This window comes from Gymnogyps californianus, chromosome 1 (genome assembly GCF_018139145.2).
Source record: "Gymnogyps californianus isolate 813 chromosome 1, ASM1813914v2, whole genome shotgun sequence".
Lineage (NCBI taxonomy): Eukaryota > Metazoa > Chordata > Aves > Accipitriformes > Cathartidae > Gymnogyps > Gymnogyps californianus.
Genome location: NC_059471.1, coordinates 140,034,019 through 140,169,460, shown reverse-complemented (window position 1 = coordinate 140,169,460; position 135,442 = coordinate 140,034,019). Strand labels below are relative to the sequence as shown.

Below are 135,442 nucleotides of genomic sequence, written 5' to 3'. Positions count from 1 at the left end.
TTGAAAGGGGACTCTTTTCAAACAGGTCTGTTTGCTCAGCTGAAATAGTGGCCCTGTGGGATCAGGCTGAAATGACTAATTACCATTTTGAACCAGGTCATAACAACAGGAGTTTGGAAAAGACTGTCATGTTAATCCCTCTAGATGGAGAGGAGGAAGAAAATCGAGTAAGGAGAACATAAAAATGAGTAAAGAAGTGTCTTGGGGCAGGATAACCCATAGCAAAAAGATATGTCCTGATTTTAGTATAGTAATACAACTGGAACTAACTGCAGTGTAGATGGAAACTAGGTAGAAAAGCAGTGTGGCTGGAATACAGGAACTGAAGAATGTGCTATTCAGAAAAGGTAGAAGATAAGGCTGAGAGGGGATCTCACTTGCACTGTTAATGACGAGCCGGACTACAAAGAAGTAAGAAGAGATGGTATTCAAGAGATTCTAATGTGATAACATTGGGAGATCCATTTATTTGTCAGACTGGGATTCACACGTGGCTGGATGTCTTTGTAGTGTTACCAAATACTGTATTAAATTGACAATCTCAGGAGTGCAGGTACTTGTCTTAGAATAGAAAGGCCGTCAAATGGGGTGGGAGGATAAAACAATAAGCTATCTATAGTAGTTTTCATTTAACTAAGGTTGGTTTTGATCTGTGTGGAATATCTCAGGCTCTGACTTTTCTTTTTTTTAAACTAAAGTTTTAGTTACGTGACAGAAAAACGAATAAAGAAAGTGTTGAAAAGTTCATGACGTTGTCTTCATTTGTCCAACTCGTGTGAGTGGATGTTTACAGACTTTACGACAGCTGTACAGTTTAACTAAAATATGCTGGACCTAGTCAGGTGACATTTGAGCTTCCTTAAGGAAGGACTACATGATTAAAGCCTTTTTGTATTTACCTACTCACTTGCTTGAAAACTTTTTATAAGAAGTTACAAAAAGGATAGGTTTCTCAGTTATACTACAAATAAGCCTTTAGATAGAAATTCAAAACAAGAAGACTCTGACAATTCAATAATTGGGTAGGATCAGGCATCACTAAATTCCCTGGAAAACTTTCAGCATCATCAATCATATTTGCAAGAATAACCATGCTACATTCTACCTGTTGTTTCAGAATACAAAAACTGAAATTTATTTTAGATGTTAAAAAAGAAGCACAATCCAGTTGTAGGGAACACGCTTAATGTAAAGTGAAAAAGGTCTGATTAATTGTTGTTGATATTTTATACCAACTTATTTTGCACTGAAACAAGCCATGTTTTCACCAGGCATATCTCAACTGAGTAGGTGATAATAAGGGGTTGTGGTGCAGGAACTTCTTAAACCTGTATGGTTCTATAACAAAAAAGATGTGGACTGGTATCTTCAGCTTTTGAAATGTCACTCTCTTAACTTTTACTGCTGAATATTGAAATAAGTAGACAAGATGTATTAAAAGAGCATTAACTGATTGCAGGTGCTGTTTGAAAATGTTTGTTGGTTTCCATTACTGAGGTAATCTTTTCTTGGTGATATTTGTAGATATGTCTAATAAATACGGCAGTGAAAAAGACAGTGTCTTCTGTATGAGGATATGGACAGCTAATTGGAATAAGTACAAATCACAACTGTTGGAAGTAGAGGGCTAGCAACTATCTCTTTAGGAAAAAAAAATATTTTCCATTTAAAAAAAAAAAACTTTTAAAAAAACTGAGTACTGCATAAGAAGTTCCTAACACTGATCAGTTCCTATTACTGTCCTTACAATTAGCCTAATTAATTAGATGCTAGTACTACAAAATTGTCCACATGTTAAATGGTCTTCTTCGAGCATCACTGAGGTAATTTGGGTAAGATGTACATGCTAGATGTACTTCTTCTTGGGGCTTTTTACACTCATATTTTTAATAATTTCATACAGTGTATGCACAAAAGCTTTTATTATTCTAAAATATTAAATAAAAAGTTATTTTTTTTTTTTTTTTTTTTTTTTTTTTTTTTTTTCACTTATTCCTAGAAGGACTATTGAAGAGTAAATAATTCCATATTAGAGGCATTTTCATATTAAGCTACATTTCTTTGAATATTGTATATTACGTTATAGATGAACTTTTATTTCCTCATCTGAAGAGAGGCTAGCATGAGATTGATCTTTTTGTAGAGCCATTAAAAAAAAAAAAAAGGTTCTAATACTGTTAAATTCATGGATGTTAATGACAGCAAAATTTGCCTAGCTAATACTCCCAAGGCTAATGATTATTCCCTGTCTGGTCTATTCACTCTCTCATCTTCTTTAATCTAATGTTGCTGTATACTTCCTGAGTTACATCCAGGACATACTTCTAACAATATCTACTTGCTTTTAATTTTCAAAGTTTATACTTCTATAACATCGCATATTAAACGTCAACAGTATTATTTCCATACTGAAAAGGCAAGTATTAACTTTCATGAGCAGGTCACTGCCTGTACCTCATAATATAATTTCATTCATATAATTGTATTTGCTCTTAGTTTTGTTGTAAGCAAGACTCATGTAGCAAAAAAGAAGATTGGATCTACAGATGAACATAAACAGGCAGGTGAAGGGGTGAAGAGTGAAAGTGGTCTTGACAGAATTTACATGCACCTTAGAAAAATGCCTTTGAGCAGGATAATGGTGATTACTTTCCGGGAAAGAAAACACAAAATAACTCTGTCTGTTGTAGAAGCCATCAATGTATGTTAAGTGACGTTACTCCCTGCTGTGGGGAATTTCATCATTATGAATTATGGATAGGAATATCATTAGGAATTAAATCTGGAGCAAAGGTGTGACCCAAGGAGATTCTTAGTGTAAAAGATTCTCATGGCAATCAGTGTTTTTGGATATGTTTGTAGTTCTTTAGTGTTTAAATTGGATTGGTATAAATCTTTGTGTTTCATTGGAATGTGAACTAGCTAATTATATATGTAAATGAGATAGATTTTTCAGTGTATCTCACTATTTGTGACGTAGTGCAAAGTGCATAGTGAAGTCTTTTGAAATGATAGTAATTGGTGTGAGCAAATGAGTTTGAAATTCTGTGTATGGTTACCCTTTTTCCATTCCTTTCCCTAAAGATGGACTAAGAAGTGTGACAGAATAAGTATCCAACTAAGTCATTGTCCTCTCTTTGATGGAGGAATATTCGTTTCCAGCAAACTGTCTCAGGGACTTCCAGAGCTATAGGTGGTTGTTATTACAATTAGTAACTGTGATTAGAAAAATCTTACACTTTTTGAATCCACATAAATTTAGCATCCAGGATGTATTGTTGCAGACTCCATACCCTTTTTTGTTTGTTTTTGAACCTGACATCTTCAAGCTTCGTCTGGTTCTTGTTAATCTTTTTATGAAAATATTTTAAAAAGTTGAACATCTGTTCCCTGTATTCTTTACAGTTTTTTTTAGACCTTTGTCACATCACCATTTAATCTTCCCTTTTTCTAGGCTGAAGAATCCTTAGTTGGTTCGGTTATTCCTCATTAAAAAGCTGTCACATAGATTTCTCAGTCCTTGTTACCCATTTCTGTACTTTTAAAAATTTTATTATATAAACTTTTTGAGATGAGGGGGTCAGAACATTGTGTAATAATGACATTTTCTGTTTTATTCCATATTTTCCATAGTGTATATATGTATATTTCCATACATTCCCAACATCTGTTTTGTTTTCTTGGTCATTGTTGAGCACTGAGATGCATTTTTATAGAACTGTACTGTAACTTGGAGATCTTTTTCTTCAGTGGTATCAGCTAGTTCAGGGCCACCAAAATATATGTATAAAATTAGGGCTGTGGGTTGGTTTGGGTTTTTGTTTTTTGGTGGGTTTTTTTGTATGCATCACTTTTGGGTTTTTTATATCAAACTCCACCTACCATTTTGTCTCCCCATCACTCGGTATCACTAAGTTCTCGTGCAGTTCTCACCATCTTTCTACTACACAGGTAGGTTAATATGATCAGTAAAGTATACGATCACAATATTTACCTCCTTTTTCAGTATGTTGATTACCATTTTACCTAGGACAAAGGCTTGTGGGACTTCATTAGTTATTTCCCTTCAAAGTAGACCATTCATTCTTGGCGACCTGTTACTGTCCATTTTGTTATGCTGTTCTGTAATCTCTGTAATCAACATAATGGCTTGAGACATCTACCAATATGTTCCACATAATAAAGGATTCTGGTTTGGAAACATCCCTGCTCCCCTCCACTGTGAACACACAAAAAATCTCTTAAATCTGCTTGCAATGACCTTAGTTCTTCTGACTGCTGCTCTTACAAATTTCATCTCCTACAGGCTTCTCTTTCAGATTACCTGCTACTGAGGTATTCAGAAATGAATACAAATTTTATGCCTTTACTTTAGAGATCCTTAAACTTCTTTTTGGTCTGTGTTGTTAAGTTTTACATTTAACATGCCAGAGTTTGGGGTTTGTTTGGTTGGGTTTTTTTTTCCCCACTGCTTCTGCCACTGACCATTGGAGGTAAGATGGCATCCTTCAAAGAGTTTACTTTCTTGCCTAGTGATGCTTGGGGAAGTTTTGTTCTCTCTAAGGTCTTGATAATGTTTAATTTTGCTTACTTTTATTATTTTTAGTAGTTATTTTCTTAACTAGGAATTTTCATAATCTCTAGCAAATGAATTTAAAAGATCATGTCAAAAATATTTCCATTGGTTTTATTTTACTATATAGGTGAGAGAGACAAAATAAATGAAACAAACAAACCCCCCCCCTCTTACCCTCATGCCAGTGGGCCGTTTATTTTCTTCCAAGAATATATGAATTTTCCAGTTTTATCGGTTAATTAAAAGTTTACAGAAAAATAAGTCTGCTGGTTTGTTTGCTATTTTACAAGAAGAGATGGCTGAGTTACTAAGTTGTGATAATGTAATGCCATCTCTTTCTCCAACTTATAAAACACAGAAAAGCCTAGTAAGAGTCTTGCAGATATTAGTGAGCTTTGGATCAGCAGTGAGTAGGCAAGGTTCAGCTCTTTTTTGTTAAAAAATCAGAAATTACTGCAATTAAACATCACAGTAGCTAATGAAAGACAGCTTTGAAGTAAAATTTAATACTTTTATTAAAGTTAGGGTGTTTGCACGGTACAAGAAAGATGTTTAAAGTGTATCTCCAACTTAATCAAAACATGCTGAGAAACAGCAAATTTTCAGTTAAAAACACCCAACAGAGCATCATAAATCCAAAAGGAGTAAACAGACCTTATACAATAATTTCTTAGTGTTATTCTGGCTCAAGTTTGACCCTTCACTAAATTTTTTCATCTGTGGCTTGAGTAAAATTAACCTCTGAATTGAACTAATCAGAATTAAGCCTATTACATTACTAAATTTTGTATTTGGTTGGGTAAATGACGTTCTGTTTATATCATCACAAGTCATTGAATTCTTTACAAATAGAAGAAATGTCTACTGGAAGAATGCAAATCTTTATGTGTAAAGTTGGTATAATGAATATGGATTTGAAGGAGTTCACTTAGTAAATCGCTGCTGTTATTTTGGCAAGTTGCATAAGCAAGTAGTGGAGACTCAGTAATATTAAAGAGATTTCTGCTCTTGTAAACATAGCCATTTCAAATACTGAAATTTGATTATAGAATGAGAAAAAGTAATAATTATCTTTTTTCTATTCTGTTTCATATTTCTGTGAGGATCTTGATATTTCTCTTTTCAAATGCATTCTTTTTAGAACACTTTCTCAGAACCAGTTTTTAGCTACTTGTGTTAAACTGAAGATAGTGTTTTGTATCAAATTCAATTCAGAGGACATTAACCTCAAAACTTGGCAATGTAGACAGGTATGTTACATAATCACAAATTTAATTTACAAATCAAGGCAAAGTATTCATAGACAAAGGGGCATATAGATTTTAAAACTGGAAAAAAATAGTTTGGGAAAAAAATCAGTTTTTGAATGGATAAACTACATTTTACTAAGATTTCCTGGTTTTCCTGCTGTAAGGGCAAAGTTAAGTTTTAATTGCAGCTATTAGTGAAATGTTATTAGTGTTTTCTTCTTATCTAATGTTACTTTAGTAACGCTAATAAATAAAAGCACTTAATGAAGGAAGCCAGGTCAGTTCTGGTTTTCCTACTGAATTGTACTGTTCTTCATTTGCTTCTCATATACCTCCACATCTATTTCCTGAGGATACTATGTTCGTTCCCAGCCCTGTAATACAACAAAATGGTACTTCAAATTCTTGAAGCAAGGAAATATTCTGTATGAATTAGGGAGAAATCAAATGTTAAGTCTGTTCAAGTAAATTGTATGTGTGATTTCTGTCATACCATGTTGCAATTATTAATGGAGTGAAATGCTTTTCAGATGACAGCACACGGAACCTGGAAAAACTGAATATCTAGCAGACACTCTACTCGGTTAAAGGCTGATGATATACTGGGAGTATGAGGAGTACTTCAGGTGATCATTTAATCAGGATAGGTATTGCTTTTTGGAAGCAGAGTTTTATCCAAATGTGAATTTATTTAAAGGTTGGTTTAGCTTATTGTTTTTTAGTTAACTTTATTAAATAGATTATCACTACTGTTCTGTAAGTTTCTGTTGCTACACATATATATCTGTGCCTATTTTTGCATGAATCTTTGAATATTTTTTTAGGACTTCAGCATACTTTTTGTTGGTTTAAATACTTTTTCAAATATACTGTCCTCTTCTTTTCTAGATTTATTACAAGAGTTATTAAACAGGACTGCATTGCACAGCCAGACAGCTTACTGATTGTATATACTACCTGCATTTTATGCAGTCAGTTTCAGAAAGATGCTCCTTACTGCAGTTTAAAGCCATAGTTCTTCTTGACTAACTACCAGCCAGGAGAACTGATCAAAATATATGCAGGCGACTAGTCATGAAAAGTGAGTGCCATATGAATATATATTTGTCCCAGGTCTAGAGAAATAGGTACTAGTTACTTCACTGATGTATAGAGTGTAAAGTATTTGCATGAGTATTTGCCAGTCAGGAGAGGAGGACATTACTGTTAGAGCATCAATAGCAAGAAAAATGCTAACTCAGAAATGTAGTGCTGCTTAGCAAAATTATAGTGAACTCTCACCCTGAGAAATCTAATTCCTGTGGCTTCTTATTAGCAATCCTAATTCTTCACAGAAGAAACCACAAAAATCTTGTCTGTAGAAGAAACCACAGAAAATAAACAGCAGCCGCTAGACGTCATAGTAGAAATTGCACAATTGCAGTTAACACAGCAAAAAATACTCATGCTAAGCTCCAAAAACTAATAGCTTCCTTCTTTCTATCCTTAGAAAAGATGGATAACGGTAAGTAATTCTTTTGTAATAATATGTGATCTAATCTAATTATGCCATTTTGCAATAATACAAGAGAGTGGAAATAATGAGGATCCAGATACATCATCATCACACCAACTTGAAACAAAAAAGCACTCCAATATGTGCTCTGGCTTTCTTAACAGAATATTTGCTGTTACAGTGGTGGTGTTTGAAATATGTTAAAAAAGAAAGAGTACTGTTTATGACACAGCATATAAAAATGAAAATTATTTGGCTTTGGGCTTTATTAAATTTTCTATGACCTTTTTCCATCAATAAAATTTAAGAGTTAATTCATACCACTTCCTTAATTGAAAATGCTAGGAAGGAGGTGAGGATTGGAAAATACTGCATATACAGGAAAAATTGACAAAAAGAAACAGCCAGCTACATAAAGATATTACCACTTTTTAAAACAAAAGATTTCATTGGTAATATTAAAATATTAGTTGCTGTTTTAATGCTGTCACTGGCAATTAAGTGATGAGATTAAAACATAGATGTCATGAAAATTGTTTAAAATACTTGAAAACAATGACAATGCTCTGGAATCGGGATGAGTGAAGAAATTAGTGAAAAGATAGATAAGAAAACAGTAAAACTGGTGAACAGTTTAATACTGTAGTATATGAGAAAACTCAGTTAAAAGAAACTGTGCAGACACATAATAATTGGAGTTTGATTATTTTACCCATTTGCTACTCAGCAGTCTCCAGCAAACCATCTAGCTGGAAAATGCTGTCTGTCTTATCACATGCAGAAGGATCCACTGTCCTTTCCCAGGTTCATGCTCCTGCTGGGACAACAGTCAGTCTGAAGCAATGAAAAGTTTGAGTTATGAATTCCTGGGAGATTCAGGTCTGCCTGTATCTGTAGTCATCAGAGTCCAGCTCAGACATCTGAGTACTAAGTCTAGACTCAAGATAACTGAAATTGCAGTGGATCAATTTTTTAGCCTACCACTGTATGTATGAGCACGTAATGTGTAAGTGTAGATGCATATACGTACACATAAATGAAAGTGCAATTTTCAAAGCCATCTGTTTAGCTCCTGCTGACTTTAAAAAAAAATAATAATAATAATGGGCTTCCGGAAGGATGGCCTGCAACAGAGTTCATTCCGACAGAGATCATAAGCTTTTTTCTACAAAGAAAATGTTTTTCATTGAAAGCTTAAATGACTGAAGAATGAGAGATACTGCCAAGGCTAGCCAAGTGTTATACAGCTGGTGTAGAGCTGGGAAATAGCTTATTTCTTCGATGAACTGCATTAAGGCACAGTCTAATGGCTCTTAGCTTTTCTTTTTTTGAGACCTTAGTAGGATGTATAACAGTTCTTAACAAAACAGAGCATTAGTCACGTGTGGTTCAAACAAGTGAGTTCTGGCGGTGTATACCTATGTGTGTTTAAAAGGTATATAATATGTGAAAGCCTAACCCCTGAGTGGAACTAAAATTTCATCCAGTATCTCTCCCTGGTTTTTGTTTTTTTCTGCCCCCCTCCCCAATAAGCTCTACATAAGGCCTTCAGTAGGTATATTTTATATAAACAAAAAGGACATGACATTACTAGAACCTCATTTGTTAGGTTGTCTATATCAAATGGTAGAAGAAAACATGAAGAGTTAAAGACACAAACAGAGGAAAAAGGTTGTAAACTCTTTTCTTTCTTACATTCTAAGATCTGGAAAGAACAGGAAACAGATCTAAACAATCAACAAATGGCAGTACAGTAACAATGCAAGAATCTTTTTTAACAGATTTGAAATGAAAAGTAAATGAAAAATCTCTAAAGCTTTCAAAAAGCCACCAAATTAACATGAGGGCTACTATTGTTAGTAGGAAAAACTTTCTGTTACGTAATGTATACTTTAATTTTAAAAGCTGAAGAACCTTTCATTCTCATTTTAAAAGTGTTTGCTTACTGCACATTTTTAGTTAGCAAAATTGTGTGCGGACATGAAAAATATAGATAAAAGACTTGTGTTTCCTGAAAAATATTAACACACGATGTGGAGTTAACAAAACGGCAGGTTTTTTTCATTCCTCCTTGCCACCCAGCACTAGGATGATAAGCCATTGTTAGCATCTCCTATAGAATATAACTATAGTTTTCTGTAAGATGATGGGATAGAATTTTACTGATACAAGGGTTAGTGGCAAGGTTTGTCTTTGTCCTGGTTTCAGCTGGTACAGAGTTAACTCTCTTCTTAGTAGCTGGTACAGTGCTGTGTTTTGGATTTAGTGTGAGAATACTGTTGATAACATGCTGATGTTTTAGTTGTTGCTAAGTAGCGCTTATCTTCAGCCAAGGACTTTCCAGTTTCCCGTGCTCTGCCAGTAAGCAGGTGTGCAAGAAGCTGGGAGGGAGCATAGCCGGGGCCGCTGACCTGAACTAGCCAAAGGGGTATTCCATACCATGGAATGTCATGCCCAGTATATAAACAGGGGGGGCTGGCCAGGAGGGGCAGGTTGTGGCTCTGGCATCGGTCAGCAGGTGGTGAGCAATTACATTGTGCATCACTGGGTTCCCCCCCCCCCCCCCCCTTTTTTTTCCCCGTTATATTCCTTTTCATTACCGTCCCTCCTTAGCGAACCTGGTGTCCCCTGGCTCCCTGCTACTGACCAGCACGGGAGCTTTGACCTGCTCCATCTCTGACCTGGGCCGGACTAGTGTGGAACTGGATTTAGTGTGAACTCTCCCAAAACATGAGAAGCAGCATGTATCAAGCTCAAGACAATGGAAGGCAACAGTGTCTGTAACTTCTCATTCACTCTGAAATAAGTCTGCCCCTGTTATTCTGTAGTTTACAAGGTGCATTGGTTCATTAGTATTCTGCAAAGATGTCATGCTTTGCCACACACCTGTTACAATCTTTTCCTTGCTCATTCCTGATTTAGTTGTTTATACCTGCCAGTTTGACAAGAAATTACACATTCTGCACAGGCTTAGTTAACACAGAAGGACACTTGAGAGACTTACTCCTCTTACAATCTGGATACTTTTTTGAGACATTGAACAGCAATCTTCAAGTTTCTTCCTGCATGATTATATTCAAGACCCAGGTTGTGTAGAGACGGAAGAATCACAGGCTACCAAATGGGCATGTATTTCAAGTTACATTCCATGTTGGAATAAGTTAAGCACAAAAAGTGAATAGTATAGAAAAAGAGAGGATCTCGCAGCAATGTTCTCCTGACTTGCAATTTTCTTTCCTCTCTTCCTGATAAAACTTAAGTTTGAATTGTATACTTTGAGGAAGCAAAGGATTTTGCATCCTCACTGAAGACAAAAGCCCTTGTCATATTAAGTCTGGAATACAGCATCAGTTTTAAATTTAGCCTGTCTATAAATAAGCTACAGAACTGTGAAATAATTCAGTTTATGAGAAAATGCAAAAGGCTTGGGGGAAAAAGAAGGGCCTCAGCCTCCCTCTTCAGTGCCTTAGTAAGTGCTAGAAGACTGTTTAATTGTCATATCTCAGTACAAAAGATCAGCTTATCAGAAAAAGCTAATGAACAATAAAAGCGTACCGAGTTTGGCCAGCACAGCAAATAACTTCTCTCTAGTTATTCTAGTATTATTTGTTAGTAAGATGGACTGCTAAAGATGCCTGTATAACAATCATTGTCCCAAGATTTATTGACCTGCCTTACTATGAATTTAAATGTTCAGTTGCATTGTATGTATTAACTCATATGTTTCAGTTTACTGGAAAACTTCGTAGTTTAGCTACTCTAGGATTAAATATTGGATTATTGATGTTCTATTGAAGGTAAATGTCAAGAGAAAGTATTTGGGTAATGCTACCATCTCCACTTAAAAATCAGTTTGTACAATAGGTCTCTAGCATGAGACTTACTGTATTCTGATATTATGATACAGTTATAGAAGAGACTTCATTGATAAATGAAATAATGGTATTTAAACTTATCCTATGATGATGCAATTTTGCAATAAAATTCCCAGTCTCCCTCCTATGTCACCTAACCACAAACTGTGTGGTTTGTTCAGACCTACAAGTGTGCTGACTGACTAGCTACAAAGCCACATTGAACAGAAGTGTTGAGCTCCTGCTGCATCCTTTCCCCAAATGGGATGATTAGCTTTGTTCTTTCTGCCTTCTCCAAGCTCAACGTGTGAAATTCAAAGGAATTTATATTTGAAAACTTTACCTTCTTTTATTTGGGTTGAAACTGGCAAGAGATTCAGTGTGTTATTGTGAAGAGAAAGCAGGACTGCAAGACAGGCAGTATGGGCATTGTGACTGTGCAAGTCTTATTTCCATAGGAAACAAGCAAGTCACGGTGATCTATGGACATAGCATAAATATCATACCTTCTCTAGCCCAGGTCTCTGAAAACATAAGACTCATTAGGAAGCACTTTTGTATAATAGTAACTACATAGAACACTTTGCTGATAAAGTCAGTAAGCAGCATAATAATACGTTAAACCTAGTGAAAGACAATGCATGCTATAAATATTAATGACACTTATCAAGTAGAAATTGTAGCCACTGAAGAAAAAGAGCTGAGACAAGTACAGACAGATGGGGGAAAGCTTATAGCCAGTTTGACACTGCCCCAAAACCCAAACAGATTAAGAAATTATGTAACTCAGTACCATATGATCCAATACCTTATGCTTGGCTCCGATTGTCCTCTGTCAAAAAATTCTAAAGTAGTAAGAGGGGCATTTTGGAGATGAGAAAGAAAAAAAAGTTTGAATCTCAGAAAAAAATAGTTTGTGCAGTAGTTTAGAACAGTGGAGACCATGATTGCATATCCTTGGTCTGCCACATATTTCATGTCAGACCACAAGAGCATTCTTTAAGCTTTCTCCACTTTAATTTCCAGTCTGCAAAATGAGAATAATTCTGTAGCAAATAATATAAACAAATACTTAGATTAGATCTACTCCGACTTTCTATGCTCACTTGAAATTTGAAGAGACTATTTCATAGCACTACTGTCAAATCATAAGATTAAATAATTGCATCAAATTATAAAGACAGCTAAAACGGAAGAACTGACTAGAACAAGATAAATATGCTAAAGATTTTATGTCACCATGGAAAGATATAAAAATATATAAGATAAATTGATAGGTACAATGGATTTCAAGTTGTATTGGGCAACTGATAGGCCCGAACATCTCAGCTAATACACACATACATTGAGACATTACAGGTCTCATATTATTTGGACTTAATAGTTCTGTAGTTCTCATGGGCATCCTCTCAGGTTTGCAGAGACTTATTTAACTGCCTTCTGTGCTATGTGATAACAGCAACTGCTTCTGAAATGCAGCCAACCTTGAAAGTAAAGCAGTTGCATTCATACAGAATTGCAATCTAAATTAGGTCTGGTTTGGGCTAGCTCAGGTGTCTCCAGTCACTCAAGCTTTCTACAAATAGTGTAGCTGAGAACATAGACAAAGTGAATGGGCCATTTTATTTATTCTCTGAGAACATAAGATAGAAGACAATGAAAATGGAAGGCAATACGCTTAAAATTGTAGAAGGAAATGTTTGAAAGCAGCACATAATGTAAGGAAATAGAATCTTTGAGACAGTTTAATAAAATCTAAAATAATTTCTTTATACAGTTAATGAGAATCTATTGAACTACTTTGGGCATGGTGTGAAAATTATTATGTGAACAGTCATGTTTCAAGGCTTAAGCCAATTATTAAGACCACCACCTGATAAATCACTAAAGCATGTTAAGAACATGCATGGTTTCATTCAAGGCAATGGAACTATTCACGCTTAAAGATGGTATGCACTTAAGTGCTTTACTGGCTCAGGAGCTAATAGTTCAACAGTAGAAAGATAATACAACTATGGGCAGGTTCTTTGGAAGGTGTCTATTATGTTTTTCTTTTATTTTCCCTAAAACAAATAGTATAAGTTACTGTCAAAGGTAGGATATTACGATAGATGGACAACTGGTCTGATGCAATAGGTAGTTCCTGTTTTTCTATTTTCCTCTAACTAGCAATTTTTCAATGCTAGTTTTGTTTTTCCTTTTTCTGTGATGCATAGAAGAAAAAAGAATTATGAGCCCTATCTTCTGCATGATCTGTTTGACCTTTCTAAACATAGAAGAGGTGTATCCACTAGGAAATGTAAATTATTAGAAATGTACATACTAGGAACAGACAATGGAGATTACCTTTCTTAAACATTATATAGCATCCAAGTTTTTTTAAGTGGATGGGAAAATCATTTCATTCTTCAGCAATGATGTCACTAAGCTTGTAGCCCAAATGGTGTTCTCATTCTTGGCAAGTAACATTAAACAAAGAATGGATGATTTTCAAATGCTGCTCAGATTCAGTAAAAAGCATTTATGCAAACAAAAGCTGTTGTGTCTAGAAACTGTTGTTTATCTTTAGAGTGGAGCCATGTTAATAGTTTTAATATGCTAAAACGTGAGGTCCTAGATGCACAGAATAATCAAATTCTGATCATCTGACTAAATAGCACTGTCATACTGTGATGTGAATTAGGACTATGTGCAAGAGAAAGAGAAGATCTGAATGCTGAAGCCTCAGGCCCTGAGTAGGTTGTGCACAAATTAGATACCATAGAATTCTTTTTTATTCTTACTTTCCATGGAAAGTATAGCTGTGTTTCTAAGTTTTAGCTGTGTTTTCTTGAATGTCTAGAGAAAATATATGTATAATACATACAATAGTTGTTATGCTGCATCAATATACAAGTTTACAGATCTGATTAAACTGATGTCTGTCTTTTCTGGAATCTTGAAGGAGACGTACATTGAAAAGACATCGTGAGTTTTGGTTCAAAGTGGTTAATGTCCACATCCAAAATCATTAAAGTCAATAGTGGGATCTTGGTGCTTTTGGTGTCCTCTATTTTCTGATGAGTGCTTATAATTTTATCAAAGGATATGATGGTATTGAGTGCGAATATATAGAGTTATCTTCATATTCATTTTACAGAGAATAAACAAGGACTGAAACTTTTTAGTTGAGAATAGTATCACTGATAGTAGATACGAATATACAAATAGATATGAAGTAGAATGAGCAACGTATTCTTGTGATGATTTGCTTGACTGCCAACGTGAATTTTCAGTTCCAGCTTTTCTGGTTTTACCTAAACATTTATATTTCATTATAAAAGAGGGTATAGTGCCATTTTTGCATGGGGCTCTCCTTTTGTACTTGGGATGGAAGTCATTCCCATGAGGGTGACAGAGCACTGGAACAGGTTGCCCAGAGCAGTTGTTGAGTCTCTATCCTTGGAGATAATTCAAAAGTCGTCTGAACATGGTCCTGGGCAACCAGCTCTAGGTGGCCCTGCTTTGATTAGGGAGTCTCCAGATGGTCTCCAGAGGTCCTTTCCAACTGTAACCATTCTGTGATTTCATTTCTTGCCTCTAAAAAAAGAAGGGAATATATGTGTTGGTGTTCAGATGAAGAATTCTGTTTATAGTAGCATTCAGAGCTATCTTTGTGAAGATACTCAATATGTCACAGTGAAAAACTTTTAAAGTTTCCAATGCAGAAAAGTTAATATGGTTCTCAATTTTCTTCATTGTCCTTCAGTGTTTCTCTACTTATTAGTTGTCAGGGGGAGAGGAGGCAAATGACTTTACTGTACTTAATGTGTCTCTAGTTGGGACCTGATAAGGATTGAGAAAAAGAACAGGGGGACGGCCTTATTCCTCCTAATTCCTCCAGCCAAATAGACAGTATGATACTCTAGCCTTTTAGGGAAAAGTGTATATGACTATTCTGTGTGTCATTTTATCTGGATGGCTCCCCTAATAAGTTGGCACTCCTTAGCCAATTTCAGTTGCATTTAACTGAATGGGAAAGGTCTCGGCGAGAAGTTCCCATAAGTCTGAATATAGGTAACGGAGAAGGATGCATTAAAGGTCTAGTTGAAGAAAAGCCTGCAGCTGTATTCATTGCCAAAAAAACTACATGGGAGAAAAAAAAAATATTAGTTTCTTCAGCCACAGGAAAAACTTCAACTGGAGTTTGTGTCTTTTTAAACATCTGCTTGAAATAATGACAGGAAAAAAACCATCAGGAACCAAGTGTTAGTATTGATATTTTAGTGTGACTTGCCGCTTAATATTTACCTAGTGTCCAGGAAAAATGATGAGAAGAAAACAAGAAAGGAAGTGGAAGATTGGAGGAGAAAAGAAAAGAAATGGCAGCTATATGAAGTAGAATTTTTTTTCATTTAAAATGTTTATCTATGTATCTAAGCATCTTTTCATCTCAATATCACTGTGACAATTCAGTGGAACACAGAAGGAACATCTGTATGTCAGCTACATACCATACTGTTGTAAAGCACAACCTCCAGACCATTTGGATAACTGTGTAATTACCAAGTAAGACATTATAAGCTATTTTATCAAGGCAAGTAAGACATTATAAGCCATTTCTGAAGTAATACACAAGCGAAATAGATTGTTAGTCTCCGTAGGCTGGTTTCTCATTGCTTTCATTTGTTCTTCCATGTCATTAAATTAGTCTCAAAAGGTCTTGGACAGAGGAAAGAGAAAGGAAAAACATAACAACAAAAAGGGAGGAGGAAAAAAAAGAAGTAAAATGAAAGAAAAAAGCAAAGGGAAAAAAAAAGTTTGAATGAATACTGTAATAAAAGTAACAGCTATCCGTTGAGAAAAAAAAACTCCGATGGAGTAAAATTCTTCTATGCAAAACCAGGAAGTTTTAATCCCTTCTGGGAAGAGTTTAGGGTTCACAAAACTTACTCAGTACTGTTTTCAAAACTTATTCAGTAGTGTTTTTGTGGACAGAGTTAATTGTTCTACCTTCATAATGAATCCACCCATATACACGTATGAAGTGTAGGTTTTCCAAAGACTCAGAAATTATACATTCTTGGTAGTTGCAGGGAAGCAGAACCAATATTTTTCTATCATTTAAATAGGAAAAAGCACTCCAAGCTGCATAAATAGTACCAATAGACTGCAATTGAAGCAGTCCTATGGGACAGAGGAGGAAAGGTACCATTGTTTGGGAGACAGGGAAGGTAGTTCTTTGTCCTCTGCTGCTGTGAGACATTGCTCTCTCCCAGTTGAGGTAGAATATTCCCAGTTATTTTGGAATATGAAGAGCAAATCTATGACTCTGTGGATTCCCACTTTCTCAAGAGTATGGAAACCATATCACTTACAATTTGAGGCAGCCATGGAGTTGTGTAAATGCCACACAACTTGCCATTTAAAATCGTGAGGGGAAAAAAAAAATTCCATCTTTCTTCCATCTTTTCAAATGACATGTTTTTTCTTACTTAATGACAGAATCCAAGATACAGTTGCTTATTTTTAGTTGTTGTAGTAGGCCTATTACATACAAAGATGTATATTTGCCAATGTCACATTCCAGTTCACAGACTCACTCCCAGTGATAGGGAATTAATAAACTTTTCTACAGCATGACACATAATCTCTTTATCATCTGTAACGTAATCTTCCTCATATAAAACTGAAGTTACACAATCTGTGGATTGTATCTTCTGTTTCTGAGAATCTCTGAGGCAAGTGCGTATGATCATTTTGCAGTTTGCTATGCCAGTTACTAGTTTATCACTAATATTTTTGGTAAAACTATGTGAAAAATAACAACTAATGATGCTTGCTTCATATATATTTGTGTCTCAAATTTGGAGTCTAAGAAGTTCTAGCTGCTAATTTAGCTTTGCCCAAAGTTGAGAAATTTGTACGTTCTTTCTCTCACCTGCTACCTCTCATGTAATAATTCTCTGGCATCTAATTAAGTAGTGACCTGAGATCAGATAAGGTCATTCTTTATCCAAGTACCTATTATCACAAGCCTTAATGGAAGTTAATAATCTTTCACGTCTATTGAATTTGGCCCAGGCTGTGAAAATAATGTACGAGAGACAGAAGTGTGAATGCACTAGGAAAACAAAAAAGCAACTTAATTTAGTTTTTAAAAAGTATTTTAGACAATCTAACCTTCTTTTTGCCTCAATTTCTTTTTTTTTAGCCTTTAATGTTTGCCCTGGAAGACTTTTTATCTACAAAGATTATACCAGCTCAACTAGAAATCATGCAGGAGAGTTAAATGTAAAAGGAAATCACAGTAATGCAGTTGGAGTAACACAGAGCAAGAATCAGCTGCAGGCAGGAAAATTTAACGTGCTGAGGTAAAAATTCTTTTGAAAATTTGCCAGTGTGCTGAATAGACCAGTCTGATACATTGTCCCCTTACATTAGCTCCCTAAGATGTAACACAACCTAAGTGTACCCAGGGAAGCAGCAGTTCAGTGGGAAGTATTTGCCATTCATTGGTAAGGCAAGTCATGATCATTTACTTATGGGTTTTCTATTGTGTAGAGAATAGTCTTTATTTGATGCTGAGGTGCAGTATTTGTACTTCGAGTTACAGTGTTTGGATAGAGAAAGGAGGGATTTCTAATGGGATTCTTCACTTTTAAGAAGTTTCTTCTTAAGAAGATTCTTCTGTTTTGGAAAATTCTTGAATCTCGCATTATATGGTGCACTGAAGAGGCAGGTAAATTGAATTTCAAACTTGCATTGGAGATGAGCCTCCCTTATCAGGGATAGCTAAGTGTTCATAACAGATCAGTTTAGCTAGAAGCATAACTGTAGGTGCAGAATTGTAGGTTAGGCTTTGTGCTCACAGGGGTGTTAAAAGCAAAGGATTTCCTTTCCACCACCCAGTTCTTAAATCGAAGTATAAAAAGGTTATGGGGTACTGAATGTCTGCTTGCTGTACAGCAGATTGAGCGGGGAACAGACATTGGCCTGGCTATTTGAATGAAGTTGAACGGATGTTGGGTTTTGCTACTATTTTAGACAAAAAATGTATTTATCCTGAAGATGTTTTTTGTTCGAGATGCCCTGCAAACAAACCAAACCTACAACTCATTACAGTCTCAAATGATTACAGTACATTGTAAGCTTTTAAAAAAAAAAAGCCTCCACGTTTTTTTTCTATGCAGTAGTGTTTAATTGTAACTATTATTATTATAACCACCAAAGGCCAAAACGTTCTTCACTCATGTGCACTTCTATTGCCAAAGACCCAGCAATTGCCCCTAAAATATTCTGATTTTCAGCTTGTTGCTATAGCTGCCTCTTTCGTCCATGCTGACGAAGCTTACGGTAAGAATGCTGTAATTGTAACATGCTCCTTGCTGTCTTAAGTAGTTTTCACAGCAGTATTTTCAGAGTGTTTGTGAAGCTTACCATATGGTTTCCACACTTCAGTGCTGACCAGATGCTGGCTATTACCAACAGACATGAACAACACATCTTCAGAAACTCACATTCTTTACTCCTTGCATCTTGCATCAGTTCATTTTTGCAAAAGATCTGTAATAAACTAGTCTTCATTAAAACAGGAGAAACTGAAATCAATTGTTCTATATATGTAAAGCTGCTACCCACACCCAGGACACTAATCTGTGGCTGCTCTACTAGTGCTGTTTGTCCTCGTACACCTCTTGAATTTACTTTATAGTTACTTTGGTGAATGATGACTTATTGATAAAAGAAAAAAAGCTGAAAATACTAAGAGGGTGCTAAGCAGCTTAACTATTATGACAAACGAGACAACTAATTTATGTGAACACTGCCATCTTTCTATTAGCCTGTCCTCCATTTGTGTGTTCACCTCTCACTGTAGTTTTCTGTCCTAAATTTTAATAAGGAATATTTTGGCACATGTGTGCTTTTGTTTGGCCTCTAAAAAAAATTCTGTTTCCCATTTTGTCCTACATCATAGTGGAGTTTTAAATATATTTAGCTGCTAATTCATGTTGAATTCAGAGAGAATTAAATGCCTTAACAAATATCTTTACAAATGTAGCCACCCTTAATATAAATACTAACTAGAAATGTATCAACTACATTGGGAATGCCATGATCCAGACAATATTTTTTCACTCATCTTTGATTTTGCACCATAGGGAGTTTTCATGGATGGGCATAGGAGACTAGTCTTCCTCCGGACAGTAGAAAAAGAAAATATTTCTGTTTAGATGGAGCTTTCTAGGGATTATAAACCAACATGGTATACAGAGGACAGAGGGTAGTGCAGCTGGCCATGGAACACTATCTGTGGGTATCACTTAGAAAAGTAACTTTAGTTAATGTAGTTATTTTTAACTCAAATTCTCTCATAGGGAAGGGAAATATTCACAGTTAAATGCTGTATTTTTCTTTGAAGATTTTCCTAGGTACTTTAAGTAACCTTTCATCTGGCTAGAAAGGGTTCAAATAATAACTATATGAGTTTGCTTCCCAGACAACTTTAGCTTTCCAGGTTTCTAGGTTTTCACAATTAATTGTTTAGTTCTTTTCCTTCTCATGAATTAAAGAAAAAGAATGAATCATCTTGCTTTACATTTTTGGTAAAACCTGTGATTTTGGCTTACAGAATGGTACATTCCAATGAAAGTAAAAGCCAAGCAATCCAGTTTACCATTGATGTAAATCAATACAGCTTCATCAGCTGCTGCTTTTGCACACTAACAAATCTAATATTTTAGCAGCTTAAAGACTAGAAATAGCATAGCTATATCCACTGCTAAGGCTACAGTAGTATAGACTGAAGATAGCAGAGCCATTTCTCCACCCCGAAAGATGTTAGCGTCTTCTGTTTGAGCTGATTCTGCAGGTTTCAGAAGCACAGAATGGCAGATCCTGCTTTGTGAACCTCGCTCACTAAGTAACAAGGTCTCTTTCGTGTGTTCTCAAACATGAATGGAAGTTTAGAAGATAACAGTTGAGCTGCACATGTGTGCAAAGAGGTAAGAGCAGTAAGGCCATTCTACGTCTTTCTCAACTTTGGGATCTGACATGCAAAAGTAAAATGTCCAACATACTCATTTGCTCCCCTTCCAGACCAGGCAGCCTGACCATAAATGAGGAGGATTAAACGTAGCTTTGGTGAGCTACTTGCTGAGCTTGGCTACTATTAGCACATGATAGTGCAAATTTACAGCTAGCGCAGCCCATAAGTCAGTTTGTATTCCTCAGAAGTGCCAAGATAGCAAGAAGGAATTTCTTATTTTCTGAACCATAATTATTTCCCCAGCAATCTAGCAGAACAATAAGGCATTACACCATCCTTTATACCTTGGGCCACTAGAACTATGGCAAGGATGCATCATCTGACTCTCCTTAAGTCACTGCCTTCCTTTCATTGCCTTGTTGCCCCCATATTTGTAAAAACATTACCTGTTTGGGTTTGGAAATACTTATTTTTTAGTGTTTATAATGTGCAGTCATCTGTTCCATGCAGAATTCTGTTATAAATTCTGTTATAAATAAAGGTTAAAATGAGTGGAAACCTAACTAAATATGATCTGCATAAGAGACTCACTGTGGCTTCTATAAAGGAAAGTTCTGTCTTACAGACCTCTGGGTGATCTTTCAGAGGATCAACACATTTGTGGACGACGTTGTTCCAGGCAATATAGTCTGTGTAGATATGTAATGCATTTAATGAAGTCCCTCACTGAAAGCTTTTAAGAAAATTAATCAGCCATAGAACAAAAAGGAAGGTCCTTGCATAGCTAAACAGTTGACTAAAATATCGACTAAGGAGGATAAGTGTAAAAAGTCAGTTTTACAATGGACTGGTCATTTGACCAGTGACCAGTCTGTTCAGCAGTGGTCTGTGCTAGGATCTACTCTATTCAACGTATTCATAAATAACCTGGAAGCAGAGGTGAACATTGAGATTAAAAGTTTGTGGAAGATACTAGGTTATTCAGGGTAGAAAGGAGAAGAGAAGACTGTGAAGAAGAACTTAGAGAACTGAGTGACTGGGCAATAAAATGGCAGTTGAAATTCAGTGTAGATAGATGTGAAGTGATACACAAGGTGAAAACAACTCTAGAGTCATATGTAAAATTGAACCAGCTGTTACCACTCAAGAGCAGGATTCTGAGGTTATGATCTTTAGTTTCATAAAACATTGATTCATTGCTCAACGACAGTCAAAAAACCAAATCAACTGTTAGGCATTTTCAGAACTGAAAACAAAACAGAGAACACCATTATGCCACACCATTATGCCACGATGTACATTTATAGTTCAACCATGTTTTGAATACTGTGCAAGTTCTGATCCCTTGATCTCAGAGAGGAGTATATTAAAACTGGAAAATGTTCAGAGAAGGCAAAAAAGGTGATGAAGGTATGGAGTTTCTATAGAAGAGATGAATTAGCAGGCTAGGCATTTTTAACTTGGAAAAGGGTGATTTAGAGGGCTGATGACAGATCCACAGAATCCTGGCTTTCATGGGGACAGTTGATGCGGATCAGCTGTTCACTGTCTCTTCTCATAACAAAATCTAATGATCATCAAATGAAGCTGGCTAAGCCAACTTCAAAACAAATATAATATGGTAGTTCTTTATGCAAGTTATGGAACTGCTTGCCAAAAGGCATTGTAGATGCTCATATTTATGTGTATTTTAGGGGAGAGTGGACCAGCACTTAGAAAAGAAATCCATTGAAGATTACTAAACAGAAAAACTCCATTAAGTTCAGGAAATTGCGTGACCTGAATATAATTGGAGACGGAGGGACTATTGAAAGGAGAGTCAAGTCTGTTTTTTCTCTGTTGCTCTTCACGGAGCATCCACTTATGGCTACTGTTAGAAAAAAGATACTAGGCTAAATGGACCCCTGGTTTGAATCCATAGATGCATTTCTGACCTTATATGAGCCTTATTTCTTTTGCTCAGTTGCAGATGCTGAGCACTCATGCTGAGAATATAAGAAGTGCAAATAATGTGTTTCTTTTTAAAAAACAATAAAGACCAAAGTCACCCAGTTAGAGATTGTTGGGCATGTGGTGTTCTGTGTTATTAGGCTATTTAGATATCTAAGTAAGAATTTAGAGCTGATATTTTCATAAAACATTAAGGGAGCCTGGCTTCCAAATCTGACTGAATTGCAGTCAGGTTTAGATATTTCATTGTATTTGTTGTCCTTGAAAACCGGGGCATAAAGTAACATACAGGCAATATTAGAGAGTAATGATTCTGGTTAAAATTATGTTGACTTTTGCACTTTAATTAGGGATTCATCTCTTCTGTTATTCTTTAAGATTATTAAGCTGCCATACATACTTTAATACAGGGTGAGTAGAAACTCATGTTTCTGTTTTAAATTTTCATCTCTAAAGCCTAAAAAGAGAAAAAAACGAAGAGTTCAAAACCAAGCTGATGTTAATCATGATTTTCCAGGAAACATGACTGTTCCATAAATGTATTCTGTTGTTCATTCAAGCAGAATAGTACTCTCTGCATTTGCTGATTCACTGAGGCTTCTGTAACACTCCAGAATGTGCAACCCTTTAGAATGTCTTTTTCTGAAGAATCAACTGGGGTTTTTTTCTCAGCTAAGACTCAACAAAAAATTGTGTGGTTCCTTAATGCATATATTTCTTAAAACCTCAAACTAAACAGTTTAAGATCTAGAAGAATATTGCTGTCCAAGATTATATTAATGCTTTCAAATATTTCATCTGAGAATTTATGTATGAATGGACATTCCCAAAGCATATGCATTAGATTAACATTCAGTCCACCACAGCTACAATGCATAACATTTTCTTTAATGAATTCCAGGGATTTAAGAAGAGTATATTTTACGTTATTTTACATTATTATGTTTGACACTGTCCTGCACAACATCCTTGTCTCTAAATTGGAGAGACATGGATTTGATGGGTGGACCACTCAGTGCATAAGGAATTGCCTGGATGGTCACACTCAAAGAGTTGCGGTCAACGGCTCGATGTCCGAGTGGAGACCAGTGACAAGTGGTGTTCCTCAGGGGTCGGTATTGGGACTGGTGCTGTTTAACATCTTTGTTGGCGACATGGACAGTGGGATTGAGTGCACCCTCAGCAAGTTTGCCGATGACACCAAGCTGTGTGGTGTGGTTGATACTCTAGAGGGAAGGGATGCCATACAGAGGGACCTTGACAGGCTAGAGAGGTGGGCCCATGAGAACCTCATGAAGTTCAACAAGGTCAAGTGCAAGGTCCTGCACATGGGTTGGGGCAATCCCAAGCACCAATACAGGCTGGGCAATGAGTGGATTGAGAGCAGCCCTGTGGAGAAGGACTTGGGGGTATTGGTGGATGAAAAACTGAACATGACCCGGCAATGTGTGTTTGCAGCCCAGAAAGCCAACCATATCCTGGGCTGCATCAAAAGAAGCGTGGCCAGCAGGTCAAGGGAGGTGATTCTCCCCCTCTACTCCGCTCTTGTGAGACCCCACCTGGAGTACTGTGTTCAGCTCTGGGGCCCCCAGCATAAGAAAGACATGGACCTGTTGGAGTGGGTCCAGAGGAGGGCCACAAAGATGATCAGAGGGCTGGAGCACCTCTCCTGTGAAGACAGGCTGAGAGAGTTGGGGTTGTTCAGCCTGGAGAAGAGAAGGCTCCGGGGAGACCTGTCGTGGTTTAACCCCAGTCAGAAGCCAAGCACCACACAGCCGCTCCCTCACTCCCCGTCCCCCCCTCCCTGCTCCCAGTGGGATGGGGAGGAGAATCAGGAAAGAAGGCAGGACTCATGGGTTGAGATAAGAACAGTTTAATAACTAAAGTAAAATATAATATTAACTATAATAATAATGAAATATAATAATAATAGTAATGAACAGGAATATAACAAAAAAAAAGGGGGGGGGGGGAAACCCAGCGATGCACAATGCAGTTGCTCACCACCCGCTGACTGACGCCAGAGCTGTGACCCGCCCCTCCTGGCCAACCCCCCTGTTTATATACTGGGCATGATGTTCCATGGTATGGAATACCCCTTTGGCTAGTTCAGGTCAGCTGCCCTGGCCATGCTCCCTCCCAGCTTCTTGCACACCTGCTTGCTGGCAGAGCATGGGAAACTGAAAAGTCCTTGGCTTAAGATAAGCGCTACTTAGCAACAGCTAAAACATCAGTGTGTTATCAACAGTATTCTCACACTAAATCCAGAACCCAGCACTGTACCAGCTACTAAGAAGAGAGTTAACTCTGTCCCAGCTGAAACCAGGACAAGACCTTATAGCGGCCTTCCAATTCCTAAAGGGGGGCCTACAAGAAAGCCAGAGAGGGACTTTTTACAAGGGCATGTAGTGACAGGACAAGGGGTAATGGCTTTAAACTGAAAGGGTAGATTTCGATTAGATGTAAGGAAGAAGTTCTTCACTGTGAGGGTGGTGAGGCACTGGGACAGGTTGCCCAGAGAGGCTGTGGACGCCCCCTCCCTGGAAATGTTCAAGGCCAGGTTGGATGGGGCTTTGAGCAACCTGGTCTAGTGGAAGGTGTCCCTGCTCATGGCAGGGGGGTTGGAACTAGATGATCTTTAAGGTCCCTTCCAACCCAAACCATTCTATGATTCTATGATTATTAACTTCAGCTTAATGCTATTAACAGCAATTAATCCTCTTTTTTGTTCAACTTCATGAGATTTATGCAAGTTTAGGATTTGAAAATAATATTGTTATATTAGCATAAAACTGCTAATGCAGGGATAAATAGTGAAATCACTATTTATTCACTGTCTGTCCAGTGAAAATTCACTGTCTATCCAGATGCTACCATGCTGTCCATCATTAACATGCCTACTCAGTTCACAGTTAAGTGAGTCTTCTAGCACACTAGGACTCTGAATTCCATCTAAAGACTCCTGCTGACTGATTAGAAAATTAATGTATTTTTATATATATACATATATAGTATATCTAGCAATCTAGTACAAGATTTCTAATAAAATTAGGAATTTTCTTACTACATTAAGGCTTTTGCTTATATTATTTGTTGCTTGCAGTGTATATTAACCCTCAATAATCATAACCTTCCGTAAGATTCGCACATCACTTTAGTTCTTAATGTCAGATTACTGTGCAATAAAACAATATCAGGTAGCAGACAACAGCCTGTTTCTTGGTCTGCACATCTAGTAAATAACAAAGTGCAAAAATTCAAAATTTTTTGAGTTGGAGTATTTTTGAAGTTTTGAATGAAGGAGGGAAAACTAAGAATTTTGCTACCAACATCAGTGCATCCAAGACTCAAGTCTAAAAATACAAGCAGCGTAGATCAAATTTTGTTATGTTAATTTTTGTCTCTTCCTCTAGCTCTAATAAATAATGCTATTAGCCAGTTTCCCTGATGGCATTTAGAATTTCTAGTATTTTAGCATATTACTTAAATCATAAGACAGAGTGCATCAGTTCCTGTGTATCGGGCCTTCATTCGGGAAGATGCTTAATGTAGTTTGTCACTTTAAACAGGAGTCATCTTGTTCGATTAAGAGCATTGTTCAGGTACTCAAAAGTTACACTCGTGTTTAAATTCCTTGCTGCATAGGAGATTTGTTTCTGAAAGTAATATATGCCACTTTTGACAAAACCAAACAATTTCTGTCTTGCCAACAGATGATACATGTTTGGATTCAGGCAAATTGCCAAAAAGGCTCCACTATATTATCTTTCTCGCATGTTAAAAAATTGCCCTTAGTACATCAGAGGGCCTAGTATAGGCAAATCTGTTTGAAATTCAGATTCTAAAGCAGTTGCAAATGGCTAGTTTAGGAGCAATGAAAATTTTAGTCTACAGCAGAAGTTGCATTGCCTTGTTTTCTTTAGCCCTGTAGGACACACTTGAGACCTCTGCTTGTGTGGATATCTTTTAATATGAACTGAATGTAGTCTGAAAATTATACTTCTGATCAGCGTAGTAGATTTATTTTTCCTGTTCCTCACTGGGAAGCCAAACTGGCTGTTTGAAAGGAGACACAGCAGGTACAAACAAAAAGATTTGCTTTTAAATTACTTCAGGATGTTACAATCTCTTTGTTCTTCTCTTAGTACTTCTAGAAGATTGAGAGAATTGTAAAAATGCTATAATGTTGTTTTCATTCTCATAGTAATCTCAGTGTTTGTATTTAATTTCCATAATGAATTTAATATACAACTCATAACTAACAGTAACTACCAGTAATGCTTTGAGCACACTATGGACATCATAAAACCAGAAATAGCATTTGTACCATTTGCCTTCAACTAACACTTTTCATGCTGACCCCTCCAAGGTCCGTGATAAAATCATGTTGCACTTGTGCTAGTGCCTCAAGTGGGGACTTGTTAGACCCTTACAGACTTGATACAAACAGTCACAGAGCTGGAAGGGAAGGCCCCAAATTCCAGTGCAGCAGAGCAAGTACTTCAATGAGTTGCTCCTGTCCCTTCGTATACCTGCATTACTAGTTATAAGACATCAGCCTCTGGTTATGCTGGATATGTCTGGCTATCCCTTCAAACAGCTGTACTTCATGTATTTCCAGTGTTTGGTCACACTGCGTGTATATATTTACAATTTGATGGGAGCTGAGTAGCCTGTGTCAGTGTTTGCCTGCTCCAGTTCACGGGGAAAAAAAATACTACTGCACTCTGTAGTGATACTGCCACCTCAGTGTTTTGTGTCATGAGGATCTGCTTTAAGACTTTAAGTCTGCGGGCTTGTTGCAGGCACTGAAGATGGCTGTGGCTGTGCCTGCTTCTGTCCCAGTCTGGTGTGGAGGTGTATGGCTACGTAACATAATACAAGGCAGATATGGCGATTCCTATCATCTTCCTTTTCTTCCCTCCACAAGCCAAAGTTGCCACTCCTGCCATTGTTCAGGGTGGATACCATTTTGTTCCTCACTAAATGTTGAAGATAAGACATTCTGAGCTTGAAAGGGTACTTTGGACACTTCCTTCGAGATCTTGAAATATCCTGTAAGACAAATTGGTGAAAACTTCACTGTGGCCTTACTTGCCTGTTTCGCACAATTAAGAAGATGGCAGTTTGCTTTTCTCCGTTTCATCTACATTGTTAAGCCTTCTGAGCTCATCTGTTTGGAGACTTTATACAAATTCATTAAAGAAACCAGGGATTAAATGAACAGAAAAACTACAGAATCTTTTTAAACCAACAGGAAGATGACTCTATGTTAGAATTCAGGTGCAGCTGCCAGTTGCACTAAGTGAAAAATTTACATTGATTTTCTTTTAAGTGAAAAACTCAATTTTTGTTGAAATTCAATTTTAAGTTCCATCTCCCCTTCTGAGCCAAGGCTTCCAAAGGGGATACACCTTCCTCTACATCCAGTGGTTGTCTGGCTCCCACAATACATCACAGTATGTCAGCAAGGGCAAAGACTACTGTAACAGGAAAGGGAGTCAGACTCTCTAGTATTGCATATCAGAATAATTATAATGAGCTACGGATCCAGCAATAAGAAGTGATCTTGAAAAAGAAAATGGGATCTCACTATTTAAAACCTTTCTTTTCAGAACCAGTGTATTTCAACTGCAGTATTCAAATGCAGATCTTAATATTCACAAGACCATGAAATTAAGAGTAAAAAGTATTTACACATTAATAAATGACATCCTAGAAAAATAAATATATGGTTAATTAGTATATGTGTACATACCAACTGCCTGCTAGTTTTGATTTTATTTGAAGGTCAGAGTATGTCTAAAGTCATCTCCACAACATAAAATGTTTCACATAACTTGGATTGGATCCTATTTCCTATGAAGTAAGGAGAATTTTGCCATAGACTTCAATGGACCTAACTCTTGCCCAGATGCTTATATAGTCATCTGAGACAAAGCAAAGAAAATGAAAGAAAAACCCCACTGTTATTCTGTTTTACTCACAATTAGCACCAGTGTTAATGACTAACATGAGACACAGGACAATGGATAATAAGGCTCACAAAATTCTGTAAGTTGGAGCATGCCAGAATTTATATGTTCAATTACATTGTTACATTGCATTGTAGGAAAAAAGCCTTATAAATACTAATTCAACATTTTTAATTGAGCACAAGTGCTAGTATCTTACTCAATTAAATAATTACAGATAGTAAGCCGTATCAGGCAATTTCACCTAGTTGAAATGTGTTAAGAATTGTTAGTTGACTTCAGTGGTCTTTGGACCAAGCTTGCACGTGAACGTACAAAACTGTCTTGATTATTTATCATTAGATGTTTTTGTTTTTTTAAAGACTAGGTTTCAAATTAAGTATGGCCTATTTTAACCCTGTGGGCAGTAAGTATTTCTGTTGATTTGTTTAGTGCAACTGTAATGTAGTTAGCTTGATCCTTCTACCCTTAAAATTAATGGCAAAATTCCTGCTGATTCCAGCAGCAAAACCAAGTCTACATCATAACTAACCACAATTCCCTCTACTCCTCCTTCCTTCTCCAAATATCTTGTTTATTACAGAAAATTAATTTTAAAATGTTCTTTAACTAATGATCTGCTGAAAGACATTTAACTCTTTCAATTTAAATTTACTTTTTAAACGTCAGAAGTTAAGAAACAGGTTGCTTGATCTGAGAAACAAAATACTTTGATTAATGGATTTCTTTTTCAATCTGTACTTTTGCCAAACCTATGAATAGAAGGGAGATGCTTACATGGTATATAGTATATTGCAAACACTAATAGCATTTAGAAAGACCTGTATTAATGCAATTTTCCTGCTTAAATGTATCCTCTGTGTTTTGTGTGGTACTAGTTAAAGCTTATTATCATACAAACTAAATGAAAGGGCCTAGTGAAATAGGCTGTTGTCAGATCCCACATGATGAATTGTAACTTCAGGCATCTCTGTTTAAATCTCTCTGCTAACCTGTTCCCAATTAGTGACATCTGGGACCAGATTTTCTTTCATTTGAAGCAGAGGCTTTAAGAAGTTTTGACTCTGGAAAAAAAAAAAAGACATAAAAAAAGGAGACGGGAAATGTAATAACAGAAAGAAGTTTAAATCCAAGTCCTATATATGATTTTACAAGCAGTGTCAGAATATTTTTAAGTATTACAGCTAAGTGTAGTGCTTTATACTGTGATGTGTTAAAGGTCTGATTTTACAGTGATTGGTATTTTTCCAAGTCTAAGTTTCAAAACTTTGGCTAGGATTTCTTAAAGGCTTTTCTTTTTCTTCTTTTTAATAAAGACATTAACTAGAATATCTTCGAAGAAACACGAGTAAAGTTCCTATCCTACCTATAGAAATACAGAAATACGTAGGATACTACACCTCCTTTTTTTCCAAGAGTTGGAAATCCTCTTCTGTTGTAAATTGGCACAGTTTTGTTGAAATGAAGGGAGCCATGAGGATTTACACAATTGAGACTCGACAGATATATATATTTATACTTGCTTTGCATTTTTGATTATGATATGACTTCTGTTTTAATTCATGCCATGGATGACTTTTTTTTTAGACTATGTATCTGTTCAGTCTTTCCCTGAAATTATGGATGGAGTGCAGGAGTCCTGAGGCAAAAACATCTAACTTGCTGAAATGTACAAATGGTCTTTTAAACAAGAATTCTTCATTCTGAGAGACACTGAACATTAACCTTCCATGCATTTCAGCTGGAAATGGGGATTTGTTGATCCAAAAACCAGGCCAGCATAAAAATGCATGCATAGATACATACATACACAAACAAGCAAAGAAATACATGCTCAAACTTAGCTTTTTTGTGGTGTTTCACAAATAATTATGGGTGCTTTTTGAAAGAGAAGATGGTAATTTAAGTAAATTTAAGTAATTTTTTTGTCTGTGTCCCAGAAAATACATATCCTGTTCTTGTGATAACTAAGAGTGCTTAAACAATTCATTGTATAAATGTAATTATATGTGCTATAGTGACAGCTCCAATCCCACATTGCAAAGGAAATGTCAGTCCACTGTCCTATGTACAATGGAAAACAGCTATTCCTTTTACTTTTGAGTCCTCTGAAGTAGAGAGGAGCACCATGAAAATGCCTCCAAATAAAATGCAACCTGGGTGGTAAATGGGAATGCCAAACCCAGAAGTAGTACAAACTGAGTAAAATGTGAGCCAGACAAACTCACATTGGCTGAGCATTTTCTCATATTCTAAAAAAAAAAAAGTATAAATTTTCAACACTGCCACATGGGACAGACAGAAATTGTGTGTGCATTCTGGTTCTCCAGTGGTATATGGCCTTTGCAGTCATAATGTATAACTTAAAATTGCTGCAGGCTGCTGTATATGTTGCTCAACTGTGTCTGTTAATAAGAAAGAGATTGTAAACAAACCCCTTTTGCATTCCTTTAAACAGACAAAGGAACTTCAAAGTGACTTTATTAATCAGTGTGTCACAAAAGCAGAGAGTAACTGTAGAATACAATGGTTCTGTGACAGCCAAAGCAATCATCAAAATGACTGTAAAGAAAAAAAAAATAGAAAAAAACCCAAAGAATACCAGGTGTGAAATAATTAAAACAACAGCCTGAGATGGAGGAAAAGTACAAATGACTTGTCGTTCTTTGGCTGTATTCTTAAATGAAAGCTTTATAGATGGTGGTTCATAGATATGACAGAAGCTTTCTCTAGGACCTATATTAGTTAAAAACATTTTTTTTAGGAAGAGGTATTTTGAGGTTCTCCTGTCATCATATGTCTGGACGTAAGGGCCATATAGAACATAAGACTGTATGAAAACATTAGAAAATACTGTGAATACTCAAAATAAGCTTGAAAGAGCCCATGCTGAAAGCAGTATAAAGGCTGATAAAATCTTTCTGATAAGTACTTTTTTGACCTTGTTATCCTGCTAGCATAAATAATGAGGACTGTATACAATCACATACACAATTAAGTCTGATGTTCATCCTGGCTGTGCTCTTAAGAGCAGACTTCTCCTTCCCACAAGATCTCTAGTTAATCTTCCATCTCAAAAGCCCTCAATCTGATGAGAAGCTGCTAGCAACTTTGACGGCTTAAAGCTCAAGTATTTTAACTGGCGTCTAAGGCAAATATTGAGTATATTGTATAAGGAGGAGCCATGGAATGTAGGAAGAGAGAACAGATGAAAGGAATTCTTTAGGCTGTCATCAAAAAGGGATTCCCCTTGGTTTTTATTGAAAGTACATATACTGTTATTACTATTATTAGTTACTGTTTATATCAAGGCAATAGCTAAGGGCCTGTCTTACAAATGGGATGCCACAGTGCGAGATACTCTAGCAGTATACAGCTAATGTCTGTGTAACCAAATAAAGGAGTGATTCTACCATGCACAACCATGCCTGAAACAGCTTACATTTAGCTAACACAATGAACAATAGTCATGGTGATGTGACAGTATATTTGCCTGTAGTCTACTGAAAGTCCTTACTACTGTGTCTTCACTCCTGATTAAAGTGAATATGGGATACACTTTCCTGAGATACAAACACACTCTTGTGTCTGTTCTCCAAGAAAGTAATTTCTGAAGAAAAGTTCAATGACAAGCTAGCTAGCTCTTTAAAAAGGAGAACAGTCATTGCTTCCTTCACAGAAGAAATAAACTCAGAATATCAGAGAAACAGACTGTTCCACCTTTTCGAAATCTAAGGTCAGTTTTAGACACATAAAAGCAATACTGACATTATTATTCATGTCCTCTTCCTGAATATTGAGTTGAATAGAAATCTAGCAGTGAAAACTTTAGGAGCTCCAGCATGGATTTTGTTACTAGAAACAGAACAGCAAAACAGGAGAGAATTTACAGACATTTCTAGTAAGGCTGGCTTGTCTAAAAAAGGAAATAGATCACTGTAACAACAAATGAAGTCAAAAGGATCTCAAATTGTGTGAGCTGTCAGAAAATAGAGAAGGAGGCATGAATAGCGTGTATGTGAAAAAGATTCTTTTGACCCATGATGGAGTCTGGCAAATGCTAGCTTTTAAGTAGCACTTGAGAAATAGTAGTGAAAGACTACAGTTCCCAACATATACTTTGGAAAATGAAAAGCATGAGTGAGCTTTTCTGTTTAGGACACTTTATATAACCCAGTTCAGTAAAGAATTTAAGGGCATGTATAAATTAAGGTGTGTGAGTAATCCCACTGAAGTTAATAAGACTATTAAAAAATGATGAAGTGTTTTGCTATATTGAAATCAGACTACATACCATCTCATGGGAACAAGTCTTACAGCACTCCAATAGAAATATTACTATTTACTTCAGTGGCAGTTACTTGCAAAGTTAAAGCTATTCTTAGCTTTGCTGGTTCAGAGCAAACAGTCAAATTTCTTTCACGTAGGAACAGAACAACAGTACTTTAACATCTATTGCAAAACTTCCCAGAGTTCAAAAGAAAAATGCATCTAAGCAGCTAGAAAGACTTACCAAGGGGACACAGAAATTTATTCAATGACCATTCACATGTATCTGCATTCAGTATGGTTAGCAAAGCACTTTAAATAGGGAAGATCCTCAGTATGTCATTATAGAGAACTCTCCATGGCTGGATTTTTAGGAGTTTCGTTGCGCTATGACAATGTTGCTGAATTTTTTGTTACATGTTGAATGAAGAGTTTCTCGTTATCTGGTGACAGTTCAGGACCCGGCTTTCAATCCTTCTGTAGTGGTCAGAGAACAGACAGAATTAAGCTACACACAATGCATCATATAAAATATAATGCGACCAAACCAGTCACGATTGTGATGTATAGCTAAGTAGTAGAATATGCAGTATAAGGGCAGGTTATGATTGATACTAATGCCCTGGCTTCAGTAAATAGAGCAAACAAAACAGTGTTGGCTTTTGGTATTGCTGCTGCTAGATGGAACAGATCTGAGGAGCAAGGCACATTATAACTAAATGAGCGTAGAAACTTCAGTAGATTACTGAATTAGATTGCTAAGTGTTTGATGGAAGGTGTGGAAGTGTTAATCTGTGTGTCTCCGTACTTTGTGCATATATGTCCTTTAAGTGCTTTTTTTTCTGTTCACAAAGTCATCTTTATATTTTGATGGGAACAAGCAAGCTGAAACATACCAAGCGTAGTAATGAATGGTCTGGTGTAAACATATATTTAAATCATCCTTAATTCTGATAGCTTCAGGAGATAAAAAATAATATACTAATATTTCACCAAATTTTGTATATTTTAGTGTATTTATAGTGAAATGTTGGACCTGAGGGCAAAACATTTCATCAGTGTTCATTTAAGAAACATGAGTTTCTTTCTGAAACTGAGAATTAATTTTTTGATTTCTATAAAAGCAAAACTGTCAGTGAAGCTATTGGAAGATGTAAGTCTGCATAGATGCTTTCACTTATAAAGTGAGAAGGTTTGTTTTACTCCAGGGTAAAAGTTTGGGGATAATTTATGATGCTAGTTTTGTCTTAAGGATTTGGCAAACTCTCAAGAATAACAGCCTTAGTAATTGTACAAGGTCAGTTCAACTTGTAGGCAGTCTGGATCGTGATCTTAACAGAGGCAGGTCAGTTTCTGAGGCAATCTGGATTTTCCTTGTAGGGAAGAGTTAACAGCAGTATTGGCCCCTCTGAAGTCAGTGGGAATTTTGCCAATGATTTCCGTAGAGCCAAGATTTCACTCGTCTTTAGCAGAGCTATTAAATACAGTATATTGCATAAACTGAGGGAAAAAGTGAAAGCTACAAATAAAGAAACTTCTTTTTCTGGATTCATGTTAATGATTCTGCAAATGCTTTTCATACTAGCTATCTGCTTTATGAGAGTTAAGACACAATTTATATTACTCCCGAATACACAGAGAATACACCTATTTAATGGGAAATCTAAAATCTTGAAAGAATCCTGTTTTCTGACTTGCAATGAAGCTATTACTTACATGCACAAGTTAGATCCTCATAACGACTGGCCTGTATGTTTGTGGAACATTTCAGAAGTAAAGTACAAATTATGGAATAACTATCAAAGCAAATGTATATATCTGCTATTCAGCTGGAAATTTGGCTGTCTGTACATTTCTAAGTTTAGAGAAAAGAATATGAGAGCTATTCTGAACACTAACGTTATTCTAATATAGATGACTATATAGGATGCTGCTTTTAAACAGGGGAAATAGAAGTTAAGCTAAAATTGGCCTAAATTACTTCATACCACATTCATGGGAAGTTAATGGCTCAAGGTTGCTAGTTTGTAACAGCTAACTCTTATGCAGCGTGTGTAATTTTATGGAGCTCAAAACATTTTACAAATCAGGTTATTCTTACAGATAAAATGAGGCACAGAGAGGTAAATATCTTGCCAACAGACATCTCATAAGCCAGAGAGAGAGCTGGAAACAGAACCTCTGTTAAAGTCTGCTCAAACTTGCTGTTTAGCAGGCCACATTTCTCCCAGATAATTAATTGCTAAATAGTTAGGACTTAGGGGGTTGGGGGTCATTTTTGAGAGTAGACTGAGCATGTTTTTTCTGCTGCCCTTTGGTGTAAGTTGCTACTGTCTGTCTGTATGTCACATCCCCTTTTTTATACATTGCACTGGGGACTGCTTTTCCCTCTTGTAGGAGTATCTCATTGACCCAGTCCCAAACTCTATGACTCGATCTAAGAACAGTTGTGAGATCACAGTCGAAAGAAATAAGAGTGGCACGAAAGGGTTTTCTGGAATAAAATGGGTAATACAGGGCTGGCTGGTTCGAGTCTTTTTAGATGGAACCTAAATTCTGTTGCTAGCTCTGCTTCCAGAGGTCAGCCAGGAGCTAAGAAAGGAGTGTCAGAGTAGGTCCGACAGACAGAAAACTCAATTTTTATGCGAAACTTAAATTATACTACAGCTCTTCTCCAAAGACTCTGAGCCAGTCTCCTCATCTACATGGCTTGTGGCTAATGATGTAGTGTACACAAATGAAAATGTCTGTCCTGAGACCTGGGAGCCACAGGGTGCAGCATGCAGCATGGAACAGCTTAACTCATTAGGTTCATTTAATAGGGCTAATCTGTTTATTTTTCCTTTTGCAGCTGTCCAAAGATATTTTGATCCATCCACCCTTCCAATGAAGAGCCAGTGTCCACCAATTTCGCGTATAACAGATGTCAGCCAGTTTCTGCAGAATCGTGCCAGAAAATATGCTAAGTTTATAATATTTTGCTTCCAAACAGTTTGCTACACTACAATAACTTTTAAATTAATTTGTATTAAGGTGCCCTCCCATAGCCACCACTCAGAATTGTGTAAGCATTGTGTAAATGCAAGCCCCACTCCCTGTGTATAATATTATTAACATGTGTTTGTAGAATCAGGCCACCAAGGATGATCTTGGGTTCCTGGGACAAAGATATTACAGCCCAAGGCTGTAAAGTCTAAAAGATGTGGTACATGAGTAAATAAAGTTTGGGAACCTCTGTTAAAGAAACTGGGACTAAGGAAAAGAAACAGAGGCTGTCTATGAGGCTGAGGGAAAAGGAGGAAACCCAGTATACATGAATATGTTGTAGAGCTTTATCAGTGTTCATACTCTTTCCGCTGACTGTCTGCTTACATTATACCGAGTTTAAATCACAGCTTCTACTGGTAAGATAAAAGTTTTCTGGCAGGCTGGGTCTGTTTGCAGATGGATAGGATGGCTTCTTTCTTTATTAGACTTGTGCAAAAACATTTTTAAGTAATACAGCAAGTTCATAAAACAATAATGAAATAGCACTGAATGAAGCAGATTTTAAGTGATCATGAGGAAACAGAAAACTGTGTACTCCTGATTTTAAGCTATTAGATACAACAGACTCTGGAATTTTATTTATGCAAACCTGAAATGTCTTATATTCACTTGTATATTTTCTGTTTCCCAAAGATCATTTGGTCACATACTTGGATATTATTTCTGTTTGACAGGGATGGAGCTCAGATTCATCAGGGATGTCAGGAAGGGAAATGGCCTTTTGCCAGAATAGCCATTTACTTTATTGATGGCTTTTCCCCACCCTTTATAATGAGATTTTATTTTTGTTTGAACAGTGAAAATAACCATTGGTACAGATGCTGATTGACAAATTTAAGAGTCACCCTCTGAGAGACTGCTGCTAAAATAATGACTGATCCCTGCTGTTGTTAGATTTGTGGAGGCCCCAAGCAGAGTCTAAGGCAGATGCCATTGTCCCCTCCAACCCATGTGTGCATGATGCACACTGCTCTCCAGCTTATCCAAACGGAGCCCAGCCTTCCTAGGCCTCAGGTCCTGGAAAACGCCTTGCCTATTCACACATAAGACTAGCTCTGCCTGCAGTGACATGAGAGCGCCTAGAAGGAGAAAGGAAATTTATGGGAAGGGGGAGATCTGAGAGACTGGGAGGATGCATCTCTAGAAGGAGAGGCAGGAAATGCCCCATGAATGTCAGATTGAGTTATTCCTGAATTCTACAAGTAATGCCACAAGGGAAATGACATGGATCATCAAAGCATTCCTTTATGCCCCAATAAACTCCTCCTTGTCTTAGAAGCAGACCCTATACATATTAATAGAAAACCAGTGTGTGTTTTGAGTGTCCAAGATGGCTATACATTTTTTTCTTAATCAGACAGGAAAGAAAAGAAAATGTAGGCAACACTTACAAAATGGATACAAACTCCAAAATGAGTAAAAACTCAAAATGCTTAGAAGCAGTGTTGTTGAAAAGGGCTCAGGGTTATGAGTCCCAGTCTGGAATATTTAACCGATCCATGCAAAGAGGAAAAAAATGTTCAGAGATTAATCTAGCAGTGAAAGGGTTTGTCTGTACAAGGAAAGCTCTATAAAGTAAGCCAAGCCTCTTCTAACAGTCTTTAGGTATTTGAAACATAGAGCCCAGTTAGATACCCTGGTTTGGATACAAGCATCTCTAGTGCTACCCATATGGTATAAGCAGCTTGGGCTATTGGCATCCACATAATTATATATATGCATATATGTAATATTACTTATATATGTACTTATATATATATATGTAATATTATTTGTATAAAGAGCAGTCCAAATTGAGGATGGTTATAAATTTCATCTGACATTGTAATTATTCTGGAAGGAGTCCTGAGCCAGCTTCTCTGCCTGACTTTAGCTACAAGATGCCATCATAAGCCAGATGGCATAGAGGTGCTGGCTAGGTCAGCCTGCTTGACTAGACTTGGAGGCACAGTTTCGTACACGCTAGGGAACAGAGGAGGCTCTCAGTCCTCCCACCTTCCTTTGCTTATCTATGGCCTGGCATGACTCAGGCTGGTATCCATTTGGTGTGGGTAGTCAGTAGTTTGGGATTTGAGAATGAAGATGAGCCTGCGGCATGGAGGACAAACTGACTTATCTAAGGAGAGGTTTTATTCCAAGCTAATCCCTAACAAGGATATGGTAGGCGCGTATGAAGTGTCCACAAGCTACACTACCCTAAGGTCTGCTTTGATGGTCACTGATGATGCACAAAGCACTGAGTACCTAGTGACAGTAACTTCAACATGAATACAAGCCCAGAGATCTATTAAAAACTAAACTAGATTGATTTAGACTCAAAATAAGCAACAAATTGTTATCTGTAATGCCATTAACAGTTTCAAAAATAACCAAGGATTATGGTGAATCCATCTCTGAAAATTCTGACAAGTTTTTTTTGTAAAAGGTGTGTTCTAGTTCAGTCGGAAAACCTGCCAATACTGTTCGGAAGGACAGGCGACATAGTCAGAATGGTGCCCATAAACCTTAAAAATCCATTTCCAATATTAAGATGCTAAACCTGTCGTGGTTTAACCCCAGTCAGCAACTCAGCACCACGCAGCCGTTTCCCCCTCCCCCTCCCAGTGGGGTGAGGAGGAGGAAAGGAAAGGAAAAAAAAGTAAAACTCGTGGGTTGAGATAAGAACAGTTTAATAACTAAAGTAAAATATAATACTAACAATAGTAATAATGAAATATAATAGTAATGAAAAGGAATATAACAAAAAAAAGGAAGGGGGGGGGGGAAGGCAAAAACCAGTGATGCACAATGCAATTGCTCACCACCCGCTGACCAATGCCCAGTTAGTTCCCGAGCCGTGATCCGCGCCTCCCGGCCAACTCCCCCCTGTTTATATACTGGGCATGACGTTCCATGGTATGGAATACCCCTTTGGCTAGTTCAGGTCAGCTGCCCCGGCTATGCTCCCTCCCAGCTTCTTGCACACCTGCTTGCTGGCAGAGCATGGGAAACTGAAAAGTCCTTGGCTTAAGATAAGCGCTACTTAGCAACAACTAAAACATCGGAGTGTTATCAACATCATTCTCACACTAAATCCAAAACACAGCACTGTACCAGCTACTAAGAAGAGAGTTAACTCTGTCCCAGCCGAAACCAGGACAAAACCCAAAAAATTTCCAAAACTTCTAATATGAAAATGATTATGTGACACAGTTTTTGCCACATGTCTTTTGGACAGAGATCTTCCTTATTATTCTAATTCAGAAAAGATTCAGGTAGTGTTTTCTCCAGGAAAGAAGCCAAATGCCAGTTGTACTTTGCACATACTAGTGTTTGGAGTTAAGCTGAGTGGGTCATTTGTACTCCAATAGCCATGGATTTGCCTGCTGTAGAGTCTGGGGTCTTATTTTTACGGTGGGAGATGGTAAGATCCACATGGGCTTTTCTTAATCCTTGTGCATCTGTAGCAGTCAGTGTTGTATTCTTCCTATCAAGAAGAAAAAGAGGCCTTTTTATGCATCTTTAGTATGGCACATTTCCATAAAGAGAGCCAATATTTAGCTTCATTTTTTGCTGTAGGGCCCAAGGAGTTTCCCTTTAGCAACTACAGTTAGATTTCATTTCTAGGTGAATCTATTTTCTTCCTTGCAACATTCTTCCTGAAAACAGGGAAGATATAGCAATTTCCCTTCCCTCTCTTGCTCAACTTCTGGGACAGATGGGTGGAGGGAAAAAAATCAGGATCTGGGAGCTGCAGTAAAACAGAGGAGCTGGGAGGCAAACAGCTGGGACTATGGGGCAGCTTTGTTCGTTAGGCAGCGGCTGATGTCCTTACATAGGCTTATTCAGGCCATCTCAAGAATTCCTGTTCCCGTGAAACTAAGTAGCCGAATGACAACTGTGAACCTGCTGCCATAGATGGTAATGATTTGTTAGAGTAATTCTAAATTCTTTGTCAGTCCACTTGCGTGTATCTACTCTCAACAAGACCCTTGGAAATGACTTGCGCAATGATTTGTTACGCTGTCATTACTTATTAATCTGAGCTTCTGCAAATGATTTTTATTCTTCTGAAGTAAAAATAAAATCCTCATTAAAGAATTTGTTTGTTTTAAAAGCTACACAAAGGATTACAGAGCCTTTGCGAACAAATGTAAGAAAAAATGTGGTTATGCAAAATGTTCCCTCTCATAAGCCCTTACTTGCCATTGACTTCCAGGACCTTTGAATTGAGCCTGAAGTGCATGGCTTAGCTCACTACAAAGCTTGGGGTCAGTAATTAGAATCACATGTACTCGAGGCCACTGAATCTGATTGTAGGTGAAAGTGCCAATTTATACTGGAAATGTGTATTAATACTATGCAAAAAACCCCACTCCAAACCAAGGAAAAACCTATTATCAGATCTGCAGATGACCGTAACCATGATGGTTTCTAGAAATACTTCTTAAACTGTTACTTGAATTTGCCTTATTTCTGGTAAACAGCTTGTGGTGGCAAACTAAACAGGAACAAGGAATTCTTACTCTGGAGTAAGAATGTCCACACATGGTGTTAATCAGGGTAACTCCCTGTGTGGACAGGCTATTATGTGTGACTTTACACTGTTTTAGTCAAACTAGTGAACTTCTTTCTACCCACCTTTAATCAATGAGGAGAGGTTTTAAAGTAAAGTGAAATAAGCCAATATTGAACTGAATCCAGAGTTTCTATAGAGAGGATTCCACCGATTCAGTTAAGCTGGTACAAACTTTAGACAAGGGGTGATCTTTGTTAGTTGCCTCCTGCAGCTGTCTGATACATGAAAAACAGTAGCTTGGAGGTTGTGATGAAACACTGCAAAGGTCCCACTATAACTGATGTAAGATCCTTGCAAACTGAATTAGGGCATTTAAAGAAGAGACAGAAATAGACATGCGTGTGCAGAAAAAGGAAGCAAAAAATACCCCCAAATAACGGTTAGCTGTCCATCCTTCTTCCCCTTTTCCAGCTGCCCCTTCCCAATAAAACAGAGGGAAAAAAAAACCCCAAAACCCAAACAAAAAGGAAACAGCAGTCGAAAAAAGATGACCTGGGCATTAAGAGTGTGGATATGGGTAAGTTTTTTGATGTCTCTTCCTGCAGTAGAGTTAGGAGGCACCATGAGAAAGTTGGTAGAGCCAGGTTCAAAAGGAACAAAAGGAAATGGCCCTTCACACAGTCACTGGTAGATCCATGGAACCTGTTGCCAAAGGATATTTTGGATGATAAAGTCTTACAAGAACTTATAGGGAGACAGGATAAATACCTGGAATAGAAATTCACTGGGGGCTACTAAGTGCACAGAAACCACATTCTACTGAGGAAATACTCCAGACTCAAAGCAGCTGGAGGCTGGGAGAGTAGTTGGGAGAATTATCATGTGTGTTTTCCTTGTTCATACTCTTCCTTTGGTGACCGCTTACGATCACTGCTGAAGACAGGCTATTGGGATAGTTGGCCCCTTGGCCGTATGGCCATTTTTATGTTCTTGTGTAAGAAAAGAAAAGAGCAAGTAACCTGGTGCAGAACAAAACATGCACACTTTCAACTCTTACTGCCTTAAATACTTCTTCCAGTTGGACGTTTTGAGGGGAGATACTCAAAAGTTGCGTTATTGAGTAGTTATAAGAGGAATAGTCCAATCAGAGTCCATGTGGCACAACTACCAAGTAAACACAAACTGACTTCCAACTGTTTGTCTGAGTAAAACTGAGGGCAAAGTATAGAGGGGTGATGAACTCTCCATTTGTTTCCATGCGCATTTGCCTGCAAATATCATCCCCCACATTATCTTAAAGATCTTGGCAACAGCATAGCCAACTGGGTGCTTTCAACTCCAGCTCTTCCTTTGACCACTATCAGTGTTTGTGTTCCTGTTTAAATAAGATAAGGAGGTTCAAAAAAAAAAAGAAAAAGAAGAAAGAAGGGAGGGGAGAGATAGAGCAGAGCTGACTGCCTCATTTGGGTTGAAATTCTCATCCTGACTTTTTACGAGGAGGGGGAGGAAAGAAGGGAATTTTTTTTTCCAGTTCATTTCATTGAAAGATTCTAGAATCTCTCTCCTTTTAAAAATCCTTTTTATTGACAAAAGTTGTATTGGAGTAAAATCCACGGAAAGACCAAGAACGGGGGTTGAAAATCTCCCCTCCAGACGTTAAACCTTTCCTTTTCTGCTAGGTGGTTTCTTTTGTCTTTCTTTGCTTTGCCTTTGTTTGTGGCTTTCTCCTACTTGGCACCGAGAGAAGTCGCTGCATTTCTCCTTCACAGAATCAGTCACGCCGGCCCTAGGTTCACGCTGAGTATCTGTAAAGTTTTCCGAGCTAAAGGGAGTCATTTTTACAGCGTGTGTGGGGGCGGCGGGGAGAGAGGTAGGGGTATCAGAAGCAACAGGGTCTCTGCCTCCGAGCTGCGGTGGCGGCTCTGTTCTGCTAAGCACTTGCAGGCTGTACAATTAACCGGGTAGGCAGTGAATTAAATCTTTGTAAAGCCCACTGAGTGGGGGGTTCCTGCAAGCTCTTTTCCAACCGGTCTCAGGCGGCTGGGATAACATCAGAAACAGCAGCAACAGCAGCAGCAGCAGCAAGCAAAAAGCGGGGAGCCCACTGGACGGTGCAGGAGAGCCAAGCCCCCGCTCGGTGCGAGTGCTCCCGCCGGCGGGGAGCTGCGGGCGGCCGATGGACAACCTCCGCGGGGCCCGGCCGCTGCGGCTGCTCTTGCTCCTGGCGCTGGTGCCTTCGCTCCGGGGCCAAGGTAAGTGCGGGGAGCGACGCCGAGCCGAGCCGACCAGCGGGCGTCCGCCGGGCTGCGCTGCGCTGCGCCGCGCTCTCCCGCCGCCGCCGCCCCGGCGCCCGCGGGCCCGGCTCTGCCCCCGGGGCGGGCGGCGCGGGGTCCCCGGCGGGCTGCGGGGCGCCGGCGCAGCCCCGCCTGGCCGGGAGGCTGCAGGGCGCCTCGCCGGCCCCCCCCCCGGGCTGGCTGCCCCGGCGGTACCCGCTCCCTCTCCCGGGGCCGGAGGGCGCGGGCGGCCGCGCTCCGGGCGGCGAGCGGTGTCCCGCGGCTGCGGGAGCGGGCCCACGGGGGATGGGGCAGCGGGGCGGTTGGGCTTCCTCTGGTATCCCCCCCCTTCCCCGTACCCCTGGACGTCCCGGACAGGCTTTAAAGCGCCGCTGCCACGTTCAAGTGAGCAGAAAGGCGTGGCGTGCACCGGCTCCGCCGCAGCCACCCGCTGCCACCGCCGGCTCCCGCTCCCCCCCCGGGGCCGCCGCTACCCGAGCGGGTTAGCTCTGCTCCGGAGGGTCGATACGAGGCGCCGCCGGGACGGACTCTGCCGCTGGGAGTTGGTGAGTCGGTCCGTCGCGGGGCCGGGCTGCGCTGTCCGCCCGGCGGCCTCCCTGCCGGGGCCGGGCGCCCCCCGGGCTCCTGGTGGCGGGGCCGGCCGGGCCCCGGGGGGCGACCCCGGGACTTTTGCAGCCCGGTGTCCCGGGAATTGCGACGTGTCGGGGCGGTTGGCGCTGCCGCCCGCCGTCGCACGGTGCCCCTCTGCAACGAAAGGCGCCCGGTCGTGGGCGTCGGGTTAAATTGCACGCCGCGAAGGTGGCGTGTCCCGAAACCGGCGTCAGGAGAGGCGTCAGGTCTGATCTGCTGGGGACCAAATTACACCCCCAAAAAATGGGAAGCGGGATCAACAGTTACTTGAAATCTCAGTGGAGCAGGAGGAATAGTGAAGCAAAGGACGCAGGCTTTTTGAAGACAAAATGTGAAACATTTATGAGTGATACTGTGTGATGTGGTTGCTTTTAAAAGCAGGGATCTGGATCCGGGCCATGACTCCCTTTCCATACTGTGCACTTTTTTCCTGTTCTCTTAATACTGTATAAAAAGAGGATATTCACTTGATTTAATTCAGTGTAGCAATCCGATGCAATTATAACTGGGAAGATATGACAAAGAAACTACTTTTCATATGGTAATAATGAATTTATCATAGCTAACAGGTAAGTGACTTTTTCTATTAGAGTAACCCCAAGGGCGCCATTCAGAGTTGAGGCTTGATTATGCTATACTCCAGGCAAATATTTAGAAACATATGGTCTCTGGCCTAGGCCTAACCATGGCAGGCAAAAGCCAGTGAAGTAAATTATTTGTTACTATTATGTTACAGTATTTTGGCTCTTAGATTTTCATATAGCAGAGCACTTGTCACAGATACCTTTCAAAGTGTTTGCTTTTGATAGATGTTAGCCCCTCCTTTTAAAGAAGGAGGGGCAGAATAAAGAAGGTTAGAAAAGCAACATTTAATGCCAGAATCCCGAGATAGCTCCTACTTTCTCTCAGACAACAGAGTACATGAGCAAAACTGTGGCTTTGATGTATCACAGTGAACGGACATAGTAATTTGAAGCATTCAACATTATTGTAAAACACGGAAGAATTCCCTTTTGTTATCTCTGTACATTTAACCTTAATTACTGGACTACATTTTAGAAAAATGATAGGTAATTAGATATATAAGTTCAGGTTTTCAGAGTTTAAGACAAAGTATAGCCAAATCTGGCAGTAAAAGGTATATCAGGTTTTTATTCTCAAATAAAAGTCCATACTCTAATTTCACTGAGAATTTCTACTTCCTTAGAACTTTGAAAACAGTACACTGGATAAAATTAGATTTGAATATCTAAAAGCAGATGAGGATCCTTGCTTAGGATGCTACCTTTTGAAGAGTAGACTTCGCTCAGGTGAAATAATTACTAGTAATTATAATAAATAAATTAATCATTACTAGTAATTGCTGTAAGAAAGATTTTTTTTTTCTGCATTATTTCACATGGCCATCTGTGTTTTGCAGGCAAGTGAAGTAATTAGCTTGTGAGGTCATGTTGTTTAAGTGCAGGCTTTTTGGGACAGAGCCTGTGTTCCTCTGTGTGACTAGAATAAGGGGGCTTGGGGCAAAGAGGAGCTCCTAAGTGCTTTAGTGGTACAATTGCCAAGTTACTAGGACAACATATTTCTGAAATACAGCTTCCTCCTAAGCTTGTTACCATCAGTTTTCTTAATTGCTTTTCCTTACTAATGAATCATCAGTATCTATTAATTAAAGTCCTCATTCTGAAAAAACAGAAGGGACTGCCTTCAGTGGAACTGCCCAGTACATGTGACTATAGATACGCACATCATTCTTTGCAAGAGTAAGGGTATTAAAAACCTTCTAAATTTTATAATGCAACTTCATTTTATTGTAAACATTGCATTTTTTAAAAACTTTTTTTTTCCTTATGATATAAACTACCATCTACTGAAGAAGGTGAGTTATTCACATCATTATGTCCAGCCAGTGTATGAATAGTTCATCCTCTAGCTGCGTCTTTGGCATGTCTTGGTACTACAGGCACAGACAGTTTAACTCACTAAACATCTGGAAACATGTCTATTCAGGGTGAGCTTATAGTTTGTAATAAAAAAAATGTTCCACTGACTTTGTGGAATGAGTTTTATTTTAAGATTATGATTTTTACATGTGCTTTTATAGCAGTAAATTTATAAGTAGTATATGGGTGGAGGTAGGACTAATAAAAGGCTAAATCTATGCTTTCTTGCCTGCTATCATAGATAAAATCTCCCCCAAAATCACATATTACCAAAAAATACAGTTCTAAAATGAGTGCTATCTCTAAATTAGTTTTCAGTTGAGTTTCGTTTTAATAGTCCATTTTCAGACATGACATTTTATTGCAATCAGGGCAAGAGCAAGATGTTAAACTTTTGTTTTTCATCTGTGTAATTGAAAGCAGACATGTTAGTGAAATCCAAGATGAAAATCCATAAACTAGCTTATCAAGTTACTGTGGTATATTTATACTATTCTGTCAGATTTCAGGCATTATCTGATAGCAGGTCAATGCATTTTCAGAAGTTATTTATTTTTTGTTGCACTTTAGCCCATTCTGCAAGTTTCATATCAACTTCACATGTGTTTTTAATAAATAGTTGTGTAAAGACCAACTTGTTCTACAATACTTTACTAACATTTTCTGAAATGAAGGATAGGTCTTAGCCACCTGGGACTTGACAGAATTGGAGTTACCTGGGACCATGAAAGAATTTAAGTTTGATTTTTTGAGTTATGGGTAGATCTAAAGAATTAGGTGGCAAAATCAATTCAATAAACAGAGAATATGGGTTTACTAGATGTAGTAAAATATCGGTAGAGCATTAAAGGGGATGAGACAGAGAAGGTCAAGAAGGAGAGAGCTGAAATCCAAATAAAAAAACATCAGGGCATGGGCAAGAATTTTAATGGTAGCATAGAGTGGTTTATTATGAAAGAGATAAATGAACAAAAGCTTTTGTGAAAAAGGTAGCAAAAAGTGATGGTTGACAGTGACAGGGAGTAAGGAAAATGAGTAAAGTTAAGAAAGAACAAAATAAGCAGGTCATTTTAGCCAGAATAGGCAAAAGTTATTGTAAAGCACTCGGGAAATGTCAGGCACATGTATTTACGTGTAGATTCGATGGAAGGAAGTAGGCCAAGTGTTGAGATTTTAATAGTTAAGTCATCACATGTAATTAAACTGGGAGAGTGGATAACATTGCTCCAAGATAAGATGTAGAAGTGGAGGCAGAAGATTGAGAAGACTGCAGGGTGAGAAAGAATAGAAAAATTGTCCACAAAGAAGTCCATGAAGGAGTTGTGAGGAACGAAAAGGGAAACAGAGGAAGAGAGCACAAGAAGCAATAAGACAGAATATAAAGGAGAGAAAGGGTCCCTACAGATCAGTGAAGAGTGCTAGGAGAATGTAAAGAATTACCGGCCGTAATATTTTGTGAGTAAAAATTAGTTTAGAAATGCTCAGAATATTGTCCAGTAAGTGGAGAAGGAATAGTCAAAGTAGTACCTACAAAGATGATGTACTGGTTAATTTACAGTGGCAGGGACAGTGCGTACAGTAAGGGAAAAATTGTGACAGTAACCTGCCTGTTTATCAGACTTGGTGAGGATTCTTGTCCTGCTGAAATCATCTCTGGCAAGACACTGGGACAGTCCAGTAAAAATTGTGTTGAAAGTCTTCTCTGATCAACAGGATGCAACAGTTCTAAAGAAGGATCTCCAGTGCTAATGCTTTCCTGAATACACTGGCACATCTTTGGCTAATGCAGTTAATGAAGCTTCTTGTCTTCACTTTTTTAAACAAGTAACACTTTTTTTCCACAGCACTCCTGAGTACTTTGTCTCTGCTTTGTACTTGGTATAACCTACTTTAGACTTAAAAGTTTTGAGAAATTGCCCTTTGGATTTCAAGTATGTGCCGTTGGATCGTAAGAAGAAACTGAATTTCTAGATTCTCAGGAATTCTCATTCAAATTCTTTTCAGTTAATCAAATTAATTTAAAATTTTCATTCAGAAAAAGCTGAATGACATCTCTGATGAATTTTTGGGTACTTACTACACAAGTATAGGAAGTGCATTATTTTCTGGATTATGGTAGCACCCACCAACAACCCATGCTGCACAAGGATGTAAGATGTTCCCCGCTAAAGGGTTGACTTTTGAGTCTAGTCAAAATCTGGATTGAGACCTTAAGCTTAGTAATAAAGAAAGCAACACCTAAAGAAATCTTTTGTATCAATGCCAAAGTAAGAGTGTGGGTATAGAAATACTTTGTCTGGTGTATTCCAGCTTTTTAGGGTGTTTTCCAGGATTTGCTAGGCACTGGAAGGATATACTGTACAAATGCTACCAGCAGTACATCCATTCGAAATAGTACAATCTTCCAGCTTTGAAGCTCTTATCACTGACTAAATTTCAAGTACTGAGTACTTCTAATATCAATACTTTGGCAGAAGATCTGGAAGAGCTAGATATCAATTTGCAGCTCAGTATACATAATTTCAAAAATTAGGAAAATCTCATGTAAGAGAGAGTTTTAGTAATGTTTTCTCCAAAAGGAAACCTTCCCTAAATCATTGCTATATAATTATATGCAAAAAAATGGATCTTTATTTTCTCCCTGCTCTGTAAAGTCTGCGGTTCCTTCCATACTTAAACCTTGTTCCATTGTGCTATAAATTTTATCCCATCTACTTAGTGTTTCCAGACTATTCTTTAAATATGGCAGTAGTAGAACATCAGAATCTTTCATCATTGTCCTTTTTTTTTTTTTTATATTCAGCAATAAACATGCCTACAGAGTAGGTATGTTTCACTTAAGCGGCATATAAAAGCATAGTTATTCTTGCTAATTTTCTGGTCAGATGAAAATAGAGAAATCCCAGTGTGAAAATGTTTTTCCTGTAGCCATTTTACATGAGAAGATATATGAATGCTTGAGCATATATGTTTGATGCTCTGAGACATGCTGCTCTGTCATATTCTCATATCCTTCCTATTTCAGTTGCTTTAATTGGAATATATACATATACTTGGACTCGATCCAAAGCTCTTTAAGATCTATCTAAAGACTGTAATTTAACGCAGTACATTTTGGATCATGGCCTTTATACAAATGAACAGGACTAACAATAGATTAATTGTAACACCTTATATAAAACTTTCTAATCATACATTTTTTTAAGATTTGAAATGAGAAATCAAGAGAAGATAAAACTTTGTTCTTAAATGAGAAAGAAAAAGTGCCACTTCAGGCTATCAACACCCTGTGAACTAATTTCATTACTTACATGATTTTTTCATACAGGCAGGAGTGAAGGACAAAATTTAGCATGTGCTTGTCAGAAAGAGAACTTGCTGTTCTTCTTCCAGTCTTTTTTGTAGGTCCACCCATGTCATCTTGGTGAGACTGGGTTCTTTAGGCCACCTGTGTCCAGCAGAGCTATGAATGCACCCTCTTTTTTCATGTTCCTGTGAGTATGTAAAGTCTAGGACAGCCATTACTTATACTAAGCTGTTTACATGATGCTGACTCAGTGGACACCAGTATTAAGTTTCTCTCAATATCTTCATGTCTTTTAGAAATCTTCAGAACAGCCTTCAGTCTTCTAGTCTTAGTATCTTTCGAACTCCAGCCTCCTCACAGAAGTCCAAAAAATAACCTATCCAGAAAGATGAAAAAATTCAAGTTAATTTGTTCACAGAAAAGACATCCACATGAAGTAGCAGTCTTCAGATACATAGAAGGTTGTTGAAGTGTGTAAGAGCCTATGTACAAGAGGTAGTAACAAAAGAATGGATTTAAATAGGCTTTTGGAGTGGATGGTGAAATAATATATTATTAAAAATTCTCTGTCATTAGGGACATTGAAGCACAAAGGCACATTGCCTAGAGAGTTTGTGGAATCAGCCTCACTTGATATCGTTTTGAATAACTAAATAGAAATCTGCCTAGAACTGACCAAATTTTATCAGTTCTGCCTGAGAGTAGCGGGTAGGACAAGATAACCTCTTGAGGGCTCCTACATCCCTATCTTTTGTGGTATTTTGGTATGTATGTAGGATGCCTTATAGTCTTCCTGCAATAGATGGAGTCATCTTTTCTAATTTTTTAGTAGCCAGTTGCCTACTTTTTTGAAATAATTTTTTATTAGACCTGAGGCAAAATAAAAAAAACACAGTAAAGCACTTACTTTCCCCACCAGAGAAAATAAGGCATGTTGCAACATAGCATTGCCTCCCTTAGGCTTGTCCTTATCGCTAAACATAGCAGCTACCTCATCATCAGCTATTGGCATGAATGATTTTAAGAGTTTCTTCTATAAATTGCAAACAGACACCTCATAAAATGAGGTTTGGCCAAATCTGAAAAATCTCCCTAATTGTGTGATAGCCACTGCTGGTGTTACCAGAGCCACATTCCCCATAAATGAGTGTTCTCCAGACCTAAGAAAATTTCCAGTAAAATGTTGGCTGTTTTAAAACCAACCACAAAACACACTAACATACCAGGCATTTCCTGTAGGATGCTGCTGCTTTAGTTAGTGTGCTAACTGGGTTTCTTCAGTGATTTCAGCTGTCCTGAAGTCACACTCAGCTGAGAATTCATCTGAAGGTAAAGGTTCAAACCCTGTAAGCCTTTTTAGAGAGAATGTTGTATTTCTTAGCAGCACACGAATTCTGAGTGATTGTCTGTCAGTCCATAAAGGTCCAATATGACCTCCACACTTGGAAGAGAGAAGCAGTATTGTCATAGGCCCTCTTTGAGGGCAAACAGTAGCCTAGAGCTGTACTGGAGAGGGACAGCTGGTGAGGAACACAGCCTTGCAGGCTGCAACAGATGCATTGGAGGCTGCCTCCTGGCTTGTGCTGTTGTGGATATTACAAGAGAGGGCATCCTGGCTCCAAGTTTCATGCATTTGTTATGAAGTTCAAGCTGGTATATTCTTTAAGGGAACCTGTAAGAAAAACCTAGTGGAAGGACTAAGAATAGCTTACTGTCCAAAGGTGACTAATGCCACAGCTCAGCTGTGTCTATTCATCTTACCCCATCAGTGTATTGACATATTTGATGTATGGTCTTGAGGTAAACAAGAATGTCTCTGCAGAAAAAGAAAAGCTCCTATTCACTTCTTTCTCTGCATGTAAAATGGAGGAGGGGCATCTTCATTCCAACTCCAGTCTGAAGAGATCCAGCAAATACATCATCTCAGATGGAGAATGGTAATGCTTTCCTGCATTGCTCCATTACTCCCAATTCAAAGCATTTGTTTCAGGGAATCATGAGTCCAGATTTTCTGTTGTATGTCTTTCTCTTTCATAGTTTCAGGTCTCCTTCACCCTTTCCTCTACTCTGTGTGCCTAATCCCTAGGTTTACACACAAGATCAAGATGCAACAAAGCTGTACTTATCATGTTAGCCTGTTACCAGTTGGACCTTTGAAGTCAGCTGGCTTCCCTCTTGTCTAAACACGTCTCTGGGTCTATTTGATGCCTTAAGTGGCCAGCCAGAGTGTATTTGCGTTGCCAGAAACAGCATTTCCACAGTTTGTTGTAATGACAGCCAAAAAATCAAGACTACAAATCCCAGCTGCCAGCACTTGACTGCCGTCCCTGCTACAAAGGCAACTGACTTGTCCACCTACTGTTAGCCAGGTGTCATTGTTTCAAGAACAATTGGTTTGACGTAGCAGATCAAGCCAAGCACACTTTGTCTGCCCTGAACCTATAGCACAGTGGAGCCTTGGCCAAAGGGATATGCAGTTGCTCTGGTTTTGTGTCAGGAGAGTACAGATGTAAAGGGAGGTTGGAAGACAAAGAATGTGACTCTGAATAATACGGATGGCCAATCTGTCATTTTGAGGATCAAATTCTGTATGTAGACTGTGGGTTTTTTCAGCTGACAGTTAGATGGATGAGCATCACTAGTAAGAGAGTTTTCTTGACAGGGCAAGAAAGGTTTTGTCAGAAAGGTACGCTGGGGAAGTTGAAAGTATTTTTCTTACTGGAAACCTAAACCAATGCATGTCTTTTGTAATCATGAGTTCCAAAAATTCTGGATGACATACTGTTACTGAAACGTGTTGGACTAGTGCTGAGCTTTCACAGAGTCCATCTGCTGCCTGTATCTGCATATGCTGAGAAGTGATAATCATGTGCTGTTTTCTCACATTCCATAGTGCTGAGCCTCTTACAGAGTAAATTGAGTGAAGGGCAAGACCTGCACCACATTTTACAAACTTAATCAATTAATGTGCTTAAAAGATTGAAAATATCTTAATAAGGAGTTGTGACTTTGACCCCTTGACCTGGACAAACTTCCACATCCGTACCCAACTATAGCTGGTTATGTGGGCTGGGGAGTCGATGAATTTGACAGTCACATCACTTACTGCATTGAAGAACTGGAAAGCTTTACTAGCTCTAGCTTGATAAGCCCACCTAGGCTCAGGTGTAGCTTTGGTTTGATATTATCATCAGCTTTATAACTGTTCCATAGATCAGCACTGAGTAATGAACAGCTATCTAATCCCAGATTGTACATAGGCTTTTCCATCATGAGCAGCTGTACAGAATAGCTGCTGTTGTAGATTGTTACTTAAAAAATCTGTCCCTTTTTGATCTAGCTGGAGTGCTACTGGCATGAAAATTATCCAGTCCTTTTTATTTCTGCTTATTTTTTGCATAATTCCCAGAAACAATTCAGGGTTTCTCATTCCAGGAATCATGCTTTTGGGTAACATTCTTAAGCTTATCTTTCTTTCATTTGATCATGAAAATATTCACTGTAGCAGCTGAATAAGCAATTATTACATCATAGAAGTCTAAGGTTATACAGATTTTAACCACATTTCTTGCTTTGAACTCCCACACAGTATGGCAATCCTGTTAAGATTAGCAAACTACTGTTTTTTTTAAAACAACCATATGCTCATACACATTTTGTCTATGTAAGCATAGTTCATAGCTAGCACATGAATGCATCATGTGCACAATATGTTTGAATTTGTGTGACTTCTAATCACTTATCTGATAGGTCTTCTTCATGACAGCTTTCGTAAAATTAGAGATCTGACTTCCAGCTGTGTTTCTACTGTCCTCTTCCCGAGACTCCTGAAATCTCTCTCAGAATACTACATATACCACCTTAGCATCAGGACAAGCATCCTTGCTGTTACCATACTAACACAACTCAAGTTCTTTTGGGTGCCCTGCTGCACATACTTTTTTACAAGGACAAAGTAGTGATAAAACTGTGTTTTATTTTATCCAGAATAGGCTTGGATTTTTCTCCATTAGTCAATTAGCACGCAAAATTACTATATCTGAGTGAAAAGGAAGTAAACATGCTACCATCTTAACAGATCTCTGGTTTATCTTCATATTTTTCTGTCTCGTGATACCAAAAAGCTGAACAATTGCTTCACAGATTTACAAAATGGACCAGACAGTGTATTCCTGCATGTTACAACTTTCCTGTAGGGTTTCTCCCCCCACATAAAAGGGCACATTTCAGCCGAACACAGACAATATCATCAGCCTTTCCCAGAAGTGTTTTGTCTCTCAGATGCCTGAGATTTCTCTGGCTGATTTGCATGAAACATTATGCACTTGGCAAAACAGTTGAAGGGGCACCGGGTTCAGAAGAGGAGTACTGTAATTCCTATTTGATCATCTTTGGCCCTCCAGCTCTGAGGGGTGCCACGAGCCCATCAGCTGCAGTAAAAGACAAATGATCACATTCAGAGAAAAAAGAACCATCACTTTCTGCACAGTGAGATTCTTTGAGATGTCGTAATCAGAGTAGTTTCTACCATCTGCTTTCCACTACCCCTTCCTTTCAGATGCCCTGCATTACAAACTTCTAGTGACGAGAAACTGAAGAGAGGCCATGGCCCCCCCATGCTGTTGGTCCCCTGAAGAGGGTGTAAGGAGGCACAAATGGCATTAATATGAACTGCTGCCCCAAAGATTTCCGACTGGGAGCCACATGAGTATGCACATATATAGTTGAATCCACAATACTGAAAAAATATGAGACAGTCTGTCCTGTTTCTAAATACTCATTAACAACTCTTAGTGCCAAAATAGTCAGAATCGATTCCAGTGCAATCAGGAGTTGACACCCAAAGTGTGAGACACGCACTTTCTGAGATTTTGAGAGAGTAGAGATTTGTCCACGAATGACCATTTTTAAAAGCAAATTGCAAAGCCAAGCTAGAGAAAATGTTTTTCACTGTTTTATTGTTATGTTTTAGAAGAATGGCCTTGAGGGTGGAGTCCTTTTTTTACTGCTTGTTTTTCACTTCCCTCTATTCTCAAGAGATTTTTGGCAGGATCTTTGGAGGATATGAATTGTGATGTCACCAAAACAATGAGCCTGGACCACAGTTCTCCCTCAACAAACTATCCGAAATCCTTCTTTGTCTGGATGCACTCCTACAGACGAGCTTGCTTAGCTTGGCCTGCTTTGAATTCTTGAGTTATTTGGTTGGAGTAGAGGTGTGTTGCCAGAGCTGGGAGGGAAGAACTGGTGTCCAGAGCCAGGGATTGTCCTTCTGGGGAGGAACTTGGCTAAAGACCCATTTGTACAAAGCCCTGCAAAAACCTGCAGCCAGCTCTGCACTTCAGTTAAATGTGTGTCATTTTTCAACACAGTTAAGATTGATTGCAGACAACAGCACTAAAAATATGATTATTTGTAACACGTTGTATGAAATTTGATGCATATAATGTTTGTTAGCAATACGCTGGCAGACAGAGACCAGACAGAGTCCCTATTCCCAAAGAAGAGATCAGACACAAATTCATGTCTTTCACCACAGGCAGATATTTATTTACAAGACTGATTTTCTCTGTAGCATTATAAACTACAATTAGCTTTCAGACACTGGCATGAATTCTGGACACACTGAGGAATTCAAGAGAAATATTGCCTTGACTTCATAATGACAGGATTTTGACCATTATTTTGGGTATGTAAGTAAGACTAGAAGGGTGACCTGGGTCATAAAGTACAGAACTCTGTTATAAACTAACATTTAATATAATTCTGTTTATAAGTATAATGATTTTCTTATTAAAAAATGTTTGGTTTACTTGATCCCATAATTCTGATTATTGTTTACTGCTGTAATATTTGTTGACAGGAACCACATCCTTTCACAAGCTTTACTTATCTAGGCTTAAAATGGTCTATTTCTTGTAGTTTCTCCTCATATAATAGGGCTTTGATTCCCCTGACCATCCTCCTAGCCTTTCTTTACACATTTGCCATTTTGATGTAATCTTTCCTAAAGAGGGATAGCCAGAATTATGCCCAGTACTCCAGAGCTTTGCACTGTAGAATTGAGAACTGCCTTGAAGAGTACCTACTTTAAGATGACAGATGCAACCTAAAATTTAACTCTTTCCTTTTTGCTTGGAGTTGTTGGATTATAATCACTAGTCGGGAATATAGGTCGTTCCCTGCAAACAACTGAGTTACTGGAGGGGGTTATCTTCTCTACTTGCTTTCAGCTGCTTTTAACTTTCCCACATATGGTCTGCCAGTTGAGGTACTCGTGTAAACTCTGTCTGATGTGTGTCAAAGTAAGTGTGATCATGAACAGGTTAAAGAATATTTCGGCTTATTTTGATAACTGCAACAGGTTAGGAGGTGGATACATGGACAGATGGAAGGAGGCTGTAGCCCCCATACATCAGGAGCACCTGAGGAACGATGGCTTTGTAACTGGTATAGGGAGAACCAGAGGAGACAGATGCTTGTCCTTACCAGACTCTGCAGGAAGTCATTTGTGAAGATGGATAGTCTTGAACATAATGCTGCTGCTTACTGAATTTTGCACCGTTTAAATGTGCTTGGAGCAAAACTAAGAATAAGACAATCATGTGAGGCATTTTATGATCTGGTGGAGAGGGATGGTCTGGGAATGACCTGGTGTGCACTCCCTGTTCTTATATTACCAGCTTGCTGTGTAATTTGGGCAAGTAATTTCATCCTTCTGTACTTCAGCTTCTCCATCAAAAAGATGTAAATGAGATTTGCCTTCCTCTGTGCAGCACAGCAACCTACAGATGAAAGGGTCTTATTTATTTTTCATTAAGTAATCAGTCATAGAATCATTTAGGTTGGAAGGGACCTCTTGAGATCATCCAGTGTTTGAACACTCTCACAGTAAAGAAGTGTTTTCTCCTGTTCAGATGGGACTTCATATGGTATAATTTGTGCCAATTGCCTCTTGTCCTGTCAGTGTACACTATTGAGAGGAGTGTGGCTCCCTCTTCTTCATCCCCTCCCATCAGGTATTTATACGATCAGATCCCCCCTGAGTCTTCTCTTCTCCAGGCTAAACAGTCCCAGCTCTCTGTCTCTCCTCATATGAAACATACTCCAGTGCATAAATCATCTTGGTGGTCCTGCACTGGACTCACTCCAGTAAGTCCATATCTTCCTTGAACTGGGGAGCCCAGGACTGGACACAGCACTCCAGGTGTGGCTTCATCGGTCCTGAGCAGAGGGGAAGGATCACTTCCCTCAACCTGCTGCCAGTGCTCTGTCTAATGCAGCCCAATATGGTGTTGGCCGCCTTTGCTGCGAAGGTGCATTGCTGGCTCCTGATCAACTTGGTGTCCACCAGGACACTCAGGTCCTCTGCAGAGCTGTTTTCCAGCTGGTAAGCCCCCAGTGTGTACTGGTGCGTAGGGCTTATTCCTCCCCAGATGCAGGACTTTGCATTTCCCTTTGCTGAACTTCAGGAGGTTCCTCACTGCCCATTTCTCCAGCCTGTTGAGATCCCTCTGGATGGCAGCACAACCATCTGATGCATCAGCCACTCCTCCCAATTTGGTATCATCTGTGAACTTGTTGAGGATGCACTCTGACCCAGTGTCTAGGTCATTAATGAAGATGCTGAACAGTGTTTGAACCAGTACTGACCCCTGAGGTACACCAGTAGTGACTTGCCTCCAACTGGACTTTGTGCCACTGATCACACCCCTCTGGGCCTGGTGATTCAACCAGTTTTCAGTTCCCCTCACAGTTCACTTACCTAACCTGTACACTGTCAGCTTGTCTATGAGAGTGTTATCAGAGACAGTGTCAAAAGCCTTACTGATATCCAGGTAAACAACATCCACTGCTCTCCCCTCCTCCACCAAGCTAGCCAGCTCATTGTAGAAGGCTATGAGGTTGGTTAAGCATGATATCCCCTTCATAAATCCCATCTGACTTCTCCTGGTCACCTTCTTGTCCTTCATGTGTTTGGACATTGTTTCCAGGAGGATTTTCTCCATCACCTTTCCAGACAGTGAGAAGAGGTTGACCAGCCTGTAGTTTCCCAGATCTTCTCTCTTGTCCTTCTTGAAGACAGGGGGGCATTTGTTCTCTTCCATTCTTCAGGAACTTTGCTCATTTGCCATGACCTCTCAGATAAACATGAGTAGCCTGGCAATGACATCAGCCAGCTCCCTCAGCACTCCTGAGTGCAGCCTGTCAGGGCCATCAGTCAAAAAACTTAGGAAACAAAGAGAAAACATTAGAAAACTGTCCCTCTTGATAATCAGATTTTTTTTTACACAGATTGCGTATTTGTTATACAAGGAGCTGTTCAGTGTCCGGACTACAAGATAATTAATAGGAAAATGTGACTCATGTTATATTCCAAGTTCTGATACACCTGCTGTGCAGTGAACTTTTGCACTTGGAATATGAAGAAAACCTGTAGGGTTTGTCAGTTCATTAACAATATTTAGTTTTATTAAATTAGAGACTTCTGCAAAAGTCATACTCTGCACAAATAATTATCTTCAGTATGCTTTTCCCCTTAGTTTCAGGGTTGGTGCCAGTTAGTATCTGTGTTAATTTTTCTTTCACATGTTAAGTGATCAAAATACCATGTACCTTTCTGTCTCTCTGTACAATACTTTTGCAATTACAGACATACTTTTGAGTAAAACAGATTAATTGGATAATAACCTCAGGAAAAAATAGTTCTGCAGATTAATTTTTAATGAGGTATGTCTTTCATATCAGACAGTGATTTATCCTGTATTCTTCAGGATTTTAAAAGGTTGCTTATTGCTACTGCTGCTTTTGATAATAAAGGAGTGCAATCCAACAGATCCTTTTATTGTGCAGGACTCTATCTATCTGAACTGTTTTCTGCTAGAGTATCAGTCCCTGGGCTGTGTCTTTATGTGGAAGGCTAAGGGTAACTGCAGTTTGCTTCACTGAGGAAGGAATACCTCCAGCACCTGGGCTGATTACAAGGTGCTAACGGATGCTTCACTTGGCCATGGCTGCCTTTTGGATGGGTGCGCTATTCTGTGTGTAGATTAGGGAGGGCAAAACGAACTGACTCTCTTTTGTTGGTTTTTTTTTTTTTTGAACTGGCAGATGCAATACCATTTACTAAGATTGTATTAAATATATTGTTGTGTTTTTCTTTCTTTCCACATTTCTGCAGATCTTTCGATGGAAGAATGCTGTGACAAGGGTATTGAATGGGCAAATAAAAACAGAATATGTACTTCTCTACCGTTAATATCCGAGTCCAGAGAATGCAGGTATATAGTTATGTATTATATATTAAACTATAGTTTATATTTTCATGTAAAACCATGGGAGTGGCAGGTATGAAAGCTGATTATAAGATGAAGCACCCAGCTCCTAAATCCAAGTTTTTCAAATTCATGTCTAGCCTTGGGAGAACCTGAGTACCTATTTTTCTTCCATTAAACCCTTCTAATTTTTGCTGTTGGTCTAGTGCAGAGTCACCCGGCTCTAACCTGTTTGATGTGTGCTGTCTCTTAGTCAGAAGTTTTTCCACTGTACCCTACTCACAGGGCTTGAACTCTGCCTACAATCAATATATCTCAGCATAGCTCCGCTAATGTCAGCAAAGCTTCCTCAGTTTATACTGATTGTGAATCTGGCCCAGTGATGGTCCAAATTCTTGGCCAAAAGTTTTTCAAGAAACACAGCAGATCCTGTACATGAATAATCTATAGATTGCATAGATACATATGTATGTATCTATGCAAAGACAGCCTTTTAAAACTGTTTCTCCTGTGTGGTGCCACACAGATAATTGTCTTGCAGTTCTTAGTTGTATTGCTGGATGGGGGAGCTTAAAGCTTAAGTCAAGGAGATTCCTAGTTATGTAGAGTGTCCGACTTCTGTCAAACTTATTTGACCATAGAAAATAGTAACCTTTAGTTAATAAATAGATTTCTTAATTCTATTGACATTTAATAGGATACTAATTTCTATTATGTAATCTAGCAAATGAAATAATGAAGTTAAATGTTAAAATTATTTGAACAGTAATATTTTGGTTAAACTGAACCTATTGTATGATTGGGGCATTCATACTTTTTCTGTTCATGGTAGTTTGCATTATTTTTGCTGTTAAATACTTGTTACATTTAATTTGTGGGGCTAAATTTGTGGTTGGTAGTTTGGGGGCCAGTTTCACAGAGGACTTTATATTTAAAACACATTACATTGCTCCCCTCTGTTTTCAAATGGATTGCAAAGTGATTTAACCTTGGTAATTGTAGAAGTGTTGGATTGATCTTTATTACGGAAAGAATATGTCTTGCAGGCAAGTTTGTCCATGTTTTCTGACTTGCATTTATATTGGCATTGAAAGCAGTCTCTTACGCAGAAGAATTGACAGATAGGACTTAAATCCCAATTCAGGAAATACTTGAAGAGTCAGAAGAGTTACAGACAAAACAGAGGCAGGAAAAACAGGAAACCATGTTTATTGAACTTGATGATTTAATGATAATTTGATTAATGTGAGTTGTGATTCTGCTGTAAATGTAATTTATTCTTTTGAAGATTGCCATTTTAGAGAGTCTTTAGGACTTCATAGGAACTGAAAAAAGCTTACTAATACTTCATCTAGCTTTTGTGCATAACTGATACGTAATTAAGAAAATTGTAGTGATGTAATAGTAAAGTAGAAATGGGTAAACTCATATATTCTGTGAGAGGCATGAGCACTTATTGACAAAAAAAGAAGTGGGTAAATTCATGAGTCTATTCATGACTGTACAATAAATAAACATAGCTGCCCCTGAAGCTTGGCTCTGCTCTAAAAATGACTAAGTAAAATTGACACCTTTGGCTACTTTCTTTAATGGCAATATTATTTTACTCCAGTTATGATTGCAAACTGGCATATCTGTGAGAGGTGCAGCAAAATCACTTTATGATGCCATTTCAGACACTAAAGTAGGGCCAATTCTACTCCTAATTGCTGGTGTAGCTGGAGCCAGGATGAACAGTGAGGGAGCATGATTCCCTTTGCAAGCACATGAGGGTAATGCCTCTGATTTTGTACGTCTATTCCTGCCGCACAGAGATGCGAGCAAAACCAGGTTCATTGCACTTGCTGAGGTCTAGGCAGGTGAGAATATGGCACAGGATGCCTTTTTGGTTATAGATTTTCAAAAGAACTTGCTTCCTGTTCAGACACCTACATGCAGTGGGAGCTGCTGGGGGACAGGTATCTATCATTTATGTGGTTGTTTAAACCCCAGCTGGGATCTTTTGACTGACTAGTGCAGTACAGTGTTGGACCGTGTAGATCATCTGACTTTGAGTGCTCTAAAAAAACATGGTCTCTTGGGTGTACAAACTCATATTACTTCATGCCAGATGGAACTGTTTGCCCTGCCTGTTTCAGCTTGGGTTTGCAAGGTTAGCAGTTGAATGCCAGGGAAAAATACATTGTGAAGTGAGCAGATTTGATGAAATCACTGAAGTAAAAATGATTTTGTGCCGTTACTTTGCAAAGACTGTGCAACACAGAACAGATTGGATGTGAGTACTTTCCCCAACACGCTTTACAAGAATTTACATGCTGTTTTTCAATCCTCTGCTTAGAATAGTAATAACATAACAGCATCTCAGATGCAGTCCTTCCCTCAAAGCAAGCCCACTGCTAGAGTTTCTTTTGCTTTTCTTTTGTTCGTGAGGAACAAGCTGCCTTATTGAATTAGAATTGCACCCCTTTGACCTTTTCCCAACTATTTAAAGCACGTTCATAGTAATCAAGAAGGGTTTCCACGCAAGCACTGACATTCTCATATCTGCCGTGCATCCTAGAAACAAGCTGACAGTTCTGGGTTTCAACATCTTTTTAGGATCCTTCCCCCAGTGTCTCTTGTGGTTCTTGAGGGACTTGCCATCTGTGTGAATGTCACTTGCAGAATATGGTACAGTTCAAACTGCAGATGTGCTCACTTTCTTCTCCTACACCACAGGAAAGCCAGCCCCCTGTCTGAAGTTCACATGAATTCGTAAGATCTATCTGGTTACTGTTACTCGGTTGCATTTAAGTTGAAACACGGCTCTGGGCTCAATGTCCAGTCATGTCTGCAATCTCTTATTGTGGTTGCTTGTCCCACAAATGAGTATACCTCATTGTATGATCACTCTGGACAATGACAGTATTTTTCTCTGTGTCTTCATGACTCAGTAAATATGAGTGTAGATTTTTAATGAATAATATCTTTGGCTGTCATAACAGCAGCTTTTTGCCCATTCATCCATTTTCTTGTGATGTGGTTAAACTCACAGCAGCTGGAAACAGCTGCCATTTACTTTTGGAACTCAATCTGCCCAATAAATATTCTTCCTTTCAAAATGAAGAGTTTCCCCTGGCCAGAGCTCTTAGCGAGTGAACTTAATTCCTGGGCCAGAAACAGCGTATCTCCATATGAGAATTGCATACCTTTAGCACTGTGTAAAGTCTTTTTGGAGTTACATTGGGAATAACATTATTTATTGTTAGTGTTGCAAGAATTCATAAAAAGAAGAAGCTACAGAACACTCTGCTAAGTGCTGTGCAAAAAACAGAATAAAAAGGTGATCTGTGTTCCCAAGCAGAGACACGTGGCAGCACTTGGATACAGACTCAGATGGGAACACAAGGAAGTAATAAGACAAGAGTACTTGGAGTGATAGGCACCAGATGCTTAAATGCCGATAGATGTTTATTGATTTATGCCATTGTAAGTCTGGAAGAGCCTGAGATTTTGGACATCAAAGTTGTGACAGTTTTGTGTCTGAAAAAGCTATTTAAAGTTATTTTTGGAGAAGTTGTCTTTATTAATTATTATCTCTTCTCTGTAGCCTGCTAAGTGTGCCTCACAGTCACTAAGATTTTTGGCTTCACAGTGAGAGGGATAGAAGAACCGTCTGCTATGTTGTCAGGATAACTTGCTTACTTCACTTTGTGACTAATATCAAACTCAGTCCTTCTCTGCCACAACGTTATTAGTATTGTTTCTCTACATAATATATGATATCAATATAATTTTACCTTTTACCTTCAAGAAAACTTCTATTATGTAATCTACAAAGTTGTTTATGGATTGCAGCTGATTAATTTTGAGGTTTGTTGAATCAATTATTTTTATTTGAGTCCTTTGCTAATTTGTAACACATGGTCAAATATATGTATTTTCATTGTTAAGGCACTCTTTATTATTTTCATTTGTCATATTGTGTCACTCATAATACCAGCTCTTGCTCTTAATTTTCCTAAGTTCATTTCTGTTGCATGTTAAACCGCAACCTGAAAGGACTAAGGGTGGAAGACCCAGCTTGTTTTTGCAAAAGAATTCTGGAGCGGAATCATTCCCTTTTTAGTTTTAATATTTTTTGTCCAAGACCTTCCACTGTGCACATGAATAGCACTGACATAGTTTGAAGACGGGCTAATAAGTAGAAGGAGAGAGGCAGAGGGTAATGAAATTAGGCCGACAACAGAGACATTGTTTTCAGAGCAAAGTTACATTTTAATGCTTTTATGGAAAGAAATGAAAGGAAAAATAGGTGATTACAAAATCTGTGCTGGTTTAGGAGTGCATCCTCTGGGAAGGAGAATAATAAATGTGAAAGAATTGTGGAGGTAAATGGGCGTGTAGATTTTCAGCTGGAAATTTATTCCATGAAAACCAGCAACATTGGTTAAATTTTAACAGAAAGGACAAGTGAGAATATAAAACATGATTTCTTGACTTGATTTATAATCAAATTACCTAGTAATTAAATAACTTTAATTTTAGATCAGCATCTGCAACAAAGAATAAGGATTTTTTAAATGTCTGAGTGATTTCTGTTCACTAGTGAGCCATGAATAAAACTCATCTTTCAGAGATGCATGATTTTACCTGAAACATCCTGAGTGAATGTCAGTTATGAGGCCTCATGCTCCTAGAGATGCCATATTTAGTGTTTTAAGATTTCAGCCATATTGTAAATACCTATTTATTTCAATAAAGTTCTGTTGCACTGTTTTAACTGAACATCAGAATATGGCAGATAAGGAAGAAGTAGCCTTTGGCTTTTTTAATTATTAGTGGTAATTAAAAAGAAACACCACAGGAAAGTACTCCTTTACTTTCTCTTTTTTTAGAGACCAATATTGCAAGCTGTCCATAGACATGAAGTTAATAGGAATGCTACATGGGAAGAGTTGAAAGGTTTTACATGAAAAGACAAATCTAGATGTCCTATTAGCCGGTAGAGATGGCTCCTTTACTCTGCTGTGAAGTAGAAATTGGGTATGTATTATATTAAGGGTCTAAGCCAGGGAGACACACGTAACTTAGCAAAGACAGGGAGAGATACTCTTCATCTCAAAAATATTGGAAGCTGAAGAGCTTGTGGTGCTATGCTCTAGCAACCAGCAGCACGTGGGCTGGTGTGCAAAGGGAAAAGGATGGTCAGCTGGGCAGGCTAAGTTGCAGCCCGAAGACGAGTACTGTGCAGTTTTTTCTAGCATTTTTCTCTGCCATCTTTCAAGGATTTCTACCTCTGTTACAGCCACACAAGTGTTTACAGTCTAAAGCAGTATTTGCTACCGGTGCAACTTCACTGTAGGATTTGGGCAATGAAGTGTGATTTTATTGTTGTTGTTCTGAGAATGAACAAATGGCATTTTAATCTAGTATTCAATTCATGTTTAATTCCTTATTACAGTTGGGGTGGGCCACATGACTTATGAATACAGCTGTGGGAAACTTTTTAAGAAACTTTTTTGTTTTGGTTGAAATTGCCAATTTGTCAGAGGTTTCAAAGAGATTACTTGTATTTGAAAAAAAAAAAAAAGCCACACTGGAAATCAAACAGATCTACTGAAAGACAGCTGTTGTTTGTTTGTTTGTTTGTCTGTCTGTGGCGAACATATCTAGCTCCTCAACAGGACTTGGAGGGCTAAAGGAGCTGGAAAGTCTCAGCTCCCACACTCCTGGGCTTGAAGTTCAGGTTTTACAGGCTTCCAAAGTCCTGACAGTCAGACCACCCCAGAGCTGGGCAGGGAATGGAAATTCTGCTTCAGAGGGAATTTCAGCAACAAAAAAGCTACATATTCTTCCAAACTGGAACTAAATCAAATATCAAAAACTTCAAATATTCTGCCAAATAAAGTTACTGTCCTGGGCTTAACTTCTTGCTATGACTTTAGAGTCTATTTTTGAATAATTTGTTCATGAACTTATCCTGGTTTTTGTTCCTATGCATTGAAATCTCATAGCTGTTTTTGTCCAAGTGAGAACTGCACAGTCAGACCATTACAAAATCCAATAAATAAGAATCGGGAATCTTCAGGAATGTAGCTTGACAACCTCACCTCACCAATATGCACAGAGATGCAGAATCTGAGCCCAGCACCCACGTGTCCCCTGCTTTTAGTGGGCTGGACTGGATGACCTGGCCTTAGAGCTGAGGGAGTCCCTCACGCTGCCTGGGAGCTGAAAGCTCATCCTATGGTCATTGAGAGCAGGGAAGCTCCTCCAGAGGTGGTGCATGGGAATCCGCTTATCTCAGATGACAGTAGGAGAAGCCTGTAGTTCAGTGGTGCAACTAACCCCCCCCTCCTTATACTTCCAAAATTTCCAACAGTGTAAATAAAGGATTTTTAAGAGTAAAGGGTATTGATTTGCTGAATATCTTTACGTAATTTTATGTATTTCTGGGTAACCCCTGAAAACATTTTATTCATCAGTTCAAATAACTAGAGTTGAGGGAATAAATAGGTGGTTACTCTTAACAGCAAAGAGAATGTGTTCATTGTTGGTGGTCTGTAAGATGGATAAGATTTCCCATGCTGATGGGTATAAAAGTGCATTTATAGGGGTTTTCTGTGCATTTCTTATAGAGCTCTAACATATCAGGGCATGCCTTTTAGGTGCCCCTGTTGTACTATAAATAGAATTTATCAGCTTGGATTGCCCTTGGGATAGTTTCCTTTCCCCTTAGCAACTCAGGTAACATTATTCTCAGTGAAACTGGGTTGTCACAAAACACATGGATATGTTTATACCCTTGTATGTGTAATCTGATTTGTTACTCTTCTTTAACTTTTTTCTGTTTCCCAGTGTCTGTTACAGGAGGTAGCGGTGGAAGAGCTTTAAACTGCAAGCTCCACCCACAACACTACCCAACACAGCAGAGTTACACATAAAAACAGAGTGGAGAGAGGGGAGATATCTCCTTCAATGGGCTTTGCATTCAAGTGGCAGTAGCAACAGGAGTGGGGGAGTTTAAAGCCTCCTCATGCAGATTTTTTTCCACAGGAAGGAGTTTTCAATTTATTTACTGAAATGGAGATAAAATAGAGTGATTTTATGAGCAGTGGAACTAACAAAGCTGACTTCCCTGCAGATTTTTATCCTGTCTCCTCTCCGCATCTTCCTGCCCTGTAATACCCTTCTCTCCCTTGTCTTTCTTCGCCTCTTGCTTGCAATGCACTCTGTTTCTCACTATGACTTTCCTTGGTATCTTCACTTCTCCACATATCTCCAGTTGTCCCACAGAGCCACACTCTGAGCTTCCTTCAACATGTCATACCTGTTTGTTTGAGCAAGGGGCAGCAGGTGCAAGGGTAGACTGGCCATGGGATTATTGCAGACTCTCACAATGTCCAGGGCCTGACTTCTCCCTTCCATCAGTCGGAGCACCGATTTGGTTCTCGCCATCCTCTCTTCAGCCACCAGCTGCCACAAAACATGCAAGAATGCAAGCCTGGAGACCTTGAGCCCTGTGGCAAATGTGGTTGAAGTTATCCATTTGCTTAAAAAAATTGTTAGGACAGACTTCAAGGTAGGCAGGCAGTTAAACTGTATTAAACGTATCACCTAGACATTCTGCCCACTCCTAGAGAATATTTTTACTTTGTAACTGTGTGCCCACATGGACCTCTTTCCATGAGACTAGTACAAGTGCTAATTATCAAAACTTGCATTATCTGTTCTTGACCTATATATGACATTCTTCTCCCATTGCTTCCATCCTTTTTTCAGCATGACTCAGGTACAGTGCTGCCGCAGCCAGTTGGAAAAGCAGTACTGTTCAGATGGGATTGAATTTGCCAACGTGCGTGAGGAGTGTGACTCACATACTGGAGAAAATTCCACCTGTGAAGCTGAATACTTGAAGGTGAGACATCAGAGCTACTCCTGTTCATCTTTAAGAAATGGTATTGACTGTCTAGATTGGTATTAAGGGTTGACCCTGAAGGTCACCATACTCGGTTTGATGCACATAAACAGTTTTTTCTCACCTACACCTCGTGTCTCTGTTAAGGCTGTCCGCTTTGTGCTTCTTTGAGAGAAACAGTTCCTCGTTGAGTGAAGCAGACTGTCTCATGACACTTTAGCAGAGGCAGAGGGTAGAATGCAAAAGGGTGGGAAGTCTTGAACGGGTAATTGGCTAGGAAACTACTTTTGCATGAAGAGAAGACATCGACGCTGTAGGAGGGGATGGGTGAGAAACTCAGATGCATTTCAGACTTTAGATTTCATTAGAGCTTTATGGCCTAAGGTCAAACTCAGTGGTTTTCAGTATTGGTGGTCCAAAGGGGTAGGACTGAAGTTAATCCTCTCAGAGTACTTATAATTCCAGCTTGTGTACGTGTCCTTAGTTAACATGACTTTGATTTACAATTGAATGGAGAAATCTGTAAGCTTATGATAATAGCATTTGATATTAGAATAAAAATGCCTATTGGCATCTTTAGTTAATCTGTGCCCTGCCCTCCGCCTTTATTACTGTCTTTGTCTCTCATTTCTTGAAAGGGAGCATATCCCTACCACTCTGCAGAGTGTTTTTGGAAGAAAGTTCCACAAGTAAGATCATGACCTTGACCATGACCCAGTCATGAACAGCTCTGGTCCTATTACAGATTTCTTTCAGTGGTGATGAAAATAGATGAGAGTGATTTTAATTCTTCCCACTGGTCAAAGATGCTGAATATTTTGGTTCATTCAGTTAAAAAAAATCTACTATATAGAAGATGGCAGACAATGTCTGACTCACAAGTTTCATATCTCTTCAAAATACTGGCTTGATTATGTTCCTGGCAGTAGGGTGCCACTGATGCCACGACTGGGAAGTAATCCACGTTCTCGCTGTGAGTAGAAGAAAGGTAACACATGCTGATGAGGCTGGCATTGGTGGGTTGTCACAAACTTGTCTGCATGTGCAGCATGATTTTGTCCCACGGTGGACCATGTCCCCAAGAGGGGACATATGTCACCTGTTGACCACGTCCAGGGTACGCCCGGCTCCTGGCATGGAGATTCCTCTGTGCAGCCTTTACCGTTAGGAAGCCTGTGCACCCCAATCTGAATGTGGCATGAAAAAATATTTAGCCCTCTGTGTCAGTACGATGAAGGGCTGTGAACAGATGAACAAGAACTGTGATGGCGAGTACTCTGCAGATTCAAGTGCTTGCTACCAGAGACAGGTTTATAACAGCAGCACTATTTTAAACACATTCCATGGGACAACTCTAAAACAGAATGCAACTGTTCAAGGAAACCCACTTTCCCATCAGTTGACTGATGTTTCCCTATGTGGGCTTGTCAGCATGAGGAAGAAGAGTTAATGATGTTTTTTAAAATGGCCAGACTTCTTTAAAGATGGCAGGTTTTCATGGTGACAGATGTATTGTTAAACAAAATGGACTGGGCCTTGACCTCTGGCCCTGAGAATAAATGGCTCAGCACAGCTCATGTCACGTAACTGACGTCTTTCCCCTGCAAAACACAGTGCATGAGGGCTGTTGGGAATGTTCGCTGGCCTGTGCTAACCCCAAAATATACTTCAGCATTGTCTGAGAGCCTGTTAGTTGCCTTTAGAGCTTGCTAATATTTAAACATTACAGACGATTGCGGGACAATGCCCGAGCCCATATTCTGTCCCTGTTTAATTTACTGATAGAAACATAGTCAGTGTTACTTAATCCTTGTGAGCCATGTTCTGCCCGCCCCCCCCCCCCCCCCATAGGAATATCCTACACTTAATAACTGTACTCAGATAGCTGTAGGAGTATCTTTGTAGATAATCTCTTTGATCCATGATGGACATAGATGATTTATGATCTAGTATCAGTGAACAATTAATCATTTCTGTTGTTGAACACATTTTGAATCTGATGACCTTGAGACATACCATGTATCTGGCAATTGTCCCCAGCTGTGGTAAACAAACTTTTACATTCACACCAAGCCCATCTCACATGGGCTTGAATCTCATTTTGCCTGGTTGGTCCGTTTTTGTTTAGCTTAGGTAGCATAGGAAATCTTTTGGATCTTCTTTGTCTTCTTCAAGGAAGCAGAAAGAGTAATTTAGTAATTCAATTAGTAGGATTAATCATAGCGCTTTGCAGCAAATGAGGCAGCTAATCTTTCTTTTGAATCCAAAACTTGCGATTGGAAAGAAGATAAAAAGACCGTATTTTGAAAACACTTAGGTCGGCTTTTACACTTAAAGGCAGTAGGCATAGGTAATGATGGGCATAATTTCACTCCTCCGTTTTTTTGGAAGCATAGCTTTTCTTGCCTTGCAAAAAAGGATGCAGAATTAATCATTAATCTTTAAAATCTTCATCAAAAGACAGTAATCAATTTCCAGAATTGTTGCTGATACAGGAGGTGTAGAAATGGTTTTACGAAAGTTTCTACTACAACAGCCCTGCAGAAAGGAGTGAAGCTTGTAGAAATTTGACCTTCTTTAAAGTGCTCGGACATTTTCCCCAAAATTTGTCGTAGGTACTTTCTTTTTCCAAAGATCGAGATCTGGCCTTATCTCCCCAGTTTTGTCAAGAATAATTTGGTTGTGTATATTAGGTGAGCACAAAAGTTTTATTGCTTTGGACTGTTGAACATATTTTTTATTTTTGTTCAGATCTTCAAAAGTTCTGAAAAATTCCACTGAGTTATTTGTATTTTTTTCAGTCCATTTTTCATAGCATCTACTAGTTAGTCTGGATTTCAGCAAGTGAGAGACCTCTTGTGGACAGATACACAAAAGCAATGTTAATACATGGTTCACCCTTCCAGATCTGGTAACTTAAATGGTGACATAAAGAATAAAGAACTATTACAAAATTTAACTAATTACGAAAGCTTATTGATGAAAGCAATTTCAGGTGCTTCCTAATCACACCAAAAATAAATCTTCAAACTTCTCACATGTACCTATTTATTCCTTTATTTCTTCCATCTTTATTCCTTTCTGTGAGAAGGCAAGGTATTAAGAGCAGTCAAGGGATCATAGGACTTCAAGCAGGCCACAGCTTTCTATCCAAACACGAAGATCAAGGCATGGCTTTGAAGCTGCACGGCTTTTGCTAATAACAGGGGAGAGGCAAAGGAAAAAATGTTTGAGATTATTATCGGGATCACTTAAGAAGCAAAGGCTTACAGGCAGCGAAAGTGTGTAATAACAACTCGATCATTAGGTTGTACCATCCATGAAGGCAGCGATGGTTCTAGCAAATGGGTGAATGGTCATCGCAACATGCCTCTGGGCAGCTGGCAACCTTTGGAAAATGGCTGCAAACACATCAAGAACTGAACTAATACGGAGTCTAGACTGCACTCTGGACTAAAGGATCAAAGTCTTTCGGAATAGGCTAACCACCCTGAAAAAATTATTGTGAAAAAGGAAATGTTGAGATTAATCTTACCAGGATAGTGATAGTTATAATGACGTACTGCTTTTTGCCTCAGAATACCGGAGTGCTCCATGAACATGAGTTAAACTAGCCTTATCACTGCTATATTACCGTTCCACAGTGGGAGAACTGAAAGAAAAGGTGACTTTCTGAGTTCACATGTGAGAGATGTGGAGACGTATGTGGGTCTACGGAGTCCTGGGTGCGCTCTGAGCACAAGGCCATTCATCAGCTTCTCCATCTTTTTTCTTTAGTTGGACAGGAAATGTTAGCCTTTAGGACTGCCAGTGCAGAGTCTTCTAGGGTCAATATTAAAAGCCAGTTACCATAAACATCAGTTAAGAAAACATTTGACACTTTCAATCTCTGAATCATTTTGGCTGTGGTATAGCAGCATGAATTATTATCATTACCAAGATGTTAAATCAAGATGCATCATGCACAGTTAGAATAAATACAGGTTGGAACAAATGGTTCAATGCATACAATTATGTTAAATGAAGATATGGTTTCTTACAGACATTGCAAGACATAGCAAGCTCTGTACTTGAAGATTCACATTAGCTGAAGGCAGAGGTCTTTCAAGGGGTGGCTCAACCTGGAAGAAATAAAGAACATAAGGTTATTCAGCACTTCAAGAATGGCAAGATTAATGATCACTTTTTACAAAAAAATCCAGAGAAACTCTGTAACTCCCAATTTGAGCATCGTGGGACAAGACAAAGAAATAGATTGAGTCAATTCATATGCTTAACAGTAGAAGCCAGTGAGGATATCCAGAAGTATATAATGTCAAAATCTGGCAAGGCATCAGCTGTATTCAGTAACTTAAATAAGATTGTTTATCAAAAATACACAAGCTTAAGTCAAACAATGAATCTTCAGCTCAGTTTTCATTTCTGTCTTCTAATTTATGGTTGTGAGGATTGGAAATCTAACAAAATTACAGACAGATGTTAAAATTTTTGAGAAGGATGCCTCAGGAAAATGTTAGACAATAAATATTCAGAAATGTTGCAATTCTTGGAAGACATCATCAAGTATTTATTTCTAAAGTCATCCAGAAAAGCCAGAAAAGATGGAAATATCCCAGACATATTAGTGATGAAACCAGAGCATCCGCCACTGGATGGAAGTAGTTGGATAACCAAGTAAAAAAAGTGGGTCGTGAGTAACCCTCCCACCAAACAGTAGTTAAAAGGGAAAACGTGTATTTTAATGTTATGGTGGGCATGAAAACAACACCCCAGCACTGGCCAGGAGGGAAGAGTTCCTGCCGTACAGCATTCTGCAGCAGGGAAAGGATTCAGTTGTGTATTTAAAGACAAAGTACAAAATAGTGTGCTTATGTACTTCAAAATGCTGTAAAGTAAAAAAAGATTGAAGAAACAAGGAAAAAGGATTTTATTATTTTACTTCAATGCTGCTCTAGGTTTTAAAAGAACCTTTCACTGCAGTACAGAGAAAAACATATAATACCTTATAAGGGAAAACTTAGAATATAGGTGGGTATATATCTCAGAGTAATGAAAGAAATTTAATAGTTGCCTTATTTTCAATAGGTGTGGTGCTTAAAGCACCAAATTACAGAAGTTTAATTCAATGTTTAGTTATTTTATATTCCATCTGCTCTGTTTAATGGCGCAGGCTATTTTCTTCAAGCAAAAAAGAGTCTGGAAGAATAATAAAATTAACAATAAAAGCTTAAATCTGCTTTTATATGACAGTAGCAATTGGCAGACACCAGTTCCAGAGAACTAAACATCTTTGCTGCTTTCTAACAACAAGGAAGAAAACTGAATAAATCAGCAGTGTCCCCTTAATTTAAAATAAAAGGAAACCTCCATGGGATTAACTTGTCCTGTGTTCACTTCTGCGGTGTGTGTATTCCCGGGCTGTAGTTCAGCAGGTCTGGAAGAGGCGGATCATGTGTCATTGCTGGAAGCCATGTCAGGACTGTGATCCTTTTCAATAATGTTTGACTATGTATGTAGTCTGTTTTTCAGAGCAGAATAGCTTCTCTTTATGACCGGTTAACACTAACCGTGGATGAATCATGTTTGTCAGCTTGTTTATCTGTTAGTTCAGAGAGGGGTATTTTTTGCTGGGAAGTTGAGTAGGCAGTTTAATTGTAAACTGAGTCAGGCACTTCATTGATCATGTCCCATTTTAATTGAACTGGACACAAAAGGGAAGCAGAGGTGGTAACAGTTCCCACTGTTTGAAACTGGGCTATGCAGGCAGGGAGCAATGAAATTCCATATACATATGTGAACCATTCTGGTCCTCCACATCACCTTGCACACACATTCACACATACACAGTATTTGTGAGAACTGGATCCAGGTTCTGTGCTTGGCTCTATGTAGGCCAGGTGCAGAGCTCACTGAACTCAACTACAGATTAAAATGTCTAAGCCTAAGTATACCAGGAGTTCTTAAAGAGTTTGGAGAAAATTTTCCATGAGTTTGCCAAGGTGAGGTAACACTATTGACACTACTGACAAAATTTTCATTGATTTGTTCAGGGCTAGGCTTTGACTTTTTTTTTTTTTTTTTTTAAACAGATATGTTGTTACTGTTGTTTGCTGGGAAAGGCTGCCCAAGTTCAAGGACAGAGTTGTGAACCCAACCCGAAGATAGGATACCAGTGTGGAATTGTCTTCAGAGCTTGCTGTGTGAAGGGTCAAGAAGGCATTGATGTGTCCATCAGTGATGATGCTCCTAAAAAGGAGCAAGGTATTTTATGTTGCATGTTATAAAAGAGTGAGACACAAAATGATACGGGGTACAAGGAGTGCTTGTACTTTAAACTATTTCTGTTGGAATTCCTCTAACTTGAGATCTCCTCTGAGTAATTTAATGATGCATGTTTTGGATCGTTTGATAACGATGCATCATTTTTTTGGTGAGTGATAGCTGAAACGTTGTATACCACAGGAGGCTAAAAGAGCTGGAAAGTGGTCACTCAGTTCCTGGTGTCAGAACTTAACTGTAAGACAGATTATTTTGGCCACTAATGATCTTATCTTGGAAACTGAGTATAAGCTATTAATTTTTAATAGCATTTTGCCCACTGATAATTGCTTAATTAAAAAGAAAATCAACAATCAATTCTTTTAATTGGAATTAAAAGCCAGATGGCCTTTGCCAGCTCGGCAGAATTCAGATGTTGCCTTTTGTGTGAGAGGCAAATACCCACAAACTGGGGACATTTGAAATGCCTGGACTGTCGGGGAGAACTGAACATTTCCGGGAAACATGGTATCTGCATTTCTTTCAACATTATCAAAAGAGAGGGGCATCTAGATGGCAGCAGCTCCTGACACCCTTCTCCATGCCTAGTCCACAGAGCTGAAGAGAATGAGTGTGGACATACTGACCCTTACAGACCTGGGTTTGGGGTTTTTTTGCCTTTTTACTTAGCAGACAGACCTGAAACTGCAGAAAAGTCATGCTGTGTAGTGTTGCCTCCTTCATGGGCAGCTGAGCACTGAAAACATGCAGTCTGGCTTCCAGATCACCAGTGACAGATTTTGGGAGACATCATCCTAATCAATCACTTAAACCCAAACCCCACCACAAAAGCTTGCATTGGTCTGCTTGAGCCATTCTGTTATCAGACTTGTTTCAGGTCTTTCAAACCTGGCTTATGTCAGTGTACACACTTACCAAGTAACATTTAGAAATGCCCTGCCCGTTTCTTTGTGTACCGCTGTCTCAGCAGGGGAATTCCCCTTGTCCATTAGCACTGCCTGAAGTGACTGGCCCGGTAGATACCTTGTACTGAGACCACTCTGCTAATAACAAAAATTTGCAGACTCAGTGTACCTGCATGACATGAGAAATATACCAATACCTGAAAATCCAGAATTGTGAGCACAGCATACAGTATTTCCCACTTACCCTTGTGGGGAAGTGGCACGCATAATAACCATTATGCACATAGTTAGTATGGTTATTATGGCACACATAATAACCATTATGCATTGCAAAGATGGGTCTATGTCAACAAGCAGGGCAGGACAATGTTCTCATCATTCAACTAAGAAACAAGCAGGTGGTTGAGCATATGTCAGATATCCCTATCAACAATAAAAATTTCCTGTAGAAAGGCAGAGCAAGGAACATGAATAGACACCTTTGTTAGTCGTGAAGGGGAGATCAGTCTCCATTTTGTAAGGCAGCTTCTTGGACTAGCACCTTGTGTTTGTGTTGTGCAATAGCAAGGCATGCAAGGCATTCTGCTGCAGAGGGTAAGGCAAGCTGACTCCCTGTATGATGCTTTCTGAGTCACATAAATAGTAATCTCTGGTGCTGTGTCCCCAGAGACCTCTACAAAATCAGACCAGACTTGGGCAAACTGATTTCATTAGCTTCTGTGTGACAAAGATGTACCCCTATGGCTTGAGAACTCAATGTACCAACCCAGCCTTGTGCCACTGCACAAAAACTTGCTTTCATATCCGTGATGTATTATTTGCTTGTAAGTGACTGCTGGTTGAATAAGCTTATGGACAATCACTGAAATGAGACTAAGCTTCCTATTCAATAACCAGAATATTTTGAGATTGTGTTTTTACACATCTCACTACCAACCTACCATCTCCCCTGCGTTCAAAGTGGCAGGATTGGAGGAAGTCCATTAGCTAGTCCTTTGGGCAAGCAATGGGTTCAGGCAGTGGAAGTATTCAGCCCTTTTATGTCCTCTGTGTGGAGAGAGAGAACTCTCAGGACACATGCACGTAGCAGAAGTACCACTGATCAAAACTCTCCGAGTTAAGGTATGTGAAGCACATTTGAAAGAATGCCATAAGTAGGTGCCCAAAAGTTGGGTGTGGAGTTCTTTTTGGAATGAAGTCTAAATAAATAACTGAGGTTAATCTGATTTTCATTAAAACTGTGAGTACCCCAAGCTACTATAAAGTCAGTGGAAGCCAAGCATGCCTCAACAACATGTCTTATGAAAATGAGGTTAAGCTCTGGTTAAAAGCCTAATGTTAAGAACCTGCATTTGAGAATCTCAGCCCATATGTAATCTATGATCACAGCGTGACTTTCATATTGAATCAGTCAGATGGAAAATGCCCCATGGCCATATGCATTTGAATGTCAAATTTAAGTATGAAATAGCTGTAAAATATGTAAATAATGCTCTTTAATTTTGTCCTGGTTTATCCAAAACCCTGGTCTGAGTCCTGTCCCAAGCAGGCAGCTTTTTACTGTGAGAAGAAAAGTGCTTTCTCCTCTAATGCCTATCATCTCTCCTCTTTTTAGTTGAAATTTCAAAGGAGGAACTAGACCAAGAAGATCCTTATCTGCATGATGGCTGCAGAGGTAAGTCAGGTGACTAGTCCTGTTAGCCAGCTCTTCTGTGATTGCCTCCAATAAAAGTGAAGCAAACTTAGATGTAGAGATTAGCCAAAACCTTTTGCCTAGGCTAGTTATGAGTAAAAATAACAGAATGAAGATCCTTTCTAAGAAACAGTAGACCATTATGTGATGCCTCAATAGTTCTTAAATACAAGGGAGGCATTGTCTCCCATAGTGGAGTTCGTCTTACCCAACTGAAGCTTAGACTATACATTTAACTTTCATTTAACTTCTAGTGTACCTCAGAGGTGTTACCCATTGAACCTGTGGAGTACTCTGGATTCTTCAGAACATGGGGATCCTATATTAAATATGTGCATTCTTTTATTCTCCTCTTGGGATGATCAGGGTGATTGAATATGAAATGAAACTTGTTTCCTTTTGAGATGCATCACCTGAAAAAAAGGAAGAGAAGCGGCTATTGTCCTCATTAGTCAGGCTGTTCTGCCTCCTGGGAAGAATGTGTTATTGGGATATTGTTCTGCTAAGTATTCTGATTTATTGCTTGTCACATGTGATTTACATGTCTATAAACTTAAAACAGCAGTGATTTATTATTTTCTACAAGCATTTCAGAACTAAGTAATGTATTTAGGATAAAATCAATTTAATAGACTTATATTCCAGTTGAGAGATGATTTACTGTGCTGCATGTTGTGTAGCTATTACACTCTAGAGAGGATGGAAATGTCTTCTAGGTCATTAGCTAGTCAAAGCCAACACTGGCTCTCTCCTTGTCGCCAGCTGCTAATTACAAGAGATGACATAGAAAAATGTGTTATATGTTTTCCTAGCGTTACTTCTTTATATAATCAGCTGTTGCATTTGTCAGTTAATTAGCTGCCTGCAAGAGATGGAGTGGTATGACTAATTACAAATTAGAGTTTCTGTCTACAGTATATTTTCTGATAAACTTGGCATGCCAGAATTACTTGTGATTTTCCGAACTTCACCAGGGGAAGCTTAACTTTCCTAGGCAGTGGAACTTCCAGCAGTTTGTTTTGGAGCACCTTCATGGTATATGAGGAAATTAATTCTGTTCTTCCAACACCTCTACGATAGGTTTTACTGTGGCTGAGATGAGCTCACAGTATTAGCAGAGGTTCAGAAAGCGGTAGTTGTCCATCTCAACCACAAGACTATGGTTCCTTCTAATGTCATTGCCTTTGCCAGTACTGTGTACAGACCTAATTTTCTGTGGTGTATTAATGGCCCTGTCCTCATTAGAAATTGTTGCACTTTAAAAAATTCTTTTAATTCACTCAAAAGTGTGAAGTATTATAGCTGCATTTGCCCACATTGGTTGTGCTTATCTCAAACCTTTTGTTTAATGCCTATCCAGCCATTCTGAAAAACGGAAGAAGACAGGTTCTATTTGTACTTAGAATATCAATACTCTTATAACAAATAGTTGGAAGTATATAACCTTTTCTCTATTGTGAGAATATTAAATGTTTTTAATATTTATTTCTTAACAAGATCAGAAAAAATAAGTTTTCTTAATGATGAGCCAAATTTTGTGTAAGTTTCCTATAGTATCCTCTCTTTCTGTCTGCCAGAATAACCCCAGCTCTCTTTCACATCCTTTGTGACCCCTGCACACACCTCACTAGGTCCTTAGTATGCCAGTAGTAAGTCTTGGTTCCTTTAGGTTCTCTGAAGCCTTTGTCACCCATAATACCCTCTCTCCCTTTCATGTTTCCTGCCTGCTGAGTAGGAAAAGAGCACGTTATAGCTAATTCAGGAGAATGGTCCTAATAATGATGGGCTAAGAGTAAAGCCTAATGCAGCTAATAGTGAAAATGTTTCATTAACTTATGGAGGTGCATCTTGTTTTCCTTATTTTACAGTAATCACCATACAAAGTTTTAACTTCCCAGTCAAAACCTGAGGAGGTGACTGAGCTCATCAGCATTTCTTCGACTTCTAACAATGAATGATGGGTGCTGAGTGACTCCTTAATTTACTTCCTTCTTGTATTTGTTTTTAAAGCTAAAAGAATTCAGTGATTACAAACAGTTCTTTCAGTGTTTAGCCCTTTCCTTCTTTTGTATATGTGTGTGTTTAGTTATCTGCTTTTCTAAATAAATCAGCAAGCGTCCTGTAAATTAATGGTTTGTTTCAGTTCCTGTGAAGAGCCTCTTAATTATGTAAGACTTCTTAAAATATCCAACTAGGTGGTGGTCCCTGCTCTCAGCAGTGCAGAGACACAGGATCCAGTTACGTCTGCTCCTGCTTTGTTGGGTATCAGCTTCAACCAGATGGTGTCAACTGTGAAGGTAAAAGAAATAAAACCATTGCCTCGATTATCAGCATCCTTGTTTTAAAAGAATAAGAATAGATAAAAAAAGATCCAGACAGAAGAGATCAGAATATGCTTATGCCAGCTGGGGAAAGAGGTGAGATCATAAAAAGTTGATTTAAATGGAGTGTTGGAATGGAGTTGTGGGAAGATGGAGTTAAGAAAGAATCAGTAGAAGAGATGGAGGATTTAGAGTGGAGAAGAGTCAGAATATCTTGAATTTATTGTTGTGAATAAAACTAAAATAAAATACCTGTTCTCTTTTATAATAGGAGATAGCAATTGATAAGGCAGATGAAATAGAGTAGGATTCTTCAGCTTGTTAAGGACACAACTGACAGAAAGGATGAAAGTTTTAGATATCGTGAGTGGCATGGGAATAGTCAAGGGGGAAGAATTAAGTTTCTCCCAGAAGAAGAACTAAAGGGACAACAAATGAAATGGGCTGGGATAGAGCAAATCGCACTTGACTTCATACATGTGTGATGTAGACATTTGCTTCTGAGCTAGTCAGCCTACGCTCCTTTGGTTGCTAACTGAGAGAAACAAGCACTTCCAGGGCACAGTTCATCTTGCCTGTTCTGCATAGCTATTCTAGGATGAAAAGCGTTACTCATCAGGAGTGCCTTTTTCTGTCATTGACTGAAAAGGGAGTCTAGGTAAGTAGCTTAGATATACAAACTTCAGAATATAAAATAGATATTGGTGATTGGTCAGATTAACACTAACCTAGTGTGAAATATAAAAAGGAAGAACTTTTACATTTGATACACATGGATGCCAAATTTTCTTACGCTTTCAAAGAGAAAATGAAAAAATTCACAAAAGAAATGTCTATCAGTAGCTATAAAGTAGAAAGTTGCAACTTGTGGCTCAGCGAGTCCCTAAGCCATATGTTGGTGGGAGGCAGAGCAAGGGAAGGATTTCTGAAAGTTTGCCTCATTCATGTAGTCACTATAATCATCTGCTACTGGACTCAATCAGATGATGTTGGCCCTTTGCTCTCGCTCAGTCCAACTTCCTCCTCTTTCTTAAGTACAGTGAATCAGCAGTCATAAGTCCTGTTACCAACGGGGTCAAAATGTCTGTAGTCGCTCACACTCTGACAACAGAGATGAGTAGCCACGTTGTGGGTGTGTGAGTGTAGAGGCCAAATCCAAACCATTCTTTGTATCCTGATGCTCACAGTAATGACTGGTTGGAGGTGTGCCCACAGCTAGCCTTTGACCTCATCTCTTCCCAGTGATTTCATGTTTCCTATTTACTCTCTCTTTTTTTTTTTTTAAATCATTTTGCATATTCTAGATATTAATGAATGTATCACTGGGACACACAGCTGTGGTATTGGACAGACCTGTGTCAATACATTAGGATCCTTTCGCTGTCAGAGGGACACGAGCTGTGGAACTGGTTATGAACTAACAGATGACAGTCGTTGCAAAGGTACGTCCTGTGCAGAGAAACTGAAATCTTCCAGACTCAAGTAAAAAAATGAGTACATCATCATGTCATGCTCTTTTACTTTTGGTAAATACACATGTAAGCTGTAGTTACACAGGGACACACAGACAGTGCTGCTTCTTCTGGGACAGCCGTTTTCCACCTGTCACCTTGCAGATACCAGATCAGGCTGTCTGTGGACTACTACAAAGACTTCCAGGAGAGATAACTACATTTATTTTACACTGGCAATTTGTGCTGCGCGACAGGAGCTGGTCTGGGGACTGAAACAGTTGATTTTGAAAGCCCAGCACTCACACTATACACATTTTTCTGGTGTTCACTTCTGGCTAGCTCTAGTCTGGTCCTGTGAATTGGTTGCTCATTAGTGAGTGGAGTGCCTAAGTCCTGCTCCTGTAGCATATCTAATGATTTAGTTTCACCTGAAAGGATCAAGTTTGCACACTTCGGAGTGTGAAACGAAGTGTGGCAAGTGGAGTGACCAGGTGATTCAATTTGAAAACGCTAAGGTAGATGCATCTTTTGAAAAAGTAAGCCTTTATCCTCAGGAGTTAATTTCTTAATCACAACATTCTTAAGGATTTAAAAATGAAAAAGGGCTAAAAGCACTGTTCTTGACTAGCAATGTTTGAACACAAGGGTAATAGTCTTTTTGTTTTTACTAAAGAAATTACTGATTTCAAGTTGCATCTAGCTCAAAGTATGCTGCTATGTGCATCCATAACTTCACCTGACATGCTACCTTCACAGAGATATAAATTAGCAGCAAACTCCATTTGATGTGGAATTGATTTCCACTATGAGAAAGTCTGTTCCCCCAGAGAATTGTTTATAAACAGACTAATTTCATTCCACTGAGTAAATTAACCGAAATTCTGGGTAAGGTTTTATAGTAGGAACTGATCAGTGATGAATAATAAATTGAATAAAAAAGCTGAGGAACAAACACCAACGCAAAACCTGCATAATGTACAGACAATGTTTTTCAAAGTATCATGGTCTAACTTTGATCCCTTTGAAGTAAAATTTCTGCTGATTTGAACAACATCAGATTTAGGCCAACAAATAGCTTACCAGCAAGTATTAACAATCTTTCTCTGGTGGAAAAAAAGGAGTACAGATAGTAAATTATGCATGCCATTAATGTCAGAAATTTCTTATCTGGTATGTTAATAATGTTAATTATTAATGTTAAGTTAATAGCGATGAAAATGGAAAATGAATGATCTTCATGTATGATTTTTAAATGCCAAGTAAAATGACTGAGTTGTGCAAGATGTAGAACCCTGCTGAACCCAGTTCAGTATTAAGCCATCCTAAACTTAAAACGGGCTCCACAATCATTATTTAAGTCTCACAAAGCTCTAGGGATAAGCAATTGCATCTACTGTTGTGTCAACTGCATAAATGGGAAAGCTGAGGCATCCTATTGCTAGAAAGTTTCTCTATTTTAATAGCTTTAGGAGATTTCATCCCATTGCAAGGTGGCAAACATCACATTTTAGTTGCTTTTATGTGGACAGGGTTACATTTGTGAATGAAGCCTCATTAGCCCTTGTCTGCTTTATCTGAACCATAATTTATTCACAAATATTTATTGTCTATTCTGAACTGGAATGGAATATTAAAGTGAGCAGAAATCATATTTGTGTGCATTTTAAAGCACAATAATGCAGGGATATTGCAAGCCTTAATATGGATGAGAATCAAGGCCAATTAATTCACTTATGAAAGAAATGAACAATGTCTGCATTGAATCCAAGGTTAAAATTAAAATTGCACTTGGACATATAATTAAATCTTACTGAATTCAAAGCTGAGCCCATGTATAAGCACACTGCTGAATCAAGGCTGAACACTGCTGAACATGATGCTTCAGGTGCTCTATAATCATTTTAAATCATTTAGTTGTGAGAACTAACCTTGTAAAGCATAATACACACACACACACACCCCCCCCATATATAATGTTAATAACGAAATAATAAAAAACCCTTAACTTATTCTACCTGTTTTTACTGAGATTCTGTTTGAGGTAGTAGGTCAGATTGATCCCGGGTCGCTGCATTGCATTGCATGAAGGTATGCTGAGGATTAACCTGTCTGACATTTTTAACTATGTCTTATGTTTTAAATGTGATGAAAAAGCTTCTGTCAAACTCCTGCTAACAATTTTTTTTTGTGATGTACCAGATATTGACGAATGTGAGACTGGTACTCATAACTGCCCCCCCGATTTTATCTGTCAGAATACTCCAGGATCTTTCCGTTGCCGACCCAAGCTACAGTGCATGAATGGGTTTATACAAGATGCACTAGGCAACTGTATTGGTAAGACATATTCTTATCTCAGTGAATACTTAAGTGTTGCCTATGAGATAAATTGTAGTTTCACTGGGTGAGTTCTGAGCTTCTCAAGTCATTCTTCATGCATGTATGCATTGCTCTGCTATGTGTTTTTTCTGCTCCTTTAAAGGCAGGCTTGGTCCCACAGGTAAGATTTACAGACGAAAACCATTTAAATAAAATACTTAAATACTAGATCTCTATTTTTAATGAGATTTGGTTACCTAAGGCACTTGGCTGCATTTGAACAGTTTCCTTAAGTCTTTGGGTACTTTATCTGAAAGAAAATTTGTAAAAAATTTGTGATATGTTTTATCTCCCTCTATCCAAAATGTTTTAGCTAAAGCTTAGTATAAAAAGCTGTAATTTATGACATCCTCTGTAACACACTTTGTTGATATTAGTACGCATGGTTTTACAGGTATGTAGGTCTTTCCAGACCTGTCCCCCATTAGTTATAGCCTATCAAGAATCTTACTATGTATGAGAATGATGGGCCAGTTATAACACACTGTGGAGAGGAGTTTTATTTTAAAGACTGATAACAATCTGTCAGGCTAATGCCTTGTTTCCAAGACTCCTACAAAACAGAATTATAACCTTTATATAAATATGTTAGAATTACTGGTTTCCAGCAGACTTTAAATAGAATTGTCTAACGTGTCCTACAAATCTATCAGTTATTCCCTTGAGTAGTATTTTCAAGTCTCAACTTAACTTTGAATTCCCCCATCGGCGTAGTGTGTCTTGGAGTTGTGGAACTGGCTGAGCAGCAGCAGCTGCCAAGTCTAGCTCATTGTCAACCCCTCGTTCTCCTGACCATATCATACCCTGTAGTGCCGAAATCTGACACTGGAAACACTGAGACTGAAAACAAAATTGCAGCTTTTAAAATGAAGGGGGCCAGTGCTTGTGCACAACAAACCCTTTGAAGACGTGTATCTGCCGTAGCTAGCACCAGGTCCATGGCAGTTATCAGTTAGCTTGCCTTCACTGACGTTAGTAAAGCCACATCAATTTGCAGCAGCAATAGTTATGTCCCCTAAAATGCATTTGCTCAAAATATTTACCAAAACAATTTCACAGGCTGACTTTACACACTGTGAATCAAATGCTGCCCTATGTGGTGTTGAGGGGAAAAAGTATGAAAACTTTTCTGTCTTTCCAGCGTCTTCGTAAGTTGAAAATTTTACACTCTAGTGAGCTGGTGTAGGCCTGGCTGAAATGTTTCACATTATACTACGTCCCCTTCCCCATCTTCAGGCAGCCAACATTTTGCAAGCTGGATGCTGTACTTAATACCATACCATACCAACTGGAAAGCAGCAGCTCTTCAACAGTTAACAGTACCACTGTGTAAAATGATGGTAATATCCCAGTGAAACAGTTGGGAAAATTTTAGGCAGAGAAGTACTCACGTGAAACTGGACTTTGCTGAAGGTTATGGGATGCCAGCCTGTACACTTACCAGCAGTGCTGCTCCTACAAACTGTCAGGTCTTAGTTACATTAACATTTTGAGGTAGCAAAGGCTGCCTCAGTACCTTCTATAGCCACTGATTCCCGACTCTGAAACTCCTTTCCCCCAAACTAATAGCACATGCTAACCTTGTGTAACAGTGAGTTCCTTACCTTCTTGTCTAGATACACTGCACCAGATCATACTCTAATACAGCTTAGTCTCATCTCACTACATTTTCTGAGATTTTACTCTATAGTGGGTTCTTAGCAGGCAAAGGTTATCTTTGTCACAAAGCGATTCAATGTCCAGTTTGTAAAAAACCAGACGTACGTTTGATGGATGGTAGAGGGCTGCATAGTCTTGTGAATACATAAATAAGCTATTCGCATTCTTATGTGTTTACATGGACAACTTACCGTAAGACAGGGTAAGGTATTCATGGTGAATACCTGTGAGCAGTAGTTTATCTCTGTAAAAATGGAGTCAGCTGCTACCTATATGAGCACATACTACCAAATAGCTCATTCACTGTAAGCCACAACCCACAGACTGCAGCATAGCTGGTTGAGCTGGTGAACTGAATTGTTGATCATCTCTTCGTATGTTTAGGGGAGACTTTCAAAGGCTTTTAAACAAACACGAGTTCTATACCCAATTTCCACTGCTTTTCAGTGGGATCTGGGCCTCTCATACCTCTCGTGATCTTCACCCTGGAAGAGTTATATCGGTGAAGCTAAATGGCATGAATAGTTGTATTCTCCCAGGGGCAGAACTTTTCAAACTCTGAAGGATTACATCAGGATGTAAACCTCTGAAGGATTACATAAGGAAAGCATCTTACCTTAAACATCTTCAGACAGCAGATAGTTACACTGCTTTGTTGTGCTCTTGTAGATATCAATGAATGCCTGAGCACCAACATGCCATGCCCAGCTGGACAGATATGTATTAACACTGATGGCTCATATACGTGCCAGCGAATCTCACCCAGCTGTGGCCGAGGTTATCATCTCAATGAAGATGGAACAAGATGCGTAGGTAAGTAACAGTTTGGAAGAAAAAACAGTTTGAAGAAAATAAATCACATCTATCATTTATGTTTACCAGTTTCTTGCACTTTGCCCAAGTTTTTCTCACTCCCACAGTTAATTCTCGATCCTGTTCTTTCCCTCATGGCAGTCCCAACAAGTGAAGAATGACAAGGATCCACTCTCTGTCTTTCATATAACTCATGAAACCCTGTATTCTGAGAGGAGGAGAAATGATAATCACCCCCCAAAAATGGCATTGTCTGTGACTATATTAGTGTATTGGAACAATGCTGTGTGGTCTCAAATCTCCTCAGTACAGAGGTATAACACAAGGCCCACTTAATGTCCCACAGAAGCCATTCAAGTAATGTTGAAAGGCATATATGCCTTTGGCTGGCTTTTAACTAAGGTGGCTTTTGCAGAGAGTGGTATTTTTGCATTTGTTTTCAATTTTTGTAAATGGCTTATTCAAAGCACTACTGACTGTGGGTCTCTGGCATCTTACACTAGCTGAAGATCTGATCCATGAATACTGAGTGTGCATAATAAATCAATTTTGCTCCTGATTTCCTCCAAAGATTGTCTGATTTCCTGATTTCTTTTCCCTCCAAAGTCCATCAACATTAACAGGACACCTGAGAGAGAACCTGCTTCAGTAAGAATAGTTTGAATTTGTGACTCTGATCTTCTTGTAGAAGCTGAGAGCTAGATCAAAATCTTGCTTTCTGTTTCAAAACACGTTATAACTACTAGGGGACACAGAAATATGTTAACATGTTGCTCTTCTCTCAACTTGCATGCTCAGAAGTGTACTTTCAATCACTTCTCTTCTTTTTTTAGATGTGGATGAGTGCTCATCCTCTAATCAGCCTTGTGGAGAAGGACATGTTTGTATAAATGCCCCAGGCAATTACCGTTGTGAGTGCAAATCTGGCTATTCTTTTGATGTCATCAGTAGAACTTGTATTGGTAAGTTGCACCTATCAACTTAAATACATGCAGCCATGGCATTTTAAAAAATGATCCTGTGTAAAGAATGTTATTGCTCTCTGCATAACCTCTTTCATCTGAATGTAAAATTGACTACTATATTATTTGTATAAATCTAATACCATATTAAAGAGCTGCTGATACTTCAAAGGAAGCTGTATTGGTATTGTCAACATGTTATCTGTTATCCTGTTAAAAGGTAAGATTATGAGAGTGCGTGTAATTGTTTTCTGTGATATTTTTATATGCACCTACAGCAAAACATTCCTTTGGAAGATCAAAGCAACTTTCTTCTTTATAGATCTAATTCAATTATGCACTGGGGTGCTTCTAAATGAGCATTTTGAGCAAGTCCTTCCCTCTCTTGTATGAAATTTAGGTTTGGAAAATAAAAATCAAACTTTTATGAGCACATTCTTGTCCAGACTACTACTGCAGTGAAGCCATCCAATACATCTCTATGTATTTACCATTGCAGATATCAATGAATGCAGACGCTATCCAGGCCGCCTTTGTGCTCACAAGTGTGAGAATACTCCTGGTTCCTATTACTGCACTTGTACCATGGGATTCAAACTTTCAACTGATGGCAGGTCATGTGAAGGTACGACTGTCATATGCTTTGGCTATATAGTGTGAGATACAGCTCATTGCTGTTTAGCTATTTCCGTTTTATTTTAGCTTGTAAGACTGCACGGGAATGGCATGAGAAATCAACCCAGTGTGGTCTCTTTGATTACATGAATGCTGTTATGATTAATCAAGGCCACTGTAGCCCACAGTTCAAATATATTGCCCTTAGGCTGGATCATGCGGAGGTGTATGGGTCTGCATTTACTGCATTTTGAAGGGTGATTCAACTAGATCGGATTCAAGACCTTCAAAACCAGCCTTGCTGATATCCAGATATAAAAATGGAAGCGTGGTCCTAAAGACTCCCTCCAAGTCACACACCTTGAAGAACAGTGGGAAATAACAGCACAGTGCAGATTAACCTATACTGCCAGACCCTGTAATACACCCAAAGCCCCCTATTTTCAGCTTACTCAGTGATATGCGTACCATCCTTTTTTAATTAAAAAAATTGTCTTCCAAACTTTTGTCTTAGTCCTGTAATCGGATTGATGAATATAGCAAGAAATTTGGGGTTCAGGTATATAATTTTGCATTTCAGATTTAAATGAGTGTGAGAGCAGCCCCTGTAGCCAAGAGTGTGCCAATGTGTATGGCTCCTATCAGTGTTACTGCCGCCGTGGCTTTCAACTTAGTGACATAGATGGGATTTCATGTGAAGGTAAGCATTATCATTTTGCAGATAGAGGATGAGTGAGCATTTCTTATTCTCACCATAACATACATGAAGAATTCTATGTACCTGTAATTGTTTCATTTTAAATTTGATTCTCTTTGGTATTTTCCTGTGAAACTATGAAACTGTATTTAATGAAGGTCTCCCACCCATGTCCTAGTCTAGAAATATCTCTGCTTTTGTGGTGTCAGTTTTGCTGTTTACACTGAATTGTAGCTTCGCATACTTTTGTAACTTGCCAGAAATTTGGGTTTTTTTCTGAGGAACTAACAGAATTTCTAGTCTTCAGCAAGTGAAGATACAAACACATTTGTATGTTACATATGTAATATATAGTATTACTAGGTAGTATTTTATATATCCTCTTTTTGTGGCTCGTTCTGAACTAATGTGTAAGTAGGTTCTCCTCAAATACAAGGAGGATGTGGGTGTGACCTCATGGACAAGATCCTGAATTTGGACTTAGGTCTCCAGGACTCACTAGACTAGTAGGACTTACTAGACAGTAAGACCTTGGGCGGAACACCTCACCTCGATTTCCTTTTTGTAAGAACAAGGATGAAACTATTCCTCTCCTTCCCTTTTGTAAAGTACTACTATACACGTCACTGTAAAGTGCTTGCTCTTATCCATTTACTTTGTCTCTTGGGCTCTTGTATTGCTTTTAATTTTCTTCACACCTCCATTTATTCCTGACAGCCTTTATTGACTAGAGCCACACCTATCTGATGATCTTTTGCCTTGCCCAGCAATTAGAATAAAGAAATTGTGTTTGAAGCTCGCAGCGGGAACACCATACATGTGCCCTTGGTTGAATGTCATGAACCCATAGTAAATTAGTGGTGTTTTCTTCTTGCAGATATTGATGAATGTGCTTTACCTACTGGAGGGCATATCTGTTCCTTTCGATGTATTAATATTCCTGGGAGCTTTCAATGTACGTGTCCTTCCACTGGTTACAGGTTGGCACCCAATGCACGCAGCTGCCAAGGTGAGTTTAATAACTGCAGGGAGACCTAACTGGATTGTGGACTTCTGAAAAGTTCTAGCAAGTTTTTATGTTTAAAAAAAATGCCTTTCCTACAACATTATAGGTAAAGCAGTAAACTTCAGTTTGAAATCTGACTAAACCAGTATTTTATAATAAATATACAGGAAATTTCTCTTATAAACTACAGAATGCAGTAGAGAATACTTTTTATAACATTATTAAAGAATTATAAAAAATTCTGAAGATGAAGATTCCCACTGTGAATTGGTATGAGTTAGTTTAGCCATTAAAAGGAAATACCATGCTGTAATATTTCAGCAAATATTTAGGTCTTGTCCACTTAGTGGCACTGCTGCTCTTCCTTTTCCTGTTCTTGCCTGTTGTTTGGGTTAGTTTTCTTTTTTGTTCTCCTGCCCTCCCCTTCCAATCCGGTAATAATGTTTAATTGTACTCCATGTTCTGTAGTACCTAATATGATGCTTTCATCATCTGGCACCTACAAGTAGAGGAAAGGCATGTGTTTAATTCACTCACCTTTTTCCATTTGGCAGATATTGATGAGTGTGTTGCAGAAAGCCACAACTGCTCTTTCAATGAGACCTGCTTTAACATCCAGGGGGGCTTTCGCTGTCTGTCTTTGGAATGTCCAGAAAATTACCGCAAGTCAGGAGATACGTAAGTACTTTCTTTTTCAAGGTTGAACAGTTTTTTGGTGACATGATCTCCTTTATGTCATGCCACTGCCAACTGAATACATAATGGATTCTGGCAAATACATATTTTGTTGGTAAGCCTACCCTATGTTTTGCACACACAGGTCTGGTCCCTTTCTCATGCTCCTGTTTCAGTCTAAGAAAAAGGTATTCCCTTAAAAAATGCCATGTGTCAGTGGTTTGCATCATAATGATGTCTAGAGCCATAAGCAGGTGTTCTCTGTCTGGCTACCTTGCAGGCAACCTGTTAGGAGGGTTACATTCAGCTTCAAAATTCTGACTTTTATTTCCTTTCGCACATAGTCTTTCCTTACTATTACACTCCAGTGAAAGAGTTCTTTTTAGCTCCTTCTCTGAATTCTTACCAGTGCTGTTGCAAAGCATTGCAAGAATCTCTTATTTTTAGTACCATTCCACCTCTGTTAAAAAAGCTGGGAATCCTAGCAAGGGTGGTATGTTAGCTGCTGCTCATATTTGTATCTCTTAACCTAGCTCACAGAAAGTCTATGCATTCTGGTGTTGAAAATATGAGACAGCTTTGGGAGGAGGGGCAGCTGGCAGCTCATTTATACCCATCAAATGGTGCTAGCAAAGTGGAGAAGTTGCAAAATTTCAGTTGTGTAGCTAGAGTTTATGGCTGATGCAGATGACTACTTTTCCTCCCGCCCTGTGGCTTTATGGCCATCCTGTACTCCAGCGATTCTTCCAAAGGCTGCTCCATGGTCCCCCCACCATGTGCCCCATACCCAGGTAAGTGTATGCTCCACCGGCTAGGGAGGAAAGCTGATAAATCACATTTGTCATCAGCCTGCTATTTCTTTTCACAGTCAGTGTTCATATGCCCACCATCTTTTAGATAAAATTGAGTACTCTGTGCCTCCTCTGTAGAATGAAGCTAATGCTGATCTTCATCAGAGGGACTTTGTGGGGATTAGTTAGTTTCCATTTAAACCTTAATCTGTGAAATGCCATGTAAGTGGCACAGCAGACGTATTGATCAGAATGCTGTAGAGGGAGTTCATGGTATAAAAAAAGATATTTACAAAATACGCTTGTATTCTGAGAAGTGTCAATAGTAATTAAATTTTGAATTATATTTGTCACATCAGTAAACAAGCAGTGCCTCGTGATGCAGACGTTCTCTTTATTTGTAATATTGTGGGTTCATTTGTATCCTAATTCAAAAAAAGTAATTTGCAATTGGCCACTAAGCAGAATTAGCAGATTTCTACTCTTATGGACATCCCTGAGTTGCAAAGTTCAGTTTATAAAATACGCATCGTACACACACATTCCATTTCATCTTCTTTCTTATTTATATTTTTATGCATGTGTTGAAATTAATGGCTACTTGAGATGTAAGGGATCTTTTGGGGAAGTAGTAGAATGTCTGAATTGTTTTTCTGTGTCTGGGTTGTTGGGGCCCTGTAATGGCTTACTCTGCCTAACTCGAACAGACTCATAGGGAGAGATTCTTCTGATGTGCTAGGGCTATAATTAGGCTATGAGTCAGACACAAATCCTGTAGCTGCTCAGTGAAGTTCTAATTATTTTAATTCCTTGAGTTATTATCTTGTTGGATTTATTAGGTTTTTCCCTCTCAACAGCTACAGACACAGTTACTAAATTTATTGTCGAAAATGTGTTTGCATAAACCGAAGAGAATATGAGTTCATTATCTTTATTGCAAAAAGTCCAAGTTAGTTCAATGGGGGGATAGGTACTCTCATACTTAGCCAGTATATGAGTGTTATACCAACATGCCAGAATCAGGGTTTATGTATTGAGTTACCTGTGCCCATTGGGGAACAGTTTCATAAGACAGCTCTTGAGCACCCTTTTTACATCCAAACTAATTTACATATTCTTGAATCATTTCTTTTTGGCATATATAACCATATATATCAGCTATAACATAGCTGATAGCTAGCATATTTTCATTAGCTGTTGCATGATAATGACATTAAACCACTTTTTCACCCAACCTTGTGCCAGGACTCTAAAATCAAAATAGTTGGCTTCTCATGACATCGTATCTATTACAGATACCATTTTCCTCTCCTTTTTATTCAAAACACATTCCAGTTTCACCAGCTTGGCACATCATAAGAAAGACAACACATTTTCTGTTCCCATCAAGTTGGTACCTCATGGGATTTTTTTACCCTATTCTCCAATATTTTCTTTGGAACAGCTGTAATTTAATAGGCCTCAGTCCTGCAAATCCAAGTTTGTTCATTGTTATTTTTCCTTAAAATCCTTATGTACAGGCAACAGCCCTCAGTGATCCAGAAGCTTCCTTACAGAATACCTTTAAAGCAGAGATTTTTGCATGGTGGCTGTTGCAGTGGTGATTGTCATCAGGTGAAGTAATCGCAAGATCATCCCATGCTACAGGCTGAAAGCTCAGGATGCTGTATAGATACTCTGAGTTTCAGGAGGAAACAGCCTGTGCAACCTTCCCCAAAGACCAGCAAAGTGCCTGGCATGGTCCGGTCCTTAATGATAACAATTTTATTGAAGGTCTTCTCTCTTTTGCTTAAATTATGCTTTTTTTTTTTCCTTGATCAGCCTATAGGCTTGGTATTTTTCCAAGGATAATTAAGATCTACTGCTACTCACAATAGGACTTAACTTGCTGTACTGCCTTGCCAAACGCTTTTTATTTTCAAATTGCATAACAAATTCTCTTTATGCGACACTGAAGTGTAACATTTGTAATATTTAAGCCAAGAAAAATAGTAGAAAAGATAAAGAAGCGGTTATGGCGGCATGTCAGAAATGTGTGCTGCATTGAGCCAGATTGGGAAATATTTTTATATTCTAGACATGTCTGCATATTGTTAAGGTTGCCTGTCACTTCTCATTATTAGGACCTGTTTTTAACTGCTTAGAATTTTGCCAAAACGTAACCAACGGCTGAAATTTTACATGCCAGGTGTCTGACTCAGGCTCAAATTTTGGCAAATTTCAGCCAAAACAGTTCACTCATTTCCAAGAACCAAGGGTAGGGAGGAACACATTGTTTTGTGTGTTTAAAACATTTTGGTGATTTTTTTTTTTTTCCTTTTAACAGTTTGCTGTCATGTTTTGGAGCAGAAATCTGAAATTTGTTAGGAGATTACTTTTGTGCTTTTTGTCATCCTTACCAAAAACCTCTGAAACTTCTGAAATTATGAACTTTGTAAAATTGCATTTAACCTTTTTTCATAAACCTTAGGAAATGAGGACCTTGATGGGTAATCTTAATCCACCCCTGTATGCCAAAACAGAGTTAGGTCTACCTGGAGTATTTATATTCCTCAGTGCAATTTAATTCTTCCTATCAGTAGAGAGGTCTTTCTTTTTTAGCAACAAACAATTCTCTTCTGATTTAGCAGACCTGAGCTGCTTGCAGCTCTTTAAAGCAGTCTAAAATGTGCAGGTACCAACTCCACAGGCTGAGCCTGCTCCCACATACGGGCACAGGAAAGAAGCCCGATCTTCCCCATAATGTCAGCTCCTATCTGTCCTGGGCCAGGTGCTGCTGGCTCTGACGAACCCAGAGCCTCTTTCTTCTGTGCTTTCAAAGACCACCCAGACTCTAGGGATAAGCAAGCTGTTTCTAGCATGGGTGAGAGAAGAGCCGACTCTGTAAGAAGGAAAGGCGTAGTTAGGGATATGGAGGCTGAACGTAGGGAGGGAAGGATCTGAAGGTATGACCAGGTGAGGAGAATGAATCTGGGAGACGCTTGAGGGGTAGAAGGTAAAATTGGATAAAACAATTTAGAGACAAGGGGGAATCCAACCACAGGAGTCAGAAGCTTATGGTTAAGGGTGATTGATGCCAGATTTGGATGAAGACCATCAGAGCAAGGAATAATTTGGGATGGCTGCACAAAGGTACTGAGGGAAGGGGTGTATGCTTTGGAACTAGGTCTGTGAGGTAGGAACTGAGAGAACCAAGTGTCAGCCAGGAGAGGATGGAGCAAGAAGAGCAGGATTGGCACTGGCTGAGTAGACAGTCTTGATGCCAAATGTTTGAGTGAGCAGGAAGGGCAGTAGGCGAGGAAAGGGGATAGGAAGAAGGAGCCGGATTGGGAAAGACAGATGAAGGAGACAAGGACAGGACATAAAGGCTCAGTGCTGAGGGCAAAATGAAGATGGGTCTATCTCTTCTATAGCTTGAAAACTCCTTTAGACTTTCCAGCTCCAGACAGGAGGAACATGCAGTGTATTTGTCCGTCCTGTCTGCTGTACTGCTGTATACTGTATTTGCGCCTGAGCCTGAAGTGGGACTCCAGATTCTCCTCTGGTTAAGAAATATCTGTGAAAACCAACCATCAGTTGGTTTCATTCCATTTAAGTTCTGTCCTGTTTAAGACAAAAACCGTTTTCCCTACACAGGTGCTGTGTTACCATAAATGTGGAGATCCATGATGTGGTGATACAGCCTGGCTGATGGCTCATCTGGGCCTCAAGGTGTGGTGCAACCTGCTGAAAAGAAATACATACCAATGATAGCATGAGCGAGTGCCTTTGTAGTGCAGTATATTCTAGGAGGTCCAGAAGATTGTTACAGCTCTGGAAATCTACAGGGTAGAATTTCAGAGATGTGTAGTATAGTTTAGTAATAATACATCGTTAGTCATTCATTATGTTGAGATGGTTCCCCTGTATGAAGTAAATTGCAAATCCATAAATCCTGCTAAGAAGTTCTTTTCCCTTCAGTGCATGAGGGATTGTTGTATACCACTCAACTCCTTTGGGCACAATGGAATAAATTGCCTCCGTACCACGTGAAAACCAGGCTCAGAAATTAACAGGAGGGAAGGCAGAAAATATTTTCTCCTCATTTCTCTGTTAGGAAATGTTGTATTCTTTATCTAAAATGGAATCTCTCTAGTTTTGGTAGTTTTCTTTTCCTTTATGCGTAACCAGTGTTTGGTACGTGAAATTCAAACTATGAGTAATTCTTTGAAACCAGTATTTCAGCCACATAAATAAAACTAAGAGAACAGAGTAGTGAGCTAAAATAATCAGGAACGAATTCAGAAATAAGCATTTAGCAGCATTACATGCTTATTTTTCTAGCCCATGCGCCTAATTGCAGAGGTTTGCAAAGATGTATTTAAAACTGCCTCACTGCAAAGCAGTGCATGTTTTACTTGGACTCTGTGTTGGGTTTCTCTGGTAGCATCTCGCTGCCTCCTCAGCACTCCCCTTCTCCCACCGGGTGCCCTGTGCTCTCTCCCACAGCGACACGGCGTGGTGGCAGGGCGCGGTAGCTGTACGGCCAGCTCATCCGTCCTGGGGTGCCACGGAGCTGGAGCAGCACCCGGGGTCTTGGGCTGCTCACTCACTAGCAGTAGGTTGTTGGATTCCCCCACCGTATGATTTTCTTCTCCCCACTGAAGGGAAGCATTTAAATAAGGTCTAGAGAGTACACTGGGATTTAAATGCTCATTGCTTATTGCCTTTGTGGTGCATGACCCCAGAATGAACTCTGGTTCTGGAAAGCAATAATATTTGCTCTCTCTCCTTTGTGGTTATTTGATGGAACAATTAGTGCACATTAACTAAACCTATAGTGAAGTGTGCAGTGTGTAGTGTGCACCACCAAAGAATAAGATAAAAGATGATGAATTTTGAATAATTCTAGCTCCTAGCCGCAGGCACATCTGTCTCCACAAATAACTTTCTGAATCAGCAGAATGTCCTTTTTCAAATCTTAGCAAGCTGGGAGCCTTGGTTTTTTGTTCTCTTAAAAAGTTCTGGCTATTATTATAAAATGTATTTTACTTTTATAAAAGAATAAATCAGGGCATCTTTATGAGCATGCAAGTGCTCATGAGCATGTACATGCTTCCAAAAAGATTTACATGAAGAAAACATTTCCAACTAAGAAATTAACTGTCTTAACTTGCTTCATGATTTCAGCAAAACCAAGTAATTCTCTTTAGTGGAGTTACTGGTGACATTTCAGAAAAGAATGCAGAATTCACTATTGCTGAAAATATTCCAAGAGTATCCACACCTAATTAGCCGGCCATCCTGTGAAGACTTGTGCGTGCTCTTTACACACATGAATAAAATTAAGAATGCATTTAAGTCTTCAAAGAATTGCTTTGTACTTTCATTTGCAAGTGGTATTAAAAGAAAACATAGAACACATTAACTGAAGAACTGAGGATGCTTTTAACTACTCTTTTTGAAAATGCTTATTTTGCATATAATGAGAAGTTCCTGGAATTCAGGTCACCATGCACTGGCAACAAAGTGGGGCTTGCTTATGAGCCACAGTTCTGTTGATACCGGATACTCCTGATAGAGGCTTGATTTTATATGTCAAAATAAAATAAATGAAATGAGCACTCAGATTTCCTTGAGGTAGTAAGAAGCACACCATGCTTTCATGCTGGAGCATTTCTTAGTAAAGAAATGAATGAATAGTTTAGGTTCCAAAACCTCAGCCTGTGGACTGAATATTGCTTTTGAGTGAGAGACTCTTGTACATAATTTAATTGATTCATAGTTGTGCTTGAGGCAAATTTAGAGCTAAATGCAGAACCTGATCATCCCCAAATTTTGCAAAGTCAACATCCAGCTGAGATCGTCATGTCTACCTCTACTTCCACGCACCTGTCTGAGAGGATGTTCAGATAGCAACTTGAATGTGGTGATTTGGGTATATCTTTAATCTGAAACTCGTATAAACTTTCCTTGTATGCAATTCTTTAAACACTTCTTAAACCCACCAAGTATCGTGACCTGTCAGATCTTCATTAATGCGCTGGTAAACTACAACATTCTTTAATAGCAGTGACTTTAATGCCCATACCTGTCTGTGCCTTATTTTACTGGACAGACTTCACTTCTCTCAGTAACAGAAAGGGAGGAGATTGCTCCCTCCGCGCAGATCATGATTTCTAGCGCTGACGTTCATTGTTCACTTTCAGCCCGTATGGGTGATCTCTTCCTAGTTCTTTGGATTTTTCACTGTAATATAGTGCCTAGTGATAAGGGAAGGAAACAGCAGAGGGCAACTTTCTCACTCACCAGCATCATTCCTGTGACTCAAGGCTGTGTAAGAGTGGCCTGAATGTGTAGGGCACGTGCTGGAGACATCAGGCCGTTGGATCTTGGTTTCAGTGCTTGCCTAGATGGATGTTAAACTGACTCAGGTTGGTTCTCATGGTAGCACAGAGAAATACTGTGCCACATCAGGAGGAAGAAGGTTTGTCTTCAAAGCAAATAAACCTTAACATACAGGCAGTGTTGGAAATAAGTTTTACATTCCTCTGTATGCTGTCAGATGATGAACATACATAGTGCAGTACCTAGAGTGCCTATTCTCTCTCAGAAAGACCAACTTCTTGTGCATTTGTTGGTTCAGAATACTTTGCTGAGTCTTAAAATCGAGCCAGACATCCCAAGTAGGACACAGTCAACTCACTAACCACTTAGGATCTCTTCGTTTATTTAACATACGTCCAATCAACAAAAGAATAAAACTTGGGCAGGGGGGGAAAGCCAGTGTTCTCCCTAGGAAGAGCTTAGCTGATCTAAATGCAAATAAGCTCTTATCCACGCTGAGGTGCCAGACTCAATCCATCTGTGCGTGCAAAGAAGGGGCAACGCTTCTGAAAATGGCAACGCTTCTCCAAAAGCACCAACTACAGACAAGTTCATCCTTATTTAATAAATGTCCATTTGCAATATGACTGAGGTGCCAGGCTGAAGAATGGATACAGTATGCAAGTCAGCATACCTTTTCCCACCCCCACTGCCCTTGCTCTCCTATCACGCTTGCTAAATGTACGCTAATCTTCCTCTTGTCTTGTGTTCTCACTTTTCTTGCAGTCGCTGTGAGCGCTTGCCTTGTAATGAAAATAAGGAGTGCCAGAGCCTGCCTCTGAGAATAACCTACTATCACCTCTCTTTTCCTACCAACATTCAAGTACCCACCGACATTTTCCGCATGGGCCCTTCCAATGCTGTCCCTGGGGATAAAATTCTGCTGTCCATCATCAGCGGGAACCAGGAGGGTTTTTTCACCACAAAAAAAGTGAACAACCACAGTGGCATTGTGGTCATGCAGCGGCAAATCACAGAGCCCAGAGACCTTCTTCTGACAATTCAAATGCAACTTTCCCGCCATGGAACTGTCAACACATTTATTGCCAAACTTTTTATCTTTGTCTCTGCACAGCTTTGATCCCTAACTTACAGGCATCATTGGCTACTTTTTCTCTTCTAAGAGTAGCTTTTTTCCCCCAATTTTAATAAAGTTTTAGTTCATCTGTTGCATGCTGCACTTGCATTTTATTCGCCATCATCATTACAGTTCTCCACTTTCCCCTATCACTGAACGTCTCAATTTGGGGAGATTCTTATGTGTACTCTGCATCATTATAAAAAGCAGAAATTGGTGTCCAAGAGCTTATTACCGGAATATACCGAGGACTGAAAACTATTAATTTACTTCACACAGTAGTGGAGTTGGTCTCATTTGATGATACACAGCTGCATATGTTTAGGTTTAAATTTTCAAAACAAAATAGGTACATAATTTGAGCTGTCTCAGCTGAGACATCTTTAGAGAGTTTCATCACTTACAGGGCAAATACTGTGCATATCCTGAAAATCTATTGAAAGGGCATAACTTAGGCCCTTAGGACCTCAGAGGTGCCCCAGCACACAAGTCACTTCGAAAGTGTGGAGCCAGATTCTCAAGCTGCACTAGTTATTGCTCTGTTGTAGCCAGTGAGCTTGTGCTGATTTCCACCAGGTAGAGATGCCAGTTCTAACTTTTAAGGATGGTACAAAAGAGAATCTCCTCTAAAGAACATTTATTTTAGAGATTTTTCATCTTTCTTTCTGTGGAATTTCCACTGAATTGAAAAAGTAATGATGGGAAAACAGCAATGAACTTCCTAACAGCATTCAGCTAGTAGCAGAGAGCTCCTTTCTGTTTCACAGGGTATATCCTGAGATGTGTCTACAGGAACATTTGAAAAAGATACTTAGTTGGTCTCATAACATTTTTGTCTCTCCAACTTCCATATCAAAACTGATAAATTTTTAACTGTACAGACTTTACCCACCACCACCAAAAAAAACCCAACTAAACCCTAGCAGCCCTGAAAGGTCAGCCAGAATTCCCATATCCAAATCTTTCTTCCTTTATTTCTACGACTTCCTTCCTTTACTTCTATGCAATCAAGAACAATGTAGACAATACGACTGGAATTTCATTGGAATTCTTTTGTTTTGTGAGCTGGAAAAGGATTTATTTTACTCTTTTGTTCTTGTATTGATAAATATTAAAAGCTCAGTCCCAGAAGTATGATCTAAAAATTAGTGTTCTTTTACATGATCCTGGGCTCTCTCTGCTGCCTGGTACATAGGCAGAATAGTCAGTCCGTAAATGAATGAGGAATAATCCATGAGAATGCACATATAAAAAAATGCTTCACTATGTAAATACAGACAGGATGGGCAAGGTACAAGGTTAGAAACTGGGAACCTTCTAAACCAAGATCACAAGCCTTAATCACCTGAACACAAGGAATTACTCTATTACCTGTAAGCTGCGGGCTCTCAGGCTCATCATCAGCCAAGGACTAGATTGGGGCATGATTGCAGCACTCTGCCAGAGTATTACATGTTCCCTAAGGCAAAGTTTATCCCAGCTGGCTGACAGGAGTTCAAGTCCCATGAGGAATGCCAATGTTTAATAAGTCTGTTGACACATACTTATAAAGCTGCCAGAAGTTGCCAGTGGGGATAGAGTCCCGGCTTTAAATATTGAAAGCACAAGCCCGTGCTTCTTGAGCTAATGGAGTTTCTTACCGCCACAGAAGATGCTTGTATATAAATGCCCTCTGGCTATCAGTTCGTTATGAGGCCATAATTAAGTAGGATAAAGATTCAAATATAAAATTCATTTTTGCAAGCATTAATATATATTTGTTTGGCAGGAAAAGAAGGGAGTGTGAGAATTTGGCCCTCAGTGTTGTAGAATGCTACCATATTAATTGCATTCAGCAAGTAATTCAAGAACACGGAGCTCAGATTCTCCTGTATTAGATGCTTTAATGCTGCAGTGTAGCTGGAACTTTCAAGAACATGTATGTAATTATGTAGCACCATTTATGTGCGTGGTTCTTTCCAAATGAAAATGAAATCATGGCTCCTGTCCAAAGAACTTACTAATTGAATCCAACAGAGAATATGAAAAGGAATGACACCAGGACTCAAGAAGAAAGAAAAAATTATATTCAGGAAAGGATTATTTGCAAAATAATCAGAGCAAGTGAGCTGTTTCTTAACTTTTTTCTCTTTTAAATGAAAAAGGCCTGGAGGAGGTACCAGCTCCAAAGCTGCAATTTTTGTTAGAGGGGGAAAACTTGAAGGAAAGATTTGAATAAAGAAAGTTCTCAGCACTTAGGAAGAAACTTTTGTCAATCACAGTCCCCACTGTAGGAGGACATGAGCAAAAAGGAAAACATCAGCTAATCAGAATATCAAATGCAAAGATTATGTGTAAGGATAAAATTAAAAAGTATTTTGAGATCAGAGCACGTCATTAATAGCAAATACCAGGATTTGAAATAGATGCTAGTTGTCAAAGAAATTACTCCAGAAGATCTCTAAAGATGTGCCGTCGAAGCAATGAGAGAACAAAGTGTTGCCAACTGCACTTTGGGTATGCTGAAGCAATTAGCAGGGATATCAAAAGAATGGAGATCAGAGAATGAATATTTAGGCAGGGGAGAATGAAAGCACAAACCCAAGTTTAGCAGTATGGACAGAAGATAAAAAAAAAAAAAAAAGGTGGGATTTGTAAGAGGAGAGAGAAACAGTGCAAAGAAATAGAGCTGACACAAATGTTTATCTGTCACGTATGGTTACAAGCTGGATGGATCTAGAAACTAGTTTTAGTTAGGAACTAACACAAAGCACTTGTGATCATTGTGATCCTCTGTTTCTGTATGCAGGGTACTTAGTTCATGTCAGAATGCTTTACTCCAGTTAATCAGAAGTCAGAATTATGAATGTAAGTCTTACTTAGGACTTCATCTTAAAAAAATTCATGGCCTTATTGGATGAGAATTTCAGAAACGTTTGTATTTGCCAAATTTTGTTCCAGCTGAAGTCAAGAGTAAAGCTCCCTTTTATTCCCAGGAAGGAGCAAAGGCAGACCAATACTGAATGCTTCAGACACTCCCACCACAATGTTTTTGCATACAAATTCTATTATCTAAATACAGCTATGAAAATTTAGGATGCTGTGTGTATTGTACCAGTACTTCATTAGTAATAATGTCCCAAAATGAGTTATGCAAGCTACTGTTTATTAGTGTCCCTAAAACCTTTAGATGATGCTATAGTTATTATTTATGTGTTATATAACGCAAACAGAAAAACTTTTAAAGAACTTTTTGAGAATCTGTAAAAACGATATTGGAAGTAAAACCAGTCTGACTTGGCTGTTGTGATCCCAGCTCAGCAGGAGCCTGAGGAAAGATGCAGTGTTTGTTTGTATGGCTGTATAGAGGTAAATGTCTACTAAACTCCTCTATACGCAGTAAGTAAAAAAAAAGGGAGAGAGGGAAACAAACACGAATGATGTACATTTTGCCTCAGTTCTATTTGTTACGTATTTTGAAATAGACTATTTTACGCTGGAACTAGACTACATAATTTAGCTGATCCTTAGTTCACAGACGTGAGGGTCAGCTAGCTGGAAGTCCTTTCTTAATTTGGCAGCTGAGGTTTAAAACAAGGGGGTAGAATCTGTTATCGTAGGTCAGAGTATTATGTCCATATATCCAGAATTAATTTGTTCTAAAACGACCAGCGTGAGGCATTTCAGCAGAAAGCCCTATTCTGTTCCCTGTGTTTCTGTTTTCCGTCTAGGAAATGACGAAATTTTGTACCCAGGTAAAGGTGGGAAGTGAAAGGTCTCTCCTGGCCTGTATCTCCTGGCCAGTCTCAAAACATCAGCTACAGAGTGAGACTAACAAGCCAGACTCAGCTGGTGCAAATTAACCCAGCTTCATTGCCTTCCCGTGGACTATGCCAGTTCACATCTGTTGAAGCATGATTTCCTTAATGTTGATTCATGTTTTCTCTTTTATCTTTATTTTAGTTTCATACAATATCAGCGTGTTTAGCTTTGTTTTCTTTGATGAGCAAATGTGGGTAGCATATAATAAGAAGTTACTGATGTATTTATTATTAATAGAGCCATAAAGTCCCTTTGAACATCTGAAAAAAGATGGCTTGTAGGTGTGGACTTGGGTAACACATTTTGAAAAGAGCAAGAACCATTTGTTTCTAGAGGTATCTGACAAACTAAAGCTTCCATTTTTGCTTCCCTTTTACTCAGTGAATTTTTCTTCCTTTTAATCTTTTAATTCCCCCCCCTCTGACACTGCAGTCTTTTCTTTTTTCCACTTAGAAATATGAAGAAATGGGCAGGTCAAAGTTGAGATCATTTGTGGGGCTTAGTCACATTGTAAGTCCCAGCATAGCCCTTTCATCTCTCATGAACACAGACCGGGTATTGTGTGAAGTTCTTGAACTGTAAGTGACTTTAAATTCACTCTAGTGGACAAGGGTGAGAAGAAGTCATTTAACTTTTAATAGACTTTCAAGGACGAATGAGCAGCTGGTTGAGATGGAATATGAAATGACCCATACCATTTCCCCAAACTCAGAATTCAATCTTTGAGGTTTTAAATAATGTGGTTAACTTTTTTCCTCCCCCAGTTTCCATTTCTCTCTGTTTTCTCAGTTTAGATGGAAAGGGGGGTGTGTGAAAAAAAGACTTAAGAGAAGCTTTTCTGGCTCTTGCTGCACTGAAAATCATGAAAGAAAGTTAGCCCTTCAGATATTTCCTGCCAGATTTCCAGAATGGAAACAATTGTTTCTGCTTTATATGACTGATATCACATGGATTACAAAAAGGCTTGTGCAAATAAGTGTAGCTCCACTGAAACTGGTGAGACTATGCCAGTGGTCTGAGGATCTGGGCCTAGTTGTTTGGTCCTGTTTGTACTTGGAAAGAGACTTTACATGGCATCTTATACACTACAGTTCTCCTTATTTTTACATGGCATCTTATACAATACAGTTCTCCTTATTTTTACATGCCTGGCTTGAAGAACTGGGTTTGAGGGGATTTTGACCGCAACTCTTAGCCAAGCCAAATTTTTCAGTGGTCCAGCAGTTCTGATGATCTGCATTTGTCTAAGTTTTTGAGGTGAAGAATGAACACTTATATCAATGATAGTTTCTAGCTCCCCAGATTGCACAACACAAAGTAATTCATTTTCAGGATATATATGCATCTCTCTCTCATTTCTCTTAGTGTCAGACTTGAAAAGACAGATACTATCCGTTGCATTAAGTCTTGTCGACCAAATGATGTCAACTGTGTGTTGGATCCAGTCCACACAATTTCCCACACTGTCATTTCACTGCCCACGTTCAGAGAATTTACAAGACCTGAAGGTAAGTGGTTTGTTCCTTGTTCCACTTAATAGACTACAACATATAAAACCTCCACCGGAAATCCTTGCCTAAAGCCAGACTAGCTACCGGTGCAGTAAAATGTTTGCACAGTTCCAAATTATAGTGTACTATTCATTTAATTAAAACCTTCGATATCCAGGAGTTTTAATTTTATGGGGCAAAGAAAGTCCTTCTGAGCTCTAACTCATACAGCGTCCCAGTCTAAGGAAATACTGAGTCTGAATTTGCATTTACCACATTTACTCACATAATAGCCATGTGCCCCATGATTTTTTTCTTCCCTTTTTTGCAAATTTTGCCATAGGAAGTAGGTGCTCATTATATTTCTCTCATCTGTTTATCGTCTGTTGTTCGCCATTGACAGGTGGCTTGTTCCAAGAATATAGCCTTTATCTACATGCAAACATTAACCACAAAATACATTGAATGTACTATCTAGTACTGTGATTTGCCTATTTTTGACCTATGAAAAAAAAGTGTTGTTTTTTAAAATACAGAATAAAGGAAGGGAAATTTCAAGGACTGGGCAGAAAGTTTTTAAGCTAAGATTTTCAAAAAGCATTCAAGTGAGTGGCTGTCCAGTCATCCAAAGTGAGTTTTCCAGCCTGAGATGCTGCACTTTCATGGGCACTCATGTACTACTTTAGTTCCTTCAGCTTCTGCAGTACCTGCAAGTTTTTAAGTCCTGCAGTTTCATAAGGATCACACTCACTTTGCTTAGCTCACATATAAACTTACAGATCAAGAGCCAATTTTTGCTCCTTGGCATTTGTATTCATTTTCTGGCAGCTTCACTGAGGATTGCCTACACATCCATAGGTGGGATGACTGCCTTCAGCCCTGCTTCTCTGTAGGATGAGACACTCAGCAACTTACTGTGTGGCACAGACACAGAGAGAGAAGAAAGGGACGGAGGAAAGGGAGATTATTTCGGAGGGATTTTTAAAGACCTTAAATCCCTATTTCTGATGCACCCAGAGTCTCAGCCTTGCTATTTCAGAAAGTTGTCCTAAATGAAAGCCAAAGCTGATTCTTCACTTCTGTACCAGGCAGAAGGAGTAGCGCAAGAGACGTCCCAATCCTTTTTCATATAGGAACAATTTAGCCACCAGTAACTTAGCTGCATAGAGCTGCTATAGATTGCGTCAGGCCTGTTTCAGGCCTTCGCTGCCCTGCTTCACAGGGAACGGAGGAATGCCCCATAGCCACTTCTACTCCCATACCCCTTCAGCTTCACCAGGTGTACTGGCAGCAGAGCTAAGGATTTGGCCCAGGGTGCTTCCCAAAGCATTCCCTCATTAGTCCATCCTCGTGATTTAATAAAAAGAGATGAGACCTAGCAATCTGAGAGTACGACCGAAGCCCAGAAGATGTTCCTAAACTGTAATTCAGTGCATGGCCTTGGGTGGATTCTTACAGCCCCATGGTTTAGTTTCATCATCTGTAGAGCGAGGATAATAATAAGAATAATAGTACTTACTTCCCTCACAAGGAGCTTGAAAAATAGTCTCACTTTTTTTTAAACCTAAACTCCTCCTCCAATACTCAAAAGGACTCTGTAATTTGTAATGGCAATGCTTTGTGTAACTGCCTAAGGGAATCAGAGTTCAGGGGTTTATCGGTTTGGTCCCCCTCCACTGCCCACCCTGTGGATCCTCAGTGTTGTCCTCTTCGGGTACATGCTGGAAGTCTGACTGGTTTCTAAGAGTGGTCTTTCTGGACTCTAAAAGTAATAGTGTTTTGGCTTCAGGGCTTCTTGGATGGTGCAGGAGGAGAAAATAAATCTATCTGAATCCTCCCTTCCCCCAGATCTTCTTTCTTTCCATTTTAAAGGACAAACTGGAAGTGGTGGGGGAGGGCGGTGTCCTCCACCAGCTTTGAGGACAAGTCATTTTGGATCAAATTCTGTCGGGTTCTTCAGTGATGTTTTCAAATACTTCTCAGTACATTCTGTGATACTCTTTGTTTGCAGAGATTATTTTTCTTCGTGCCATCACACCTACATATCCGGCCAACCAGGCAGATATCATATTTGACATAACAGAAGGAAATTTAAGAGATTCCTTTGATATCATCAAGCGTTACATGGATGGTATGACAGTGGGTGAGTAGAGTGTTTTCTGTTTACTTTCTTCTCTCAGTGATATTGTAGAACAAGGTCGAAGAAATTAACTCAAGTAATTAATTCCCACCTTGATTTTCAAGCCTGTATTGATTTAATATTCTCCAGTCCAATATGTGTAATTTGAACTAATATCACAGATATTTTTTTATTCAAAATACCAGAGGCCTAAACTTTAATTTGAGAGGTATTTTAACTTTTTTCAGAGCTGGCTCTAATTACAAATGCAAATGGCTTAGCTTTAAAATGATGAGGTTTGCCCATTATAATCAAACCAAATATAAAATATGTAGTATGTCAGCAAAGAGACTGTAAATTTAATTAACTGTTCTTTCTTGTTTAAACAGCATTGCACCAATTTTTGGATAATAATCAAATTTTTAAAGCAGGACTGAATTTACTGAAATTGTTACCTGTTTTAATATTTAATGACAGGCTGGTTCAGTTTTAAATAAATACCTCTCTTGAGGGTAAAAGGGATCTGTCAAATGCTGTGGTTTAGAAGAAACTTCAGAATGGAACATACACATTTGATTTACAGTCTCAACTTGGCAGGGAGGAGACATGGCAGGAGGTATACCTGTGTATATGGGTCATACACTAGACCTGCATCTCCTCATATAGCAGGGAGGGGCTGCAACACAACCTGGGGTCATACTTTCTGGTAGGTTTCTTTCAGAGCAGGGGCCTTTGGGGGGATATAATGCGTACTGTATCCAGTATGTAATGTGTATAGTGTATCTAGTGTATACACATGCATGCATACAGATATATATTTCCAGTGTATACTGTAGCCTGGCTCTCACTCTGGGACCCAACATACCCAGGAGTAGTTGGCAAATTATGTGAAGATTGCAGAGCAGGAGCAGGTCCCAGCTGATGTGCTGCTCTGCCCAATGTGAGTTGCTAGTGCAGTGGCAGGGGAATATGCTGTGATTCTCAAGCTTAGCGAATGAATATGCCAGGTATTAAAAAGTAGTATTTGATTGCTCTTTATTAATGTTTATTTATGAAAATAAAGGACCACTGTTCCCAGTGAACATATGTGTTTCAGTATGTGAATGTACAGGTTCTGCTCAGGTTTGTACATGTACTTCTGGGCTTTCTAGCAGGAGTTGTCTGGATGAAAAGAAAAATCGCTCCTGTGCTTCTTCCATACTGATGGTTTGTGAAAAAGTCATATTTAGCATGATCTGAAGGTGGCACTGTTGCATTTCAGAAGCATGATAGTACAGCGTCAGCTGTGCAAAGGTTTTATGAACTGTAGATAAAAATCATAAGTCATTAGGTTTATATTTCTTTCTTTATCGAACAGAAGTATACATGTGAATGCTGAGAAAGAGGGAGAGTCTGTTAAAGCAGGATGATAAGATTACAGATTTCAGGTATTGGGTTGATTCTTTAGAAAAGTATAAATGTTATCAGATCCCACAGTAGTTACAGTAGTTTGCTTTTCGTGCTGTGTGCTTCTTTCTGTCTGAAATAAGAAAGAAGGATGTGTTTAGAAATTTGACTGGCCAAGGTATTTGCCTGAGGGAAGTGTTTCCATTTTGAATAATAGGACTGCATGTCAATGGTATTTTACTTGGTAAACTGGATATCTGCCTCACAACGTTAGGAGAGAAAGGATATTCCTATACACCAGGTTGAGAGGATATGATATATGCCTAAGTACATTCCCAGCTCTGCAAAAGAATTGGGCAACTCTTTCTTCACCTCAGTTCCCCCATGTGCAACATGGAGATGATAAAACATGCCTACTACTGTCTTAATTAATTCTTGTATGTAAGAGTCTTAATTAATTCCTTTATGTAAAAGTACTTTGAGATTAATGGATGGAAGCTGCAAAGTAAACTGCTTGCAGCAGAATTGGAAAAGGAAAAACAAAACAAAACCCCAGCTGATATTACCTGGAGGGGCAGAGGTTCAAGACAGCGTGTTGTATGTGTGAAATTAGGATTGCAAATAATTCTGCCAGCAGCGGTTCTGCTGCTCTCATCCTAATATCATTTTTCTTGTTATTAATAATCAGAATGTTAGGTGTTCCCATAAAAGTGCTGTGAAGTTTTCAAGACAAATAAATAAGATGGGATCCTAGTCCACAGGAGTTCACAAAGTGAGTCCCTCTTGTAAAGAAAGCGGAAGGGTTTGTATAAGGGTGGAAAAAGACAAAGGACATAGACGATATCAGAAAGATTTATTGGTTATCAGAAAGCTTTATTGGTTATCCCATTAAGTTATAGGAATATCAGAACTGTGGGGATGTAATATAGGGACTCTAGCAGAGCAAATGCCCAACTAGCCCAGTAACCAGTGTACAACATATGGGCCAGTAACAGACAGGTATACAGGAATCTTTCTCCAAATATCATGTTCCAACTTGCTGCAATCATCAGTTTATACACTTCTGGGAAAGCACACCTGGACCATCCTGCTTGATGACCACTGATGGACATATGCCTCTTGAATCAATCGGTGTAGCCTATTTTTTAATCTTTTTTTGCTGCCTATATTGTAGAGGAAAGAATACATTTACTCTGATAATAAATCATAGATGCATGGGTAAAAGGAATAATAAGCATGTTTCATTCTGTTGTAATATTTCAGGAGAAATGACCAGAGTATCAAAGCTACTTTACCTGCTAATGGAAATTAGATCACCAAATATCTTTTCTCTACAAGACAAATTTTCTCTACAAGAGAAAAGATAGAAAACCTCTACAGGAGTTGTTTTGTTTTTTTTAAAGAAAAGACATGGACTAGCTCAGAGAGACACGAAATGCGTAAGAGTGCATGGAAAAAGGCAGGAAAATAGTTGCTAGTGTTACTGAAAGAGCTGAGTGTAATAAACCTTGACTTGATGTCAGAACAGAGGAAACCAATGAAGAGATTCAAAGAAAGGAGGGAGCACTGGGAAAAGAGGGGGAGAAAGGACTGATCCATGAAGATGCTCTTGCAGGAAGTCCTTCATTAGTAAAACAGGTTTTTTGCAAGGTTGTCGCAAACAAGAAGAGAGGTGACGCCTTAAGAAGGACCTGCATCTAAACTGTGTTTGTGTGAATGGAAAGGAACAAGATGCTCTCGAAAGTGTAACACTAAAAAAAAAGTGAAAATGTACAGTTTTCTTTTGGTAAAAGTTTAGAGAGATGGAGTTACAGAAGAAAAGTGAGGACTTCAACACTGACAGAATTGTGGACTGAAGAGAGTCAGGTCATCAGTTTTAGCCATTATCCCTTTAAGTTAACACTGAGACATCAAGGAGAAGTTGTTAGTGAAGCTGAGAAATATGTAGGATTGGATGGAGATTGGCTGATCAGGCTGGTTTGTGATTTGTTGATGGAGAAATAGCAGATGAGGGTATAGGAGGAGATGAGAGTGTGTAGGAGCAGGTTGTGAGGAAGGAAAAAGAAGAAACTAGAAACAGAGGAAAGAGCTGCCCCAGCGACTGTTAGAAAAAGAAAGAACACAATCTCCCAAAGGAGATGTAGGAGGAGCAGGCACAAAGGTAGAAGAAGAAACAGGCAGGGACGGTATTGCAAAATCAAGGAAAGAATATATATGAAATGGGAATCAATGATCAGCAGTATCAGACATGGAGAGGCCAAAAGAATTAAGAACAGACTCCAAAACTAGCTATGCTGACCTACAGAAAGTATCTTCCAGTGGAAGAGAAGGAACGAAAACCAGCCTGCTGGATTGGCAGTCCATAGACTTCATGCAAGCTGAAGAAAAAGAATTGTGTAAAAAGTTGCCTCCAGTATTTCTACCCTATTGTATTAAAAAGAGATGCGAAACCCCATTCTTTCCTCGTTCAAGAAATGCTGTAGACTCTCTGTTGCCTGGTGTGGTTACAGGCCAAGGTGGCACTGAATCCAAAAGATACTGTTATCACTTATTAGCACGGGTGGGAGAAAAACATAAGTGCAGACCTATCCAGTTGTTTTTTTTAAAGCTTTTATAGACTTTTCACTGCATTCCTCCTTTAACCAGCTGTCAGTGAAAAATGAAGAATGCATTTTCAACCTGTACAAAAATGTCCTATCAATGCCTAAGGTATTATCAGGTACTATAAAACATTTCCCCCCTCAGCTATGCAGTCATTTCCTTAGTTGACTGGAATACCACCTTGTAGTCTGGTAAACTTCAGGAAGATTTTAAAATTTCATAATAGAGCTAAAAGTAGTTTTGATAGGCTGAAATCTTCCATGTTGCATTTGATACTAACCTACGCATATATTCTTGCCTATTAAGCAGAATGGTACTATTCTTATCAAAAACATCCAGAGCCAATACAATTATAAAATTTCACTTGTACCTATAGAGCTTCTCAGGGGTGTTGTGCTGGTGCTTGAATACACTGATATCAACGGTTGCTTATCATTTTACAGATATGTACTACTGCTCTCCATTGTTACTTGCAAGGATTTCACTGCTATCTCTGTCCTGACTTTCCAGCCTCTTTTACACGTGTGATAGTTCGTGATGTTACCTTTGAACCGTTACAGAAAGTGTCTCAACTACTGATAGCACAACACTGGATTTATTAGTAGTCTAATTTCTACTATGGTATCATGATTGTTTAGTATGTTCCAGAGGCTGGGGAGAGACTTTTAAAAAATGATCAGAAGGTAAACAAAACCGGATACCGTAAGAACGTGTGCTTGTGGGATCCCATATTGGTTGGGAGCAGGAGAAGGAGACTGGAGGTTTATTTGACTTTTTGAGAAACCTGTCCTTAGCACAGGGGTAGTAGTTCTGTATCTCATAAGTAGTTTGGCCATTCCCAGTGTGGCAAAGTCTTTTCATAGTCTGTCATGCAAATGTTTGTATGGGCTGACATTAAATTCAGAGTCACTAGATTGCAAAAGATTTGGTTCTGAACTTTGTCCCTGGACCCACTCTGCAGTGCCGGGCAAGTACCTTCACATTCCTCTCTGCTTCTCCCTTATCCTCTGTTGCTCTAGACTCTTTATCTTTGGGCCAGAGGCTGGCTGGCTCTTACTTCGCATTTGTTATGGTGTTTAGCGTAATGAGATTCCCGGACTGATTTGGGCTTCCTGGCATGGCTGTGATGCTGAAAGTAGCAGTTCACCTACAGTTGCTTTTCTGTGGGGAAATGGAGGCTAAGTATAGGCAGAGCCAGGGCGTCCAGGAGAGCTCCGCTGTTCACAGGGGCGAGGATTTCAGCACATGGGTTATCTCCCCTTGTGGATACTCTTAGTAGAAAGTAAGCAACAATAGCCACCTTTTGTCATGACTACAATGTCATTAGCATGAAACGACAATGGTGTCTGGCAATACAAAACCGATGCTGTCCAGTCATTCACAGTGAGCACACAGAGCAGGGACATAATTCAGCAGGTTTTTCGACAGCTCTTGCAGCCTTACATTAAAAAAGACACAGCCCCTTTCAGTATCTTTGTTCTAGTTTCATCTAGGCTTGCTGCTTTCACAAGAGGAGCCCCTCAGCAAAGAATATTTTGTGAGTTTTTCTCTATGCCAGGTTGCCCTGTTGAAATTAGTAGCTACGCATTTGAGACAAGGGTGCCCAGAAGCCATTTGATAAACGGGATCCTAGATTTATTGCCTGAACCTGCCCTTTTGGGATGCTGATGACTGCACTGTTCAGTAGTCAAATCTCTCAACACCCTCCCTCCCCTCCAGAAAAAATGTCAGGCTGGAGAGCTCTTCTGGAGGCAAACAAGCAACTCGAGCAGGAGGTGAATTTTCATTTCGTATCTGAGAAATGCTGAAGGTGCTTTTCTGTTGAGAAAGAGTCTCGTGCTCAAGTGGAACAACCTTCCTAATGCCAAATTTCACTCTAGCACATTGCAAGTACCTGGTTAATCTAATGCTCCTCCTTGATCAATATTCATCTCACCCCTGCGGTAGGAAGGTGTAATGTATTACAAAAACATTCATACAGACCACCTTTGGTTACAGTTTCCATAAAGCCAGCAGACAAATAAATCACACTGCAACTCTGACAAAGTTTTGTGAACTGTGGCGTGAAGTATAAAACCTGCCAACTTGGGAAAGAAATGGACTGAGTCAGGGAACAGCTAAAGGGACCGCCGAAGGTCCTTGGTTCAGATTACATAGCATGCATTTTTTGGTATTAATTTTAAACAGTAGGCTGAGATATTACATAAATGAGCAAATAAAGCCAGATTGGGAATCCAGTACACTGAGAAACATACTATAGCAATTCCTCTGAGAGATGTCTGTGTGAATTCAGCCTTCTGAGGTGCTGTGCCCCAGTTTAGAGTAGTCAGAGACCTGCTTTTCTGAGGATCTCCAAGTGTGAAATATTTGTGCGACTGGTTCAGCTGCTTCTGCTCCTGCTCCCGAGTTTGTGTGTTGATAGCAAGCATCTCATTCCTGCAGTAGCACCTACACACCCTATAAAAATGGAGACGGAAGATAAGAGACTCCAGGCATATTGTAAATCTTTCCCGGTATGATGCACAGATGCATGGCTCACTTAAAAAAACCCCACCCTAACTTTTATTTTTAAAGGGGTCAAATGTGGTGAAGTGACCCCTTATTTCAGCCTTATTTTGAGAATTTGGTCAGGGATTAACACACATTAAGATTCAGAAAGCTTCCCTTGTCAGAAGTTCTGCTAACAATACCAGCAGAGCTGGCGCCTCTAGGTGATGACTGAGCAGCTATGTAAGGGCTTTCATGTCAAATCCTCAGGATTAGGTACTTTTTTCTTCCATGGTAAATTGAATCACAGAGCTGTATCGTGCTGTGTGCCATAGTGTGGCTCTTTGCCAAGAAATGCTTACGGTTACAATAATTAATTGCCCAGGTGTCATGGATATGCTACTGTATCAAAACTTGGCTGAAACCGAGTAATGTGGTTGTGGGACAGGTAGGGTAAACTAAGCCACTCTCACTAAATGGAGAGATTGCATGTACATGATGATGTACCATGATGGACACTAAACCCCCTGTAAATAAGATAGTGGGAATAAAGTATCAGGAGGCTGATATATGTGATTTTGCACATTTTGGACATTCAGCCTTGGAGTTTTTCCACCTGTTTTTGTAATATGTAAGATTCTTATACTACATAAAGCATGTCACGTTCTCAAAGGTGGAGCAGGAAGGATTAAAAAATATATGGTGGAAACTATTTTTTAATGAGGCTACTTCAAGTACAGTTATTGCATTTTAGGCATGAGTGATTTCGCAGCATTGTCAACATTAAAACCTATTGCGAGGTTTGGCTGAAAGGCAAACCAGAGATCTAAAAGCACTTCAAGTTTGCCAAACCAAGATAAGAGCACATCTCTCTGAAGTTATTTGGTATCCTTAATAAAGATCATAGTATTTGTAAACTAGCCAAACCTCAGTAAAATCAAAGGTTGTTTTTAATTCTTTCATAATACCAAGGCTCCGTATGATCCAACATGACAGATAATAGCTTTGAAAATATTTACCATTTGTTTCTGGCCAAAAAATGTATTAATACCATGAGGCCTCTTTATTGCCTTTTTATTTGATGCATTTCAGCAATCAAAGCTTTCTAGAGAAGCCCAAGTGTTAATGAAATTAAACTTCATTGAGTGGTTGAAGGATAGCATTTATAATAAATTGAATCCCAAATTTCTGAACTGTTGAATAAGGCAGAAAGATCCTTTTTCATGCTGAAATGTAATTCCTGTACAGTAATTTCCTTCTTCTTTTTTCTTTAGAGGTGAAACAAAAGGCAAGAAGAGAAGCAGATTCAGTTTTAGCTAAACTTAAACTAAGACTTGTACCCTAGCTGGAAACTTAAAAGGCTATGAGTACCTGGAGAGTTTTAGACACAATTGCTTGGACAGTCTTTAAAAGAGAGTTTTGTCTTTACATGGCTTATAAATGATTACTGCGGTCAGTAGATACTCTGAGCATGGGAGAGATCTGAGCAATAGGTGTTGCTCATGGTCACAGGCACAGGCCCTCCTTGTTACACTACTCTTTTTTTCTGAGGGGTGTCTTGCCCTACCCTTGATCCTCTTTTACACCTCTCAGAGAAGGATACAGTAGAGCTTTGAGCTGCGCTGTTGGGTAGCGGTTATTGAATTGCTCTAGGGACACAGGCATTTTTGCCTCTTCCTGAGATAACGTGCCACTGCGATCAGCACTGCTCTAACTGGCCCAAGTCATTAGGAGTCCTGTTTATGCCACTGGGGCAATACTCACTGTTAGAGTACCTAAATCACCATTGCCTTTCTGTTCCCTAACAGGGAACATTGGGGTTGTATTAAGTGATCTGGAGCTTTGTTGGTGCTCAAAGGGGAAATCCCCCTCTCCTGTCTACCTCTGAACAAACACTCCAGCCCTTTCCCTGTTGTCAGCATTAGTGCTTGTGCGGCAAGCTACATTTTTGGTTCTTTTTTTTCAGGTGTTAATTCAAGGAAAGAGGTGGAGGATATAGCAGGACCACTATTTTTTATCAGCTTAAACCAGCAGTGAAATTGCCCTGAGTCTCATGTAGCTTATGAAAGTGCATTTTTATGTGTCCAAACTGACTTCTGAAGCATTTTATAAGCACTTGGTTGCTCAACAGTTGAAAATTAGGCCATTTTCTTAGGAATTTGAATAAAGACCTGGGAGGTCCATGTTTGAAAAGTACATGTTTTTGAAAGTCTTGTCCCCAGATACTTCAGCAAAGATATGTATAGCCAGCTACATTCCTGTGAAACAGTTCTCCATCAGCATGGAAACCTTGTTAACATCCAACTCTAACCTGATTCTCCAAATTTATTATTTTGTGAAGTGTTCACCATCAAACTTGAATGAAGGTCTAATTCACAATGTTATGAGGGCAATATACTTCAAAGCAAGAGGAAATCTATTTCAGTACTTGTATTTTGATTAATGAGTTTTCTGAATCCTTTAACCATATTTATGTTTGTCAGATGTGGCAGCTCAAGGATTAATGATATCTTCAGAGCTATTTTTCTGTATATGATTTGATGCCTGCAGTGATGATTACCAAGAAATATTTCATTTTCCAAAGAGCAGCCACTTATTAATAAAACAGATTATATCAGAAACTATAGAGCACCACATAGCAGGAGACTACATTGTTATTGTCACAAATAACTGAGAGAAATATAGATAGCTTTCACACACACAAAAAAAGAGAGAAAATGAAAAGGACTATTTAGCTTTTGAGAGATGGAGGAATCTAAGGTGTACATTAACTTTCTGAAGTCAGCAGACATCTGGTGGTCTGGGAAATGCCTGCCGTTTGACAGGTAGATTGTGCCTTTAGGCACAGTCATGAACTAGAGAGGACTGGAAGAACATAATGCCTGTGAGACTGCCTGTGGAGGCACAGCCCACTGCTGTGAAGGGCACAAGAAGGGCTTCTACAAGTATATCAACAGCAAAAGGAAGACTAGGAAAAATGTGGGCCTGCTTCTGAATGGGGCAGGAGACCTGGTGACAAAAGACATGGAGAAAGCTGAAGTATTCAATGCCTTCTTTGCCTCATTCTTTACTGATACGACTGGCCTTCAGGAGTCCTGGGGCCCTCAGAGCAATAGGAAGGTCTGGAGCAAGAAACACCCTCGGTGGAGAAGGATCAGGTTAGGGAACATTTAAACAAACTGGACATACCCAAGTCCATGGGAGCTGATGGGGTGCCCCCACAAGTGCTGAGGGAACTGGCCAATGTCATTGCGAGGCCACTCCCAATTATCTTTGAAAGATTGTGGTGATCAGAAGTTCCCATGGGACTGGAAGAAGGCAAATGTCACTGCAATCTTCAAGAAGGCCAAGAAGGAGGATCTAGGGAACTACAGGCTGGTCAGCCTCAGTCCCTGGGAAGGGACAGAGCAAATCCACCTGGAAACCATTTCCAGACATTAAGGACAAGAAGGTGACTGGAAGTAGTCAGCAAGGAGTTATGAATGGGAAATCATGCCTGACCAACCTGACAGCCTTCTACAAAGAGATGACTGGATTAGTGGATGAGAGAAGAAGAGTAGATGTTGCTTATCTTGACTTTAGTAAGGCTTTCAACGCTGTCTCCCTTAATATCCTCATAGGCAACCCGAGGAAATGTAGACTAGATAAGTGGACAGTGAGGTAGACTGAAAAACAGCTGAACTGCCAGGCTCAAAGGGTTGTGATCAGCAGCACAGCTAGCAGCCAGTCACCAGTGGTGTATCTGAAGGATCAATACTGGGGCCAATTTCTTCATTAATGGCCTGGATGATGGGACAGAGTGCACCTTGACAGGTTTGAAGAGGAAACAAAACTGTGATGAGTGGCTGATACACCAGAGGGTTGGGCTGCCATTCAAAGGGACCTTGACAGTCTGGAGTAATGGGCTGACAGGAACCTCATGAAGTTCAGCAGAGGGAAATGAAAAGTCCTTACCCAGGGGAGCAATAACCCTATGTACCAGTGCACACTGGGGGCTTACCAGCTGGAAAACAACTCTGCAGAGAAAGACCTGGGGGTCCTGGTGGACACTAAGTTGATCATGAGCTAATGATGTGCCCTTGTGCCAAAAGCAGCCAATGGGCTGTATTAGGAAGAGCGTTGCCAGCAGGCTGAAAGAGGTCATCCTTCCCCTCTACTCGGCACTGGTGAGGTCACCACTGGACTGCTGTGTCCAGTTCTGGGCTTCCTGGTACAAGAAAGACATGGACATAGTGGAGAGAGTCCAGAAGAGAGTGATGAAGATGATTACGGCACCAGAGCATCTGTCATATGAGGAGAGGCGGAGAGAGCTGGGACTGTTCAGCCTGGAGGAGAGGAGGCTCCAGGAATCTGATCAATGTAATGGGAGGGAGTAAAGAAGACAGAGACACTCTTCTCAGTGGAAAGGACAAGAGTCAATGGGCACAAAATGAAATACAGGACATTCCATTTAAACATATGAAAAACCTTCTTTTCTTTGATGTAAAGGTGGTTGGACACTGGAATAGGTTGCCTAGAGCTGTGGAGTCTCCATCCTTAGAGATATTCAAAATCAGACTGAACACAGCCCAGAGCAACATGCTCTAGGTGACTCTGCTTTGAGCAAGGGGTTGTATAGGTGGTCTTCAGAGGTGCTTGCTGCCTCACCTATTCTGTGATTCTGATTCTGGGTTGTGGTGGTGTTGAAAACATGACAGAACTGGATTGCTACGAAAGGAAAAACTTTGCAGCTTTCACTCTACCAAATGCAGTAAGACGTTCCCTAATGTGCAATGTTTGAAGCATTATATTTTCAAAGCTAGGATACATTAAGCAATTACCCAACAGTTGATTCACTTCCCTTCTCCCCTGGCATGGTATAGGTCAGTAAGTACTCTAGTAACTATGTTGGCAGAGCAATTTAAGCACTGAAAATCATTACTTTGGCATAAGCTTTTGGAATAAAGAGCAGCCTTTAGGAAAGGAATTTAATTAAACTTTAATGTATGCAGAGCCCCAAAGCTTTTTACAGAAAAAAAAAAATTATAAAATAGCCTAAAATATGTATTTTCTGTTTGTGACCAGGATGTGAATTATTTTTCAACCTTATTGATGAACTTGGTATATTTGTAATGAATACTGAATAAGAAATAACTTTTTCTTACAAATCTTAACATAACTTCGAGTCGAGGTCTACAGAGCCAAAAACCAATTTGGCTATATAGTTTTGGCTTCACACTATAGATATGTATTTACATGTTGTAGACTGAGATAGTCTGGTATTCAAGCCTAACCTGCAACTCGTTGTCTATGGTTTGATCCAAGAAACCATTTATTCGTGACTGGATTTTTTTTCTCTTGCTCATTTCTGGAATGATTCTATCATCTTTGCCTTTTAAAATAGCCACTGCAACGATCATTTCCCTAGTCCTAAACTTCCTAATTGCCTGAACATCTCTTTTGAAACTATGACTAGGCTCTTAAGTAACACTGATGCATCTGAGATGTTTACTCTTTAATTTTGAAAATCTTGGCCAGCAGTAGAAAGCAAGAGGCCTTGAGGAGAAAAGCAAACTTGAAATTATAGTCCAGGATCTTGCATTAACACGAGGAGATCGGTCTTCTTGTATTGCTTAAGGGAAACTCATAAATATGCTTTTCCCCTACAAAAAGTTGTTCACCACACATTACCACGAGCATGCCGGTGTTTTAGGCTACTTTTCTTTAATAGCCATGCAGTGGCTTTAGGTTCCAGGAGGCTGAGATGATAACGTCTCGGCTTCGTTACTGCAACATCCACATGGGATTAAAGAAGCTCGCTAACATTAGGGGAGAGCCTGTGTCCATCCTTTGTACATAATCATACATAACCGTGGCCTGACACAGGCTAGCAGACTATTTAAAGGCTGTTTTTGTGATTCCCAAAGATCCATTGCTTAAAAAAGGGTAGTTACTGTTGTGTTGTGGCAGCTAGGACTATTAATCTCTGACAAGGCTGTAAAAAGGACTGGAGTGGTTTTTGTGGGGAAACAGAGATCCAGGAACAGTGAAATGTAGGACTTCAGAACATAGGCTGAGATTATTTGGAAGTTAATATAAAGCCCAATAAATTACCTGAGTTTCAGTTGAGTTTAGGCTCCAGCTCCACAGCTCTCATCACATTCTCTGGTACTTGAATTTTTCCAAATAAATCATTCCATGTTCCAAGTATCCATTTAAAGCACAAGGAAAATAGGTAGAGGAAAAATTGCAAGGTGTTTTTTGTGTCATTGAAATCTCTCTCGTAGGTGTCACTAGCAGCTCATCCCAAAAGTTCCATCTGAAAACAGACAGCACTCTCTCTCACCATGTAATAGCACATTCTCTTGACAAGCCTTCCTGTGTTTCTTTTCGAAGGGGCCACATTTTGCGATGGACTTTAGCTTTTGCTTACAATGAGACCTGTAGACTCATAGCCCGAGGATTAGGAAATTTAGGGGAAAAATTGATTTGCTTGGGTTCTTATGCATCTCACAGGGATTTTATTTATCTCATGCGGAATAGAAATGAGTGTATCACTACCAAAATGTCATACATTCTGCATGAACAAGCTATGCATTTTTCAGCCCTAGTATGTATTTCTGCCTGTCACCTGTTAAGCCTCATACCCTGCTCAGCTTTTTGACCCTGCTGTCCTGCCTGCCTTCCTGGCATGTACTTGATTAGAAGTTGCCTGAGGACCTCAGAGCTAGGCAGCCAGTGAAACAGGCTGTGTATCAGGGGCAAAGAAACATCATCACACATAAGAATTACCAAGAAGATCCTAGGAGATTCTTTAGCTTTCCTCAGCCCTTAGACTCTTTGCTGTCTATGACTGTATTTTACAATGGAGTTGATATTAACATTCTTACGGAGCTGTATTCCACACAATAATTCATATCATATTTCATATACCAAGTTGCTGTTAATTCTAACTAATGCAAAATATTCTTTTTTTTTATATATGGTCAGTAGTTCCGCTTGCAGTAGAGTGAATGAAGACTAATTCTCAGTTGTCCTATTAGTTTCTGATTTGCGAAAGTTAATTTTAATAATACATGGCCAGGATGCAAACACGAAAAAAAAATTCAATAGCAGTGTGTGCTTATTTTGAAGGGAAAGCGAACAATGAGCTATGCTCAGACTTGTTTGTCTGCCTTCGGTATTTCAAATATATACCCATTCTTATTATTTTAGATACTTTTTACAGAGTGTTTAATTTAAAATACATCTCAGAAAGAATAAAAAGATGTGTTCTGTTCTATTTAGGACCAGATTAATATATTAACTATAGATTAATGATTCAGAAAAGTGGATTGTTCTTCTTTTCACCACTTCATGCTCTCTCAGTAACTCCTCACCATCCATCCCAAGTTTAGTCAGTTTGTGGACAGTTTTCAGCTGACCACAGATCATACAATTAAACAATGTTAAAAAAAAGAAAAGGCAAATTTTCCTAAATAAATTGTTTGTTCCCAGAAAAACTGGCTAAATTAGTACCTGCCTATAATGTCAAGTGTGAAGTCTTGCACTAATGAAAAAGGGGCAATACTGTTGGATTCAACTGATAGTAAAAAGCCACGTCTCTTTGTTAACTTGCCACCTGAGAAGAATCACTGAAAGGAGACTGTGTGCTTGCTGTGAGCACAAAGGAAAAAAAAAAAAGGTAGTTTTGTTACTATCTTTTGGCATGTGATGACCAGAACAAAACAATATAGCTGTAACCCTGTGTATGGGGGAAAAGATGGGAAAGTGGTAAGAGGAAGCGCGCTCTTGTGCTTGTTATTTAACATAAAACTTGAAATGTGGTTGAGGGAATTGATCACATTTTGGTAACTGTGTTTATTGTATTTTCCTGAGCATAGCCCACAAGTTTTTTGGAAGAACAACTTTTGATTTGGCAGTAGTTTGGATTGTTTATATATACATAAATACATATGCCTGCATATGCATATGCAGGTAAGGCAAGAAGAGCACATTCCCTCTTCCAGCAGTCATCAGATACAGCTCCCCAGTAATCAGCAGTCCCTGTTGCCTCTCCCTTCAGCTTCTGATTCCTTGCCTGCTCCACTAACACTTCTCAGCTTGATTTTGTGGAGGTCCTTAAAAGTTCAGGTTATCTGAGGCTCTCTTTTTGAAGAATGGGTGCAACTTATGTCTGTACTGTGTTCTTCTTCTGATAATACAGATTTAAATATTTGACTAGACTCAAGAATCAATCCCTGTGGAAAATCCTGCAACCTTCACCTCTGGAACAGAAAACATAACATAATGCATCCTCTCTACCAACCCAAAACAGCCTTTTCTAGTGGCAGTGTGAAAATAAGCTGCTTTGGTTCTGCTTTGCTTTCTGGCAAACCGTGGAGATCCCTGTTAGAGGAACTTTCTCTAGAGAAAATGCAAATGCAGTGTTCAGCATGAGGTGTAAGGAACACAATGACCCAGATTCATTGCAAGTGTAATTGCTGCAGATTTTGTGGTTAGCAGTGGAAAAAAAGAAGTAAAGTTTTTTTAAAAAAAGTATTTTAAAGAGTTTTGCAAGTGCTCCTTCAGCATACTGGGCAGTGAGCTTAGCACAGAAGTCAGAATCAGGAGTCTGGATTTCTGGAGACAAAATGTTAATGCATGATAACGCAGGGACTTGTCATCCAGAACGGGTTAATGTGGTAACAAAACAGCAGTGTTTCTCCTAAGTTCAAAACGGAGCTTCTTAGCAAATCAGCTGCCTAATGCAAAAATACAAGCAGAAACCAGACACAGAGGTGAATTGCCTGAGGGTCTCACATATTTCAAAGCAGAGAAATGTAATGATATCTTAAAGAGGTATAGACAAGCCAAGGAATACCTGTGGCATCTGATTACAATAATAGAAATTCTGCTGAAAGGCTTATGAAGATTAAGAATATTAACCTTGCTGTCTTATTTATCCCATCTTCTTTGATAAGCAAAGCCTCAGTAATCCAATGACAGTGGCTCTAAGATTGTTGGTTGTTGTCACTATTCTCACTTGAAAATAAGTATTATGTATTATTTAGGTTAATGTCTTCACTACACATGGTGACATACTTTTACCTTAGACAAAATTGAAATATGAAACATGAAAGAAGAAATAGAGCAGGAGAGCAGCTCAGTGTATTAATTACAGAGCTTTAAAAGTTCTGGGCCATGGTCAGACTGTCACTGCAGAAATAACTGTGACATCCAAAAACTTACTGTCTCTCAAGCCAAGGCTGTTTGCTTACACAGATCAGCAGATGGAAAGGATTGGCGTAGATCCTGTTTACAATAAGGGCAAAGTGTGCAAGAAAAAGAAGTCTTACCATTGTTTTCTAAAAGGAGGTCAGCAAACCATGAAGATACCCGAGCAGATTTGGGACGTGTAATAACATCTCTGCTCAGTTAACAAAAAAGCAAAACCAAACAACGGTGAGCTGATGGAAAGTAGTCTGCCTGGCCTGTGACACATAGGGTTTTCTGTAGGTTGAGTCTGCGTTTGGGTCACAGATTATGAACCGAAGAGTATGAAGAGCAACAGTAGCACATCAGACTGGAGGGTAACAGCGCTTGCTTGCATAGATGTGCCTGTAGGCAAGACAACACAGATGCTCAAGATTGCCTGGCACATGGGATTCAGCAGCAGTGCAAATCTCCTGGTTCATTTATTATCAGTGATTCACCCTGTTTTACTATAGACAAATATTCTCCTGGCTTTTTTTGTGCAAAATGCTAACCTAGCTGAAATCTAATTTTGTTGGAAAAGGATTTGGGTGAACTTGCTTAAATAAACTCACCCCATTTACCAACTGTAGAGTCTCCAGCTTTGGTCCCAGAGAGGACCAGCTGATGGTGGTATTTGAGAGCCCTCTGTTTTCAGGTCATTTAATGAGCAACACCATTGTTCTCCTGGCATCCTATAGAGAGTGACTCACAGGACAGTGTGTACTGCTGCAGTGATCCAGGACCAAGTCCCAGTCTGCAGTTATCCCCATGTCAAATCTGAGTGGTTCCATCCAGCTACTTTGGATTTAGACTGGTAGAAAAGAGATCAAAAAGCAGCTGCTTTATTTCTACATTTCCTGACTTTTCAGTACATTTAAAAATTGTAACCCTCCTATTACTATAAAGTATGTTTTTATACTTAATATTCAGCTATAAGTGCTGAAGGATGCCAGACCACAAATCTGGACCCAGCATTAGTCTGCCAAAAGGCATAGTGGAACAACATGTTTATGCAGATGTTGCAGTAACTGATAAATCCACGTTGCTTAAAAACCTCCAGAATTATTACACATGGCATCTTCAAATGTGTCCTGTGCTAAATGCTTTTGAGATATTGACTGATTCATTGAGCCCTGTATGTGAATTACATGTACCAGGCCTGAGTCTCAAGCTTTTTCTTTTGACATCTGTTTGTGAGAGTAGGCACAAGGCCCTGCTGGCCTTGTTTGGGTCTGGAATAGCTGCGCCTCCCTCGTACCTGACGTGAAAGGCACAGGACATTAGAGAATCAGACACAAGTAGCATCAAAAGGCAGTGACACATTATAGCAGGTAGTCTTTAACAGCATTTCTGAAACAAGTCCTAGGACCACTGCAACGGGATCAGTGGGAATTGGATAAGCGTGTAGCCAGGTTTCAGGCTCTGAGCAGCTTTGCTATTGCATGGTTTCCACTCACATTAGTACTTGAGTTTGGTGGAGAAAAATACTCTGGTTTTCCATGTTAGCACTTTTCACCAAAAAAATGGAAAGCTCTCAATGAGTAAATCTGCCAAGAGCTGAAAACCTGTCATATGCTTTTGTCCAGTAGAACATTTCAAGGTTTTTTTCTTACTTTTCTTTTTTTTTCCTTCTGCCCATTTAGAATGACTGCATCCTTATAAACATGCTGTAGCGCAAACCCATCTGACTGCATCATCCTATTTATTTAATAGGAGAGGAAGGCAAGTAGTTCTTTTGCACTGGTGGTCATTTCAGGACCATGTAGGACATTGGCACAACAAACTGGATAAATAAATATTGTGAGAGTAATGTGTTTCTTTGTACATTCCTTTAATGTCTTGCTTCAATATAGCTGTCTTAACAAGTGCAGCATTTGCTTCTCAGACCATTATTAGGCTTGATTTTAAAACTGCAGCAAGAGAACTGTGTGGAAAAGTACTGCCACACGGATCACAGTGTGTTTGCCCATTCCACCCTGAAAATGTGTTCCATTTTTTCTGCCTATTAGCAGAATGCATCCAAACAGGAATGAGAAAGTTACTAATTGCTTTGAATGCTACATCAATAATGTACGGATAGATGCCATACTGTGGCATAAACCATCTTGAGTAGAATTGCATCACGTCAGAAAAAAACAGAGTTTGCAATCCCACTTGTAGACTAGAGTAGACTCGTCTAGAGTAGAGCAAGAAAGTGTAGAACACTGTAAAAAGATTGCTAAATGGAAACAGCAACCTTTGCCATCTGAGGCTTGGTGATCACTGCATGAGCCGCTAACAGGGTGGGTTAAACAGCTTGCCAGTACTGAGTGATTCCAACGCTGTGTGTTTCCGTGGTTGTCAGTTAAAGCAGTGCCTGCAATAATGTGATGTGTTGTTAGCAAAATGCTTTAAATGCTACCCTAAAGGGAGGGCAATTTTAGCAAGGCTTTTCTTTTTCAATATATCATCTGCCAAGCCCAGTCATTTTTATAAGGTGCAGGAGAGTAGCCAAGAAAACTAAAAAAAAAATAGTATAAGTATATATATATGTATGTATGTACATATAAATTGTAGGGGGAAGGATGCTTAAAAAGCGTATTTGTCAAATATGGCAAGCAAAGTGAATGTGGTGAAAAGTTTGCAATTTTACCACATGCTGAAGATATTAGTTAGTATTTAAACAGGGCAAAACTGTAATGTCATCACTGCCTTAGAAGAAGGTGCTGACAGCCTGCATAAGCAAACGTTTATCTCTCCCATCAGATCTCAAGCCAATGTGTTCGTAGGGGACTGCTGCAGGAGTTCGGCTGGGACTCTGGGAAGGCGCTGGTGTGCTGCCTGCTTGTGAAACATAACCCCCAGCATGCAGAAGGAATACATCTTAAATAAACCTTTCTTAAACTATGTATTTCCTTCTGAATCAAACGCTCTGTCAGATAAGTCAGTTGTCAGAAGGAGGTGTCTGAGGAGGGAGGTCTCCACCAGACTCCCTGTGCCTGTTGGCTGACCTCAGGTTCATGTGATTTTGACCGTTTGGATACATCCTTTCAGATGAGAGCCATTTGGTAGCTCCCTGCTCTGTAACACTGGACCTAGAGAATAACCATGAAGTGAGAACATGTTTATGATCTGACCTTGAGCCTTTGGAGTCAATGGCAAAGCTCCTGTTGACTTTCTTTTGTGTAGGTCTGAAGCTGTAACGCTTCTGTTTAGCCACATTGTGTCAAGGCACTGATAAGACTTCATGGCCTAGATGGGCCTCCCCGGGGTCCTCTCCCACACCCTGCCTAGAGGCCAGGAGCCCCATTTCAGCTTCAGTCCCTGCCTGAACAGTGCTGGAAGAGGGCTGGTCTCCAGCTCCATCACAGCAGTAGGTCCTCTTGTTCTGGACCCTGACCCACAAGTTGCCTCCACAGTTTGACTTTGGCCCAGCATCATCACCATGAACTTGCCGGGTGATCTGGGCCTTTGGTTGAACCTGGCTGCCCCCTGGCCTGCCCTGCTGCCTGGCTGGAGAAGCCCTGCCCTGCCACCCCCCTGAGGACCCCACCACTCTCAGCCCCCAGCAGTCCTTGTCCTGCTGCGCCCCGGCACTGGAGCTCCTCCGTGTAAAACAAACCAGAGGGCTAGAGCCCTGAAAGACACAGCTCACTTCTCCCTTGCCACTTCCATTATCAAGCCCTGATGTTGATGAGGGAATGGCCACCGTCCATGTGAAGAATGACACAGGAACAGGTGCTGCGATAGTCCCCCTTTCTTCATTAAACTCCTCTCTTTTATTCCCGTTGCTTCCAGTGGGGTTGTCCATCCATGCTATGGCAGACTACCAATTTACAAATTAGTGTCATCTGATGTGTATAGGGAAAGTGGTGATTTTACTGCTGCATTACAAATAATTTCAGCTCTTTCAAATGAAATGCGGTTTTCAACGTGGGACCAGAAATTGCATGGCATTCCCAGGTGTGTGTGCTCATGTACTCCTCAGGGCAATGTGTGTGGTGGCTTACCTAGGGAAAGTCTCCTTATGTCCTACTTAAAAAGCAGTGTCGCAGACTGCTTACAGAATTTATCTCTCTGAATAAAAGGTAAAAAAAAATATTACTAATTCAGATTATATAGGTTTTCTGCCATTAGCAGCATTTTAGTGCTCTTTCTAGATCTTCTTCAAGGTATTTTAATTCAAAAGTTATATTTTATTCTTACTTGGCAAGCTTTCTTGCAAGCTATTTACGGATCCAATAGATAAAATAGCTTTCCATCAGCTATACTGAAAACGAAGGGGAGTGTAGCTCATCCAAACCCCTCTGATTCTCCTGTTAATCTCAGCAACCTATTTCTATCCCAACAGGTGTAGTTCGCCAGGTGAGGCCCATTGTTGGACCTTTCCATGCCATCCTGAAACTGGAGATGAACTACGTCATGGGTGGAGTGGTATCTCATCGTAACATCGTCAACGTTCACATCTTTGTCTCCGAGTACTGGTTCTGAGAGCGTTTAAAATCCCAGACAAGCAAGCCGCTCCAACCTAAATCATTACCACAAACTATTATGTCATATACTTATTTGTAAAACCCAATAGTGTTTGTTTTATTTTTAAATATTTGGTTTATAGTTTAAGACAAATAACAAGCTATTATGTTGATTAGACATAGGGTGGAGCAAATTAAGTGAGCCTGATGTAGTTGTCTGTATAAATAAGTAGTGTGTAAAAGTGCTCAGCTGCCTAGTGAAATTTAAAAGTTTTCTAAATGTTTAGGCAGATCTTAACTATTGCTCCTTGGCCAGATAACCAGAGCGACTGAGGATGTGGAACAAAATAGATGTCAGAGTTCATTGGGATGAATATATGGTATCTTTGGATGGAAGAAGTTTGGTAAGGACTAGGGATTTCATCTCAGTATTAACTACCTTGAAGGAGTCCGATTGTCAGAAAGTGTTAAATATTCGCTTTTGGGCCCCAGTAGGATAACTCTGAATAGGCACCCAGAGTTGCTGATCATTTCTGAAAAGTTTAGCCTAGGTATTTAAAAAGCGCCATTCAGCTACAGCTACAAGAGGAAGTGCAAAAGGAACTAGAAATAGTAAAAGACTAACAAGCTATTGCACATATTAAAAAAATACTCCTTTTTTTTGTACTTATTTGATTGTAAGATTATGTTTGATTCTAATTAAACAAATACCTCTCATTGAAATTAACCTGTTACAAGGATAAGGCATATTGCTTAAATTTCAATCTCATCTGTACTCACCAATACATGGGAAACTCAGACCTGTATCTCCTATCTCTTATAGAGTAAAGCTCCATACCTTTTTAAAATTGGTAATAAAATTAGCATGTTAAACTGTACACTTCCTATGCACCAAACCAAGGCATATGTAATAATATAATGAAACTCTCACAAATAAATGAATGTTTAATGTATTTTCTGGGCATCAAAGTAATGTATCTTTTTTATTACAGAATAGAAAATAAATAGCTCCATGTTTCAGTTTGTTGTGTTTGTTAAGATACAAGGAAATAAAGTCAGATGGGAAATACTCAGAAGTATGCGATGGTTTCTGCTTACCAGAAAAATTGTATGATATATCTCCCGTAAGCAAGTTGATTATATGTATATATACACATTCCCCACTCAAAACAGTCTGCTATTTCATCGGTCATTATTAGCGCTAGGCATTTGTCTCTTCCTTTTATACAAAAGCCCCTGAAGCTTAAGGGAATCTTTCCATTGACCTGAATGATCTTTGAATAAGAATCATAAAGATCGTCCTCTCTGATCCATTGCAAATAAAAGACCATAGCAACTTTATTGTGTACATACAGAAGTCTTCATTCCATTCTCTGTGGCAGGGAAGCTTCTCTGCCTGCAGCATTCTCACTCCTTAAATTAAGAATTTATGATAACACGTTCTCATAAACAAAATTTGACTAAAGGATACCCTCTTGACGGTATTTGTTCCCCCCACACGTACAGAGCTTCCCAACTCCATACATAGCCTGTTTTTTAGGATGCCATCAGCTTAAAATGTGTTCAGTGTTGTCAGTGGCTACCTCTACAGTCCTTACGATTTCAATAAATAGTTACCATATTTCTGTAGAAAAATGATGTGAAGCAGATATATTTGTAGCAGGTGACCTTCATCATTCAACTAACTGATGGAGATTTTGGAAAACTCCAGATTACAAGAGCTACTATTGACTTCAGGGATTACTAGCCTATGTAATTCCGATTTAGACTGGAAAGTAAAACGTTTTATTACGCTAACAGAGCCCAAGAAAAGGAGGATGAAAGACTCTCCTGATATCGTCAAGTTCTTCTTCTTGCCAGTGTAGGAAAATTAAGTAGCCTTAGTACCAAAAATACAAAAACTGTTTCCATCTGATTTTCTAGACTGTAATTTTTGATCCTTTATTTCCTCTGTAAGTGGTATTTATTTGCAGTGGAAAGAACTTTGGGACAGCAGAAATCTAATTTTAGCATCAAACTGATGAACGAACTAATTTACAAACTTCTCCTTTCTGTAAAGAAGAAACCACACACCACCACAGACACACACCTCTCCCCTTCTTCTGTCTGCATTTTTGAGAAAAAATAGAAGAAGGATTACCACTTCTTCCTGGAAATATGTTTTCCTACATTGTCCCAAACAATCTTTGATAATTGCAAGCAGATTTTTAAATAGTCCTGATCTCATATGAGAACATTGATCCAGTAGATTATTTTATGTTTTGTGTATAATAAAACTAGAGTGCTTAGTGCTGTGGTTACTGTGACGTGTCTTAACTTTTAATAGATCAGCATAGAAAAACTAGATAATTCAGTAATGATAGGAAAGATTAAATATTTCTCTCATCCAAACCTGTGACAATAAAGTTTCATTTGTTGCAAATGGGACAAAGTAAAACTATTTGTAATTTTTATTGGCAAATCATTAAAGCTGTTCAAGTGGTAGAACGTGCTTATGAAATTGTCACTGAGATCCACTCGCTTTGAGGGCTTTTCTTTTCCTGTGCTCTCTTTGGATTGATTAGATCCAAGTTCAAATCATTTTAATTGTGGGGAAACAGAATCACAAGTAAATGAGCATTTAGAAGAAAACGGCGAGAACAAGTATTGACTGCTGAGTGTTCATTAGTCTGCTTTTTAAGTCATCTGCTCAGTCATACACAGAATGATATCATGTGCCTTGGAAAAACAATCGCACACCATTAAAAGAATGAGTAGTAGTGACACACAATTACAGATACTACATAGGATCAAATTACCTGATAAACTATCTTATTTGACACTAGATGAGTACGGAGAGACAAAAATCACTCGAATGAGCAAAGGCTCACAGGTGCTAGCCAGCTTCCCGACGGGAGGAGCGGCGGGTCTCAGGTTGTTCTGCCAAAAGCCAGGCATTCTGCATAGATGGGAAGACTTCTTGTGTGCTACAGGGACTGCTTCTAGGACAAGTCTCACGGCAGGAAAAATTGCCTCAGAGTTATTTCTAGTGGGATTAGCACAGTTTGCCTGAGTAAGCATTCAGTGTACATAGATGGTTCTGAGTAATCAGGGCCATAGCCTTAGTCAAATAAAATAATAACAAGCCAGGAATATTTCAGGTCAATTTGCTGATAGACTGATCTACTTTCTACTTCTTCAGTTTAAAAATCACTTCTTGATGGATCTGTAATTTATTAGCAGATAGAGAAGGCAAAATAGCGTAGTGTATGTAATCCTAGCATAGTTACTCCTTTTACAGAGGGAGGGCACGACAGCCAAGGACAGTAACAATGAAGAACAAACAAGTTTCGTAACAGCGTTCAAATCAGTACATTCCATGTAGGATAGCTGGATAAGCTTGTGCAGTGATGACAAAAGTTATTTCACGATTTGGAGAGAAATACTGTGTGCCTTTCCAGGGTTGCTGTCCTAACTGCAGTGTATGGTAACTCTTGGAAGCTGCTGGTGACTGACTCTAACACTCCAACATGGCAAATTGTTTGTCAGCACTGTGAATACGTCCATGATCTGGAGCTTGTGCAGCATTAACGTGTTCCTGTCTCAACCACAAAATCACACTTACGCCTGAGTTTGGCCCATGAAAAATATTATAGCATCCACTTCGCCCATCCAGTTCGTGACTGCTGCTGTGCCTGAACACATGCGATCAATCAGTGCTGCGAACATGGCCCTGGTGAAATCTCCTGCCTGCTGCAATGTGGGGTGGAGTGAAAAGCATGGCCCAAGCTGACTTCTGGAGCACACTGAGTTACACCAGTGTCACCAACACGTGACAGACTGCACTTTTTATGGAAGCAGGCTCAATGCAGTTGTGTTCTTACATCCATGCCACTATAAAGGAATTAAAACCGAGATGGTTTCCAGATTAAATACAGTAACTCTTTGTAATGATCTGTATTTGAATTAGCAAGTGTATGTGGATAACAGCCCATATTTCAAGACAGTTAAACACATGCATACTGGTAACTGAAGTGAATGCAATTATTATTTAATATCTAATTCTGAAGAGTGGCACAAAGCCACCAGTTCAACACGGGCTGCCTTATATCAGCTGGTATGTAGGTACTGCTGTGAAGACAACTCCTTCCAGGAGTGTCAGAAGATGTTTAAATACACTGTTTGTTCCACTGAACACAGAGAATATGCTCTGCTCATCAGTCAATGTGATCTTGCTACCTTTATTTTTTAAATGAATATTTGTATTTTTGGTCTGTTTGTGAAAATGTTATTGATACAGAAAATAGTAGGTGCCAGCTGTGGCAAAAAAAAAAAAGCATGGGCTCTTAGAAACATTTTCTGTGAACAATAGCCTCTAGCAATCCTCTTGCAATGTTTCAGTGGCTTGGATTTAGTATTCCATAAAAGACTTTTACAGGGGTGCTGACACATGACTTTTCTGTATTCTGTGGTGGTGTTAATCCATATTGCATAAGAAAATTGTGTATATGTATGTATTAGGTGTAGCTTGCTACGTAGGCTCTTTAGAACAAGAAATCCTGATGCCTGAGGAGCAATTCACACCTGCTGGCATGGAGAAGATGTTCATGCCATGGCCATATGGCCTTTATCTTACCCATCTGAGCTTGACGGCTCGTCTCCCAAGTCTCGCTCTTGACACTAGCGAGATCACTAATGCAACTGGACAGGAAACCCACCCCAGGGATGCTGTCTGTGGGATGGGCTTTCCCAGGTAGGCAGTCCTTCACAGAAGTTAAACAAAGGATCAGTTCCCTTTGCAATCAGGTATGTTACACATGGAGCCATTTTAATGTCATGTATATTCCAAACTTCCCATGAAATTGCAGCAAAGTCTAGCCTGTGTCCAGCCAGGAGTAATTGCTATTAACAGATGAGCCAGGGGAAGCTCATTCTGAGTTTTTCCTGTTAAATTCCAGGTTTAGAGGCAGTTGGGTAAAAATTTATTTCATCAGAAGTAAGGGTGACACACTTAGTACTGTCCCTGTTAAATATGCTGCCAGACGATATCCTTTTTGAACACAACAATAATCTTAGTTGACAGCTTGATGCACTTACCAGCCAGCTGAATCCAAGACATTAAAGCCTGGCCTGGAAAACCCCATATTGCTGCTGCTGGAAGTGCCAAGGCTGAGCCCAGGCCATGGGGAGGACTGGCAATGGTTGGCCATGGCTGACATGGTTGGGCACAGCACACGTGGGGCACAGCTCAGGCAAGGACCAAGGCTGAGGGCCCCAGTACAGCTCCCAAATCGATGTGTGCAGGCCACAGCTGAGGCTTCTGGCAGCCCTTCCTCACACCACTTTCTCCACAGTGGCCGGCTCAGCATCACTGGGCCACCCCACATCAGAGCTGGCCTGGAGCACCGGTGGCCAAGGCCCCAGGAGGAGCAGGGCGAAGCAACTGCAGGGGAGGGTTACAGAGAAAGGCCATTACAGGTTGGTCATGCTAATTAGAGCTTGTTGGTGCAGTCAGGGCTGTGACAGGACTTGGTACCCTCACAGCTGGCATTACAGGCAAATAAATCTGATGGTAATGGAGAAATTGAAGAGCAAGGAAAATACATGGAGGAAGTTATGAGAGACCAGGCAAGTCAGAGCAACGGCATTTTCAGGTTGCTGAGACAAGAGTGACTTGCACAGTGGCAAGAAATAGTTTACAAATACTCTGTGAGGGACCAGTGAATAGCACGACAAGGATTTTGAGAAAGGAACATCAACTACTTTAGCTTACTTCCACGTGAAGTTAAAAACCAGGTGTCCTGTGGGGATGTCCCTTGCGTTTGCTATGCTGGGTGTCACACGGCATGAGTTGCCATGGCATTTGAGAGCCCACACACAAGTGGGCAATGCGCACCAGTTTCGGTGGCCAGATGCACCCTGCCTAGCTCCTCGTGGGCCCTGCACCCCTTGACAGCCGGGCTCCCCAGAGGCTGCCTCTGTGGGAAGTCCCAGAGCTCGCAACCCACCGCCCGCAGCAGCCTCTGTATGTACCAGGGCTCAGGGTCCGGCCTTGATGTACGTGTCAGATGAGCATGGATTCCTCCACATCCTTTCTGCTAGTAATTCCCCTTACGTCATGTCACCGTGACTTATGTCAGAGAGCTTTTGTGAATGTAAAATATTGCTCGCTGTTCCTCTACAGAAATGGCCGAACAACCGAGGGATGTCGGCTTGCTTGCAGTAAGTGCATGCCTTGTCTGCATTTTGTCTTTGTCTAAATGAGATTGTAAAGTGTCTGGAAAATGATCTTGTCTTTTGTATATGATCCGTGTGCTGTATTAAATCAGTACAAAAGTAAGAGTTAATGTAGAAAATTGTTTGGTAGTCGTGTCCCCCCCCCCCGCATCTGTTTCATTTAACTTTTTTTTGCTAGTAAATTGTGAGGATGCTATTTGTAAGAATAGCAGGAAAAATATTCATGCGGTGGTAGACTCCACTTTAATCTATTTTTTGCATGATGATCTAGTGCATCTCAAAATAAGCAAACAATGCTACGGACAGGAGAGTAACTTAAGTTTTGGGGGTTCAAAATGAATCTGAATTAGTTCCAAGCAGAATTCAAGACGAGGCTGTTGGAATTCAGTAGAATCAAAATAAATAAATGTGCTCCTTAATATTATTTTCTTTTTTCTTTTTGAGAAAATCAAAATCTGCTTATAAAAGCATTCTGCCATTTTTTTTTCTACTGTGGGCATACCTACTGTCTTGATATTATGTCTTCTCATTTGAAAGGTATTTGTTTTCTCTAGCAAGGTTTGAGTTTGGGTCCACTGGCTGCTGCTTTGCTTTTGTTTTTTAGTATGTTTAACACCCAGTCAGAACTAATTAAACATACTCATTTTGATTTGTGGAAAAGGCATTCTCTCTGAAAGGAAAAAAAAATCCTTCTCTTCCCTAAGTTGGGATTTTTGCTGGCTCTTTAAAAGATGTCAGCTGAGGTCTCCTAGGGATGCTCGTCCAAGGGCGTGCAGTCAGTCGCCCTTGAAAATAACACTTGATTGTTCTCTCTTGGCCGAGTCTGAAGCGAGCGCAGTTCTGATAAAAATGCCAGAGCCACTTCTGGTTGGCCAGCATGCGCTTAGCCATTAGTTAAGAAATACCGTTTCTCCTAAGGAAAGTGAGAGCGACCAGAATCTGATTTATATCTCAGGGTCCCGAGTTTGGCTGAGGTTTCAAACCTGCCTGCAGGCAGTCCCGCACCCTCGCCTGCCCTCTGCGCACCTCAGCTTCTGCCCATCACGGCTGGGGCTCCCCGGGCGGCCCCGCATGCCTGTGGAGGACGCCCTTCCCTCAAATTACCCATCTGGTCTGACGCTGGACGGTCCTCCCCGCTCTGCAACGGCAAGGAATGCCAAAGCCCTTCCCAACATCACTTCTGCTTTCTGAGCGTCTTTGTTCCCTGCTGCCTGTGGTGAGCGCAGGAGGTGTGAGGCTGCGTGGAAATTGCTGCTACTAGACAAGAGAGACATAAAGTACACCCGCCAAGTCTCCAAAATCATTGATCTGATGAAAGATTTTTCATTCCTGCTGTGGCTAAGAATGCGCTATCTGTTCTGTAATGAGCCCTGTTTTTTTGCTTTCACCTTATCCTATTTCATCTTTTTTTTTCTCTCCCTTTCCTTTTATTGGATTCTCTCCTCCCTCTCCTTATTTTCACTCCCCGCACCCATCTTTTTTTTTTCTTCTATCACTGAGTGTTTACTTGTAGCTGAGCAATTGAAGTTAAACATGTCCACCAGACCCAGAAGACAGATCTTGAAGAGCTGCAGAAAGAAAACCTATCCTGGGGTCACTGCAGACAGGCAGAGGCATGCCGTGCTTTCATACCCCAAAGGTCATACCATGGCACTCTGAATTACACCTAGATCATGCCAAGGATGGACTCCTGCATGGCACAGTTTATGGCCACCCTCTTTTAAACTTATTTCTTACAACTAAATCCATGTACCTCATCACTTCAAAGTGCAATAGCCAATGTAAAGCATGGGGCAATAGAGAAGACTCAAAAGCCCTCTTCTGTAAGATATTCCCATTTGGGATGGTATTTTGTCACTCCCTATGGGAAGAGAGGCCACACAGGGGGTCGCTGAGCTTTCTGCATCTGTGGAAAACAGAATATGTGAATCAATCATGCTTCATCTACACTGGGTCAGAGGATCCAGGTTAAATCCCTGCTGACCGTGGCTAATGCAGAGAAGCAACGTGAGCACAAGATACAAACATACTTTCTCCCTTCTGCTTCCGGATCTGTTTTTCTGAGGGTTTCTCTGTGTGTGTGCTGCAGATGAGAGGACTGGCCGATATCTGTCCTTCAGGCCTGCATGGCCATTTGGGGAACCCGCCACACTCTTTGCAAGCTTCAGTCCTGGGTGACACTTTTGCCAGTACTCCTGAAGCAAAGGGTCAGTCCTTCATCATGGGCCCAGGCTAACGGATTGCAGCAAGTGGCAGTGGGTCAGGGGTGTGGGGAACCACCTCATGGAGTCTGAACCACTTGCAGACACAGGTTCCCCGCACTAGTTCCCATGTCCTACTGATAGCGTGTTCTCACGTGCCACGAAATGTCACGGCCCCTCCACAAACTCACGCTACAATCAGATTCTTGGTGTGTTAGAGACATTTGGGGTCTGCCTGTGTTAAAAGGCAACTGGCAGAGCTGGCTTGTCCCATCAGAAGACCTGGGACTTTGAACAACAGCAAGCTGGGGCTTTCCCCTCCCCCCTGCAACCAGTGCTGGTCACTCTCTGGGGAAACTGGGGTCCAGAAGCACGGGAGAGGCTCTTCCCTGGGACTGTGCTCAATAGTTGAACTAGGTTAACTAAACGTCATGTAGGCAGCTATGAACAACTTGGAAGTTTTATGATTATAGCAATGAGATATGCCCCAGCTCATGCTGAAATAATGTTTGGTAACGACAAAAAGTGAGGATTAAGGATCTGGGCTGTTTGATGCTATTCTGGTAACTGGGTGTATTATCCAGCCCCTCCATGCCTTCAGCTACACATCTGCTAGTGGCTCTAGTAACTTCGTAACTTCCACTGGGCCGCCGACCATGAGGAGCAAGGAGACAGGAGCACAACTCGCTCCCCTCTGCTTCATCAATGGCAACTGGGCGACAGGAGTTCCTCTGCTCTGTGGGGAGAGGAGCAGGTCACCAGCTGGTGCGTGACGATTCGCACGGCACAGAGGTGCAATGCGGGATTTAATGGTACACACAGTGTTTGAGATCCCATGAAGGTAAAGCACAGTTATTTTATGATCACACCTAGCTTAAGTCTGGCGTTGGTATTGCTCTGATGGAAATGGATTCTCTCGCCCCATTTAAATTAAAATAAAAAAAAATCAAATGAAAGAAAAACAGCTGTATCATGTCTGACGCCACAGGCGATAAATATCTTGGCCTGGCAATTCTTGCAGAGTGACCTTTGCAGGTTGATTCCCAAGATGGTGATTAGCTCTTTTGTTTTGCCATTAGCTGATGGTTCTCCCATGAGTGAGATCTGGTGCAGGTCATGCAGTGATGGTAGAGGAAGGCTGATAAAAGAGAAATGCTTTCAGGTTTCCCTAGTCAGGCTGACCCTGGCAAAGGCAAGAGCTGCTTTCTCTGAACCTGCCCCATCAGTGACCTCTGGACCTGATCAGAGCGACCACCCTCAACTCTGGATGTGAGGTAAGTTAAATTACATGCTGCTGAATTGTCCTAATACTGCCAACATTTTGGGCAGAAGTTGTAATAATGATAAAAAAGCACCAGTGTAATGGATACCATCATAACTCCGTAACTACAGTTTAGGTTTTGAAAATTACAAATATGTGTTTAACTAAGGCTAACCAGAAAGTACTAGATGGTGCTTTAACTGTGGCCAGCTGTCTAGTATTTAGAAATTAGAAAAGAATTTTTTTCCCTTCCAAAGTGGAAAAATTGCTGTACATTTGTACATATTGAGCTGGTGACTATTTGTCCAGCTCTACCAGGAAGCATCGGGTTATCTGTGGTATCAACAGACGACAAAGTACTTTGTAAAACAACTGCACAAAACATAAGGAAAAATGGACTCTGTAGCCTTCAACTTATGATGCACTTCACCTCTTATGGATTAGAGACCTCATTTACAGCCACTAAATTTCATACTTTTTTTTTATCAGACCCCATCAGTTCACAGGTCATAGTAAACTTCACTTTCTTTAGTAACAGTGAGTTTCATTTTGTCTTGAATTATACATGTGAGACTTATTTCAGTGACATTTCTTCTACTCATGCAGGCAACACTGTTCTTTCTAACTCATGTACCTTTGGCTGCTGATCTCTTTATAAGTGTTTATGATTATAATTCCTTTTTACCCCTAGCCTGAGTAAGCTTCACACCTGACCCCTTATTCCACCTCCACCTCCTTAAGTTTCTCAGACATGGAACAGCTGGGAGCATGGAAAGAGTATTTCAGCTGCTGATGTCTGTGCCAGTCAAACAGAAATGAGATGTTCTGCCCCCATAAGGCAATGTGTTTGTAAAGCTTCTGGCTCCATGTCAGACAGACACCCAGTGAAGAAGGTTATGTGGATGAGATGGGCAGATAGATGGAGCAAAGCATCTATCTTGGCAAGCCAAGAAGCGGGCATTAATGCAGTCTGAAAACATGTGGGCTTCCCTGAACTCGTCCTAGGCGAAGGTTAGACTGAAATCATTGGTGGTTCAGGCTTGACTTTGTTTTTGATGTCTGGCCAAACACAGTTAGCTGATAGGCGTGGGTGGCTGGAAGATTGCTCTCATTGAAGGGCATTGACAAAATGAGACTTTTTTTTTTCTAAACCCACAAGATTTCCCAGATCTGCAGATGAACAGCTTACTGAGAAAGGGTTAGAGAGGACCTAAAACAGAGCTCCACGTCTAGGGTAGAGATGGGCTTACCTAGGCAGTGGCAGAAGGACTCTGAACAGGCACAAGAGGTCAGTTGAGGTTGAATCTGGAGATCCGCTCTTCAGTGGCGGTTTTGTACTTGATACTTGGTTTAGAGGCTGTCTCTGCAGAAGCCTTTTTGTAAGGAGGCAGGAGGGAGAATGAGCAGTTCAAAGAGCAGTTTGGTCAGCAGGGCCTCTCTGATATCTCTGCAGCAAAACTCAACACCCCCTTCTCTGGACCCCTGTCTCCTCTGAAACATGGAGGCAGTGGGTTCGCAAGACGGACTGGGAAACACCTGGTTCAGCCTCTTTTCCATGGCAGTCAGTTATGTTTTAGCAAAACAGAGAAAAAACTCCTACTGAAGCAAGGAGGAGGAAAAATAAGAGCCAACAGGATTGATCTCCCAGCTGAGAAGTGCTGGGCAGAGCTGGATGGCCAGTTGTGCACTGTTCAGAGCCGGGGTGGGGTCCAGCAGCAGCTGAGGGGATCTGCGTGAGCCCATGCAGGGAAGGAACGTGATTGCAATAGGAGGAAGGGCTCGTCATGTCTTTGCTCTGTACGCAACACCAGGCATACGAGGAAACCATGCTGGCTCTGCTTTTTTCCAACTGACTATGCTTACTGTACCAGACCTGGCTTCCTATCTGCTTGGCTGCTGGGGCATGAGTCTGGATGGCTTCTCCAGTGCAAGCCAAGGAGGCTCAGTGGTGGGTTCCTGAGCTACCTAAAGCAATATTATCCAATTACTCTCCATGACTGCACTGGGGTGAGGACATTTTAACTTTTATTTCATCTTCTGGCAATAATATTAAAAGCCTAAATTGGTGTCCATTGGAGTTAATGAAAAGTTCATGCTTTGTCAGGCACCCAACATTATAAAGAGACCTTGGGCAAGTGTTTCACCTCTTCACACCATGTTTTACCCATTTCTTCTGTCTATGGAGACTATGTAGATGGGTACCTGAAAAATCCACGTTTTGATGTTTTGTTAATAAATGCAAGCTGTATTGAACCCTTGTGTGGCAGAGACTCCATGGGAGAACAAGAAAATTTTATTAATTGTTTATCTTAATAGGCAGTTTTAGCTATATAAAAACGTTAAGACAGTTTGTGGAAATATTTTAAATGCATAACCCAGAAACTTCACAGAAACAGTGGAAAGGCTGGCTGGGACCACTGCAAGGTGGCGATAGTAATTGGGGAGGCCAAAAAGAAAAGTATCTTCCGCAGTCCTGAGCTCTGTGCAGAGATCCGGCTTGGCACCCATGTTGCTGAGGGGCGCTCACCACCATGTGCTAACAGGGTGGCTTTTGTTGGCTCCGGCGGCCTGCAGTGGGATATCCTGAGCTGGGAAGGTCCCAAAGGGGTGGCTTGATCCTGCAGAGCCAGTCTAAGGGCTCAATGCCCTGTAGCATGGTGCTCCCACCTGCAGCTCTTGGTCCCTGGGTCCCTCTTTCCTTGAACTGACTGAAGTCTTTAAAATTACATAAATACCTGCTTTTGGGGTGGGAGAGGTAGTTTTCTCCTGGTGAGTGGGTGGGAAGCAAAGCTGTCCTAAGCAGCAGAGCCAGGAGGGAGGAGAGGCAGCAGCAGCCTGGGAGACCAGAGGCTATGTTGTCAAGCCACCTCCTAAGGAAACGGTGGCTCCCTGGAATAGCCACCTCTCTTCAGTCTGAAAACACCTACTGATGGAGGTGCAGGTCTACCTGAAATGCAACTGTCTGAAGTAAAAGTAAGACAGGGCTGTTAATCTGGAAGTAGTAGTCTGGGGTCTCCAGGGAATTTGGTGAGTTGGTAGCTTGTGGTGCCCAGCTGCAGATGCTCCTCCCCAACATACCAGTCCCTGTGCATTAGCCCCCTGTGGCCTTCAGCTAGCCCACCCAGTCCTGCCACGACGACCCCAGGCAGACTGGTAAGCAAAAGAATCTTGTTTGAATTTGTCCTGCTCCCCACCACATGGCTCCAAGACCACATGTTGTGAAGGTGGATGTTCAGTCAGAAAAACCACTGTCAGCAAGGACCTGGTGGGTGGGATTCAATTGCTTAACCA

General features: G+C 39.6%; 1 protein-coding gene across 2 annotated transcripts; it reads left to right on the top strand.

Moving 5' to 3' along the window:
* Positions 1-41,757: 41,757 nt before the first annotated feature.
* On the top strand, positions 41,758-123,814 carry FBLN1 (fibulin 1). 2 transcript variants are annotated; one of them, XM_050910354.1, is made up of 17 exons: positions 41,758-42,135; positions 57,236-57,335; positions 65,094-65,229; positions 71,319-71,490; positions 74,029-74,088; positions 76,302-76,403; positions 77,732-77,869; positions 80,081-80,218; positions 82,589-82,732; positions 83,566-83,694; positions 84,194-84,319; positions 84,890-85,009; positions 85,884-86,015; positions 86,567-86,690; positions 100,089-100,231; positions 102,225-102,356; positions 122,353-123,814. In XM_050910354.1, the coding sequence occupies exons 1-17, from the start codon at positions 42,060-42,062 to the stop codon at positions 122,490-122,492; spliced, it is 2,112 nt and encodes a 703-aa protein (XP_050766311.1). In that variant the 5' UTR covers positions 41,758-42,059; the 3' UTR covers positions 122,493-123,814. The 2 variants fall into 2 exon arrangements, with proteins under 2 accessions (XP_050766311.1, XP_050766318.1); XM_050910361.1 differs by lacking the exons at positions 100,089-100,231; positions 102,225-102,356; positions 122,353-123,814 and adding an exon at positions 94,571-95,014.
* Positions 123,815-135,442: the final 11,628 nt, after the last annotated feature.

What these genes read in the sequence shown, in the direction of transcription:
- FBLN1 (XM_050910354.1), top strand. Translation starts at nt 42,060, where the DNA reads ATGGACAACCTCCGCGGGGCCCGGCCGCTGCGGCTGCTCTTGCTCCTG. An exon ending in GTGAAGCTGAATACTTGAAG is followed by an intron (nt 65,230 to 71,318) that starts GTGAGACATCAG and finishes TTTTTTAAACAG; the next exon opens with ATATGTTGTTACTGTTGTTT. An exon ending in CAATGCACGCAGCTGCCAAG is followed by an intron (nt 86,016 to 86,566) that starts GTGAGTTTAATA and finishes TCCATTTGGCAG; the next exon opens with ATATTGATGAGTGTGTTGCA.